Source organism: Pteropus medius, unplaced genomic scaffold (assembly GCF_902729225.1).
Source record: "Pteropus medius unplaced genomic scaffold, Ma_sr-lr_union100, whole genome shotgun sequence".
NCBI classification, from domain to species: domain Eukaryota; kingdom Metazoa; phylum Chordata; class Mammalia; order Chiroptera; family Pteropodidae; genus Pteropus; species Pteropus medius.
Window position 1 is genome coordinate 1,207,676 of NW_024353909.1, and position 101,196 is coordinate 1,308,871.

General features: G+C 41.3%; 6 protein-coding genes, 1 long non-coding RNA gene and 2 pseudogenes across 13 annotated transcripts in view; 6 read left to right on the forward strand and 3 right to left on the reverse strand.

Moving 5' to 3' along the window:
* The first annotated feature begins 7,090 nt into the window (after positions 1 to 7,090).
* VPS4A (vacuolar protein sorting 4 homolog A) lies at positions 7,091 to 17,327 on the forward strand. 2 transcript variants are annotated; one of them, XM_039851901.1, is made up of 11 exons: positions 7,091 to 7,330; positions 10,391 to 10,502; positions 10,590 to 10,737; positions 12,083 to 12,141; positions 12,240 to 12,359; positions 12,842 to 12,998; positions 13,573 to 13,721; positions 14,095 to 14,176; positions 14,406 to 14,625; positions 15,639 to 15,779; positions 16,483 to 17,327. In XM_039851901.1, the coding sequence occupies exons 1-11, from the start codon at positions 7,310 to 7,312 to the stop codon at positions 16,582 to 16,584; spliced, it is 1,311 nt and encodes a 436-aa protein (XP_039707835.1). In that variant the 5' UTR covers positions 7,091 to 7,309; the 3' UTR covers positions 16,585 to 17,327. The 2 variants fall into 2 exon arrangements, with proteins under 2 accessions (XP_039707835.1, XP_039707834.1); XM_039851900.1 differs by having other exon boundaries at positions 7,145 to 7,330; positions 12,080 to 12,141.
* A 2,372-nt stretch (positions 17,328 to 19,699) lies between these two features.
* On the reverse strand, positions 19,700 to 29,017 carry COG8 (component of oligomeric golgi complex 8). 3 transcript variants are annotated; one of them, XM_039851897.1, is made up of 6 exons: positions 28,524 to 29,017; positions 27,094 to 27,301; positions 25,503 to 26,330; positions 23,601 to 23,769; positions 22,618 to 22,791; positions 19,700 to 20,689 (listed from the first exon to the last, which is right to left on the reverse strand). In XM_039851897.1, the coding sequence occupies exons 1-6, from the start codon at positions 28,910 to 28,912 to the stop codon at positions 20,532 to 20,534; spliced, it is 1,926 nt and encodes a 641-aa protein (XP_039707831.1). In that variant the 5' UTR covers positions 28,913 to 29,017; the 3' UTR covers positions 19,700 to 20,531. The 3 variants fall into 3 exon arrangements, with proteins under 3 accessions (XP_039707831.1, XP_039707830.1, XP_039707828.1); XM_039851896.1 differs by lacking the exon at positions 22,618 to 22,791 and having other exon boundaries at positions 28,524 to 29,012; XM_039851894.1 differs by lacking the exon at positions 19,700 to 20,689 and having other exon boundaries at positions 22,289 to 22,791; positions 28,524 to 28,996.
* A 55-nt stretch (positions 29,018 to 29,072) lies between these two features.
* On the forward strand, positions 29,073 to 31,403 carry NIP7 (nucleolar pre-rRNA processing protein NIP7). Of its 2 annotated transcripts, none has more exons than XM_039851905.1 (5): positions 29,073 to 29,234; positions 29,356 to 29,442; positions 29,532 to 29,670; positions 30,209 to 30,349; positions 30,497 to 31,403. In XM_039851905.1, the coding sequence occupies exons 1-5, from the start codon at positions 29,179 to 29,181 to the stop codon at positions 30,518 to 30,520; spliced, it is 447 nt and encodes a 148-aa protein (XP_039707839.1). In that variant the 5' UTR covers positions 29,073 to 29,178; the 3' UTR covers positions 30,521 to 31,403. The 2 variants fall into 2 exon arrangements, with proteins under 2 accessions (XP_039707839.1, XP_039707838.1); XM_039851904.1 differs by having other exon boundaries at positions 30,557 to 31,403.
* A 620-nt stretch (positions 31,404 to 32,023) lies between these two features.
* On the reverse strand, positions 32,024 to 37,215 carry TMED6 (transmembrane p24 trafficking protein 6). Its single transcript, XM_039851902.1, has 4 exons — positions 36,871 to 37,215; positions 35,462 to 35,588; positions 34,034 to 34,185; positions 32,024 to 32,424 (listed from the first exon to the last, which is right to left on the reverse strand). Exons 1-4 carry the CDS (start codon positions 37,078 to 37,080, stop codon positions 32,191 to 32,193), a joined length of 723 nt encoding a protein of 240 aa, XP_039707836.1. The 5' UTR covers positions 37,081 to 37,215; the 3' UTR covers positions 32,024 to 32,190.
* Positions 37,216 to 39,037: 1,822 nt separating this feature from the next.
* On the reverse strand, positions 39,038 to 62,382 carry TERF2 (telomeric repeat binding factor 2). The gene is made up of 10 exons (XM_039851898.1): positions 61,913 to 62,382; positions 61,708 to 61,803; positions 60,960 to 61,090; positions 49,962 to 50,048; positions 48,750 to 48,896; positions 47,259 to 47,365; positions 45,721 to 46,113; positions 42,298 to 42,383; positions 40,809 to 40,852; positions 39,038 to 40,178 (listed from the first exon to the last, which is right to left on the reverse strand). The coding sequence occupies exons 1-10, from the start codon at positions 62,289 to 62,291 to the stop codon at positions 40,020 to 40,022; spliced, it is 1,629 nt and encodes a 542-aa protein (XP_039707832.1). The 5' UTR covers positions 62,292 to 62,382; the 3' UTR covers positions 39,038 to 40,019.
* A 7,960-nt stretch (positions 62,383 to 70,342) lies between these two features.
* Positions 70,343 to 70,461, forward strand: LOC120593999 (uncharacterized; annotated as a pseudogene).
* A 17,318-nt stretch (positions 70,462 to 87,779) lies between these two features.
* Positions 87,780 to 89,062, forward strand: LOC120593920 (uncharacterized). Its single transcript, XR_005650462.1, has 2 exons — positions 87,780 to 87,834; positions 88,261 to 89,062. It is a non-coding gene; the product is annotated as an uncharacterized LOC120593920 (long non-coding RNA).
* Positions 89,063 to 94,314: 5,252 nt separating this feature from the next.
* CYB5B (cytochrome b5 type B) overlaps positions 94,315 to 101,196 on the forward strand; it is a 24,208-nt gene continuing 17,326 nt past the window's right edge. For all 3 annotated transcript variants that reach the window (XM_039851906.1, XM_039851907.1, XM_039851908.1), the window contains exon 1: positions 94,315 to 94,583. In XM_039851906.1, the coding sequence (XP_039707840.1) occupies positions 94,422 to 94,583 (162 nt within the window). In that variant the 5' untranslated portion in view covers positions 94,315 to 94,421. The remainder of the gene's footprint in view (positions 94,584 to 101,196) is intronic.
* Positions 100,978 to 101,104, forward strand: LOC120593972 (uncharacterized; annotated as a pseudogene).

The following is a 101,196-nucleotide window of genomic DNA, read 5'->3' on the forward strand; positions in this document are numbered from 1 at the left end:
GCTGATTAAGTCACTTAGCTAATAAACCAAAATTTATTCTTTAAAAAAAATTAAGCTGTGTGGAATCTGGACAAGAATATGTTTCTCCCAGATAAACAGGTTTCACTGTAAACGGTTTCAATGGACAAAAATGTGACCACTTTTGAAAAAAAGATTATAATGGATATTTTTTTAATTTTGTGAGAACCTCCAGGTCTTTTTTTTTTTTTAATTTATATGCATGTGGATATATTTGTATGTTTTCAAAATCATGGAAGAATCTCCATATTTTTTAATGCAAATTATCTTGTAAGCTGCTATGCAAATTCTATTAAAAGCCCTACCTTCTTAAAGAGTTAACATTTTTAAAGCTTTCAGGGAAGACCTGTAGACTTAAGCACTTTCTCTGCTTTTTTGTATCTTATCTTGGACACTTACGCTGAATTATGTTATTATTTTCACTGGTTATAAGCTATTGATTGTACATAATATTTAAACCATCCAAATATCCAGCATACATTTCCATGTCGTTACCATCCACTATTGACGCCATGAATGAAATGGCTGGTTAGAAAGCCAAAGGTCGTGTTTTTTCAATCCCGAATGAAGAAGTAAAATGCCAGATCTCTTTTGTCTCAACAACATAATTTTTCTGGTCTGATTTGAATATCTTGTAAGAAAAGAGACTTATTTAAATTTGGGGTGCTGCTTAAACTTTAAGTTGAATTTGACTGTAGTTATAGTCATTCTGTTTGTATATCTTTATCAGGTATATTATATGGCAGGTGTATTATATTCTACCTGAAGTCTGGAAATTTCTGTCAGTTAAATTTGAATTGTTATAGTGGCTCCTATAGATGAAAACAGAGGAATCTGCCATCTGCTACCATTCTTTCTCTGTGTCCCTGTTTTAATTGCTTGGAAATCTAGAACTATTTTGACTTTCTACATACTGTCTTTAAAAACTGACAGCAGCAGTTTTCTCCATCCTTCCCCCCCTTTTTAAGCTATATATTTAAGTATATAGATACTTGATAAATATGTGATGATACAGTTCCAAAATAATTATGCTTTATATCAGGATTATGTTTTCTTGAGCAATATAGCTATTCCTATGGTGTAACAATATGAAGTGAAATTTATACTTGTAATAGACTGCTTAAGTGGCCGATGTGAAACCCTTTTTCTAAAAAACGAAAAACATCTGGCAGATAAGTGAGATAAGTGATAAAGTTCATCTTATTAAAGGATCGAATTTCAAGTTAAAGTAAGGTACAATAAATAGGCACACAGAGCACATCAGTTGTCTCTTTTTGTCACTAGCTAAACTGCCAACTGTTAGAATGATTGTTATATATTAACTTGGAAAAAATATTTTAACAAGATTTCTTCTGTTGTTTCAAAAACTGATAAACTTGAACTTAATCTCTTGCCACTTCTTATTCTTCCTTTCTACTTCAGGTGACTGAACCAAAGCATATTCTGGTTTTTAAAGTGAACCTACATTTGATGTAATGCATAAATATGCAATTTGCAAATGATTGCTTGCTCTCCAATGAACATTTAGTTATATTCAACAAAAATCTACCATATGAACTGTAATCCTTTAATTGCCCCAAAATAGATTGGTCGAACCTAAAAAGCTATCACAGAGAAACAATACTTTGTTATATTGTGAAATTGGGTATTCTGATAGATTCTTACTTCTGAGTGCTCTAAGTACCTTATTCAGTTTTATAGTTATCTTGACCTCCATGCCACTGACACAGTTTTTGAGTCCCTCTTTATCCCAGTCACATATACACCCTGGAACCAGATCGTTCTCTCACCTCTTCCAAAGTTTTGGAAGACTCTTGTGATTAGACAAAAGGTTCTTTGGACACTTAGAGAAAATTTGAAGTTGCAGGCCTAATTAATGGTATATTAACTCTTATCGTCCTTCATCTAATAAGCATTTATTAACATACAGTTCTCCACAGATACTCTGAAAGGTCCAAAAGAAAGTTCTTGCCTCAAGTAGCACAAAGCCCATTACTTCTCAGTACACCATGCCATCTGTCAATCAGAGGCTAAGTCACTGACCACTTCATATTTTTACCAAAGTACATCTGAAGTTCTGCTCATCTGGCAAACTGGAAAATGTTTAAAAGGATGCTCGACCTTTGGTCCGTGCCAGCATGAAAGAACTCCAAGCACATTTAAGTAGGTTGATCTTTTCATCATGTATAATTTTTTAAACCCAAAATTAAGATTTTAGTTTGGGAAGGAGAACAGTGTAGAATATCCTTAGTAAGATAAATCACAACGATAGTTAAGCTGTATTGCCCAAAGTGGATCAATGGGAAAGTCTTTTTAAAGAAATGCTTCTCTTAACTGTAAACAGCAAAGCTAAATGTATATTTCATCTACACCTCTCCTTGATTTCTGAATTGTGCTGACTCATTCATTTTCACACTTATACCCTTTAAACATCTCATTTGATGAAAGTCCTTACACATGGTAGGTGGGATGTTTCTTCATAATGAGAGATGAAAATGAAGATGTTTAAAACTCAGCAAAATTCCACTTATTCCAGAACACTCTGGCATTCAAACTCAGTAAAAAGAGCACCTGAAGAAAATCAGAAGTCGATTCAATTTTCCCATAGTTTTCATACAGTAACAGTCCTTTTCTATCCACTTTGTCTTCCACTTATCACTAGGGTCAGCCTTTCAGGTAACAGCCTTCATCAAGCCCAGAAAGTACCTAAGCTATGTGATTGGAACGGCATAGGGAACATAGTCTCCTAGGCTCCTTCCCCTTTGTTTTCAAGTGTCCTGGACTTGTGCACACAAATTAGGTCATGCCCCCAGTGTCTTGGTCTTTAAACCTACCCTTTGACAATCAGGTGCTAATGATTATATATTGGAACCAGCACATAAGTATCATGTAAGTGTCTGTTCCTCCTAGGTTGGAAAAAGTGCTCTCCTTTTATCTCAGTCCTTTTCACGTGGGTGTCCGAACACACGTTTTCAACTCTGTTTAGTAAATTAATAGAATTTAGGGGCGAGGAAATTCTTAAAAGTAAGTTTTGGGTTTGGCACGATCATCAGTCTTAATGATACTCTTCACAATTTACAGCAAATCCGCCCTTATAAGAACCAGTTTCAGTTCTTTTTCCCTCCAGTATAAGACTCCAGTGTTCTGTTTACAATCCGTTGGATTGGTTCAGCGTGATAAGACCTCGATGTCCAAAGAATTGTTTTCCTTTAGGTATCAGGCCCAAGGTCTTTTAGAAGATAATGTGGCAAACCACTACCTATGAAGGCCTATTTTGGCTAATCTGTGCAAACTCTGATTATACTTACTTGTTTGTAAATCTGTCCCACACAACTTCCACTTTTGTTAAGTATTAAGACTTAGAAAGCTAGAATAATACTTCTACAAAGAATTAAAAGTACGTGATATTCTGTTTTTTCCTTTTTTAGAACCCTGTATTTAAACAAGACTTCTTTAAGTATTGTTTAAAATTTAAGTTTCAAATCTTCTGGCATCACCAGACTACCAGATCGAAACCCATGGCATAAAACAGGGCAGTATTCGTGTTCCTTTTTTTTAAAAAAAAAAGCTTTATGTATGTGTACTCTATAAATACAAATGCATAGACAACACTTTCCCTTGAGTTGCACATCAACACATAGCATTGTATATTACAATGAAAATTTGTAACTTAAGGGTATTATATATATAAGTACATACAAACCTTTGTAACCTTTATACTGTAAATAAAATATTGCTTTTAGACTTGTATTTTTTTCATTTTTTTATGTTAAAATAGTTTCAAACCTACAGGAAAGTTTTAAGAACAGTACAAAGATCTACATCCCCTTTACCCAAATTTCCCAATTGTTAACATTTTACCACATTTGTTCCATTACCCTCTCTTGTCTTTTTCTTACATGATGCTCTATCAGCCTTAAATTCTCTAGTGTGTACTGCCTAAATACAAGGACCCTCTCCTGCATTGTCACCACACAGCCCTCCCAGTTAGGACACCAACACTGGTACAACACGACTACCCCAGCCACAGACCGCATTCAAGTGGTACTAATGTTTGTACCATCGTCCTAATGTTTCATTTTCCTTTCTGACACAGGATCCTAGGATCTTATCCCGTACCACATGTTGCAGCGAGTTTGGCATGCCATTTAAAGCAGATTTAGGGCAACTCCGAACTTAAAAATCCAGTTTTGGTTCTAGTCCCATCAGTGACTTTCTGTGTGACGGGCGCTTAATCTTTGGATCAATCTGACTTTATCATACTTTGAGTCACACTGAGGAGTGAGAAGGGAGATGGTTTCTCAGGAACTGTAGGAATCAGTGCTCCATATATTGGTGTGTCAGTCCCTCCCCTTGTGTGATATCTCAGCGAAATTTTGCCCTGGCCCTACCTCTCCAAAATGTTACCTGAACCTAGTTTTTATTCCTCCTCCACACTGCTCACGGCCCCCATCTGAGGGGTTCTTTAACAAATTGTTAGGAACCAACTCCTCAGCACGGGCTCTAGAATACAGAGTTTGTATAGTCTGATTTTACTAGCTTGTATTAACTAAATGGAATTGAATCACTGGTCCAAGCTGGGGTTTATAACATTCTCAGTATCAGGATTAATCTAGAAAAGTGCTGTGCAAGAAAGAGCAAATGGAATTGTGCATTTGTAAGTCAATGACTTCCTGCTAAAGTGTGGGAGCCCTAAAGTGTGGGAGCTGAGAATCTGATTTCTGCTCTAGTGAAAAAGATGGAACATGAAGTTACTGATTAGAATCATCAAGCCTAAACATACCCCATGTGCCAGCCCACAAATAACTTAAATTTAGTATCTTTATTCCCTCTTTCCTTCCTCCACTTACTCCCCCATCCCCAGCAATGGCAACACCACTGCAGAACTGAGGGGTTCTCAGAGTCTATTTCCAAGCTGTCATTCAAGGAGAAAGTCAACAATGGATAACCAGGTGAGATGGGGACGAGATCCCATTTCCTGCCATCAGAAGCAGCTCAGGACAGCTTCCTGTAGGAAGGAGAGTGTCCTCTTGGAAGCTCTCTCTCATAAGCAGGATCAGTGTCTGAATGGCAGGCTCATGAAAGACAGAAGCTAAGCAAGAGATCCAAGAAAGCTGAGTAGGCAGAACAAAGAGAAGATGAACACAGCCAGTGGATCGCAAACCTAGCCTTTGCTATGAGCTGAATGTGTAACTATTTGGAGATAGGGGCTTTGAAGAAGTGATTCAGTAGACCCTGTGATGACACAGCAAAAGCATGGAGAAAAATCCAAGGCAAATTGGTGCCTCTATACAATAGAGGTTGCCAACCTTCACCAGGTTTGCCCTTAACATTGCTCACTTTTAGTTCACTTGAAATGATTTCAAACCATCTTTACTCTCCTCAAACCCAGGCCTCCCACCTTCTCTCTCTTAGCAGCTTCTCTTCCAACTAATTTACTGAGAAAATAGAAGCCACCCAAAGGTAATCTCCCAATTTCTTGCTACCTTCCAACTGACGTAGATAGCTATCTTCTCTCCTATTATAATGTCTAAAGCCAGCCTTCCTACCTAGGAGTTGATCCCATTCGCATTGACAAACCTTTACTAGATCCTTCCTATGAGTTTTTCAAGCACTTCTTCTCACATTAACAACTATCAAAAACTCCTTCCTGGGCCCCACTATTCCTGCAGCTGTTTCTCTAGGCCTCCCTTACTTTTCTCCAAGCTTCTCGAAAGAGTCATGCCTTCTCGTGGACTGCATTTCCTCATGACCCATTCACTCCCAGCCCACTGCAGTAGGACTTCTGCCTCCATCATTGATTGAAACATCTCTGGCTGAGGCTGCCAGTGTCTTACATATCACTATCTGCTTTCTCAGCTGTATTAGGTACTGTGCTCCCCTCTCCTTATCCACAGTCCTCCCGCGCCCCTCCCCTGACTGCCAAGACACTCTTCTGGTTGTCCTACTTCTCTAGCTGTTTTTCTGAGCTTTTGCGGGCTCATCCTCTGGTCGGCTAACCTCCAAGCTCTGTCTTAAGCTCTCCCCTCACTTCACCCTACACTCTACTCTTCCCTGGGAGACCGTATTCGTATAGCTTCCATTCCCACCTGTACCAGATGTCTTGCAGATGTGTACCTCTAGCTCTCATCATTCTTCGGACTTCGAGATGCATACATCTAACACTTGACATCTCAAAGGTACTTCAAACTCATGAATTTCCTCACCCTTCCACCCACCCCAAACCTGGACTTTGTCCAGTATTTCCCATCTCAGTAGCAATGGCCCAGGTGCTGAAGCCAGCAACCCAGGAGTCATCTCTGTCCCTCCCTGCCCCTCATCATATCCCATATCTAATCTATTTCCAAGTGCTTTTGATTTGTCTTCCAAAACCTTCCCATTCTGTGTATGTCTCACCAGGGCCCTCCCCCTAGTCCAAGCTTCCCTCACTCTTCTGGGCTACAGTAGTAACTTCATATTTACAATAGCCACTCCATCCCTGCAATCCGTTCCACATCCTAGCGCTAGACAAAAACGAACAAACAAACAAGTTTCCCATTGGTTTTAGGATGAAACCCAAAATTCTGACCATAGCTAAATGTCCTGGCCCCTACTCCACTCCCAACATCAATTCACATCAGTTTACAAAGTAAGACTTTGACTTACTTTCTGCTCTCCAGCTATCTGAGCCATCTTCCAGTTTCTTCAGTTCCACCAGTGGCCTCCTTAGGGCCTTAAGGCCTTTGCACAAGCTGTTTCATCAATCCGCAATGCTCTTTCTCACCCCCCTTATCCCTCAAACCTCCATTTAAATGGGAGCCTTTCCTCATCCCCTGTCTTGGGCAGGTTGCATGTTACAAAAACCAGAAAAGGTAGATGCTAATTATTAGTATACCTTATTAAACATCAGGAATCCAAAGCTCTGGGATCCTAGGTTTACTTGCCAGTAAAACTGCCCCATAGACACTTTTATTCCAAGTTGGGTCTAGGACTTGAGGATTCTACCCCGCCTTGCTTCTGGCCCCGCCCCCGTCCCACCCCGACACGCCCCCTGTCCTGGCCACCCCGCGGCCGCGGAGAGCAGTGCCTGCAGTACCCGCTGTGGCCGCGAGGGGACAGCCGCGCTGCTCGGGCCCGACCGCTCTGGGCCGCGCTCCTCGCTCGTCCTCAGACTTGGCTCTGGCTGCCAGCGGCCACTCTCTCAGCGCTGACCCGCCGGGGTACCCGCGCTGGACTCAGCACCTCGGCTCTCCGGGACCGGACCGAGGCCGCAAGCAGCGCCGCGGGGTGTGAGGCGGACCCAGGAGATGAAATGACAACGTCAACCCTCCAGGTAGCTCGGCGCGGCCCGGCCGGCTTGCGGAGGCGGAAGGAGGCGCGGCGGGGCCTGCGGGCGGGCAGTCGAGCTGGCGGGAGCCTCCTCGGAGCCGCGCGTCCCTCGCCCCGCCGCCGCCTCCACCCATTTCTGTGTTCACCTGCTCGCAGCTGAGGGCCGCCTCCCGTTCAGAACGCCCGGCCAACAGGGCCGGGCCGAGCCCTGAGGCCGCTATGTGCAGCTGGCGCCTCGGTACCGCTGTGGGGCTCAGCCTCACCCGGGCCTGACAGGCGCCGCCGGGAAAGCTCGGGCCCGCGGTCCAGCCGCTCGCTGTCCCTCCTACGCCTGCCTCCCTGCCAACAAGTCCCGGCTCCTTCCGCGGCCTCCGATTTCCTCTCCTCGGCCAAGAACCTTCATTCATTCCCTAGATCCTGCAGGGCGGTGTTGGGGTGGCGCCACCTGGATGCATGACGGACCCATCCTCCAGGTGCTGCCAGTCCTACCGGGCCGGAAAACATAAACATGCTCAGGCCTCAGACCTGGGTTTGAATCTCGAATCTGCCACTTGGGCAGTTAACAAGTATAACTGACCTTGGGCTAGTTACGTGATCCTGGAGTCTCTGGTTTCTTGTCAGTGAAGTGGGGTAATACTCGGTAGGGTCGTTGAGACAGTGGCTCTAGATTGAGTAATTCAGGTACAGCATTATTAACACGAGGCCGGCTACATAGTAAGTGCTCAGTGATGACATACAATGCTTGCAGGAGTTAGGCAAGACTTCATGGAAGAAGAGGCATTTGGCGGGATGAGTAGCGTTCAGATTCCTGGAGGTGTAACTTCAGGTGGTGCAAGAAGTGGCAACAGTGAGTAAGCTACCTGCAGATCCCACCTGTCTAGACAGTTTTTGTTTTACAGAGTTTTTTTAATGGCTTTAAGATCTAACTCACATACCATACAATTCACCTGTTTAAAGTGAACAATTCAGTGCTTCTAGTATATTCACAGAGTTGTGCAACCATCACCACAATCACTCTCAGAACATTTTCATCACCTCAGAAAGAAATCCTGCATCTTATAGCTGTCACCCGCCCCTGCCCCAAATTTTTATCCCTCCCAGTCCCTGGCAACCACTCATCTACTTTCTGTCCCTATGGATTTGCCTATTCTGGGCATTTTATATAAATGGAGATTATACAATATGTAGTTCTTTGTGACTTTTTTTATGCGACATAATGTAGGTTTTCACATTTTTAAAAGCTAAAAGGATTTCATGATACGTGAAAATCATGAAATTCAAATTTCAGTGTCTATAAATAAAGTTTTATTGGAACACATCCCTGCTCATTCGTTTATGTATTGTCTATGGCTGCTTTTGGGCTTCCAAGTCAGAGTTGAGTCATTGCTATAGGGATTGGCCAAGAAAGTAAAATGTTACCTGTCTGGTCCTTTGTAGAAAGTTTGCTAGCTCCTCTGTCAACACATCTTCTTAATCCTTTTCTTTTCATCCTTGTCCTTTATAGTACATATTGCTAAATATGTGGCAGGGCTGGCAATTCTGTCACCTTACCCTCCTGTTATACAAAACTGTTCCTCTCCAAATTGTAACTGAGGACTACTGCATGTGAAAAACTGTGTGTGGTTGCCAGAAAAATCTAATGTTCTCTTAGGTGCATTAATTAATAGAGTATTGAGAAGGAAGGTGGCAATGGGCCTGCTCCGCCACATCGGGGGCAGAGCATACCTGGAGTGTTGTTCTGAGCCTCAGACCTAAGCAAAAACACATATAGAGTGAAAAAGTCCAGAACCTGCAAGTGTTTGTTCTGGAGAACAGAAGCCACCAGGGACAGGAACACCCCTTTCATGTCTTACCTGAAGGGCTGTCGTGAGGGAGAGAATAGACAAGTGAAGCTTGTATTTAAGCTAATTATCCACTGAGGAGGTTCAGGGCTCCTAGCCATTCTCTATTTGTAGGTAGTGGAGGGAGCTGAAGCTTGAAAATAGTAACACTCGGCTTTCCTCATCTCTTCATCCTGGTGTGTTAACATCAACCTGGCCTACCCTGCCCATCTGTTAGTTTTGTAGAGCTATCTGTGTCTTTCTTTCTGAGACTTCTTACTTTCTGTTGGGGAAGGGCTGCACAAGTGCTTTGGCACCGCCAAGAGCTGGTCAAGAGGTTTATTTGCTGTGGATGAAACTGTGTATACAGTGGTATCTGCCCACCTGGTGTCTAGTGCTGTATCAGCTTGAGCGTATCTCTGGTAACACTTCCTGGATTGGTGAAGTTATGGTTTCTAAAACTGGATATGTGTGTGTGATGCAGCTGTCTAAAAGATAATGCATGCTTGAAGTTCAGTCTAGAGCACAGGCCTAGAGGATTTATGAGATGCATAAAGTTCCTCGAAGGTTTTAGAGAACCTTTCCCCTCAGTCAGCAGCACACATATGCCTCTGGGGTAGGGAAGCATTTTTTTGTACTGGAGATACCGGTGTATTGACCTCTGTATCTAAGCATCTCTTCCCTGGCTATCAACTCCATGAAAACTGTCTTCTTTTTTCAGCCTAGAGAAGCAGGTTGGGCCAGTAGAAAGAAGCAGAGATCCCTTTAAGTCCATCTCATAAAACTCAGGTCAATGAAGGACTTTCCTAGTTGGCGGGCTCTTTGTTGGCCCTGAAGGTCAAGTGCTGTTTCTGTGAGCAATACAGGAATCAGTTGCTTCTGGTGTTTCCCTTGTTCTAGGCTCTGAGTCCAGCTCCATTTCTCTTTCCCTTGAGGCATGGAATAGAAAGCAAACTTTCTCTTTGAGCCCTATTTGATCAGGCTTCCACTTGCTGAAACCCAGAGTGATGACTGAGAAGAGGTCGCTTTTCACTGTATTGAGTGTATTGTGAAGGGGGATGGCTATCTTTTAAAGCTTCCTTTTAAGGTCTTTCTAGTTAACATTGGAAAAGTAGGCCAACACAATGGTCTGTGACTGACAAGTTCCCAGGTCTGGCAGTCGCTGTCATCAGTGTATTCCTTCCTCCTGGGACCCCAAGGGCTTTCTATTGGGAAGCACTGAGCTATTTGCTTTGCCTTTCCAGAAAGCCATTGATCTGGTGACAAAAGCCACAGAAGAGGATAAAGCCAAGAATTATGAGGAGGCGCTCAGGCTCTACCAGCATGCTGTGGAGTATTTCCTACATGCTATCAAATGTGAGTCACACAAAGGCCCTCCACAGCTACAGAGCCCTTCCGAGAGGAGGGGGCTCACAGGTCCCCTCTCTGGTTCCTTTTTTGCAGATGAGGCACACAGCGACAAGGCCAAGGAGAGCATTCGCGCCAAGTGCATGCAGTACCTAGACCGGGCAGAGAAGCTGAAGGATTATTTACGAAACAAAGAGAAGCACGGCAAGAAGCCAGTCAAAGAGAATCAGAGTGAGAGCAAGGGGTGAGTACAGAGGAGTGGAGGACTCAGCTGGGGCCAGACCCCCCATGAGCTTGTGCCCTTTTTCTGTGGTGCTGTCATTCTTGGTGCCAGTGCTGCCTTGGACTTCCACGGCACCTTTCTTTTTGGGGGAATTCCACTGAGAATAGTGATAATGTCCACAGCTGCTTTGATCAGGCACTTTACAGAATACTTCCACGTACATTATCTCATTGGCTCTGGGATGGGGAGCCAACGTGGAGGTGGTGAGCCTTGGACTGGGCAGCCAGACTCTCCGAGTATAACCTGGCTCTGCCACCTCCTAGCCGTGTGACCTTAGACAAATGCCATGACCCCCTGTGCCTCCAGGCTCCTCATCTACAGGAGAGGGAAGATAATAGGACTTCTGTCCCAGCATCGCTCTAAGGAACAAATGAGATGATGGAGTGAAGCCCTGAGATTAGAACTTAGTGTGCAGTAAGGGTTAATGTCCGCTACTGTTGTCATCAGAGTTATCCTTTTCATCTAACAGATGAGGCAACAGACTCAGGTTCAGAGATCGTGAGGTTCCAGAGCTGATACCTAATGATGTCTGGACCCATACCCAGGGCCTGTGTTTCTGACTCCAAAGCCAGTGTTCTTTCCACAGTTTCTCTCCTCACGCCTGCGGTTTGTTTACCATGGAGGTTCCAGTTAGCACAAAGGCCAGTGTGTCTTCGAGGCGAAGGGAGGGTCCTGGGCAGGAAGGTCATGGAGTAGGAGAGAGCTGGGTACTGTGTCAGCTGCTTCACCACAGGCGAGAGGCTCTGCTCCTGGCTGGAGAGGATTCCCGTGAGTGAGACACACTGAGGAAGGGGCAGGAGGCCAGACATCTCCAGGGGGGCTGCAGGAGTTTGGAAGATGGCAGATCCCTTGCATCCAGATAGGGACTGGCCCTGGGGGAGAACAGTGACTGTGTTCCTTTTCCAGGTGCTCTTCTTAGACCTAAGAAGACTTAGCTCTTCCCCAAGGCATAGCCACTTGGCTCTCTGGTTTTGAGTCCATATGAGAGGCCAGCGACAGCTCCAGTTGCTTGCCTGGCTGCTCTTGAAGTCTAACCAAAGCATGTGTCCCTCACCAGCCTCTAGAAAGGACATACGTCTCTTTTCTCATTCCCTTATGAAGAAATGAGGATAGGGTATGAGAGTTTACTAGAGGATCCACTGTAGGCCCTGAATGTCTTTGGGGTACCCATTTACGGGTCTCACCACTGTTGAGGAGGGAAAGCATCTCTTTACCACCGTGCTGGCAGCCAGAGCTTCTCTCTGAGGACCTCTTTGCCAGTTGACTCTTGCTTCAACCTGTCATCTTCTGTCTCCTTTCCCAGCAGTGATAGTGACAGTGAAGGGGATAATCCAGAGAAAAAGAAATTGCAGGAACAACTGATGGGTAAGAGGCTTGAGGCCCCATGGCAATGGGAGTGGCATGTGTTGAGGGCCCCCTGGTGGGTTGAGGCTCTGGGTCGAAGGCTTTGCCTCCCTCTGCAGGTGCTGTTGTGATGGAGAAGCCCAACATCCGGTGGAATGATGTGGCTGGGCTAGAGGGGGCCAAGGAGGCCCTCAAAGAAGCTGTCATTTTGCCAATTAAATTCCCACACTTGTTCACAGGTAAATGTTGAGCCCCTGTAGGTCTAGATGTAAAACAATCAGGCTTCTGAGGGAACCGGCTCCCACTCTGAAAGTGTCCAGGAACAGGTGATGACTTGGCCCCCTTTGTTCTTAGTGGGCGAGTCCTGGCCTTCTGTGTGCTCCCACTCTGGAAAGACCCCAGGGCTTGCTCACTGCAGTCATCTAATCCTTGGATTCTCTCTGGTGTCAGAAACCTTATGACTGGACCTTTGACTTGACCAGTGGGTGGGCAGGGTCAGGAAACAGTGCCAGCCAGTGTCACTTTGCAGGGTTACAGGGGTCATGAGCCAGGGCTAGGACCAAGCTCTCAGCAGGTAATTTAGTTTCCTTCTTTGCCCTTAGAATCAGTTGTCTTGTAGAACTTGTTATTTCTGCTATTTACAGTGACTAAGGCCCCTCAGCTTTTTTCTGTTTCCCTTCCCTAAGGGAGGAAGCTCATTGCAGTTTATTCTTTCTTGCAGGCAAACGTACCCCTTGGCGAGGGATACTGCTCTTTGGACCCCCTGGCACAGGGAAGTCCTACCTGGCCAAAGCGGTGGCAACAGAGGCCAACAACTCCACCTTCTTCTCTGTGTCCTCCTCAGACCTGATGTCCAAGTGGTTAGGGGAGAGTGAGAAGTAAGTCAGCTGTCAGGCCCATCTCTGCTGGCAGCCCCAGCAACTGCTGGTGGTCCAGCTTCCCTGCCCTTGGAGTCATCTCCCAGAGGAGCCGCTGTTGAATATCAGGGAGAAGTAGCCAGCTTATTGGGCGGGACACTGTCCTGACCAAGACAGCGAAATTGAAAGGGAACTTGGGAGAGATGAATCCTCAGGAAGGGAAGGGAAAGCACTCACGGTAATTGGGTTTCAGGTACGTATCCTCTGTTGGGGACTTTATATAGTTAACTTATTCCCCACATCGACTCCCATTTTGCAGATGATGAAACTGAGGCTGAGAGGAAGGGAAGTGACTTGTCCTAAGTCCAGAGCTAATCAGTGGGGCTGCCAGGATTGAAGCTGACGCCAAGCCTTGCTCTTCCTCTTGGTATAGTGCTGCCAGAGGATTTGTTACCACCATTTCTTCTGAAATCCAAGCATGATTATAGTCTCGACCTTCCTGTGGGAAGGGCGAGAGGAGAAAAGTGGTGACTGGGACCCTGGCTGGGCATGTGTGCAGGTGTCCAGGTTTCAACCCTATTTCTCACTTTCACAGGCTAGTCAAGAACCTATTCGAGCTGGCCAGGCAGCACAAGCCCTCCATCATCTTCATCGATGAGGTCGATTCCCTCTGCGGATCCCGCAATGAAAACGAGAGTGAGGCTGCCCGAAGGATCAAAACGGAGTTCTTGGTCCAGATGCAGGGTGCGTGCTGATCCTGGGGTTCCTCCTTGGTTCTCAATCCACCCAAAGCCAGCCCAGGGCTTAATTATTTAGCCACAACTGGGTTTGATTGTCCTTAGGGTAGAGGGAAATATCAGAAGCAATTCTCAGCTCCATCTCCTCAAGCCTTCATTGTGGAGAGGTCACTGTGGCCATTGCCCACCACCTCCCCTCCGCTCCCCAGGCAGGCAGGGCTGCGGGGCTCTTTGCCCCCAGGAGGCTGGTTAGGGCCCCGCCCGAGGTGGTAGAGGAACAGCTCCAGTTCAGGACACAGCCCCTGAGGCCCTTCCCTGCTAGTTCTGACTGATCCTTGTGGGCGTTCTGAGCCAGCATCTGTGTTTCCCTTTCTCTGCAGGCGTGGGGAATAACAACGATGGAACCCTGGTTCTTGGTGCCACAAATATCCCGTGGGTGTTGGATTCGGCCATTAGAAGGAGGTGAGTCTTCCCCAGTAGGAGCCAGGGGCCAAGGTCTTCTCCAGCCATGGTCAGTCCATTGCTGGCGGCTGGCAGGGCAGCCTGACCCCATGTCTCTGGAGGCTTCTCCGTGTCTGCATAGTGAGCAGGGCCCTGAATGAAGCCAGCTTCTGGAGGGCCCTGCTGGGCCTCTTCATGAAGACTGTTCTGCCATCTGCTCTCAAGTCCAGCCATGTGCTTGGCTCTCCAGGTTTGAAAAGCGGATTTACATCCCGCTGCCGGAGGAGGCCGCCCGTGCCCAGATGTTCCGGTTGCATCTGGGTAGCACTCCCCACAACCTCACGGATGCCAATATCCACGAGCTGGCCCGGAAGACGGAAGGCTACTCAGGTGCAGACATCAGCATCATCGTGCGCGACTCCCTCATGCAGCCCGTTAGAAAAGTACAGTCAGCAACACACTTCAAAAAGGTGAGTGGGCCGGCAAGGAATTGCTTAGAAAGCGTCCCAGGAAAGGAGCTATCAGCCTTTCTTTGCCAGCTCCCTGGTGCTCAGTGACACATCTTGGGTCTCCTGGCTTGGGGCTATACCTCCTCTCCCCTTCCCAGCAGTCCTTGCTTGAGGGTGACCATCTCAGATTGTATAATCCTAGAAGATAGGGCGCCATGGCAGTCACCTCTGCCACCCCTGGAGTCAGTGCTGTGCTGTTGTGCGTGGTGGGCCCTACTCAGTGTCTGAAAAGTGGTGGGAACAAAATCACACACCATCAGGAGGAATTCTGTTCATGTGGCAGATCTCTGTTGAATGTCTACTAAAGGTCCTACTGTGTGCCTGGCCTCATTCCAGATGCTGGGGAGATACTCGTGACTGACCAGCAGACAAAAATCCCTGTCCTCCAGGAGCTTCCTTTCTAGTGGGGGAGACAGGCAAAAAACAAAACAAAGACTCGTTTCTTAGAGGGTTGTGAGGGGAAAGATCAAGCAGGGAGGGAGGTCTGGCTTTTCTAAGGCTTGGAGGGGGATGGGCAGGTTGCATTCTTAATAGGCCACTCTGGGTGACATTCGAGCCAAGAGTTGAAGGAGGTGATGGGAAGAGCCTTTGGATATTGGGAGAATGTTGCCAGTGGAGCAGATTTTGGTTGGAAAAACATTTTTTGATGTCACTGCATTCATGGTGAGATATGAGTTAATGAGAAAGAGGAAGATATCAAGACATTCTGGGCCACAAATTGAGATTCTGGAGAACAGTGGCTGGACTCGCATGCTAATTACGAACCTCTGAAATCAGACTTTGAACAATTTTGGCTGCTCAGCCCGAGAGTTTTGAAGGAGCCCATCCCTCCTCAGACTGATGACCTAGAAATCCAGGCATTCGTTCACATCCTCCCCTTACCTTCTCTTCAGGACTCAGAAATCTGAAGCGTCCTGCCCCTTCCCCAAACACCAAGGGGCAACCCCTCCAGCCAAACTCCTGTTTGGTTCCAGGTTTGTGGCCCTTCCCGCACCAACCCTAGTGTTATGATTGATGACCTCCTGACCCCGTGCTCTCCGGGGGACCCAGGGGCCATAGAGATGACTTGGATGGACGTCCCTGGTGACAAACTCTTAGAGCCTGTGGTTTGCATGGTAAGTATCCAGCTGGGACAGAGGACAGCATAGAGCCCAGAAAAGTGGGGGCTTGGGTCTAAGAATAAAAATAAGCTGCTCCTCTTCTCTGTCCTGGTCTGTTGTGGTTCCTCCTAAGCAAATTTGCCTTTGGGGTTCCTGCCGTTAGACTCTGGGGGCCTGGGGTGGAGACTATAGCATTTTCTTCACCAAGGAGTAGAGGCCAGGTGATGTGACTACCTCATTCCGTGGGTTTGGCCTGTTTTGCGCACAGAAGGAACCAGTAAATGTGTGTCAGCACGGTGTGACTTGATGCAGTTGCACAGGCAGCCTCTCAGCTGACTAGTCTTCCATCTCTCCTCATCCTAGTCTTGCTCATTCTGTGTGGCAAATGTCTGCCTTTGTCGCTGGTGTGGTGGGTGGTGGGCATGCAGTTAGAGCTGCTCATGGGAGTTAAGAGATGATAGGAGCTTAGATTCTCTCAGACCAGAAATAGGCCAGTCTGGAAATGACATGAGCTGCCTCAGGAGGGAAGAGCGTCCTGTCCCAGGAGGCATTCAGGCAGAAGCCAGCCATCCATAGGGAGTTCTGTGTTTGGGGCTGGGGCTAAGGCTAACCTCAAAGGTGGGCCTCTTCCCACCCTGGACTGCATGGGTCTGTGCCACTGGGAGGCCGAGGACCTGGAGCCCAGCTACTCCTCGGCCACATGCTCTTGTCTTTGCAGTCGGACATGCTCCGGTCCTTGGCCACCACTCGGCCCACCGTGAATGCAGAGGACCTCCTGAAAGTGAAGAAATTCTCAGAGGACTTTGGACAGGAGAGTTAAAAGCGTCTTCACTCTGGTGACCGTGAAGGTGGGAGGTTGATTGGGGTAAATTCATGAACTCCCTGTGTCGATGGCCAGACAGGGCTCCAGGGCTCATCCTAAAGTCACTACAGTGTCCCCTCCGCTGCCTGGTTGCTAGCTGAGGCGCAGGAAGGAAGGGGTTCCCCTGCCGCAGAGACGCAGAAGCACATTCGGCACCCTGGTGGAATACTGGCTCTTCCTACTTCCTCCTCCCCCGCTCTGGATGCTCACCAACTCCTTGTCCTGCTCCTCCGTGGTTTTTTTTGAAACCTTTTTTTTTGTTCCCCTAAATTAATGCTGCTTGGATTTTCATCTTGTTTATAAAGTTAAAGTCACCTGGAAGCATCGAGTGGGAACAGCCCTGCTGTGGGGTTGGTGCTGCAGACCTGCAGAAGTCCCCACAGCCTGTTCCTTCTAGACCCAAGTTTTGCTCCTTGTGAACAGAATGGATGGTGCCCTGGGTCCCCAGGCCAGGCTCTGCCTAAAAAGGCCGAGTAAAGCCGAGCCGTTCGAGCCCTAGGTCAACATCCTGGGCCGCGTCCTCCCTGCAGGAGGAGTGCTGTTTGCGAGCGCCAAGCTGTGTAGGTCAGAACGAGTGCAGGCAGCCAGGCGGGTTTCACTGCTGCCTTTTCTTCCCTTTAAATGTGAGAATACTGAACCCAGCCACTGCCCCCGGGTCCCTGTCCTGGAAATGGGCTAATAAATCCTTTTCCCTTCTCGAACCACCTGAGTGATCTCATCTTTGACTCTTGTCTGGGGCTCTTTGAAGGCCATGCTTGCTTCCAGTAGAAAAACCCTCCAGTTTTCTCAGCTGTCTTCTCTTCAGCAGAGTAGGAGGAAGTGGGAATGTCACCACCTGCCACCTTTTCTAGGTCTGTATCGTCAGGTTTGTGAGACCTTTTTCCCCCAGAGCCTCTGAAGTGTGGCCAGGAGTGTTCGAGGCACCTGGCCAGTTCTTCCCGTTGTCCAGCCTCCAGGTCAGCAGCTCAGACTGGGAGGCCTGTGGACCAGATGTGGCTTGCAGCTGTTTGGTGTGGTCTGCCTACAATGTAAAAAATCAAAGGTAGATGTAAAATTCAGATTTCTGCTTCCGAAAGATTAGGTATTGCTGGGCCTGTATCCACATGAGGCAATTTGTGCGCTGCAGCTGAGCAGGGGTGGTCCTGTTCAGAAGGGGACATGCTCTGCAGCCCACCCATTCCCACATGGACTTTTTACCCATTTGCACTGCCTGCCCAGCCCCTCTGACCATTTGTGACCCCCGTGAGGTACTCAGGCCCTGGAAATGCTGACGTGGAGCAGAATAAGCAGAGGCTGTCACATTACCACAGAATATGAATACACAGAGGCCTGATACTGGTTGCTCCAGCCCTCTTCCCCCTCCCCAAACTGGTATCTTCAAACCAGAATGGTTCAGAACTAAGTACGTGGCCGACTCTTAGATGATGGTAGCCTTGCGCTGTCATTGGTTCTTTGATCTGGTTAGGCGTGTCTGCTGAATCAGCCAACTTTTGCTTGGTTTCTTGAAGGCTTGGGCCCAGTGTTCTCCCTTGCTTGTAAGTTAGCCCTGCCTTGTTACCTGGACCATCAGCCAGCATGACCACCAGATGGCACTTAATTAACTATGATTAGAAATTTTGTCATTTGCTCTGGAGCTCCCCCATAGTCCTTGGTTAGCTATGTGCTCTGTTTATAAATGCTGAACTGGAAGCCAGGATAGGACACTGCCCCCTGCCTGTACTGGTTCATTTCAGCTAGTTGTGTTTTCTTATTCTACCTCTAATTACCTTGAATCAGAAGATCCTTTTTTTTTAACCTGCTTCCTCATTTCCACTGCTCGAGCACATTGACAAATCACAGGAGTTAACAGAAACTTTAGGACTGCTGTGGTTCATCCTCATAGTTCTAGTCGCAGCTTTCACAGACGCCCAGTGAAGCCAAACTAACCTTACACTGACGGTGTGGCCTCACCGTCTGTTATATATGGCTAATGTGTGCAGAGGAATTTCCTCCCCTAAATGCTTACTCTGAAATTCACGTCTTCCCTACCTGGAATTCTGTCAAACCTGCCTACACTGGCTTTCAAAACTTTCATTAGCTCAAGATGCTGATTTGTGTGTGTGGTTTTTGTGGCTGATATATCTATCTGAGGTGGAAGGGATTTTCTTTATTGGAAATGCAAGGATTTGTTGCCTTTGGGCTGTGGTGTCTTGACTAGCTGTGTGATTTGGTTACACCAGTAAATCTCATATTCTCAGCAACAGAGATAGTCTCAGGCTTTCTTCAAGGTCCACTCCCAGCAATCATTTACTTAGGCCTCCAGGTCAGAAAGCTGTAGGCGAATGCTACTGTCTACATTACGAAGGTGTTACTAAGGACTGTTAACCTCAGAGCACTGTAAGGAAGCATCGGAATGTCCTGAGGCCTCCCTGCAGGAACTTCTGAAGTTGCCTAGAGCAGGGGACCCCAACCCCCAGACCAAAGATGGGGTACCTGTGGCCTGTTAGGAACCAGGCAGCACAGCAGGTAAGCAGCAGGCCAGCAAGTAAAGCTTCATCTGTATTTGCAGCTGCTCCCCAGCACTAGCATCACCGCCTCAGCCCCACCTCAGATCATCAAGCATTAGATTCTCATACGAGCACTGGTCCCTGGTGCCAAAAAGGTTGGGGACCGCTGGTTTAAAGGAAAGGCTAACTGAATTCTAATTTTCATAATGACCCATGTTTTCAATATAAATGAGAGCTTCCTACAGAATTCCCCAATAGCTAAGTATCTAACCTCACCTTGGGGCAGTGCTGTCCTGTTCCTCTCCAGTCTGATGCACAGAGAACTCGTTCACTTTTGCTTGGCCTCATAGGCCCCCAGACGTGGCCTGTTTAGAGAAAGCCATAGAGGACAGTGTGTCTTTCCTGGGTTCATTTGATTAACTGCTGTTTAAAACACCTTTCCCCTAAACAATTTACTGTACTTCTTACTACATGGGAACTTGGATTTTGAGGACTTGATAAGAGTACCAGTAATGCAAAACTCAACATAAAAGTGAGCTAAGACAAGTACCTAAAAAAACAAGTTCTTTCACTCCTTAACAAAGCTCTGACAGTATCATAAAACACTGACCAGTGTGGTGCTAATTTATTTTTCCAAAATAAGTGTGGAGACCAGGAAGCACAAGTTCTGCTTTCTGTTGTATCTTAACTGTGACAGAAAAAGGCTCACTGACTCCCTTTCAACTATCACCCTTCCCCTAGTACTGCTCCATGAACCAAGTACGAGCTGCTCAAGAGATCTCAGCAGAAAAATCTTCCCCAAGTCTGTTAAAGGTAGAAGGCAAAATACGGAAACCTAAACTGTATCTGAACCTGTTGAAATGTGTGGGTACTCATTTATAGTAATACTGCCACTAACCACTTCCACGAACGGGGGCCATTCTGTCCTGTGTTTACTTCCATAAGCACACTGGGTTCCAAGGCAGAGATGGACTGTGGGCAAGACACACAAATTCCTTGTAAAAATAAGAATTTGATAAAGGTCAACCACAGCCTTAACCTGCATTTTTAAACACAGCCTTTAGGTATTTGGGGACTACATTATCATCAAATCTTGGCTTTTGGAACAGATCACACAGGTCTTATGAAGTTGTATCTACTGGGAGTGGTGTATTTATCTACTCATCTCCACATAAAATTGCCAGAAAATGTCCACTCCTTTAGAGGAGTTACTTTTAAGATGAAGGTGGTATTTCATAGCTCATTTCAGGGCAGTCGTTTTTAACATCTTCCTCCAACTCAGTTAGGCATGCTTTGGCAGTCCACTGTTTTCTGTCAGTTGAGCCAATACCAAGTCAATGCCAGGTTAAGACATGCCCACCTCAAAGCTGAAGTGTTCGTGTCCTGGTTTTCAGAATCCTCAGATGCAGCAAGAAAGCTTTAGTCATTCACCTCCATCCAGTGGATGTTTGTAAATGTCTTGCTATCCATTTTGTCAATGAACAGGCAACCCTGCAAGTGGTCCATTTCATGCTGGATGATGCGTGCTGCCCATCCACTTGCCTGCCACATCACCTGCTTGCCTCCAGGGTCCAGCCCTGCAAAGAAAGTAACAATCTGGGTGAGGACATGCTGAACTGCATCATTCTCCGCCACCTTTACCCTTTCCCTGTGCCTGGCTGTTATTTACAAGAGGCGACATCAGAAGGATTCTTAGAAGACCTTATCATCCCTAGAAAAGATGCCTCAACTCTACCTATCACCAAGTAATTTCCAACTCTGACAATTAGGGTGCTGGGCTTACTATGGGGCTGAGATGAGAGAATGATCTTCTTAATAAGGTGCTTCTCTTCTGAACACTCCTGTTTGCTTTCAATTCCTAATAAAAGTATTTCAGCTTGTACAATATAAAATAAGGGATACCACTGCCTTTCTGACCCTCATGGACCAAGGGGCTAGCTCAGGAGGAACAATCACCCCAACCCCTGCAAAGAACCACATTCCACAAGACATCCTGTTTTATGACAGACCAGAATGGTTTGTTACCCCTAGCTGGGCAAAGTAGGTCCAATTTCTCCCACTCTACCATGACAGATTTCATTGGAGCAGAAGCATGAGAAAGGCACAGGGCAAGCGAGAGGGCATTGAACAGAAGACCAGGTACGAGGTAACAGTGGAACAAGGCCATCCTCCCAAACCCCGCTCAATATCCCCCCCCACTCATCCCCCACTTGAGCTGGCTGTGCTCTCACAAGAGCTTCCTTCCCATCCTAATCTGTCAGTCCTGAGTCCAGTCCACTCCCAGGTCCTGATCTTTCTTTATGCCAGAAGGTTCCGCTGATCTGCCATCAACGTGTCTGCACTTGAACTGGAGCTTTGCGGACTTTCGTGGGACCCAAGGCGGCGGCCGCCACAGGCAGGAGAGATGCACGCGTTTACCCAGCCGCCCCAGTGCCTCTGCCACCCCGCACCTGAGATCTGCACGGCCTGGAAGCGGGGCACGCAGGCTAGGAAGCCCGCGACGCTCTCGCAGCCCTCGGGGAAGGTGACCAGGCGGCTGTCCAGCACCCGTAGGCTAGGGTTCACGAACACGCGCAGGGGGAAGGGCTCCATTTGGCGGACCTCGCGAAAACGCGGCGCGCAGGCGCGGAAGAGGGCCTCGGGGAACTCCAGGGCTAGCACCTGCAGCGGCACCCCGAGCTGCGGTGCGCTCAGGCCTACGCAGCGCCGGCGCCGCATCACCTGCACCAGGCGCTGCACCAACTGCTGCAGCTCGGGCCCCGCCAGCTGCGCCGGCTCTACCGGGGCCGCGACGGCCCGCAGCGCCGGGTCCCCGACCTGGCACACGTGCAGGTACGGCGGCTCGGGCGCTCCCTGCACCAGACGCCGCACATAGCTCCAGTAGGAGCGCTGGCGCGCCGGACCCTCTAGGCCATCGGGGGTGGGGGTGGAGCTGCAGGTCCGGGTGCAGTGGCCCGCAGCCTTCTTTCCCCATAGCAGGGCTGGCCCCACGAAGTCACGCGCCCGTGCCAGTAGGGGTCCACCCATGGTGCACCGGAGTAGAGCCACCCGCCCGGAAGCATTTCTCCCCGGCCCCTGTAGCCGAGCCCTCCCGCCGCCAGGGACGCCGGGAACCGTAGTTCCCGCGCGCCTTCTGGGAGCGCCCGCCCGCCTACAGAACGCTGCCGGCCTCTCGGTGACGTCAATTGGCTTTATTAATTCCATTTCTTATGGTATGATCAACCATTTACAAGAGTGACCATGAAGTTCTCCCTTTAATTTCTTCTCAAGAATGCCTTCGCAGCCTCTCCCCTGGGGCTGTCCCATGTTTTCCGAGGCGAGGCAACTCTTCTTCCCATCAGATGCTTTAGTCTCTGGCCGCCTAGGCCCTGGATGCCCTGCCGGGTTCTGGGAGCCGGGAACGCCTGTTAAGTGCCTGCACTAGGCACATCGGCCTGCAGTGGCTCCTCCGATTCAACCTGCTTCTGTCCCTCCTCAGGGAAAGCCAGAGTGACGGGCTCGAAGCTTGATTCCTTGGCGGGGAGTTCTGTTGCTGGAGCTGTGAGCTCTGGCACTGGTTCCTTTTCATCTAGACAGAAGACCTCTCTCTTCGGCAGAATAGAGGCCAGAGGCTCCTGGACAACACCGATATTCACGTGCCCAAGGTTTCCGTACTTGGAGAGCTGAGTGGGTGGAATGCCTGACCCAAATGGTAGGCAAAGTGAAATGGAAAAAAAGTTAAATGTAAATACTGATGTCTCACAGGAAAAAAGAAACTTAGAAGTAACAGACACAATTACCACATTTCAGTATACTGTCATCTTTGTGATATGGGACAGAAAGCTGTATTGTAAAAGCAAGACTTTGAAGGTAACGTGGAACAGTGTAGAGTGAATGGATTAAGAGCCAATACAACCTCAGTAGGCACTGACTTCCCTGTGACAGGCAAAGTAAAAGGTAAAAGCTGGGGATAAAGTAGTGAGCAGCCACTCTGTGCTGGTATGATCATTGGCCCACTGCCCTTTGGGCTAATTCTCAATTCCCCCACTCCCCATTCCCTCCCCAGTCTTACCCCAGGTGCACTGACAGGTGGCACAGGGAACTGAAGACAAATTGGGAAAAATAGTTTTAAAACATCTTCTCTGGACATTTCATCTAAATGGACGCATACAATATGTAGTTCTTTTGTGACTGGCTTCTTCCACTTAGCCAGATATATACATATTGTATGCGTCCAGTTAGATGAAATGTCCAGAAATGGCAAATCTATTGTATCAGGAAATAGATTAGTGGTTGCCAGGGACTAAGTGGGATTGGGGAATCACTATAGTGGGCACAAGGGATCTTTCTGGGGTGGTGGAAATGTTCTAAAATATGATGGCGGTAATGGTTGTACACCTCTGTATATTTACTAAAACACATGGAATTTTCCAAATGGGTGAATTATTTTGTACATAAATTATATCAATAAAGTAGTTTTTAAAATCTTTTCTCCTCCCTTTCTCTTACCTAAGGTCTGTGCTATCTGAGCTGGTGGGAAAAGGACTTGGAGACAGCGATTTAAATAAGGAACGAGGTCCTCCAGGAAGACAGTGCAGAACTGGACAAAGAGCTCTTGCTCCCCACTGTTGAAGGCGGCCTCTTCAGCACGATGGAAGGCCAGGGTTACTTTGGTTACCTAAAAGACAGCGGCACCCTCAGTCATTCGGGTAGTCTATCACTATCAGCAGTGCATGAAACTAAACAATGTGCAGCCCTCAAGTTGTCATGAAGAAAGTCAGTCCAAATAGTTCATTATATTGCTACCTTTTTTAAATTCAGAACTGTGGTCACTCTTTACTGTCACTTCTGTCACTTACTTCATTGATGTAGTTCTGACCCAATTGTTTCATTACTGGAGCTTTTACAGTTCCAATGGAAGAGTATCATGAAATTAAACAGAGAATACATGGTTCTTGACTCCCATGGAAGATGGACCAGAACTACGTTGGGTCTGGGAAAATGAAGCAAAAACTATAAAAGGTTTTTACTGAGTAAGGCCTTGAGGTTACAGGAAGCTAGACCACTAAATTGTAAAAGAAGCAAACAGCTGGAAAAGAAGTTCCATATACCAATAACAGCAGTCTAGCTGATGCTACAGACAGGTGTCATGGTAACAGGGCTCATAACACACTCTGGTGCTAAACTTCCTGGTTCAAATCCTCACTGTGCCACTTACTGGTTCTGTGACTTCCAAGCGATTACTTAAGCCCTCTGGCCTCAGTCTCTTCACCCACATCACTGCATGCGGGGTCCCAGGAGGAGCCCTAAAAACTCCCATTCAATTTGAAAGTAGCACAACAGATCATTTTCCTTTATTCCTAGTACACAGTTGTTTATAAAACAACTTTAAGTATAGTTTTGTTACCTAAGCAATTTTTTTTTTATCAGCAACAGGACTTACCTCATAGGTTTGTGAGGATCAAGTCTTAATATGTGTAAAGTATGAAGAACACTACCTGGCATAGAATAAGTTCTATGTAAATATAGCTGCTTAGTATTACTTAAATTTCATTGACTCAAGCTTCAGTGCTCATGTTTTCTTGCTCCTATTGGAGGATATCAACAAAGATTTTATACAATCATGTCACAACTGCCACCTGGCTGACAGCAATTATAAGATGTCATCAACTGTAAGAATCATCCCAATGTCTAAAGATTTAAATGTGTAAAAAATATGAACCGCACTAAGATATTAGAAGCAGTTGTAGTATTACTTGTTTTAGGCAGAATTCTAAGATGGCTCTGTGATTCCTGTCCCCTGGCATCTACTCCTGTCTTAATCAGATGAGCCTTTTAAAAGGAGGTCGAGGACTTCCCTAAAAGAGATTGTGCAGGAGAGATGCTCTTCCATTGGCCTTGAAGAATCAAAAAGCCACAGTATGAACTGCCTATGGCATGAGGCAGCCTCTAGGAGCTGAAGGCCTCAGTCCTACAACTGCAAAGAACAGAAATCTGCCAGCATGAGTGAAAGCTCTACATGAGATCACAGCCCAGCTAACACCCTGACTGCAACCTTATAAGATCCTGAGCACAGGACCCAGGAAAGCTGTGCCTGGACTCCTGAGCCACAGAAACTGGGAAATGATAAAGGCCTTTTATTTTAACCTGCTATGCTTGTGGGAGTTTGTTATGCAGCAACAGAACACTAATACATTACTGAATCATTATTGTAGGTGAGCCACTTCATGGACTGTTTTAGGTCCTATGAAGGGGGACTAATCAGAGCTGCTCAGCCATTAAAAATCTCTAAAACCAAAATAAACCTCTGAAAGTCAGCAGGCACCACTGTCATATGGACAGTTTATTACCAAAGTCTGGCCTCCTGTAGCCAAAGGACATCCCAGTAGAGAGCCAACAGTATGTGCTCACCTTGGCAAGGGCATCCTCGAGGGTCACAGTCACATCCTGTGCCAGGGCTATGGGGCAGCAGAGGCGCAGATCATTGAAGGCGACCAGAATATTGTTGAGGAAACAGGCAAGAGGTGGGAAGTCTAGGAGCACCATGGGCGGCTGCAGGGTCCCTGGCTGAGTGACTGGCACAGCAGCAGGCAGGTTACTGCTGCCCAGGATGGCTGGGGCCGAGATGAGGGTGTAGGAGTTCATTTCATCTTGGAACTTCTCCACCGCTTCCTGAATTGCTTTCTGAAAAGTACTGATGGCAACTCGCTGGAAAACAGGAGCCAACTGGCCCCGGAAATCAGCCCCTACCCGGCTGAAAGACAGCCCGAAGTACATGCACTGGCCCAGTAGAGAGTCCAGGCGGCCACCTATCCCCCGGTGAAGGTCGGTTTCCAGTACCTGCAGGAACTGTGACACTTTCTGCAGCACCCACCCATGGAAGATGGCACTCTCATTCACAGTGTGCTCACCTGTGGCAGGGGACAGCAATGGGTCCTCATCTGAGAAGATGGCACGGTACTGGGTGATGATATCAAACAGATGGACACGGCAGGCCTCAATGGTTTTTGTGATGTGGAAATAGGGATCATCACTGGGGATGGAAGTCAGGATGGAACGGAGCCAAGCATCTCGGGCCTGAAGAAACTTGACCCTCAACTCAGCCTCAGTGAACACATCCATGCGCCGCAGGAAGCCAATGACACGGAGACAGGCAGGGAGCTGGATGTTGGTCCTCAGTTGCTGGATCAGCTGGTTCAGCATCAGCTGCATGGACTGGCGCACTTCATTCACAATGCCCTGACAATGCAGAGGGTGAGTCACACCACACTGGGAAAGACACTCCCTGGAACCCCATCCACTAACCCTGAATATTGCAGACCAACATTCCCACTGCTTTCTTGACATATAAAGTAGATTTCCTAAAGTGTATGTGTACAGGTTCATTGTGGCTTGCAGGCGCTGCCTGCTTCTCTCCTGCTCTTTAACGCTCTCCCCTTGCTCACTGCAGTCATCACTCTGGCTGTCTTTATACTTCTTAAACACTCCAACTTCCCTCCTCAGCCTGCTGTACTTGTTCTTTCCACTTTCTGGTTTGCTCTCTCCCCACATCATGTGGCTGGCTACCTCTCATCATCTGGGTCTCAGCTTAATTGTTCTCTCTCCAGAAGAGCTTTTCCTGACCACTCTTCCTAGAGTAATCCACCCTGGTCTCCTTCTACCCCATTCCCTAGTTTGTTTTCTCTAGGCACCACTATCTGAAAGGATCACATTGGTTTACTGATTTATTTGCCAACTATCAGCTTACATTCATGAGAGCCAGGGCCTTGTCTGCTTTGTTCACACTGTATCCCCAGCACCTAGATCAGTGCCTGGCACACAGATTAATATTTCTCAGTTGAATGGATGACTGTATAGTTTACGTTGAATCCTTCCTGGCTGACAGAAACTGATGTGAAACATGCAAGGAGTTTCCCCACTGTTTCTTCCTAAAGATTCAGTAATGACCACAGAATTACTGATTGCAAGAAATCAGTTTGAGCTCTCTGGGAAGGCTGGCTACCTGGATGACAGGGATGGAGGAGTACTTCCTTTCCAGTCGGCGTACGTAGGCTGCAAGCTCCAGGGCCTCTTCATAATAGCTGTTGCGGACACAGGTGTCCATCAGCTGAGGAATCTCTAGGATTTCCAGGATTTCCGTGTGCCGGTTTAGAGAAAGGGTGTTCATTCGGCGGTTGGAGCTGATCTCCTCAGCCTCTTTCACAAAGTTCCTAGTAATAATCAGGGGAACGTTGGTTACTCACTGCTATGCACCCAAACCTTAACTATAATTACCAAGCATTTACTCTGAACTGGGCACTGGGCTGGATGGTTTATGATTTAATCATCATAGCAAACCTATGAGGTAAGAACCCTTGAGGAAACTTTAATGTCAGAGAGGTTAAGCAACTTGTCCAAAAATCACAAACTAATAAATGATAAAAAGATTTGAACCCACATCTGTCAGCTAGCTGTGGCAAGGTACCTAGGCTCTTTCTTCTGTTTCCTCATTAGTAAAATAATAATAGGACCCACCTCATAAGGATGTAAGGACTATCTGAGATATTGTGTGTAAGGCATTTAACACAGAGCCTAAGAGAGTAAATGTTTCTTTAATAATAGCTAGATTTATTATTTTCATAATAATGAACTAACTAGCCTAGAGGCTACAACCTTACCCCCAAGTTCCCTCGGCTTCTTAATCCACTCCTATGCTCTTGTTCAACCTTAGTTTCCACCAGAGTCTCCAGTTCTTCTCCATAATGGCAGAGATCTGCTTTATGAAGTCCCCTATCTATTTTAGGGGGTGGAAGGGTACAAAAGCTAGTGTCAAGTATCCCAAGACTCAAAAGAAAACTTAAAACTTTCATCATGAAAGGCTGGAAGGCAGAATTAGGGATAATGGATTGAGGATCCAGGGAGGCAGAACATGGCTTTTCACAAAGGAGGGAGTTGATAGTTTTTGCTACTCCCAAATAAGATTTCCTTGACAGCTTCCTATCAATCAAAGTTTGGGAGCAGTTGACTTCCTATCTGAGCTACTGTGTGGTTGTGTTGTCTACGCGTTTATATATATTTACAGAAACATGCACATATATTAAGCTGCCAATTGTACATTAAGTATGTTACACCCAATGATAAGTGCTTTCCATAGATTCTCACTGAGTGCTTACAACAGTCCTATGAGGGGCGTGCTGCTGGGTTCCAATTCTGGCTTCAAAACAGTAGCTGTGTCCTTGGACAGTCACTAACCTCTCCGTGGTTCAACTTCCTCGTATATAAAATGGGGAAAACAGTACCTACCTCAAAGGCTGTTGTGAAATTTAAATGGATTAATAAAATGCTCAGAGGACAGGCTGGCACATGGTAAGCGCTAAGTGTTAGCTATCTCTATCATGGCAAATGTCAGCTATTACAGTTGTTACAAGCCCCTTTAACGCCGGCCCGCCACACCTGCAGCTCTGCTGGAAGCTGGGCAAGCGGTCCAGCAGGCAGCCAAGTGACGCCTCCACGTCGCCAAACAGGCGGTGGATGCGCTCGGTGCACTCGGCGCCGCGGATGAAAGTCTTGTAGTTGGCGAAAGCCAAGTCGCGAGTCTGCTGCAGCAGCTGGGCCCGCTCCTCTGCCAGGCGCTCGGGCTCACGCCGCAGCCGCTCAAGCCCGGATCCGCTCAACTCCCGGAGGTAGCGGCCCACGTCGGGCCGCTCCCGCCACTGGGCCTCCGGGAACTGGTCCCGGAACAATGATGCCAGGAGCCCTTCGTCCTCCACCTCTCCGAGAGCCACTGCGGTGGCTGTGGCAGAGACCGAAGTTGAGGATGGAACTGTCGCCATCGCCGCCATTTTCCCGGCAGCAACGTCACTTCCTCTCCGACCTAGAGAGGGCGCTGGCTCCGAATCTAGGACAGGAAACAGCAGGGGGACGCTTTCGATCTCTATGGTTTCTTATCCGGCGGCTTTCTTTCCCCGACGGTCTTCTCGGCGCTGGCGTGGGGAACCAATGGGAAGCGAGTATAGAGGCGGGCTTTGGGTTGCTAGGGAGCGGCTTGCGGCTGACTTCCGTTTCCGGCGAGTGAGGCACGAGGATTCGGTGTTCCAACAGCGGGAAAATGCGGCCTTTGACTGAAGAGGAGACCCGTGTCATGTTTGAGAAGATAGCAAAATAGTAAGAGTGCGCGGGGCCGAAGAGGGAGTGTGTGTATGCGGGAAGGGGCGCGGGTGGAGTGGGGCGTCGGGCCAGAGCGTGTCGGGTCGGACGCGGCCTCCAGTCCTTATTTTGCCTGCAGCATCGGGGAAAATCTTCAGTTGCTGGTCGACAGGCCGGACGGCACCTACTGTTTCAGGCTGCACAACGACCGGGTGTACTACGTGAGGTGAGGCGGGGCCGGGTGGGCAGCATGGACCCGGGTGGGGACCTGGGTCCCTTCAGCGCCCTTATCTGACACTTTCCTTATCTTTTTAGTGAAAAGATCTTGAAGTTGGCTGCCAACATCTCTGGTGACAAGCTGGTGTCGCTGGGGACCTGCTTCGGAAAATTCACTAAGACCCACAAGTTCAGGTTGCACATCACAGCTCTGGATTACCTTGCACCCTATGCCAAGGTTTGTGGGATGGTTTCCTGTGGGCCACTGGGGATGGAGGAAGTCAGAGATGAGGGCCACCTCAGAACACAGATGATTGGGGAGCTTCTCCACCACGGAGTCCTGAATAGTGCTTGGTGTCTGCCAGCACGTGGACATGCTCTAAGGCCTTGCTTCTTGGATATAGTTAGGGCTCTGGGGCAGGAGGGCTGTGTGGCTGAGTAGTGATAATTATCTCCAGTAAAGTAGGAAAGCCTGTGCAAACCCAGCTGAAGATCGAAAAACAAAAAAATATGTGGCTGTAGTGAAGAGCATAGTGGGGTCCAGGAAAAGAACTGTTAAACTATCCATGGTAGAAGTTGCTTGTAGAGTTGAGGAAAGAACCTCTTGGCATTTCTGTTTGCGGGGTGAACAACTTGAGGGAAACATGCTTTTCTTTTCTTTTTTTTTTCTTAAAATTCTTTCAAGAAATTAATCACAAATCCAGTAGTTAGCTCATTTGTAGGGATATAACAATTAGCATTTTTATATTTTTTGAATTTAATTCTCTTTTTTATAGTACAAAGTGTGGATAAAACCTGGAGCAGAGCAGTCCTTCCTGTATGGGAACCATGTGTTGAAATCTGGACTGGGTCGAATCACTGAAAATACTTCTCAGTACCAGGGAGTAGTGGTGTACTCCATGGCAGACATTCCTTTGGTGAGTACAGATGCTAGCTGTTATAAAAATAAAGTATCTTTTTATTCAAGAAGGATCTATTTTTAATCTGTGTACTTGAGAGACTAAATTCTCAGCACCTTTTGATTTTCTCAGAGAACTGTATTTTTTCGTCTTTGTTATTTCCAGACCTCAGTGTGTGCTTTTGAATGACTTGAGTGAATCAGTGTCTCTTCTTTTGAATCCCAGGGTTTTGGGGTGGCAGCAAAGTCTACACAAGACTGCAGGAAAGTAGACCCCATGGCGATTGTGGTATTTCATCAAGCAGACATTGGGGAATATGTGCGACATGAAGAGACATTGACTTAAAAAGAAATCATCGCAAGGACTTATGGCTGTGTAGAAGGGCCTAGCTTTGTTTCCTGTGTCTGTGTAGGCGCCACCATCATGTTGAATTTTGTCAACACTGTGACCTCTTCAGGGACTTTTTAGTTTAACATTCTATTATGGACAAATGCAGGCTGGATTCTCATTAAGCAGAAATGGCTCAAGTTTCTGATCTATGTGACTAAATAGAATAATGTGTTTTATGTTTGAATCATAGGGCTTCTTGTTTTGAGTAACAGGTTCTAAATCACTGGAACTGAGAACAAGAATAGCTTGTTATTGTTATCTGTGATAACATTTTCCAAAATTCATGATAAGAATACAATGGATTTTCTTAATTATTTATTAATATTATGAAAGATAGACGTTGCCATATCAGAATAGTAGGCTATGTCTGGGCTTTTAAAAATGAAATTTGGTTAAAATAATAAGAGCAATTTGTTTTAATTTTCTATATGGTAGGTGCTATATGGTGTGGATAAAAACTTGGATTCAAACCCTAGTTCTGATACATACCAGCTGTATGTTGCCTTAGATAAGTCATTAAACTTCAGTATGTTTCATTTTCTTTATCTGTTTGAAAAAACATCTTTAACCGTCTACCTGAGAATGGTTTTTAGAACTGAAAACCACGATTATAAAGCACATAGCACAATGCCAGGCAAATGATGGGTTTTGAATAAATGGTAAGAATTATTTTTATGTTGCATGTACCGAGTATTTCTGTTACTAAGAATAGGATCTTAGTATAATTTGATTATATCATCTTTGGTTTTCACAGGCTATTTTCTCGATCTTTTTCTTGGATGGCGTGATTTCAGGTTGAGCGTTATTTTTATCACCTTGTTTTCCTAAAACATAATTTTCCATATGAACCTTTACTTACCTTACTGGAGTGGACAAAAGGCAATAATCAGAGACCCTGACAATAATTCAGCTCCCCCCTTCCCCATGCCTCCCGAAATCACTTTTAGAATTATTAAAATACTTTTTAAAAATAAACATTCTAGACAAACATTTTTTAAACTGCCTGTATTATAAAACAATTTCTCTAATGATTATACTGCTTATTTTAAATTTCAGAAGTGACATCTCTAAAAATAAAACATTTTCAACTACAAAAAAAGCATTCTACTAACTCCTGTTTTGTATACAACATATAAAACTGGGTTTTATATGTTTTTATCCCATTTTTTTCAACCTTTTCCCTTCCAAGTTTCTGTGTTAACCTCTAAATAGACTTAGTGAAGGTTAAGGGACCACTGTATGATGAATAGTACTTTGGTGGTAGTATTTATCACATACTTTAGAAATAGCCAACATCATAACTTACACATTTTTATTCCTTTATTGACATTTTGCGTAGATAAGAGCAATAAACTGAAACTTTCTAAGAGGAGAAATTGTTTTTTTTCCCCAAAAACTTTATAAAGCTGATTTAACCAAATCTTTGAAAAACCTGCCCCAGAAGAGCCAGATGCTGTAGTCGTTTTAGCTTAGCATCTTGGCTTCTTTGTGTCTGTAGTCGTTGGGACATTGAAGAGACGCTTCAAGAAATACAGCTGCATGATTCCAGAGAGAACAATAACAAGGCTCTGGGCTGCTGACCACCAGTTCACATAGTTATAGTTTGACTGGAGAAGGAAAAAGTCAGCCATTTTCCTCATGCGGGCAAAGTTATAATATCGCCACATGTGAAAGATGTTGTTCTGTACCTTTCGTGTACTTTCCTGTGGGACAGAAAATGAAATAAGCAGTGGGCTCCTCCGTACCCTCCATTTAGCTTCACCTGGGCGTTCACCAGCATTAACCTCAGTTATCTGGAATTTGAGTAACTTATATGATTTTACCATATGTAGTGTTGATAAATGGTAGTTTTGCTGCGTGTGAAAAAATGGCCTGGATTTTATCTTATTTTTTTTTCTTTTTGTATAGTGAAGCAGTGCTGAAACTAGAGAGCTCTTCCAGGGTAGCTCTAGATTTTAGATAGTATTTAGCACGTCATTGCCTTTCTGGAGGATGTCTTCAGCTCTTTGTTTATAGTAGAAGACAAAGGTCTGCAAACTTGTTATTTATAGAGCCAGATTGTAAATATTTTAGGCTTTGCAGGCCATACAGTCTGCCATTGTAGCACAAAAGCCACAGGCAATATGTAATTGTCAATGAGCATGGCTGTATTCTATTAAAACTTCATTTATGAAACAGGCAATGGCCTTTTGCGCATCAAGGAGACTATCATGAAAATGAAAAGATATCCCACAGAATGGGAGAAAATCGTATATCTGATAAGGGACTTATATCCAGAATATGTAAAAAAACTTTCACAGTTCAACATGAAAAGCCAGTTTTAAAATGGACAAAAGATTTGAATAGACTTTTTTCTAAAGAAGATATACAAATGGGTTAAAACTCATAAAAAGATGCTCAATTTCATTACTCTTTAAGGAGACAACTGAAAATCACAAGATGCCACTTCACTAGGATGGCTAATAGAAAAACATGTTTGTGAGGATGTGAAGAAATTGCAACCCTCACTGTTGGTGGGAGTGTAAAATGGTTTAGCCACTATGGAAAACTAGTTCCTTAAACAGTTACCACCTGACATAGCAGAATATACTACTATACATGAAAACATGTTTAACATAAAAACTGGTATGCAAATGTTTATAGCATTATTCATGATAGCCAAAAAACGGAAATAACCCAAATGTCTGTCAGTTGATAAATGGGTAAATAAAATGTATATCCATATGATAGAATATTATTTAGCCATGAAAAGGAATGAGGTACAAATATATGCTACAAGATAGGTAACCTTGAAAATATGTTAAATGAAATAAGCCAGACACAAAAGGCCATGTTGTATGACTCCACTCATGAAATATATAGAATAGGCAAATTTGTAGAGTCAAAAGGTAGACTAGGAAGTGATTGCCTAGAGCCAAGGAGCTTAGGGAAAGGAGAGTGACAGGTATGGAGTTTCTTTTTGAGGTGATGAAACTGTTCTGGAATTAGGCACTGGTGATGGTTGTAAGATCTTGGGAATATGCTAAAAAACATTGAATTGTACACTTTAAAATGGTAAGTTATATCTCAATTAAAATAAAACAGGCAGTGGGCCAGGTTTGGCCTGTGACCTGTAGTTTGCCAACCCCTGGTATAAAATAAATGAGGAATTTCAAGAGCTCCAAGTCATAAAAGTTAAAGGCTTCAAATCCCTTTGTTTAGTTGGTTTCTACCCAAATGAACCCTTGGCTCAAATGATATCACTACCATATTTTTAATCTTTTCTCCAAATTTAAAATCAGTTTCTGTAGATGTTTCCCACAAAACAATTACCTCAATTGCGTCCAGAGTATCATTCAGTTGTGCTCTTTCATTCTTCTGTTTGTGGGCCATTTCAGGCCCCTCATAGAAGACTCCAAAATTGAGGTACACTTGCACAGAACCAAAGTGATTTTGCTGATTTTTTAGACAAAGTTGATAAAAACCTGTAGGAATCCGTAGATCATTACCAAATCTTGGTCTCCTGCCCCTTGTTGATTTCCCACCCTCTATATTCCCTTGGAGGTGTCTATTCTCCAGTGTTAAATGTGCTGCTTTAGTACCTTCTTTTCACTTAGCAAATACGAAGATCCAGTTTTTGATGTGGAAGAAAGATACTTATCTTACATGGAACTTATTTTACTAAATATTATCAATAATAGTTGTTTTGCCAAATATTACTAATCCTATACTGCAAAGAAAACTTTTCTCACTCTTTAATTTCTCACTCTATAATTCCCATATCTTATTAAGGAATTTCTCAACAAATTGCATTGAAATTAAGAGCATGCTGTTTACCTGCTTCTTGTACACCATTAGAGCTGGGGAAAGTAGGGAAAAAATTGATTTGCTGTGAATGAAAGGAACTATCTTGCCGGAGTAACTAACTGCAACATGACCTGTACAGGGACTGATGGATTGGGATATGGTACTGGTTCTCAACTAGAGTCGCCTCCCCTGTGTTGGAGGAGGGAGGAGGAGCTGGATGAGGTGTGGCAGTGCATTTGTCAAAATGATTGGAAGTTACTACCGGCGTGTAGTAGCCAAAGATGTTACAATACTGAATATCCTGTGCTGTACGATGAAGGACTGTCTTACGCTCCTGTTGAGAAAATGTTGAGAAACATCTATTTTTCATACACGTGGCTGGTAGAAAGGGCAACTAAAACTGACTGGTGCTGTCCAGCGTGGGGACAGGTTCGATCTGGCTTTAGGAATTTTCTGGTGACCGGAGAAGTGCTTTTCTTGTAGAATATGGTTATTTTTCATGGCCATGTGTTTCCTTTTGTCCTGAGTCTGCCTTTTGGTAACTGGCTCAAGTATTCCGATGACTAGAAAGAGATGCTATTTCATAATAAATTGATTAATTGGAATTTTGTATCATAAATGGGTCTGTCTGTTTTGGTCACTTTCCTATAGTTTGGTGAGTTGTAGATGATGAGATAAAATTGAGCTTCTGGAACCTGGAGTTACAATAATTAGTTACCTGGAGACTCTGCCCCCAAACTGTCAGTGTCTAATGTCCTCGGCTGTTGGCAGTCTCCAGGAAAACTGGTTTTTGGTGTTAATGGCTAAATTTTTTTCCTACTGTTTCACCATCCCTATGTGAAAAAGCCAGGGCTTTTATATCTCAGGTACTTAATTATTTTCAGTACTTCTTCATCATTTCAGCAATTTCAAAGAAACCCGATTATTATAATAGCTATGGTGGTGAAAACAGACCTGTTTCTTGGGTGGAGAAGTTAATCTGGCCCCGAACATTCTGAGAGGTTTCTATGAGGAAACCTTGGGGGGTATGTGCAGTGGCAGCAACATGCCGGTCATGTGACATTCCTACTGTCCGCTGAACCTGCCAAGACACATTAAAGAGGGAAAAAAGCCCCTGCTATCAAGAAGCCAGTTAAGAGGTTAAGATTGCTATCCCATGATCATCAGCATAGTGGTTCTTTTAAAAAAAATTTCAGTTATAGTTGACATTCAATATTTTATATTAATTTCAGATAGCACAGTGGTTCTCAAGGGATGGTACTGCCCAACTCCTGAGAATTTGAATTGAGACAGTGGTGTTGGGGAGTGGGGTGGGGAGGAACAGCAAAACTAAACATCCTGCAGTGTTAGAAAAAGTAGTGCAGGGCAGAAGAATTGCCCCAAATGTTAATAGCAGCCCTATTAAGAAGACATATCACAGACCATACAGCTGGTGTGTGTCAGCCGGTGAGTATGATTCTGGTTATAGAGTTCTTGACTGAACTTGCTTGGTTTTGAGCTCCCTGGTGTTGTCCCAAACTTGGGCTTATTTGATGCTTGAGGGCAAATAAGGCACTCAGTAGCCACTTGTCACCAAAATGGGTCTTGAGAAGCCCAGGCTACAGTAGCTACTGTTTTATTTCAAATTTAGAGGTAAGAAAAAACTCTGATAAGTTAATTTTAAATTTTGAGTTAGAGTGTATACATACTCTATTATATATAAACAAAGATTAGAAAGTTAACACGTTTCTAAGATAAAGAACAAAGGAAATGAACAGCCTCTAGCTTTACTACTGGGCAGACCATCCTTGGGCACTGGTGTCGGATTACAGGATGGATGAACATACTTGGCCTATGAACAGACAGCTTGAAAACATCTACCTTCCTAACACAAACAGGCTCGTCTGGCCAAATAGAGAAATCTTGAGCCAGTGATTCTCCAATTTGCCAGAATTACCCCTGAAGGCAACAGAGTAAATGTTCTTCCACCCCCATAAACCGAAGTGTCTTTCTTTGAAATCGCTGAATCTGTCTCTAAAGTTCATGTGACTTTCCATTTGACTTTGTACCAGATGCATATTATTTTAAAAATGTATTCTGTCCCCTCTCATCTCTAAATGTGATGATGACTCCTCCAGGAAAAGGCACCCTGTTTGTCCCATGCCTTTCAGCAAAGTTCCATAGCCCCTAGTTTTAGAAGCCAAGCCATATGTTTTAGTGATTATTCATCTGTTGAGAGTTTCCATCTAACTGCAGGTCCATTTCATTAACAGGTGGGGAATCACAGCATAATAAAGACAGTTTTGAGTTAGTCTAAAACCTGACCCACTTTACAAAAGGAAATAAAAAGTCCCTGGTATGGCCAGAGGAGCCCAGGTACCCACCTCATAACTGAAATAGAAGTATCCAGTTTGGTGGGCAAATTGCCAGAAGCATTCTGTGCCTCCTGGAGGGATCATGACTGCAAAGTCATTTCGGTCCGCTCCCCAGAAGAGCGGCTCCACAGAGCCACTAAGGGGTTCTGTCTTCAGGCTCCTAGCAGAGGTCACTAGGGTCAGAACCACCAGTCCAGGCCCAACGAGCAAAGGGAACATGCTGGTTCCTGGAGACTTCTCTGCAGGTGAACTACCTGCAGCCCGGTGGAACCAAGTAGTGTAGATCACTGCCAGGGTAATTATTAACCCTGCAAGTCACACTTAGGCCAGTTTCAGGGCCACACACAGATATTCCATAATAGAACTGGCATGATAACCCCATGTTTGGCTCACAGGAAGTTTCCGCTTTCACCTCAAAAACTGGGTGCTAGGTAGAATCTCCTAATTCAGAGGAGGTATTTCCATCCTTCCTTTTGGCTGCCATTTTTCAGTTTTCTTGCTTCTTAGGGATAAACATTTGAATAAGTTTATTTATAGTCATCTGATTATAAAAACAGAAGTTGGCGAGGAGATCTTTTTCTCGTATCAAATTGCTAGATGATACCTATTGTTCCTATAAGACATGGGGCAGCACCTGTTTTAGTGGACTTTCTGTCCAGTGCTACAGTTTAGAGGGCGAAGCACAGCATGGAAGTATGTGCAGAAGTTAAACGGATGAAGAGAGTGAGCAAAAGACAGTGGTCAAACCCCTCCACTGATAGTCCTCATTCTGCTCCCTTCCATCTCACGAAACCCCTTAAAGACTATTATATTGTTCAAACCCTTGGACTTTCTTTTATCTATGACTTCTTTGGCACCTACAAGGGGAAAAAGGCTCATTGAACACCCAGTGACCTCATGGTCGGCACTGAGCTAAGAGATTTACTAGCATCTAACTTTATTCTCACAACAGCTCCACAAGGGAGGTACCATTACCTACTGCGTTAGAGGTGAGGAAATGGACATTTGGAGATCCCAGTGGCTGGGTCACTGTCCCACAAGTAGAGCTGGAACAGCAGAGCTCCTGAGTGGGCCTCTCTTACCCACCAGGACAGTGTTTCTGCCAGTCTCTGAAGCCTGACAATGTCTAAATGTTTTTATTTCGGCCATAACCTTAAAAAAACAAAACAGCATTAGCTTCTAACCAAGTGTTGCTTCAGAATTCATTGCATTGACTCCACGTGGTAATACTTTTAACTCACAAGCTAATAAGCAGAGAACAGACTTCATAATTGTATTTGGTTCTAGCTGAGGCCAAATGACATCACAGCATCCTGAAGGCACAGTGGCTCTGCAGCAGTCTCACTAAGGTGAAGATGGGAGAGACTGGTATCATTTCTCAGTACACAGTGGCACAGACACCCTCACCATCCCACCACTGCCACTGTCCTAATGCTGCTCATGTAATCAGCAGTGACTTAGATTCAGCAGAACAGCACACGGTAAGTTTTATAGTTCTATATTAGCTATAGGTTTAGTTTTTTGTTTGTACACATTTCAGTAATATAATAAAAACCCTGAAGTTCTTAAAAAGTGTCAATGGACTAGTGCATTTTTCAAATTTGAGAAATGTTGATTAGGATATTTTGCTTCCCTAGGTGCATCACAGTGTCACTTTTCTACTCAGAGTCATCTTAATGATGTGAGAGTCAGGGGAGAAAAGCTTCTGGATCCTAATCCAGTTTGGAGGGAAACCACAACTAGCTGCAGTGAGACTGAAAGGAGGTGGCTTGATTGAGAGATCAAGTTCTCATTGTAGTTTCATTTGGGATTAATTGACAGAAAAACAGTAGTACCAAACCCCAAAACAGGTAGTCAATGTGTAATAAAACTGTACAAAGTTTCCAACTTGTAACTATAGGATGAGCTTTAAAACTTTAGCATTTCTTTACATCTTTCACTCACTCAAAAGTGAGAAAGGGAAAATTCTTTTGGCCCCAGAAGTATGTTATATGAGGAAATGGACAAATTAAGAGGAATCTTTCACATCTCTGTTTAACATGGCTTTCACGGATTAGAACATCCAATACAGTTTGACATCAGCTTTTTAACATAGTCACGGTGGTTCAGCAAAGCTTGTTTAACATTTTGCTACCTCCATCTGTTCATACACGCTGTGCTGCAATTAAACAGCTACTTAAATTTGAGAGAAGCAAGACTTTAATGAAGAATGCTACAAGTTATGGACAATAATTAGTTCTATTTTAAAAAAAGATTACAGAAAACACTTTACTGAAATTTTTTTTTTTTTTTTTTTTGCTAAAGACAGTCTTTAGGATGTCCAAGAGGGACAGCAAGCACAACACGGTACAAAAGGAGAGGGAGATGTTGAATTCCAGTGCAAGACACTAACACAGCACAATTAGGGAATCAGAAGCAATCTTTTCACAAAGAATGGAATTAGGCATTTATATTCAACCAGGATTTAAGCTTTAAAAGTCCAGCATAAGGAAGGGAACTGGGAAGAGAGAATATGGGGTAAGGACGGACTAAGCTTATCTACAATCACCAAAAAACACACTGGTTCAACCACATGAGAAGTGGAGGTTAAACCTGCCTACATAGCCCAACAAATATTAAGAGCAAATGCCAAGGCAGTCAGGTCTAGGTGCTGACGTCATAACAGGCTAGAGTTTTTACAGGGACCCTGATTCCACCAGGACAGGTCTCAACCTGGGCTCATGACAGACGAAGTTCTTTTGCATTTGCATCGGAAGGCCAAAGCTTTCCCTGGAACAAGTTCACTCCAAATAATACTCACGTTGCTGGTTTTAACAGGTCATGGAGTCATCAGTGGCTACTAACCAACTCCACCATTCCCTAGGAGAAGGTCCTACTGATTACTGGGGATTTGAATTCAAGCAAACCACTAAAGAAGGGAAATACTAATGATATTCTGGCACTGTACAAGCTATCTGCCTGTCATCTCTGCCAAGTACATGGGATGGACTTGGCTTTGCTTCTCAGCTCCATGATCTCCAAGAGCGATGAAGTAGAACTGGTACCTCCCCCATGTCGGAGGAGGATGCCTAAAATTTTCATCCCAGCCCAGAGCAGACTATCAGGGGCTATTATTAGGAACCGTGCTCCTGTGAATTCTGTGGAAATGAAATCTTGTTTCAGTTCATGCCAAGTCTTTTCATGGTCCTCCAGCGATCCTTAATCATCACAGCTGTTCGGTTAACAAATGGGTAATTTTTAGAAATGGCAACCCAATTTCCTTCCCCGAATTTCTGCACTCCAGCCTTGACCCACTCACTTTCTTCTACAGTCCATTTCTGCAAAAGAAAACCAAAAGATTTATCACAACCTGTCTCTCCACTTATTCACATTTTCATACAGTAAAGAGGTAAACTCAAGAATCCTAGGAGAATAATCTGAACCTAAAAGAAGGATTTACATTTTTAAAACACAATATGGACAATAAGTTAACACTGCGGATTTGGACATTTAATAATTTTCAATGTCCTGCCATTCCATCTTCAACTAATAATCACATCTGTATTCATACTTCAAACGTGTGTGTTCACGGTCAGGAAGATGTGTCAGGTTTCTGTCCTAGATTTTTCTTCCGGAGAATAACTACAGTAAGTCCTCACTTAACATCATCGATTGGTTCTGTGACTTGAAGTGAAACAATGTATAATGAAACCAATTTTACCATAGGCTAACTGATATAAACGAGAGTTAAGTGCATCTAATCAACATTATAACAAAGACATTGAATGAAAGGACGTTATTCGTTATTGGAGGACCTGCTGTTATTACTTTAACTTAATTTGGGTTATCAGAAAAACGCAAAAGATTTTTTATCAGATGCGTGGGTAGTCTATGAAATGTGGGTACTTATTTTACCTTTGCTCTACCCACACAACCAGAATAGATCAGAGAAAAGAATTTTAAATTACCTGCTTTTTGGTTACACTTGTTGTGCTCTCTTCATCTGATGCTGCTGGAAAACATTAAAAGTAGACATTTCAGAATTCACCTTTCTCTGTGTAAAACACCAGAAGACATATAACGTGCCTAAAGGGAAAACTTGATTCAAATTTCACCAACTTTGAGAAAAGAAAGGACATCACTAAAGGATAATTTGTTTTTGTCTTTTGTTTGCAAGATCATTTCAGCCCATGAAAATCTGTATAAAGCAAATACTTTGCAAAAAAGCATTCAATAAATGTTGGTTAATGATGGATTTTGGGCTCTTTAGTAAAACTAATATTTTCTAAAATTACTGAGGGACTGTGGTATTTAAAACCCAAGCATATATAACAGTTTTACTGTTTCATGCCAGAACTTTCAAATCCCTTGTCCTTTTATATAAGTAAAGTTAGGTTCAATTCCTTAAACAAAAGAATGGGGTGATAATTTTTGCTTCCCACTCCAACAGAGCATGGGAGATATGCTCAAGTTCCCACCTCTAACCATAGGGAAAGAGATGAAGCCTCAAAAAACATGGGACCGCAATAATTTTATAAAGGGCCAGAGGGCTACAGGAGGGCATACGAGTATAAAAGACATGCCATTTCAAGCCAATAAGAAGCAGTTAAAAAGGTGCAAGAAAAGACAAAGTTGCATAAACATGAACCTTGCTAGAGTGTCTGCCTTCACAGAGGCCCTGTCCCAGCAGTGCTTCCTGAAAAGTGGAGGAAGATGGCTTGCAACAGATTGTTTATGTTTAAATTGTGAAGTATTTCATACTATAGTGGAATCAGATTTCTAAAGCTGACAGATCTGGACTGCACTGGACGTGGATGTTTTCCAGAACTTTTATATCCTGTTTTTAAATATTTAATGATTTTACTGATTTTTTTGTTACTTCTCCCCTTTTCCCTGTGATCTTGATCTTGCCAACTACATTTTTGCCTCTAAGGTACTTTTTAAGGACAAAACCTATGAGATTGGCAATGGATTACTGTTCTGTTATAAAAATGCTTAGAATCTCAAACACTAAGGTTTAACACTTAGATATTTCCATTAGAATGTAAAATATGTAGTAGAAATTCTAATGCAAATGCTATGAAGTTGAGTATTAATTATGCAATAGTAGTTTTTCATCTTTAGGAAAAAACATGTAGAAACTGGTAAGAGATTTTTTACTTAAACAAGAAATAACTACTATTTTTTCTAATTCTAAGACTTTAGCAAGAATATCAACTACAGTTAAATATAGGACTTATTAAAAGTGAACCAGGAATTTTCCATAAAATGCTGCTTTAATAGTCTGTTGTTTAATGAAAAAGGAATAAAAACTGCCTCCTCATGAACCACAATGAGGAATGTATTACTTTTTTGAGTTTGGAGACAAGCAGTTTCTGGAATGTTAATGTGACAGTAACATGCATCTATACTTCAGCAAGTGTCAAGGAAGAGACCAAGGAGAATCTCCTAGCTTACCCTGAACATGAAACAGTTCATCCTCTTCCACCCAAGTCTCTTTTTCTTCAACTCCATTAGAGCTGTTCCACTTGCCTTTGGGTACTCTGAGGAGAGAGAGAGAGAGAGAGAGGACAAGGTATAAAACAAATTCATCCTGGGTCATCCTATATTCTGCCCTTGGCTCACTCGCGGTCCTATATTCCTCCTTGTTTTGCTGTGACCACATTCAAGATTCACCTACACACAACTCCCAAATCCTGACCTGGCCAGGTCTCTCCATGTCTTCATCCCCCAGGCTGCAGGACCACTCCTCAAACTCAGCACTGAATACATCACTGTCCTCCTCAAAATATTTAAGGTCTGGGTATTTCATAAATGAGTAATGGAAGCAATTTGCTTAATAAGTGCAGACTTGAAAAAAAAATCTTGAGTTCCATGAATTTACTATGAAATTACCTAATGGGCTGCACTATTTCCTTTGTTTTTAAATTGGATTATATCCCCAACAATGTTTTTTCTAAGAATAATTTGCTGGAGACAAAGCGAAGGATGTTTTTCCTTCTCAGGGTATTAGCAGTGTTGATTACTATGAATAAATAAAAGTAGGTTTAAGTTTTATATCCACATATTTGAGTGCTGGGATAAAATTGATTTTAACTTCTGGGTCCATTATTTTCACTCAGGTAGCTGTTTGCTCTTCCTGCAGACTTCCTGCAGATCGGTTTGGTAGCCTCCTGCTCCTCTGAACTTGGCATTTATTATGTGAACAAATGCTTTGGTACTTCCTAATTTCTCATGTTGTAGAAGGGGCTGAGATCTGAGTCCTCACCTTAACTGTTAGTGGCTGTGTGATTCCAGGCAAGTGAGGTCACTTCTTGGTGTTTATGCTCCTCACTGGTGAACTTAGAATTTGAGGAGCAGTGGTCTAGAGGGGTAAGCAAACTACAGCCTGTGGTTGCTGGTTTTTGAATAGCCCTTGGACTAAGAATGATTTTTACATTTCAAAGGGTAATGCAACAGAGACACAAGTGGTCCACAAAGCCCAAAATCTTAACCCGTTGCTGGCCTTTTAGAGTTTTATGTATGACCCTTTAAATTGCAAGAACCAAAATCATTTTATTTGGTTAATAAATATCTAGTAGGCACTTGTTCTGTGCCAAGTGCTGTGGAGGATATAAAACTCTAGTAAGTCATGGCCTGCCCTCCAGGTGGTACACCCTAATCCTGCCTTCCCCTCCGACTTGCCCTGGTCCAGCCTCCCCCAGGTCTCAACTGCTCATCTGGCAGCCGTGTCCAGCCACTCTCCTCTCCATTCCCTCAGTGGTGTCTTATCAGGCCTAAAGATTAGTTGAATTAGATTTGGGGCATACTTAGAAAAGCAGATGACAGAGCATTCCCCTGCCCCTTCTAATTCAGTAGTCAGGAGCCTGAGAATTTTTTTTCTCTCAGCATTCCACAGGTAATTGTGATATGAAGCCCAGTTTGAGAACTTCTGCCTTATAGAATATAATAGGAACACCCTTTTATCCATCCAGACTTTTCTCCCTTCATCCTCTCTGCACTGTTTTCTCTAGCCATACAGACTACATGACATTTTTCAGAGCATACCAGGCTTTCTCATGCCTTTATGCCAGGGGTTCCCACTGCCTAGAACCTCCAGCCCCCAATATGCTTGATGACTTCCTACTCATTCTTCAAGGCCAGCTCAACATTTGTCCCTCTTCAAGGCTTGCTCCACCAACTCTGCTGAACAGGCTCAGCTCTTCTTCCCTGGAGCTCCCAGGCTCCTCACAGGCACTTCCTTTACAGCCAGGGTCACAGGATCCCTTTTTTTCTGTAAAGGGCCAAATAGGATCTTCGGCTTTAGGCCTTCCTGTCTCTGTTGCAACTACTCAACTCAAGGTAGCATCAAAAGTAGCTACAGACAATACAGCCACAGACAATACATAGATGGGTGTGGCTGTGTTCCAATAAAACTTTATTTACAAAAACAAGCAGCAGGCATACTGGGCTTAGGGGCCATAGTGTGCCAACCTCTGCTTCAGAGTATCCATCATACTTCATACCCTTGACGCATGAGAGGTGGCTATGTCTGAAACCTTCAGAAATCCTCCCATTTATAAAACCACTGTAATCATACTCTGTCCAGTTTCCTCATCTGTTCATGGGAGCAAAACCTACACTTCACAGGATTACTGTGAGGAGTAAAGATCATGTATCAAACAAGAATAAAAGTGTGTTGAGCTGCATCTGCTTGCCCAGCCAGTGACTCACTCACTTCCAAATGCAGATAATGGTGAAGATTTGTGCCTGAGTATGGCTCACCTCTCAGATGACAAAGCCTCTTGGTACCTAGCTCATTCTGCCAGAGCACAGGTCCCCAAACAACGACGACAGAGAGCAGTGGTAAGAGATGGCAAGGGACTTGGGAGACCAGAGAGGTGATCACTTACAGCAGGATGACCAGGGAAGATTCATGAAAGAGGCAATTTTTAAGAGGCAGCCTGGTGTAAGTGGTGTACAAGGCACGGGCATTTGTGTCAAGACAGACCTGGATTAAAAATCCCAAAGCCAAACTTTGCCACTTTTCAGCAGTTATCACTTAAGGCAAGTTAACTTTTCTGAATTTGCCTCTACAAAACAGGGCTAGTATGCCACTCGCAGAGTGAGGACTGTAGAGACTCAGTATGATAATAAAGTGCTCGGCCCATGGAAAGTACTTAACCAACGTCAGCTTCTCTTCCCCTTGAGGGACGGGTGGGATTCTGACAAGCAATGATGGACAGATGATAGTCGAGCCATGGGGAATGACAGGGAGCAAGAGTACAGTAGTGGAAAACAAACAGCGTGTTCCAGAGAGAGCAAGCTCATCAGTTCGCCTGGAGGGAAGGGTCCACAAGTGGGCACAAGGGGTAGCTAAACTCAAAAGCCAGGTCAGGGACCATGACGGGGAGCAAAATGAAAGCATTCTAACCACTGCCCCACAAAACCTAGCAGGAAGTGAGCGATTAGTAAATATTTACTGAGTTTGCCAAGACTTGAATGTCATAGAAGGTGCAAAACTATAAATATTCATAAATCTCTTAAGGATCAAAGTATAACATGGCCCAATTCAAACAAATTTCTTTTAACAAATATTTAGGAGTCAAGCACTCAGAAGTCTGCTAAAAACAAAAGCAGCGATGAATAGGAGGCTCCAAAACCCTTCCATCCTTACTCATGCCCTAGTGCAATGCCTGGAAGCCCACGTGTGGGGCTTCAGAACTGGCAGGGATGGCTATGTATGTCGTCACTCTCCACTCCCGAGTCACATTCTAGCAGTCTGAGCAAGCTTTGGTGGTGAAGAACTTAGTTGAAAGTTACTTCATTCATGGAAGCAATACCAGGCCCAACCAGGCCCACCAACTAGCCCCCAAACTGCTACAAAGAAGGTCTTCATACTTGGGATTCTTCTCCGCGGGGAGGGGTTGGTTGAGAATGGCAGGCTTGGACGGTGGCACTGGAACGACCTCCTGGGAGGAGTCGAGGCCTGGGCTCGCCTCAGTACTCTGGCTGTCCTCCTCCAGAACCAATCTGCTTATTGTCATGCGCTTGTTCTTGGGCTGCAGTTCAGAGCCACCCTCCCCCTCAGCAGAGGCTGAACTTGCATTTTCATCTTTTCTTGGTCTCTTGTTTTTGAGGGCTGGTGATGGTGGGGGTGCTTGTTTAGGAAGTACCAGATCTTTCTGGTCCAGTTTTGAGAAGGCTGCCTCAGAATCTTGTGAACCAGACAGAGTCTTGAAAGCTGCTTTCAGAGTCATAATTCCAATGGTGGTTGGTGTATTCTGTAGCTGTCTGTGAATAAGGCAAACACAAAGATCAGTTTCATCATTGGTGATGCTCATCCGAACAGCCACTTTTTCAAAGTGTGAAGCTTCAAATTAGAGGACTCAAGTCGAGGACTCTGTTTGAAAAAGAAAGGTTGCTTATACAACCTTTACACAAGCTTCCATTTAAGTTAAAACTCTGGAGTTTAAACTGCAAATCAGAGAACCTAAAGGAACTAGGGCCAATGACACTCCCTCCAGGGACCTCGTTAGCCCACGTGCGGTCTAACCCATTTAGTCTGCATGGACTAAAGCAATGCTCCATTATGTAAGAATTCTTCATAGTGCCTAAAAACTAACCACAAGTCCATCTAGAAAACCTACTGATAATCCAGCAATTTCACCTTGAAGTCTAAACTCTTCTTCCAGCTGTCCCAGTCCAACCCTCATGCGATAGGAGTGAAAAGACTGGTCTCTATTTTGCCCCTTTTCTCCTATAATACACTTGTGAATGGGATCTTGAGAATTCTCAGCATAAGAAGTGTGCCAGTCTTGGAACAACTGCCTTCTTAAAATAGAGTGCAGTTCATCTGTCATTTGGAGTAGCTAGTATGCTTTAGGTAAAAACTGTGAGAAGGCAAACTGGCATCTCATAGGCCTGCCACACCCAGCCAGCAGATAAGTCTTGTTGCCCTAGCCTACACAAGTGCTTTTGAAACTTGAATAACTGCCAACATTCAAGAACTGGGAAAGCTTAAAAAAAAAAAATTTGGACATCCCACACAAAATGTGAACTGAAGTTTGGGCATTCTAATGTAGCAACAATCGCACGAAGCTGAAAAACATACCCTCTCTGGTTCAGTGCCATGCTGTCAATTATCCTAGATCCATTTTGCTCCTTTACGTTTCCTACCAGGCCCCCACAGGCATCTAAACTTGTGTTCCCTGCTTTGGCAATTGGTCTTGGGAATCTGATTCACAAGTCTGAACACTATATTAAGAGATCAGGTATCAGCAAGGAAGTATTGAGTAGATATGTGAACAGTAACCCAGTGACATGTTAGGAACTCAAGTCACCAGGAGGAACTAAGAGATCCTCGTCGAAGGAGGGGACTGTTTCCAACAGACCACTCCAGTATTTAACCCAGGATCACAAGAGGGCATCCCTCTCACCTTGCAGGTTCTCTGGGTGGCTTTTCCACAGGCTCTGGTGCTGGCTGTTTATCTTCCTTCACTGTTGTTGAGGCAGCAGACTCAGATTTCAAAGCTTTTTTGGCCATCTAGGAAGGAGAGGGTGTCATTAGGAAGAGGAAGCCACAGAATTTCATTAATTCTCTATATTCAGTATGCAAACATGTTCACCTACAAATCCAATCTAGGCATAAACTAGAGAAGGACAAAAGGAGTGGACTTATAAGAATGATCTCAAGAACATGATTTGAGTAGTGCTAACCATCTTGACATTGAAAGAATTCTTTAAATGTGTGATTTTACTTTGTGTCTCCTCTTCCATCTTTCCAATCTCATTCTTAACCTAGTTTCTGAATCCTAAATACACCTTTGGGGTCATGTACAAAAAAAAAAGTCAAACTTTTTTGTTTTCAAACTTAGGATAACTGATGGTTTATATTAATATCTTTGAATCTGTGTATAGATTTTTTTATGACTACATTTCCACAAATATGTTTTGCCTTTTAACAACTCTTTGAAAATCCTTACTTATAGCATATAAAGCTCTAAGTAGGCCAATCTTGCTCTAACTCCAATTGCTCATCCATCTCCCTCTGACTGAAGTTTTACACATTTCCAGTCAGTCCAGCATATTCCATTTCAGGTATATGTATCTGTGATGAGTGATGTCTTAAGAGCTGAAAGTTCTATCCTCACACAGAAACAGGGGCAGCTTATTTTCCAGTTACCTGGAATACAAAGAAAAGAAAGGATCCTAGGCCAAGCTCAAGTATCCTAACCCTTGCTCCCTGATTATTCCAAACTATCTGGTTTACAAATAATTTGCCATTTGACAGATGACTGCTAGGTTCATAGACACTATCCTAATATAGGCCTTGAACATCTATTGTTATGAGCTATATTTTCAACACTCAAAATTTTGGTTAAAAGAAAAATCTCTTACTGTTTTCTCTTATCACAGTCCACCTTCTAAGACAGATGGGGCTCTCTTTCTTCTATGTACTGTCTTGAGCCTCATTGCTTCCATTCTTTATGCTTAAATCTTTGATCTAATTGAATGTCTTCATTTGGCCTCTTTTGCCTTAACATATATCTAGTCTCCAGTTATGCCTTCTTCCTGTTAACTGTCATATCACATCTATCAAGCCACTCTTCCTCCCAAACTTAACTCACATTTCATCTCTGGGAACCACCATCAGCTCTAAGTCAATGTTCTCCTACTTTAACAACTGATTAATCACATGTAGAGGAGGTGAAAATAGGAGGCGATGGAGACCATCTATGTTCCATTTGCCTCTGCCAGGATTTCTGCTTCTGTATATATAAGGTATTTAATTAAGGAAGATAGTGCATACAATTCAGTCTTTCCCACACATTTATTCTGTAACTTCTAAAAAGAACTGTCCCTTTTCTAATTGCCTGCACATTCTCAAGGCCATATCATGGTTATGGGAAGAGAAGGCCAAGGCTCACTGTGAGGAGGTAGGGCTCTGCATCATCCAGGTGACTCTCCAGGAAGCGCAGCATCTTCTGCTGGAAGGTCTCATAGGAGAAGTTCTGGATAACAGGGTGAGCCGAGTTCTTTTCACGGATAATGTTCAGGAGATCATTTCTCAGCTTCTACACACAAAAAAATATTTGCAACATGAGAAAGGAGAACTCCAATAAACATTCAATAATGATGGGTTGAGACACTATTATCAGAACTTCCACAACGCTGTCAGTGAAAATCCCTGGTACACATATCAGAAGGGCAGCCCCCCACAAAGAAGGGGTCAATCAATTGTGGATCAGCCACAATGGGTTACTATGCAGCTATTAAAAAAGAAAAAAGAACTTAAGATCTAAAGTACTTCCGTACATTTACATAAAAATTTTAAAGTTGAAAAAACAAAACAAAAAGGATAAAACTTTTTATACGCTAATACAGAATGATCTCCAAGCTAAAGTAAGTGAAAGAAGCAATTTACAAAAATGCTCAAATTAGTGTGTAGAATATGCTCATATATGTATGTGAGAAGAACAGGAAGAATGGGCATATGTGTATGTCTTTATGTACACACACACACACATTTACTTGCTTGCGTAAACAAGGTATCTCTGAAAAGATAAAAGAAAAAAACAAACAAAAAATACTGGCTGCTTCTGAAGAGAATGAGATGGCTGAGTGAGATGGGAGAATTTTCACTAACCTCTTTCGTTAAGCTTTTTGAATTTTGTATTTATTATGTATATGTTACCTTTTCAAAAACTAAAATTTAGATTTGTAAAGAAAAAAAAAAAACAAGAACAAGGTACCAACAGGGCTTTTGACACCAGAAAATAGAGGAGTTAAGTCCTAATAAAGGCAAATTCTCAAGTCTGCAGGATCAGCATTTATGTAAGTGAAGATCAGCATTTATCAAGCTATCAAAACTCGATAGCTTGATAACTTTAAATAAAGTTCTGTCACAAACCAGACATAAATGGGCAAGTAAATGACTTAGGTATATTTGTCTAATAAAAAAATAAAATTTGACAAAAGCCTGGATATAAAAGATAACATGCTAAAGGTGATGAATATGTAAAGATAACTATTTAGCTCACATTCCTGAGAAAAAACCTTTTTCCTGTTTTCACACACACACACACACACAAACACAATGAAATGGATTTGTCATAGGAGCAAAAATATATGAAATTTACCTGAGTTGTGGGGTCCTTGGACATATGTTTTTTCAAAATTTTTGAAGCCTTTTCAAATTCTTTGTTTTTGATACAAATAATGACGGCCTACAAAAGGGGGAAAAACTTTTTTTAAACTGTTGTAATAATGACATGAAATCAGAATGTCAAATATCAAAATATACCTTACTAAAAAGTAAAACCGAGTATTATATATCCAAGAACTTTTTCACATTCTATCAAATTCCTGTACTTAAAAACTAACAATTATTGTTCAAGTGTTATGAACAACTGTAAGCTCTCAGTGTATAGGGTAGTAGATTTTCAAAAAGATGGCTGATACAGCAAAGTCTGATCCCCTGAACGACAGACCATTTGTTCAGTTTGCATAGGATCTTCTAAGGAAAGGCAAAATTGGCAGGAGTCATTCCAGGTCCCCAGAACAATTAGTTCTGTTCTTTTTGGATGCAAAAACTTTGATGTAATGGAGGTGGGGGGAGGGTAGAGGGGAGAATATACTTGGGGGTGGGGAGGACATACTGCGGGTGGGCAGGGAGGCCATTTGCTGACCACGGAGTTCTGCTAGTTCCATTCAGGAAAGGCCTGAGGCCAGTTCTGTAGGAGAATCAACACAACCTCTCAGCACCATAAGCCCCAGCTGGCAATTCCAGTTAAAGTGTGCAGGGAATTGCTGAGACAAAACAACCAGAGGCAGGCAAAGTTAGACAAAAAGTTCCAGGTAGGATGAGAAAGTCATATCAGCCACAGAGAAGAATAAGTCTTTTGGTAAAGAAACTCCAAGAGAATATATGGAGAGGGAAAAATAACAGTAATTGAAAATTTAAAAGGATATTTAAAAAACATGACTTCTTTTAAAAATTAGAAAAGCCAGGGGGAAAATGGGAGCACTTCCAGTTATCTAACAGGATAGAGTAGCTACCTCATATTCAGTCTCAAGAGAGGTGTCAGACACATAAGTGCGTATGTAAAAAAAGGGGGGGGTGGAAAACTGGTTCAGAGATATTTTCAATCTTCACAGGGAAGAATTTAAGGAGAAACACCAAGAGAAGGACTAGCAAGGCAAGTCAGTTTAAGTACTAATCTCTGGTGATGGTATCAACATGCTGAGCGCAGCCCAAAAGGGCAAAAAAAAACTGATGTCAAATGCTCTTGAACAGCAGGCACAACCATAAGTTCTTGCTGCCCAGCGAAGGTAGTCTTTCAATTTAATCAGATAACCATTTTCACTTTTACATCATTTTCAGCAGAAAATTATACTAAGACTATACTTACTTTCTTGCATACAAAAGGTTTTACCTGTTATAAATCATTTAGGTCGTATTATGTTTTAAAATTTTATTTGTATACAGTACAATTATTTTTTTTCGGGGGAGTGTACTGTTCTAACACATGTATTGACTCCTGTAACCACCACAATGATACAAAAACCACAGATACACAGACCTCCCTTGTGCTGCCTGCCTTGCTGTAGTCACCACCCCTTGCCCCATCCCTAACCCCTGGCAACCACTGATCTTTTGTTTTGGCTCATTAAGAATGTCATATAAATGGAATCATAAATGGCCCTCAATATAATGGCTTCCTTCCCTCAGTATAATGCCTTTGAGAGGGGCAATACCAGTAGTTGTTACATTAGCAATAGTTCCTTTCTTATTGCTGAGCAGTATATCTGATTGTATGGATCTACTACAGTTTATCCATTCATCCACTGAAGGACGTTTGGGTTGTCTGTGATTTTTGGTGATTATGAATAGAGATGCTAAAACATTCTTGTACAGGTTTTGATGTGAACATAGCATTTCTCTAAGATAAACAATGAGAAGGGGATTGCTGGGTCATACGGAAAGTATGTTTAACGTCGTAAGAAATGACCACACTGTTTTCCTCAGTGGTTTTACCATTTTGCATTCCTGTCAGCAATGTATGAAAGTTCCAGTTGCTCCACACCCTCACTAGCACTTGTTAATGTTAGTATTTTTTTAAGTTTAGCCATTCTACTAGGTATGTCCTAGTATTCATTGTTGTTTTAATTTGTACTTCCCTATTAACTAAATAACGTTGAGCATCTTTTCATGTGCTTATTCACCATCTGCATGTTTTCTTTGGTGAGTCTTTTGCCCATTTTTAAAATAAGGTTGTTTCCTTTTGAGCGTTCTATAGATAGGATATAAGTCCTTTGTCAGATATAAAATTTGCAAATATGTTGTCCTATAGCTTGTCTTATTCTCTTAACAGTATTTTTCTCAGAATACAAGTTTTAAATTTTGATGAAGTCCAGTTTATCAGTTTTTTCCTCTTATAGGTTATACTTTTAGCATCATATCTAAGAACTTTTTGCCTAAGTCCAAGACATCAAGATTTTCTTTCATGTTTACTTCTAAAAGTTTTATAGCTTTACATTTTACATTTATATTATGATCCATTTTGAATGAATTTTTGCAAGAGTTTTTCAAGGTTCATTTTTTGCATAGAAGCATCCAGTTGTTTCAATACCATTTGTTGAAGACCATCCTTTTTCCATTGAAGTGCCTTCACATTTTTGTAAAAAATCACTTAGTCACATTTGTGTGGTTCTATTTCTGGACCCTTCTGTTCTACTAGTCTATATGTCTGTGGTCACGTGAGTACTTGGACTCATGGATAGTTAAGTCCTCCAATTTTGTTCTTTTACAAAACATTTAGTTCCTCTGCCTTACCATGTGTATTTTAGAATCAGTCTGTATCTACAGAAAATCCTACTGAGATTGTGATTGGAATTATATCTATAGGTCAGTTGGAGAAAAATGACATTAATTATGTACTGTCTTCTAATTCATGAACATAGTATGTCTTTTCATTTATTAGGTCTTGATTTCTTTCATCAGCATTTTGATTTTTCCACATGCAGATCCTGCACGTTTTGCTAGACTTATACCTAAGTATTTCTTTTTCTTTTTCTTTTTGGAGCTACAGTAATCCCATTATCCAGTTTGGTTTTTCTGCAGTTTCAGTGACCTGCAGTAAACTGCAGTCCAAAAATATTCTATGGAAAATTCTAGAAATAAAAAGTTTGTTTTAAATTGCAGTTCTAAGTAGCATGATGAAATCCCAGGCCACCCTGCTTTGTCCCTCCTGGGATGAGAATCATTCCTTTGTCTGGCGTATCCATGTTGTACCTGCCTGTTAGTCACTTAGTAGTCACTTGGTTATCAGATAGATTGTTGTGGTATTGCAGAGCTTGCATTTGAGTAACCCTTATTTTACCTAATAAGGCTCCAAAGCACAAACAAGTGATGTTAGCAATTAGGAGATGCCATAGGTGTATATATAGGAAAAAAGTGTATATAAGATTGGTACTGTCTGTGGTTTCGGGCACCAACTGGGGATCCTGAATGTATCCCCCACAGATAAGGGGGGGGGCTGCTGTATTATAAATAGCACTGTTTCGGTAATTTTATTTCACATTGTCACTGCTATTATATGGAAATATGATTGATTTTTGTGTGTTGATCTTGTATCCTGCTATCTTGCTCAACTATTTAATACAGTTTTTAAAAATATAGTCTATGGGATTTTCTATACAGACGATCATGTCATTTGTAAATAGAGACAATTTTACTCCTTCCTTTCTAATCTCTTGCTTTTTATTTTTCAACTTACTCATTAGCTACGTCTTCCAATATGATATAGAATGTAAGTGGTGAAAATGGATTCTTGCCTTGTTTTGGATCTTAAGGGCAAAGCATTTATCTTCCACCATTAAGTATAAGCTTAGCTGTATGTAGGTTTTTTGTAGATTCCTTTTATCAGGTGAGGAAATTCTCTTTGATTCCTAGTTGCCAAGTGTTTTTTTGTTTGTTTTTCTCATGAACTAATGCTGAATTATGTCAAATGCTGATACGACCAGATAGTTTTTCCTTTAGATAGGGTGGATTACATTGATTGATTTTCAAATATCGAACCAGCCTTGCATTCCTAAGCTTTAGGTTCCACACTCTGCCACACTAACTGCATCTGCATCCAGAGCTAAGCAGCAGGGTAGACAGTAAAAAAGGCAATGGAATCTGTTCCAACTTCCGGTGATCACAGCTCCTCTGCTAAAGAGAAAAGGGTCCTCTCCCTTCAGTTTCAGGTGCCTGCCCTGCTGCCACTGTTACCACTGGGCCACTGCTGCCACCAGTGTAGTACTGTCTGGGTGCTGGGGTAGAAGAGAAGGGAGAAAAGGAAAAAACAAACAAACTGGAATTTCTCCCACCCTCTCTGGCCCTTAGGAGATTTCTTTCCTGTGCCTCAGACCAGAGAGAACCTCTCTTCGAGTTCTTTCTGTTCACGTGTAGAGTGCACTTCCAGGTTTCAGGAGCCTTCAAGTCCAGCCCAGGCGATACTGGAGAGGGAAAAAATAGTAAACTACTCATCACCGGTTTGGCGGACCTTCAAATTCTGGTCTTCTTCCCACCTGCTTACTACCATTTACATTTATTTATTTATTTATTTATTTAAATTTCAAGTATACAGTACATTGGTTAGACATCTACATAGTTAGTAAAATGATCCCCCCCATTGCTCCCTCCCTTCCCTGACCCTTCACCCTGCCAATGTATTAATGCTAACTGCATTCCTAAGTCTTGCTTCCCATTCCCGTGACCATCCGTCAGCTACTAATTTGTACTTCTTTAACCCTTCACCCATTCTCTCAGCCTCCTAAACCTCCTCTCTGTCCGTCACCAAATTGTCCACTATATTTGTGAGTGTTTTTGATTAGTTTGTTCTTTTTATTTCTTAGATTCCGCATATAAATGAAATCATATAGTGTTTATCTTTTTCTGACTTAAATACCTTCTAGGTCCATCAAAACAATATCTTTTTCCATCTTTTTCATATGCTGGGGTCTTGTTTTATCTTTTCAGCCACTCTTGGTTGAAGGACTTAATTCTTTTCTATTTAAGGTACTGATTGATAGGAATATAGTTACCACCATTCTTTATTCCTGTTTTTGATACATGTTTTTTCTTCTTAAAGAAGTCCCTCCAACATTTCCTGTAATACTGGCTTAGTGGTGATAAATTCCTTTAGCTTATTTTTATCTGGGAAGCTCTTTATCTGTCCTTCAACTCTAAATGATAGCTTTGCTGGATAAATTATTCTTGGTTGTATATCCCGGGTCATCATCCTGTCGAATATTTTTTGCTAAGCCCTTCTGTCCTGCATAGTTTCTTTTGAAAAATCAGCTGCCAGTCTTATGGGTGTCCCCTTTTAAGTAATTCTTTCTTTTTCTCTTGCTGCTTTTAATTTTCTTTGTATTTAACCTTTGGCATTTTAATTATGATGTGTGTCTAGGTGTGGGCCTCTTTGGATCCCTGATTTTTGGAATTCTCTGAGCTTCCTGGGGTTTTATATCCATTTCTTTCACCAAGTTAGGGAAGTTTTTCATCATTATTTCTTCAAACAGCTGTTCATCATCTTGATTTTCTTCTGTTATGCTGATCAGATGAATATTTAGAGCCTTAATAGTGTCCCATATCCTCCTTAAATTATTTTTATAGTCTTGGCATCTTTTTTCTTGCCATTCTGGTTAAGTGTCTTGACTGGCTTTCCTGTCCTCTAGATAGGGCATTTGATCCTCTTCTTTATTCACTTTGTTTATTCCATTTAATACACTTCTCATCTCAGATAATGTGTTCTCCATTTCAGACTGGTTCCCTTTTATAATTTCCATTTCCATTTTTCTCTCTTTGTTGGAGTTCTCTACAATTTCTAAAAGTTCATTGAGCATCTTTATAACTAGTGTTTTGAACTCTGCATCTGTTAGATTGTTTGACTCCATTATATCTGGACTCTGTTCTGTTCTGTCATATGGTTTCTGCTTCTTTTTCTTCCCAATTTGGCTGCCTTTCCGTGTGTTTCTATATAGTACGCAAAGCTCCTAAGTCTCTTAGTCTTATTAGTGTATATTTGTGAAGTAGGTGTCCAGTGGCACAGTCCTGAGAGGGGTTCAGCTGCTGGCCAAATTTAGCCCAAGCCTCTACCCCTCTGAGGCCACCTGTTAAGATTCAGCTAGCAATCCACAAATGCTGTGCTTATAGTTGCCTCAAAAGGCCACACCAGAAACCAAGGCCAGCTGTCTCTACCAGTGTGAGTCTCAGCAAGGAGCGCCTGACTTGCTGAGGATACACCTGGATATGGCTTAGGTGGGGCCCGAGTTGGGGGAGGCGGGGTTTCAGGGAATCCTCTGGGCGGAGTGACCTCTGTTATCCAGTTTGATGACATCATAGCTATGGTGGTCCTGTGTCCGGTGCACTGGGAGAGGGGAGGGCTCAACAGGGACCAATGGATACCGCTGGCACTTCTGTACTGAACGAATCTTGCCTCGGCCCTCATTCCAACAATGTCTCCCTATAAGTCCGTGGTGCCCCCTGGGCGCAGCCGAATGGGCACTGGTGCTCAGAGCAAGCAGGTCCATCCCCATGAAAATCCGCTTGTGGACGTGGCCCCTTGATGAGGCATCTGCCTCCACCACTCAGGACCGGGCATCCCTGCGTCCTCACCCCATCCTACCTTCTGCCGTTGCAGGGTGCTTTCTTGGATTTCTCCACAGTTGTATGGCTTGTTCATCTAGATCCCAGGTGATTTTTCCTTGCTGCTGCTCCTTGTTTCCGTCACAACTTTGATTTGGTCACCAGAGGGATAAACAGAGCCTCTATCATCTATGCCAGTTTTCTCTCTCCCTACCATTTACATTTCTGAGTCCTTAGATAGCTGCTCCATGCACTTTGTCCAGGACTTATACTTGTAGCATTAAGAGAAACAGAAGAGAATATGCTTAATCTATCCCAGAACTGAGGCAAAGGTCCTACTATATTTATTTTGTGAAGCAAGAAAGGAAATGTGAATTCTTTCAAAATCTAAAAGTCTGCCTCCAAAGTGTGCTATGGGCTTATTTTTTAAAACTATGTATTAATTTACTGTGAGGTTTTTTTTTTTAAGAGATGAATCATTGCTTTTCCACTTGAGAGTGTTCAGAAATAAGTGTAATTTCTTCTCTATGTATCTGTTAAGGTTCTTGGGGTATAAGCAATAGCAATGGTCTGTTGCTAACTTAAACAAAAAGGAAATTCCAAGCAGATTTTCAACAGAGATGAGATAGATTTATGCTGGGGAAAATGACAGAAAATGCACAGAAAGAGAAAACCAAACTCACAGAAGTGACAAAAGGCTAAAGAAGCAAACTCAGAAAGAAACCAGGCTGTTATGGGAAGCAGGAATGCTCAAAAGCTTTGACAAAGCTTTTTGTTTCAAGAATTAAAATTCTAAGAGAGTGTGTCTGAAGTACAAGCCCCGCCCAAGTGGGTTATAGCCCCCAAAGAAAATCAAGGTGCTGTTACTGAAGATGCACAGCAAAAAGCAACAAATAAACGCTTCCCCAAGAACATGCCACACATGTTATTTTCCCGTTCTCCACAGAAATCTTAACTGAGGAATCTCTCTTTTAGTTAAGAAGAGAAAACTAATGCAGTCTCAGTATCATTAACAGCTTACAGAAGCAGTTCTCACACTTTCTGGTCTTGGGATTCCTTTATACTCTTAAATGTTAATGAGGATCCCAAAGAGCTTTTGTTTATGTGAGTTATATCTGTTGATATTCACATTAGAAATATAAAACTGAGAAAATTTTTAAATATTTATTAATTAAAAAGTAACAAACTCATTACAGGTTAACATAAATAACATCTTTATGAAAAATTACTATATTTCCTAAGACAAAAGTTTAATGAGAAGGAACCATTCTTTTACATTTTTGAAAATCTCAATATCTGGTTTAATAGAAGAAAAATGGATTCTCATATCTGCTTCTGCATTCATTCTGTTGTGATATGTTGTTTTGGTTGAAGTCTCTTTTTAAAAACCCAGCCTCACACAGATAAGAAGTTGCAAAAGGAAGGAGTATTTTAATAGCCCTTTCGAAAAATTGTGGATATTCTTCTTTGACTCTATACCAAACTTTGGAAAGTGAACTTTTCTAATCTGTTACATGAAAATGTGTTAGTCTATCTTATACTTTAAATGGATCTTTTACCCATGAATGATTTTGTAATAGAATGAATTGATCATCTGGAAAATATTGGTTCACAGAGTCAATGTGGGTTTGCCAAATGTTGACACATTAAAAATATTTTTAAAGTCACAGTTGTTAATATCACCATAAATCTTATCAGAAAAGTTGAAGAACTGGAAAGCTATCAAACATATGAATATAAGTTTTCCAAAGCACTAATTTTAACTTGAAGGCTTGAATGTTATCACCAGCAATAAATACTGTCAATTGTTTTCCTTGAAGTGCTAAGTTCATTAGCTCCTTCTCAAGACCATTACTGCCAAATACTCACGTCTGAATAACCAAAGTTTCTCAGTTCTTTCAAGTAAAAATGGTGTTCCATTTAAAACAGCAGCTAGATCAGCATGCAGCTCAAACAGTCACACAAATGCAGCAGAAATACTTTAGGCAAACTTCCTATTCTGTCAGGCAAGACAGTGAAAAGATGTCTGTTCATGGGTCTAGATTTAATAAAAATTTTTAACTGCTTCCTCAAAGACATTTAATTAAAACTGGCTTTTTTTTGAAACTCTAAGCATATGCCAACGAAGAATTCAATGACTGCTATTACAATTTACCTCTGTCTTGGTCATGCTAACACACCGGCAGTTTTACCCATCATTGCTTCTACACCATCAGTGCAAACAAATGTCAACGTACTGAAAAAGTCAATGTTTTGGCATTGTTACGAAAATTGCTTGGACCTGTGACAGGATCCCTGAGACCTGCAGAGATCCTCAGACCATAAGTTGAGAAGTTCTACAACTCATTTGATAAACTTAAAAAATCTAATATACTTTTAAATAAATTGACGTACACTTTACAAAGCTTAAAATGCATCCAAAAGCCTCACTGAGCCTAGGCATCCCAAGGTATTTTTCCAAAGATGACCATTAATGATTTTATGACTCTAAATGAGAAATGAGAAAAATAATAAATTGAAGAGACAAGTGACATAGTATTACTTAATAACTAGGAAAGCAAGGTAATTTTGGTAGCCAGCCTCTAAGATGGCCTCCAATGATCCCCACCTCCTGCAGAGTCTCATTCCATACACTACTCCAGAGCTGGGCTAATCTGTATTACCAAGAGCATATGCCGCAAGTGATGATACATTACTTCTGAGATTATGTTAAAACAGACTGCATCTTCTGTTCTTGTTCTCCTGAATCACTTGCTCCAGGAGAAGCAAGCTATCATGCTGTAACCAGCTCTATAGGGAGGCCCTGGAGTCTCTAGCCAGCAGCCATGGAGAAAGTGAGTCCTGCTAACAACTATGTGAATGAGGGAGGAAGCAGATCTTTCAGCCCTAGTTCAGTCTTGACATGACTTCAACCCTAGTATCCATCTTAATTATAATCTTATGAGAGATCGCGAGCCAAAAACCCTCAGCTAAACCACTACCAGATTCCTGACTCTTGGAAACTGAGAGATAATATTTATTGTTTTAAGTTGCTAAGTTGTGGAGTAATTTGTTACACAGTAGTAATAGTAATACAGCAAATATAATGAGATCTGGTACCTCATGGAAAATGGAAAAGCAAAAAGGAGCCAATGTAAGAAAATGGTTGACTGTTTCAAGGGAATTTAGATGTGAATAGATTTTTCCTAATGAACCCCCCAAACAGGAGATCTATGAGCTTAAATGATAAAAATAATAAATGTACAGCTAGCTGGAAAATAAAAGCCCACAATGACTCTTCCAAAAGAGGGGCCAGAAGACAAATCTACAAACTGTGTATTCTGAAGGAGTTGCATTTCTGAATCAGCTAGCTACTTAACAGGAGTTACATGAATTACTGTGAACTGGTGCTGTTTCTTCCCATTCAAAAGATCCTTAACTACGCTGAGAGTAGGCATGGATTCTTCCTCCCTTGCTAATGCCATTTCTAGCATTTTCCCTCCAATACAAACCTGACTTACCTGTACTAAAAATCTATTCTTGGAATTATTCTTCCTTGGAATTGGAATTACCTCAACATTCTCTGCAAAACCAAAAGTAGTTCCTGCCAAGGCCCTTAACTGGGTTAAGTAAAATATCTGCACCTCATACTAGTTGTTTTTTAACAGGGTCCTTCAATACTCAGTACACAGCCAAGGGACAGAAAGTCTTCATTGCTAAGCAAGGCTTTATTCTTGCCCTTTTTAGGGGGTCCTCTTTTCTTATTGTTTTTCTTACTTTCCACCACCAAGGCAATGGTGAGCTTAGCCCCCACCTCTGCATCTGCTTCTATACCCCTAGCCTTCATTACTGGAGAATAGCCTTTTCTGACTGGTTCCCATGACCACTTCTATGTTTTAAATAAAAATAAATTCTACTACTTGAAGCTACCTGAGCCATGACACATAGTTCCAAACTCTTGAACGCTCCACTAGCTTTTTTCTTGTTAAAAACACTACTTGCCAGCCTTCTACCATGACTGTTCTTCTAACTGGCTGATTATCCCAGCAGCTCTAATTGTCTATTCAAATGTTCCCTAACTCTCTCTACCTGAAGACAATTGCACAAAATAGCTCAAAATCAGTCTCACATTTCCCAAGGTCCCAGCTTTTCTCTTTGGTCTATTATAAACAAGGATGACTAAACCCTAAACTAGTTACTTCTAGCCCTTCCACGATTCTAAATGTGTAATAACCTCCAAAATATCAGTCTTCAATATCAACCCATTTCCTGTGTACTGTGACCCCTCCTGCCAGAGCCACAAAGACCACCAAAATCACAAAAGCTGAGCACCTACCATTAATGGTTCTTTCCAAGTCTGGGCTGAAAAGGGGTCACCTGAAGAGGTAATATCAATGGGGGGGTGTGTGTGTTCTCTTGCTCTCTTCATCCATTTTCCTCTACCCCACACAAAAAGATAAGTATTGTATCCTCAAAGACCTCTGATTCTTGTTAAAAGAAAAAAGAAAGAAAAATAGAGCCTTACAGCCTCCTTGACCAGTTTTCTACTGGATTCGACCACTGCCTCTGTCAGTGTAAATTCCGTTTTAATCATCTCCAGCACATTGATAGCTGATTCCAGTGGTGTGAGCTCAGCCTCCATATCAAAGGAACAGTCTAGGACAAAGAGCACAGTTTTTACTTTAAGCGATCTTAAGTTATGTCCAAAAACACATATATTTATGGCAAAGAAATGCAAATATAGTTAAGATTTGCATTTAATTATTGACATACTTGCTATAGGCTTACAAACATATTAAGTATCCAAATTCAAATAAAAGAATTTTAAATGACTTAATTTTCAAGACAGGTAAAAAGTTATTTTTTAAAACACATGGATTTGCATCTCAAATTTCAGGATACATGTATCCCGAGATACAAGCCGCCAGAAACTGAAGACCGTTTTGCTTAACAGCTGTCAAGTTCAATTCAGAACAAAAATGTGCTCATACTCTGAAAAACAATCTACTATGGAGGAAGAAATGGCCATCTTAACATAACTAACTTCAGACAGAAGCAAAGTTGGGGCGAGCAAGAAACAGGTGGGAGGCAAAAAAAAAAAAAAGGCAAGCAAGAGAATCTCAACTGGAGAAAACTAGAGCCAGAGATTAATTCAGCACCGTGATCAAAACATAGTAGTGTACCTTAACCCCGAGTCCTTAAGTTCTGGAGATAAATTTTATAACAACATAATTCTAAACAAGCCCAGAGAAGAACACAAAAAATAGCCATACCTAAATTTTCCCCTTCTTCAATGCGCGATAGACACTGCATAACTCGCAGCAGCCGGGACACGGTATGCTCCTTCCCCAAGGGCCTGACAAGTAAAGCTGGGAAAGAAGACATCGTTGGTTCGGCGACCCCCCCAGCCCCGACACCCGGGCCCCAGAGATCCCCTTCCCAGGCGCCCGAGCGTCCTTCCCCCGGCCCGGCCCTCACCCTGCATGATGTCCCGGATCTGCCTGAAGTCCCCGTACCGGCTACTTCGAAAGGCCCGCAGCGCCTCGTGGAAGTAGAACTTGAGCACCCAGCGGTTCACAGCCTCCTCCAGTCGTGCCTCCCCCGCGCCCCGCTCCGCGGCGCCCCCCAGCCCCGGATCATGCCGTCCCCGCCGAGCCCGCCCGCCGCTGCGGGACGCCCGCCGGCTTGCCGCCCGCCCGCTGCCGTCGCTGCTCCCGCCTCCTCCCGCCATCGCGTTCGATCGCCGCGCACCCTCCCCGCCCTCCCGACCGGGCCGCTTCCTCGACTGTGACGCCGCCGGGTCACGCACGACGCCCGGGCCGGAAGCGGGGCCCGCCGTCCCGGCTCCCGCGGCCATGATACAGACGGCGTTCCGAACCGCCCGCGGGCTTCTGGGAGGGAAAGGACCGTGGGGGCCCGGCCCGGCTCGCAGACTCCGTAGTTCCTGTGCACTGGCCGCAATGCCTGCTGGGGCTGAAAGTCCACGACGCCCGGAAGCGTAAACCGACCGTGGTTTGCAGTCAAGTGTCAACTTTGCTCCGACATTCTGGAATACTCACTGTGCTCGGGACGCGGGACTGTGTATAAGATATTGAAAAATAAATAACGTGCATCTTATTAAGCACTTTTAAAACTGAAATGTAACAATAATGGAGGAAACTTTATTAAACAAATTTACACTTTAACAAATAATTTAAAGCAAAGCCCAGCGTTAACCCAATCGAGATCAAGAAATAGAATATGGTCGGTACCCTCGAAACCTCTAGACACAAGACACAAAATTATTTAAATTACAAAAGTAACACATTTTGTAGAATAATTAGGAAAAAAGGAAAAGGTTAACATTTAACTCCCACATGAAAAAAATAAGACGACACTTAGGTTTATAGCCTTCCAATATTTTCTGTATACCTATTGTGCGTATATTTATAGTTATTTACCAAAAAATTATACATTTTTATGTAACCTTCATTTTTCACTTAACGTGTAATGAACATCTTTCCATTAAATATTTTTTTCTACAGTATCTTTAGCAGCTACATAGCATTCTAATACATGAAAGTTTTCTTTATCCAAACCCCTACTGTAAGATGTTTAGGTTTTTCAAAATTTTGTAATTCTAGACAATCTCCATGTTAGAAATGTCATCGTAACTGTATCATTGCACAAATTCATAATTATTTCCTTAGGATAATTTTCTCAGAGTAGAATTACTGAGTCAGAATATGCAGAACACAGGTCAGAACATTTCATTCATCACTCATCATCCTTTTGCTTTTGAACAAGATGCAGACTTCTTAACATGACTTTTACAGCCTAGAAGTCACCTGTTTGCCAACCTCATTTTGAGCTCACAGGCGCACAACTTTGGTCACTTCCATTTCACCTGCTACTCAATCTGCCTGGAGCCTTCATCTTGTCCTTTCTTGCCTAACTACATCCTTGTCCTTCAAGCGTCATTTAAAAGATATTTCATCCTTTCTTGACTTTCTGAGCTAGATTAAATCCCTCTTGCTGTTCCTCCTTAGCACTTCATATTTCACCCTTTCTGAAATACATTCTCCACAGTTAGCTCCTCTGGGGCAGGCACCCTGTCTGCCTGTTCACTCTACGTCCTGGAACCTAGCCTAGGGCCTGACACATTCCTTAGGGTTAGAATGAATTGATTAGGTACATGAATAAGGCTTTTGATACATGTCGAAAAACTGTACCACCAGAAAATTATATTTGCTGAGATTTAATTTCATGCCCACCAGCAGACTGTATTCAGGGACATTCTTAGGCCTGCCTCCCATTTATTATGTATTTGTGTCATGATTTTCTAGATACAGAACAGCTGACTGCATAATCTTATACCGTACAGGATACCTTCCTTGAGTTCTTTTCTCCCCTACTATCCTTGTAGATCGTCCTAAAGAGGACTTTTTGAAAAATCATGGTCCCTCTCTCCTTCTCCAGGTACTTTTCTCGTTCAACCACAGTTCTAAATCCACTTCCAGCCTCCATTTTTCTGGACACAGTCTTGAACTTTACTTTCTCCTTTGCATTTCTGTGATGGGTTTGCCACACTGACCTGGGAGAGTCCATTCCCCACTCCTTCACTGGGCGCATCATTGTCATATCTTCCATGTGCAGGGGAGTGATTTAGTAATGGGCATTTCCAGAGGACTGGGTGGGTCTGGAGTGGGTATAGGAAGGAAGTGAGGACATAGGGTGTGAGTCATGTACAGGTGTCTCTGATGCTCTTGGAATTCATTGCCTGGTACCTGGACCAAATAGAGAAATGCCAATTCTGGTGGGTGGGTGTGCTCCCTCCCTGGGAGGTCCAGCAACTGGTCTAGCTTCAAAGACTTTCTACCAGCCCCAATGGACTAGAACCAGCACAGATCCACATCGGAGCCACTAAAGGACAACTTACGAAGGCAATTGGCAGCATCACTGAAGATGTGAAATTACATGCTAGACCCTTGAATTAATTAGACACAGACCTCATTCTGTGTTGTATCCTGCTCTGAGAAAATCTCCATGTGGTGGACATTCCAGAATGGGGCAAGAGGCCTCTCGGTCTGACAGATCTTTGGTGATTGTGGCTGCTTTGCGATCCCAGCCTGCCTGCCCGCCTTAACAAGGAACCAAACTATCTGCCTCAAATTCTGACTCCTCCACTTGCTAGCTCTGTAACCTTGAGCAAGTTACTTTACCATCTCTGTGCCTCTGTTTTCTCAACTGTCAAGCACAAATAATAGTGGTACCTCATAGATTGTATGAAAATTAAATGAATTATTATTTCCAATGCCCTTAGTACAGGGCTTGGCTTATTGTAAGGACTCAGTAAGCGTAAGCTATTTTTTTTTTCGCTTTTTAAAAAAAATTTTATCTTAAAATTTCCATGATTTTTTAAGGGTTAGGGAAGGTCAACAAATAAATAAATTTATTTATTTATTTTAATTAGTTTCAAGTATACAGTACATTGGTTAGACATTTGTATAGTTTATAAAAGGATTCCCCTAACTGCTCCTTCTTTCCTCTGGTTTTCCACCTAGCCAATATATTAATGCTAACTGTATTCCCTATGTCATGCTCCCCATCCCTGTGACCATCTATCGACTACTAATTTGTACTTCTTTAATCCTTCACCCCATTCTCCCATCCCCCCAAACGACCTCCTCTCTGTCCATCTCCAAATTGTCTACTATATTTGTGAGTCTGTTTTTGATTAGTTTGTTCTTTTTGTTCCTTAGATTCCACATATAAGTGAAATCATATGGTATTTATCTTTCTCTGACTTATTTCACTCAGCATAATAACCTCTAGAGTCCATCCATGTCATTGCAAATGGTAGGATTTCATTTTTTTAATGGCTGAGTGATATTCCATTGCATATATGAACCATAACTTCTTTATCTAATCATCTGTTGATGGGCATTTAGGTTGTTTCCATATCTTTGCTATTGTAAATTGTGCTGCCACGAATATTGGGGTGCATAGATCTTTACAAATTATTGTTTTGGTTTTCTTTGGATAAATACCCAGAAGTGCAATTGCTGGGTCAAAAGGTACACTCGTTTTTAATTTTTTGAGGAACCTCCATACTGTTTTCCATAGTGGCTGAACCAACTTTCAATCCTACCAACAATGCATGAGGGTTCCCTTTTCTCTGCATCCTTGCCAACATTTGTTATTTTTTTGATTTATTGATGATAGCCATTCTGACAGATGTGAGGCAATATCTCATTGTGGTTTTAATTTGCATTTCTCTGATGATTAGTGACCTTGAGCATCTTTTCATATGTCTATTAGCCATCTGTATTTCCTCTTTGGAGAAGTATCTGTTTAGGTCTTCTGCCCATTTTTTTTTTTTATTTTTTGTATTAGTTTCTTTAATTGAAGAAATGATTTAAATTTTTTCCCCAGTCTACCTTCCCCCTCCTCTCTCCCCTCTCCTCTCTGGTAACCACTAGTCCATTGTCCATGTCCATGAGTCTCTGTTTGTTTGTCCTGTTCATTTGTTGCTTTTAGGTTTATATCCCATATAAAATGATATCATGTGATTTTCAACTTTTCTGTCTGGCTTATTTCACTTAGTATGACTACTTCAAGGTCCATCCATGTTGTTGCAAATGGCAGTATTTCATCTCCTCTTATGGCTGAGTAATATTCCATTGTATATATAGCTTCTTTAATCAATCATTTATTGTAGGACACTTCGGTTGCTTCCATGTCCTGGCCACTGAATAATGCTGCTATGAACATTGTGCAAATATCTTTTCAGATATGTGTTTTCAAGTCTTTGGGGGTAAATATCCAGTAGAAGCATTTCTGGATAATATATATGGTAGATCAATTCTTAGTTTTTTGAGGAAACTCCATACTGTTTTCCATAGTGGCTGTACCAATTTGCAGTCCCACCAGCATTTGTTATTACTTGTCTTGTTAATTATAGCTATTCTAACAGATGTGAGATGGTATCTCATTGTGGTTTTGATTTGCATTTCCCTAATAGCTAGTGATGTTGAGCATTTTTTCATATATTTTTTTGGCCATTTGTATGTTCTCTAGGGAGAAGTATCTGTTCAGGTCCTCTTCTCATTTTTTGATTGGATTGTTTGTTTTTTTGTTGTTATTAAGTCATATGAGTTCTTTGTATATTTTGGATATTAGGCCTTTATCGGAGGCATTGCTTGCAAATATATTTTCCCATTCAGATGGTTGTCTCTTTACCTTGTTGATGGTTTCTTTTGCTGAGCAGAAGCTTTTTAGTTTGATGTAGTCTCATTCATTTATTTTAGCTTTTACTACCCTTGCCTTTGAGCTCAAATTCATAAAATCCTCTTTAAGTCCAAGGTCCTTGAATTTAATTCCTATGTTTTCTTCTATGCATTTCATTGTTTCAGGTCTTATATTCGGGTCCTTAATCCACTTTGAGTTAATTTTGGTGTGTGGTGATAGACAACAGTCTAGTTTCATTCTTTTACAGGTGGCTGCCCATTTTTAAATTGGATTGTTTATTTTTGTTGTTGTTGAGTTGTATAAGTTCTTTATATATTTTGGATATTAACCCCTTAGCAAATGTATCATTAGCAAATATCTTCTCCCAAACAATCGGTTGTCTTTTTGTTTTGTTGATGGTGTCTTTTGCTGCACAAAACTTTTTAGTTTGATGTAGTCCCATTCGTTTATTTTTTCTTTTGTTTCTCTTGTCCAAGGAGATATATCTGAAAAGCAATTACTGTTAGTAACATCAGAGAGTTTACTGCCTATGTTTTCTTAGTGCAAGCTATTTTTATTAACTCATCCAGTGCCTGCCTGAAAAGTCTTTTATTCTCTTTATGTAAGTTAAGGTATAACTTACATAAAGTGCATAAATATTAAGTGTAAAGCTTGACAGTTTTTCTCTATTTTCCAAAGTCCCACCATCATATGGTTGTCTCAACATCACTCTTCCTTCCCGCAAATACCCAACTCTTATCTAAGGAATCTATTTTGAAGAACTTCAGTGCTTCATGTCCTCTCCCTGGATACCAGCAGGAGGCAGTGTGGTATAGGGGGAAAGCCTCAGTTAGCATGTGAAGGACCAACAGGCTCCTGGCTTGGATAAGAACTTAAACCTTTAGGAGCCTTCCCCCACTCCCCTCCCACACCCTCTGCTAAAGAGGAACAGACTATCAAATGGACACTTTATAGGGTTGTAATGAAGATGAACTGAGACAAGGCCTATAAACAATGCCTGACTTGTCAATTAAATTAGCAGGGTTTAAAAAAAATAACAATACCCAGTATCAGGGAGGGTGCTGTGAAAGAGGCACTTTCAGCCAGTGCTAGTGACAGTATAAATCAGTACAACATTTCCAGAAAGCAGCTCAGAAACAAAACAAACAGCAAGAACCATAAATTCCATTTTTTAGAAATTTATCCTATGGAAATAATCATAAAGGAGCACTAAGATTTAAGTATAAGGATTTTTATCACAGTATTACCTATGATATATTATGTTATGATATATTCATGGTAAGGAATTTTATTCTGTGATAAAAATTATGCCTCCGATAAAAATAAACAAATAAATAATTACATATCCAAAGATTATTTAATGCTCAAGATATAATAAGAAGAGAAATAGGACAGAAATATATATAACATGACCACAAATTTATGGAAATAATAATATAAAATTTGTTGAGCATTTACTGTTCACTTACCATGCTGGTGCTTTACATGTTATTTCATTTAATCTTAACTAAAATCCTACAAAAGAGGTATTATAGTGCCAGTTTCAGAGATGAATAAACTGAGGCTTCAGAAAGTTAAATGACTTGCCCAGGATGTTATGATGAATACATGTCTAAATCAGATTTTAGATCCAGATCTGTTTGATATTAACCACGATAGAATGACAAAAAATTTCAAATTTTTCTTCCATAAACTTTTCTATGTTTTATAATATTCTGTAATAAGTAAGGGGAAAGGGTTTCCAATAAATATTATCCTTTATGAAGCCTTAGCATGACGCCTAACTCATAGAAGAGGTTCAGGAGATCTCAAGAGTCTAACAACTTTCTGTCTAGGATAGAGCATTTCTGGTCATATATTACGTGAGATTATCTTACATGGTGCACCAGCTAACCTTTTCAAAACATTATTAGCCACCAACTTTTGAAAACATTAATTTGAAATACGTATATATCAATCAAGCTTGTCATTACTTGAATATTACTGCTCAAGACAAAGCTTAAGTAGATATTTAGATGTTAAAAAAATGAGTCATATAAAGAAGAGTACGATGTAAGTACAGGTGGCCTGTTAATATACCAAAAATTGTGAAAGTGACATGTGAGTGCTAGAAGTTTGGGAAACACCATTCTGGCATCTGTGGGCTGGAAAACAGCAACAAGGGATGAAGCCCAGCATGGATTGGAGGTTCTTTAGGCCTTTCGATTCAGCACCTGGGACATTTGTGTCTTGCACACACCTTGGTTGTCCCTCTCAATTTTCCCAAGTGAAAGTTCTCTGTGATCAGCAAACTCAATAAAGGAGGGCTTTGAGGTGGGAGCAGGAGACAATTTAGTTGGAAGGCCAGGCGAGGGCATTGTCTGGAAGACAGGTGCTCCAAGTGTTGGATATTGGCTTGAGAAAACATCTGTTGTCCATGGCAGAGGGTGAAGGGACTGTAGGAAACAATGGAAGGCTTAAACAACAAAGCCAAGCTACTCATTGGCATCACTCCCCCCAATTCTGGTTCCCTTTTCCATGCAGGTCAGAAACTCAATGGTCTTGTAATATACAGCACAGTAGGATTCAGATGTTCAAAGCCCTCCTTTATTGAGTTTGCTGATCACAGAGAACTTTCACTTGGGAAAATTGAGAGGGACAACCAAGGTGTGTGCAAGACACAAATGTCCCAGGTGCTGAATCGAAAGGCCTAAAGAACCTCCAATCCATGCTGGGCTTCATCCCTTGTTGCTGTTTTCCAGCCCACAGATGCCAGAATGGTGTTTCCCAAACATAGCCATTTGCTTTACCTTTATCAAGGGCCTTCTTTGTGAGTCGAAGCTCTGTAGGTTCTAGAGGCACTAATATAGAGAAAACACAGATCTTGCCTTCAAGGAGTTCAAGGTCTAGATGAGGAACCAACATGTAAAAATAATGATACTATGTTTTAATTTTGAACAATGGTTATGTATAACTTCTACAATCCCTTTCCTCACCCTGCAAATAAATACTCCTGAAATGGTCTTTTCAAGCCAAAGTGATAAGGAATAAATTAGGATGGTATGGGATAGTTGAAAGAATCTGGGTTAGAATTCCATCTCCATGGCATTTTAAACTGGAGGTCTTTGAACTGGAGTTATACATATCTCTGGGCATGAAGCCTTTTTAAAGGGGAATCGAGCTTCATGTGTTATCTTTTTTAAAATGAATCTGCCTAAGAACACACCAGCATCAGAGATCCTGCCAGTTTCCTTGTTCCAATCATCTTTCTCCCACTTTGGGAAAGATAAGGTAGATCATCTGAATCCTACTGTGCTGTATATTACAACCAGAAACACTGAATTTGAATGCAAGTAAAGGCATAATTTAAAAGATTAACATCCCATTAACTACTCCCTCATTCATTTGAGTAAGAGGTGAATTTTCAGTGGAAATAATTTTATGCTGCTTTGATTGGTACTATTAGTGTGTAACTGATAATCATAATCTAACTTAAGCCCAAAGAAAATTGTTGATATTTAGAGCCTTATGGTCATAATATATATAGATTTTAAGATTTTAAGTTATATGTTATTGCAAAATAATAGGGTGATGGATAAGGGGCTTTCAAACATAAAAATATATTACATTAGAGTAATATTTGGTAGGAGACGTGGATTTCAAGGAGAAAAAGAATGATTTAAAATGTATAACTGTTTAGTCTATGGTCATGCCACCCTGAACGTGCCCGATCTCAGCTGATCTTGGAAGCTAAGCAGGGTCGGGCCTGGTTAGTATTTGGATGGGAGACCTCCTAAGAATACCGAGTGCTGTAGGCATTTAAAAAAATTAAATAAACAAACAAACAAACAAATAAATAAAATGTATAACACTTGAAGAAGGGCTTATCTGTACCTTTTTATTTTTAAATGGATGATAGTAGATATCAAGTCACTACGATATTTATATTTCATTAGATGTATTTATGACAGTGAAATGACAATTTTATTTTTAAATTGTCATTTCACTGTCATAAATACATCTAAGATCTGTACTGTGCCAGAAATTACATGTTTTGCATCTAATTAAATGCATGACAAATAGTCCCAGAAAGTTTCCTTATGCCAATTGCCATCACCCAGCAACTAAATTTGAGTTTCAAACATCTTAGTTTTGTCTATTCTTGAATTTCTATAAACAGAATAATATAAGTACTTTTTGTGTCTGACTTACTTTGCATAACAATGTTTTTGAGATTCATCTATGTCATCCCTTTTTGTTGCTGAGTAGCATTGCATTGTATAAAAATCCATGACTTATTTATCCTTTCTCCATAGATATTTGGGCTGTTTCCAGTTTGGGGCAATTACAAATAAGGCCACTATGAGCATTCTCGTTCAAGTAAAAAAAAAAAAAATTAATACAGTAGTTCCCCCTTATCCACGGTTTTGTTTTCCAAATGGTTTCAGTTACCTATAATTAACTACAGTCCAAAAATATTAATGGAAAGTTACAGAAATAAACAATTCATAAATTTTAAATTGCATGCTATTCTGTATAGTGTGATGAAATCTTGAGCCGTCCTGCTTTGTCCCACCTGAGATGTGAATCATCCCTTTGTCCAGCATATCCACACTGTATCTGCTACTCACCCATTAGTCACTTAGTAGCTGTCTCAGTTATTGGATCGACTGTCACAGTATCACAGTGTTTGCGTTTAAGTCACCCTTGTTTTACTTAATAATAACCCCAAAGCACAAGAGTAGTGATGCTGGCAATTCGGATATGCCAGAGAGAAGCCATAAAGTGCTTCCTTTAAGTGATAAGGTGAGTACAGTATAATAAGATATTTTGAGAGACCAACCACATTCACGTAACTTTTATTCCAGTATATCGTTATGATTATTCTGTTTTACTTATTAGTGTTAATTCTCTCACTGTGCCTAAATTATAAATTAAACTTTATCATCGGTATGTAAATATAGGAAAAAACATATTGGATATAGGATTCAGTACTATCTGAGGTTTCAGGACTCCACTGGGGGGCTTAGAATGTAACCCCTGCAGATAAGGGGGGACGACTGTAAGATGAAAACTTTTAGGTGTCAACTTTAAAATGTGCAAGGGGATACATGTTCTTAGGCAGCGGTTTCTTTTTCTTTTTATTGTGAAATATAACATACATACAAAATAATGCCAAACTGTTTTTCCAAAGTACTTGTTGTATCGTTGAACACTGCTGCAACAATCTAGTGAACATGTAGTTATATATAAATATATATATATGTAAATATTGTAAATATCTTTCACTCTGTGGTTTATCTATTATACTCTTTATGGAGTATATCTATAAACTATAAACTACAGTGTATAACTTTAGTGTAATTGAGTCTATCATTCTTCCCCTTTATTGTGAGGGCTGTTAGTAGCTTGCCTAATACATCCTTTCCTATTCATTAGTCATGAAGATATTTTCATATAGAATCTTCTAAAAAGCTGTCGAATTTTGCCTTTCGCATTTAAGTCTTTTATCCATCTGGATTTGATGTTTGTGTATGGCATGAAGTAGGGTGCAATTTCATTTTTTTTCCGTAAAAGTATCAAGCTATCTCTGCACCATTTATTAAAAAGATCTACTGTCTGTAGTGCCTCCTTTGTTATAAATTACATTGCTATAGAAGCGTGTATCTTTTTCTAGGGATATATAGTTTTTCAAAATTATTTTGATGGAATGTGCAAGCAAAAAATTCTGAAGACCACTCTACTAAACAAATTGTGTGGTCTTTAGTTATTTAACTTTTCTGAATTCTCTGCACTGTTGGGTGACTAAAATGGGGTTATGCAGTAAAACGGCTAGAAACTGACATAATAAGCCTCAGGGAGCAGTAATAATTGTGTGTGTGTGTGTGTGTGTGTGTGTGTGTGTGTGTGTGTGGTTTTTTTTCTTGTTATATTTCAAGTGCTGTAGAGTACATGGAAACACCACCTGCTTTGAGGGCAGTCACTGCCAGAGGACATGACATTTGGGTGGGTCGTGAATGACAGTAGAATCCGTCATCTCTTTTTATGACTGTGATCTGTTAGCTGTCCATGGCGCATTTCCCATGTGTGTTTTATTTACTTTACTTTATATTTTATCTGGATTAGAAAGGTCCAGAAGGAAAGGACTGTCGCGCCCCAAATGTTGACTTGTGGTGACCCCAGTAGCAGTTGCCTAAGAAGACCTAGAATTGTGCTGACTTCTTGTTTGTTAGACGCATATCCATGTCATGGCAGACAGGGCTGGGTCTCTTAAAAATTCCTGCCACTGCAGTGCTGCAGGATTCCTGAGTTCCACCCACACACTCCTCCCTCCCCAAACCCCCGCCACCGGTCAACACACGTACACCAACAAATTCACCCACTTGCCCCCAGCACCACCACCCATGGGAGTGGCGAAATCCATACCACACCTTTTGTACAGTCTTGCCTCTGAGAGAGAGAGCATAGGGTCTTGCACACACAGAAGGCACTCGATAAGCATCGGGTGAATAACAAATGAGTAACCACATTAAGATTGGGATATAGGCGCACATTCCTATGTGCTGCAGTGTAGCAAGAAATGGGTAGATTATGTGGCCATTCCCAGTCCTGAGTGTGCACAGGAATCACGGGGGCGGGGATGGGATTCAGATTCCTCCTCCCCTTTCCCCCACTGAATTAGAACAGAGATGTGCAGAAAGGAACGTTTTTAAATTAACTTTCTGGGAGATTCTGGTTTTGATGCCCTGTCATGTATGGGGATGATAGAATTACTAAACACCTGGATCTATTCTTACCCAAAAGAACCAATTTGGCAGTACTTACCAAAACTTAAAATTCTCATGCCTTTGAACTTATACTTCCTCCTAGACTTTTCCTTTGCCCCGAAATAAAAGCAAAAAGATGCTCAGCGTTTTTGAAACAGAAGAATATTTGAAACTAGGAAAAGGTACATTCATTCATTAAACCGATTTTATTGAGCATTGCAGGCATACCTCAGATATTGTAGGTTCAGTTCCAGACCACTGCATTAAAGTGAGTATCGCAGTAAAGAGGGTCATAATCTTTTTGCCGGTGGAGAGTCTTGTCTTCAGTTGTAAAAAATGCAACATCTGTGGAGGTCAATAAAACAAAGTGCCGTAAAACAAAATATGCCTATATTCTCATTACCAGACACAGAGGTGAATAACAACAAAATAATAAAGTCCCTATTCTTGTAGAGATTTACATTTAGTCCATTAAAGGAGGACTGAATGAATAATTTGTGATACACTCAAGCAATGGACTATTATTCCACCACATTAAAAGGGACAAGGTTTGTCAATATATACTGCTCTGAAAGGATGTTCAAGACATATTTCTAAAAAAAAAATGTAGGAAGCTTTTGAATGTATTACCTATTCGAAATCAATAAAATAAAGAAAAATATAAAAACAAGTTACAAAACAGTGCATATGGCATTGTCCCATTCGTGTGTAAAATATGTACATATATATAGATACATACATATAATACATAAGTAGAAAAAATTGTGAGAAAATGTTCAAAAAAATTAACAACAGTTATCACTGGGAAGTACGATTTAAGGAGGGAAATTTCGTTTTTTTTCTTTTTCCCCTTTCATGCTGTTTAAACTTTTTAACCTAAGGAAACAATACTTTCATGATTTTTTTTGACTTCAAAAAAATCCATAGAATCTTGAGAGCCTGTGAGATTTTCAAGTTCCAGCAGGGGGCAGCAGTGACTCTCAAATATTTCTGACGTCAGCAGAGCTGAAGCTTAGCGTCCACAGATTCCCAGTTCCAGGACCAAACACTGTACTTGTATCACCAGATTGTAAAGGAAACAAAAAGCAACACCACAGAAAGCTTAAAATGGTGAAGGAATTGTTGCGACAGAACATTTTCTCTACGGCTCTTTATTAACATTGATACATTAGTCTAAACTGCCTTTCCTTCTCCGGAGCTCAGTTTTCTTACTCATTAAAATCAGATGGTTTAACGAGATAATCTTAAAAAGTCTTTTCCAGCTCTAAAATTCTATGGCTTTAAGAATCTAAATCAGCATCAGGAAGAAACAAGCCCCAGTGCCCTGTGAAATTAATTGCTTATCAAAGAATCTGCTTTACAACCCTTAGCGGATCAAGATGAATTATTACCGGTTTATCTTTAGAATAGATCAAAGAATACTTTTTTGGAGGCGGGGGTGGTGGGAGGGAACAAGGATGTTAGTATTTATTTAATTTGCTGATGGAGAAAAAGCATTCTCCCACTCTATAAATGTTTAGCATGTGTATAAAGGTTGTAGGTCTGGTGTTTAGAAATTACACACAGGCTTACGAAAGAATCTTTACTGGGCTGGCCAAATTAATCAGCAGGCAGTTGTAGAGAAATAAACACAAGTTAACATTTAACCACAAACACTGGTCCCTGTTCTAGCTGCTTGGTCTTTCTCAGTAAGAGGGGCCTGAGAGCGTCAGCAGGCTGCTGGCGACTCTAGTGAGACCTGGGCTCTTCTGAGACCTCACCCACCTACCACTTTTATAAAATATATATTTAATATATATTTAAGTATTTAATATTCATAGGTAAGCATATGAATCATTAACTATTCCAGCTATTACTTCATGCCCCAACAGCAGGTCTCTTTTTGCATATAACCCTTTATAAATTGTAAATTTTTTTTCTTTTAACATTGGTGTAAGGTCACACAGCTAATAAGTGGCCGAACAGGATTCAAACTTGTGACTGGCTCTAAGACCCTCACACTTGACCATGACACTATATGAAACGAGAGTTCTCACTTCATCTGCTTGTGATTTGGAAGAGGTTGAATATCTGCAAGAGTAATCGGGTAGAAGAATATAAAGTGAATGATTATTGTGTCCCAAAGCCCCATCTAGCTCACGTGTACTAAGCACTTACTATGTGCTAGTCTCTGTTGGGTGCTGGGGTAAGGGTGTCAAAAGATGAAATAGACTTGGTCATCGTACTTTAAGAAACGTCTAGGTTTTGGAGGAGCGAGGAGCTGACCAGTAAGCAAACATAACGTGTATGAAATAATAAGGAAACACAAATGAGGAAGAAGAAGTCAATCATAGCAGTGTGGTTACATCCATGGACTGTGGACTCCAGATTTTAACTATGGAAGCTCTAAGCCTCAGTTTCCACATTTGTAAAATGGGCATAGCCTCTAGTATATGTAATTGTTGTGAGGGTTAAATGACTTAATGCATTATTAAGTGGCTTAGCATTGAACCCAGCAGATGGAAAGACATTAAAATATTAGTTAATAATATTGTTTCATGAAGCTAAGCAAAATCAGAATCGTGCACACAACCACATTTCTGAAATGTCAACACCCCTTTCTCAAATGATTCTAAATATCCCAGCACCAAAGACCCATTTCCTTGATATTTATTCTTTATTCTTTCCTTGATATTTATTTGATCCTACTAGAATGTCTCCAAGAAAGAATGATGTGGCAAAGGGGCCCCAGCACCGGGAAGGGGAGCTGGAACACTGAATGGACCTCGTGACAGGCAAATCGAGAGAACTAACCTGGAGCGTGTGTTAGAAAATTTCTAGGACCTATTCCCTGAGGTTTTCATTCTGCTCCAAATTGAATTTCAATACATACTTTATAAATATTTTAATGTAACTATAATCTTAGGGAAGGTTTCACATGAGTTTATCCTGCAATCATTTCCCTTCCCAACTAGCTTATTTATTATTTTCTCCCAAACACTGACTCACCTCTTTCATCCTTAGCATATCAAGGACAATTGCTGAGACATGCTACAGTGGCTGCCCCTTTCAACTTCTGAGTCTTGGCGTGAAGGCATGTGAGATCTTTCATCTGAAACCCTCTGTCTTCTGACAGCCATACATAAGCTAACATCTCTCCTCTAAAAACCCACTAAAAACTCACCTCTTCCTGGAATCCTTCCCTGATGAGTTCTTTACTTTTGCCCTCTGTTCCTTGCCACAAATGGAATATAGCCGGGGAAGTGTTCTTACATCTTTGTTATGTGTGGAAGTTCTGTTTCTTCCCATGGGGGGCAGCATGGATTTGTGAAGAGAGCAGGGACCCTGGAATCTGGCATGAATTCATACAGCAGCCGCACTCCTGAGTTCTCAAATTCATTTTGGCTGTCCTTTGTCACCTTGGGACTGCTGCTTTATTCTTGTGAGTTGTTGTCTTTCATCCTAGCTTCTCCAGGCCGCTGTCCCTTCCCCTCTTCATTTCTCTCCAAGAGTGGAGAGAGGGCCCCCTTTTTTAACTTCCCAAAGCACAACTAAGACCCTACTGTGTGCCCCACCATTAATGTAGTGTTGTCATTTGTCTAATGGGGATCATTATAGGCTCTTTCTCACTGAATTCTTGTAAGGATGAAATGAGCTCAGGCACATTTACAAAACTTGGCATACAGAAGTGTTGTGGCAGATACCTTAGACTGGTTTGTTCAAAATCCATCCCAACCCCATTCTAGCCTGCTTCCTGGACCACAGGTGCTAGAAAGCTAACATTTCTCAAACTCCCTTGCAACTACAGTTCTATTTGGGATTTAGATTCCATTCGAGTGAGACTTTAGAATTATGAGTTATGTGGAGGGAGAAGCAGGTGTGAAGCATCCATTTTGCTGGTGCTGATTATGGCAAAGGCAGTGTGATTCTGAAGCCAGCAGCTGTGGTGGCAGCTTAGCAGTTCTGAAGCTTCTGGATAGCGGCAGAGACTGTGACTTGCTTGTCAACCAGTTCCACAGTGTAATTTTAGAAGTGTAATTTTATTCCTGGATGTTTAACCTAGAGTCTATTTCTTAACTTTCCTAATGATTCTGTGAGCTATCCATACCCTTTAATAAATCCTTTTGTGCCTAAATTAGCAAGCAAAGAATCTGTTGTCTGCAACCAAGAATACTGACCAATACATAAGTGATCAATAAATGTGAGCTGTTACTATTTTTTTAAAAACTTTGTTGAAGCCTTGGTAATAATACATTTCAGGGAAGAAAATTTAAAACTAGTTACTAGGTAAGACTATGTAAAATAATTTCTAGAGTAGCATTGTCTCATAGAGCTTTCTTTAATGATGGAGATGGTCTATGTTTGCACCCACTGTGGTACCCACTCGGAATATGCGGCTATCGAGTGCTTGAAACGAGGCTACTGTGACTGAGGAATGAAACTTTTAATTTGATTTGATTTTAATTCACTTAAATTTAAAATTAAATAATCCCATGCAGTTGGTGGCTACTGTGTTGGATGGGACAGTGCTTGAGGGTTTCAGTCCTACCCTTCCACAAGGGTCCTTCACAGCCATCTCTCTCCCTCTCAAGCCAAGAAACTTCTTCAATCAGTTTTTCCTCAAACTCCAGTCTCAGGCCACATCTTAATAACCTACACAGGTGCAACATGCCCACGGCAATAACAACTTTCATATAATAAGCTTAGTTCTCATTGTCCCCAAACTCCAGTCTAGACTTGCATATTGGCTTTCATTTGCACAGTCAAAAGCTCACTGAAGTGTTTTTGCTAAAATGCAATCTGTCTCAAAAGGCAAATCTCACTCTTCGCTTAGAGAAAAAAACCAATTTTTTAAATTAAAAAAACCCATATTTTTTCTATCATTTCTAGATTTCGAGTTTCCAAAAATATTGGTGTCCTGTATCAGTTAGACAAGTGGTTCTCACACTTTGCTACATATTAAATCACTATAATAAGGTAATTTACTGTCAGCCACACTTCAGATCAATTAAATTAGAATTGTAGGAAATGACTAAAGGGAATTAAAACTCTTAATTTTTTCAAAAAAGAAGAATGCATTCCTATATTAACTAGTAATTAAAAGTTAATAAAAACATACAAAAAATAATGGTAGGATTTTATTTATTTATTTATATTTTTAAATTTATTTTTTATTTTTATTATTTTTTTTAAATAATGGTAGGATTTTAAAAGGGGTAATTTATTGTGAGATAAGATAAATAATTATAAACTTGCTATTCAAAGCCAAACTTTTTTTTTTCCCACTTTGGTTGACTAGAGGCCACAAGGAGACTTTTAGTAATCATAGAGTCATCATCTAACAACTCTGGGAAGCTTCTAGAATACAGACGTTACCAAAGAATGCAGATTTCAGGCAGGCTCTTCTTCCATATTGCCACTCTCACACATTCTGTAAATAAACCCTAATAATAAACCACAAGTGTTTTATAGACCTTCCTTCCCTTACAACCAAACATGCGGACAATCCAGAGGAAGCTGGGAAAAAAGACAAGAGGTGTCCAAGTTCAGTGTCAGATGGCCCCTTTATGATGTTCCCCATCCCTCCACTTCCCTACACACAGATGTTCCCTGTGAATGAACTTGGCTCTATGTGATTCATACCAGCATGGGATGGTCCCAAAAAATTTGAAGAGAGGAACTCACATTTCCTGAAATGATTTTCTCTTGACATTAATTCAGATTTAGGAAGGAGCTGCCTAACTCTTTTATAAATACCCGTGAAACATATGTGACTCAAGACTGATTTTATTTCCTCCTGTTCTCTCGGCACCTCTTTTATCTTACCAGAGTGATTCTATGACTTCGGTTCATAACTGCAGTGAGTGACAGCTGGGAGCCAGCCTTTTCCTACTGCCCCGATTAAAAAATGGTAGGGCGTCTCCCACAACTCGAGGGCCCAGGTGCTTGGAAATACTGCCAAATACTTCTTCCAACTTGAAAAAATATATAATTATATCCATTGATTCTGGATTAGGGAACACATTCAATAATTTCAAAACTCAAATTGCAAAGAGCACAAACTGACATTTGTTCTTCTATCCATATCCCCCAGCTTCCCAGTTCCATTCCCCAGTGTTACCAGTTTCTGCTGTGTCTTCTCCGAGACAGATATCTTAAGCATATTTAAAAGAACACATTTGTGTTTTCTTCCCCCCTTTTACTCTTTTATTTTACATTAAGGATAACATACTATACAAATATATTTTTCATTTTTTTTTTCTCTCACTCCTGCCACTAGAATGGGAAGGCATTTTATTTTGTGTCATGTTGTCTTCTCAGTATGCAAAGTGGTGCCTGGCACATGGTAGTTGCTCCATAAATATTTGTTGGAAAAGTGAACGAACACACACTGTTCTGCATCTTGCTTTGTTCACTCTGGAGATCATGTCACCTCAGCACAGAAGGAACCTCCTCTTATTTTCATGACTGTATAGTGTTCCATTGTCTGGATTCTTTGTGGTTTATTTAATCAGATCCCTACTAATGGATATTAGTTTGTTTCTAATCTTTGGCTATGAAAAATCATCCTGCCATTCATATCCTTGTACAAACATGTCACACGTAAATGCAGAATAGGTGAGGTATGAGGTACATTTTGCCAACTTTTTTTTAAAAAAAGCATCTTGCTACATCTAAATAGCAGTACTGCAGTCTACCCAATGTGACAGTTGCTTTAAAGCCAGTCTAGGGAACTCTGTCATTAATGAAATTGTTCTGGTTAGGCCTGAATTTACTCCCTTCACTTATGCCTGTACATTTAACAGAAAAACACCACACAGTTTGGAACGATACAGATGAATCTCAAAAACATAATACAGAAAGAAGTGTACACCAAATGTGCATACTTTGTGATTCCATTTATATGCTGGTAAATCAGGAACAAGTGAGATGAATCTATAGTTATAGGAATCAGAACAGCGGCTGCCTGAGGTTGAGGGGCGCCGACTAGAAAGGAGATCTGTGGCAGTTTCTAAAGAGATGGAAAAGTTTATATTGTGATTCGGGTGGCAGTAACTTGAGTGTTTGCAATTACCAAAACTCATTGACCTGTACACTAAAATGCAGACATTTTATTTTATGTGAAATATACCTCAATTTAAAAAATTTGAAAGAAGTAGGCTATGGTGGGGCGCATATTGTGCTATTATTTGTAGATTCCAGTCACACTGGCCTTTTTTCAATTCCCCAAACACACCATGCTTTTCTTCAGTTTTCATATATGCTGTTCCCACTACCTGAAACATTCTTTCTTCCCTCTTACCAACGTATAACCACACCCCTTCACTCGTACACACACACAAGCATGTAACATCCATCTTTTTATAATTCGCTATGTATCAAACTACATACAGCATACAAAATGGCTGGAATCATATTGTTATAACCTGTGTGAATTACTTTGCAAAACTCAGGTATAAGAAATTGTCTATTTCTCAGTTTGGGGGTACTTCAGGTGGTGGTGGTGGGGGGTGATACAGTTGCAATCATTTTTCGCCATGCTTGGCCTCCTGAGATTCAAGTGTCTGGGTTAGGAAATTCAGAAAAATTGGGAAAGGGCCTTTGGTTCACACAGTATCCCTGAGATGCTCATTGTTTGTGCAGTTTACTCAAAGAATAAAGTCCCAGACTTGGTGTTAACCTCAATCACCAGGACACTTTGGGAGGGTCCTAAGACCTAAATGGTATTCAGCCCTCAGTATTCCTGGGGCCACCAGCCATCCCCATTCTGCTACCTTCTGCGGCTCTCTGTGGGATTGGAGTGGGAGTCTATGTCACTCTGGAACTTGCCCTCCCTCCTTTCTCCCAGTGAATTTGCACTTTAAAAAACCATCCTGTGGAGTACAGGTGGGAGAGAGCCAGAGGGGACTTGGGGAGACCAGTTAAAGCTGACAAGTCCCCAGGTTGGACTCAGCCTCAACTTCTATTAACTAGCATATGGGAAAACTAAGAAAGAAGAAAGAAATATATTTTCTTCCAAGCTTCTAAGAGTTTTGCAAACAATTAGAGTAATTAAAAGTTCTCAGAAGTAGCCGATGGTGCCCTTTTCACCAAGGGAATGTGGGCCAAGCATAATATATTAAAAGAGAAGGAGCTGCTCTATTGAAGTTAAAAATAATCTCCTGTCACATGGCTAATTTGTTGGAATGCAGCAATTAAAGGGCTGTGAGCAGAGGGAGAGCTGGAAGCAGCTGGGGAACTCACAGGCAGAGTGCGTGCCCTCGGGACTGTGTTTGCAGAGACAAAAAACAGTGTCACAGCTGACTTAGGGCACCTTATCAGAAAACCCACAAAAGGGGCAGGAAGGAGGAAAAGTGAGGTCGATTAGAGCTGTGACCTTTGGGCTTATCAGACAGTGAAGAGATGGGTCAGGGCTTGTCACCTGTGCTCGGGGATGCTGATTCACTCAGCAAGGATGAAGGTCTTCCAGTTCCCCCTGCACTGTGAAAACCATGCCTTTGAATCCATTTCAAAGGAACACATAACCCGAAGGAGCCCTTTGATCCTAAATCCATGGGAAAACCAATCTATACGGTCTTGAGAGGAAAAACTCGGGCCAGGAATACAAATCCTGGTTTAGTGATTGGGGATATTTTTAAGTTTTTGAAATTTTGGAAAATATTTTTTGGAAATTTTTAGTTGAGAGATTTTTTTTTTTTTAAAGTTAACTAGTATAATATTTGAATTTTCCAGGTAAGGCAACGAGCTCAGAGAGACCGATTTGCCTAAAGTCACTTGACTAGCAAGTGACAGAAGCTAGAGTCTAACCCAAGTCCTTAGATGGAGAGTAAAGACGAGGAGGTTAGGAATTGCAAGATTCAGGCAGCTCCAACTGTGCAATCCTGGCTCCACAAGCTTTCCGACCCTCTCACCAAGTTCCTAAACCCTCAGTCTCAGTTTTACCATATTTAAAATGGGAATAACAGAAGTACCTGCCACCTGGAATTGTTATAATGCATGTAAAGTGTTTAATGTAACAGTTAGCCTGAGTAAATGATTTTAAAATGTTAGCTGTTATTATCCCATAGCTTTTTCTACACCATCCTGCATCAAATTCCTGGTGCCTTTTTGCAGGTTAACTTACTCACACATCTTTGGTGTGGGTGGGATTCTCTTTCTCTCTTTTCCACCTCCAACTCTCACTGATCATAGGTAAAGGAAAAGAAGGCTCGCCCCTTTCTTCTAGCATTTCCTGCATTCTAACGCACTCACGTTACTTGTTTTCTCTTAAATTATGTGCCTTCCAGCCTGTGCTTTCAGTATAGTTTCCAAGTTTCTGGCAAGCAGAAATGGTGCCAACATAAAGAAGCAAGTATCGGTGCTCCAAATGCAATAGCCAGCTCTATCTGAATTTTTGAGAAGACTTGATCAGTTTTCAAGTGTATAATGGGCGCCACTAACAGAAGGGCCCCTGAACATCCAGTGGGGGTTTGGGTTTCTGAGCACCCCTGAGAGTGAAAGCCAAGTTCTGGGTGTATGCATAAATTACAAGGAACAGAAACCTACCTCACATTAGCTTGAGGAAAAAACAAAAAACAAACAAAAAAAAAACAAATTAACCATAAGACGAGATTTCATTATGACTAGATTCAAGGGTTCAACAATGTCCCCAGGGCACATCTCTTCTTCCTTGGGCTCCGTTGTTTAGAGTCTCTCTACTTGGCAGACAAAACAGCTTTGGAGACCCCCAAGCTTTACTTTTTTTCTTGGTTTAGTATTCTTCAAGTACTAAACCTTAGTTCTCTTTCCCTGATTGGCTGCTTTAAATCAAGTGTCCATTTATGAAACGATGGGGTCAGGGAAATGAGTTTCTATGATTGGGCAGATCGGATCACATGGCCCACTTGCAAACGAGGGGCAGGCCGTGCATATTGATTGGCAGCCCCACTATCTTCACATATAATAGAATAAGAACAGTTCTTCTGAGGAAGATGGGGGTACTGAGCCCGGGAAAAAGGGAAAGGCTGGCAGATATCAACAATTAATATTAAAGTACGGCACTTGTGTGCACTTTTTCTGAGGCGGTGGTTTATAGTTTGCTCTATATTCTCAAAGTGCTCTGTAATCCAAGAAATAATAACTTTTGGAGAGGAAAATGCTTTCTATTTCCTTCCTGTAGCGGGTCATCAATTAACGCTAAGGCTCCAGGCTCCTCTTTGGTCCTTTCACCTTCTGCACTCAGGAAGGGAGAGCATTAGGAGAAACTGGGCATGAGTCGCCCAGTGCCTTCCTGTTTCTGGTCCTTTTGGATCGAGATCCTGGGAGGGAGCACAAGTTCTCCCTTTCCATACGTGGAGGGTACCCCGGCGCATGGCTGCCTGGGACTGGTGGGAAAGTCTGTTTAATTAGGATACAATGAAACCTCTTGGGCGTGCACTCTCGGCTGCCTTCTCCAACCTATATACCCTTATCAGAAGATAATCCTTCTCCTGACTGCCCAGACCCCCCGTTGATTCAGAGCCATGCTATTTATTGAGCCCCTTTTCAAAAGTCAACAAGAACCACCAATTTAGAACGTTGGGACCCACAGATTCGTCCTCTCACTCTCCCTTTCCTGGCGGGGTCCCCTGTGGGAGGAGCTGGTCGCCTGGGGAATCCACAGAGATGGTGGAGGGGGCTAGAGCAGGCCCAGAGGGAGGTAACTAAAATGGCAAAAGGCAAGAACGCTAGATTTACAACAGCAGGTTGAGAGGAACTGGGATTATTTCATGTGGAGAGGAGAAAAAAAAACAACAGAGGGGTGATTTAATAGTGGCCTTCACCAGAACCATGCTGAGGGTGTGGCGTCACTGGTATTTTTCCACAGCCTCATGCTGACTGGATCATACTCACATCTGTCCCACTTGGGTCCTTCTGTGCCCACCTCTTGGAAAATAAATTGTTCCACTTCTACAGTGAGATGCAGGAGTTTGGAGCACACAAACCAACTTAAACAAACAAAACAATCATTTTATTCTTATTTCTTTTTAATTACAAAAGTAATCACCATCTGTGAAAAGAACTAAAAGATATGCAAAAATATGAAGATGAAAACTGAAATCAACTCCAAACCCTCACCCTGAGCTAGCCATTAGCGTTTTGGTCTGTTATTGTGCAGCTTTTTTCTATACATATTTTTAATTTTATTATTTATTTCTTTTAAAATTTTATTTAAAACATTGCAAATAAAATAGCAGTGTATAGTGTAAATGATGAAAATAGTATTTTCTGCTGTTTCTCTTAATAGTATAATCTCTGTGTACTATTAAATGGAATATTTTTTATTGCTACCACTTCCTTTTCTCTCTCCTGGCCTTAGGAATGGTTGACATTAATGGCACTCATTTGAGAGGAAAGTATTAGTATCATGACACCCATTTTAGAGATGAGGTTCTCAGGCTTACCCACAGCCACCTCCAACTTCTGCCAGGGTCCCTGGGGGACAGGAACAATTTCCTAACAAAATAGACAGCTTTATTAAGAAAAGGGGGTAAAAGTGGTCTCCATAAGCCGGGTTTCCTGGCCTTCCTTCTCTATCAGAAATACCCATCACATCACCCTTAGCCACATTGGCCTTCCCGCTCCAAGATTTTGATTCTGGGAACATATAGCTTCAAGTGAACAAAGAGTCCAGGAGTTTTTTATCAGCAGAATTATTTTATTCAATGTGTTTCCTTACATGAATTGAGACAATAAGGGGAAAAAATGAGAAGAAATGAAAGGCCAGTTATTCAGGCCATTTTTAATGAATCACCCCCCAGTGTCATTACCCATCCCCAGTCAGGAAAAGCTTGAGATTTTTCATGCCAAGAAAAACAGAGGGCAGGAAGAAACAAATTACGACCTTGTTTGTGTTTTGTGTCTTAACTGTTTGATTTACAGACCTTGATTCAGTGATTATGGATGAAAGAAAATATCCCGGTGTCCCAAACCTAAACTGAACTAAACTGAGGTTAGGTCTCACGTCCACTACTCAAAGCTAACACAAATTTAAAATGCTTTAAGAATAAAGTTTCAGGGTTAGGGGCTGGCTATAGGCACTCTCAGCCCAGGGGGCAAGGCCAAATTCCTTTCCCACACTCCAATTTCAAAAACCTCTGTTTATAAACTGTTTAGAAACTTAACCTCTTTTTTTTTCCTCATTTCAGAAGCTGGGCATTTATCTATTCAACAAGTAGTATTAGGTACCTACTGTGTGCCAAGCATCATGTCATATACTGGGGTGCACATTACAGATCAATCAACACATAAATCAGAAAAATATCATGTAGCCATGAATTTTATGGAGAGAAAGAAAACAGAATGCTATGTTAGAGACACTGGTAGCCACCTAGGATGAGCTGGCTCACCTATATCTCACCAAAGGGGTGACATTTAATCTGAAATTAGAATGATAAAATCTGAATGTGAAGTTGGGTAGGTGGCCGTTCCAGGCAGAGGGGAATATCCCCTCAGGTAGCTCAAGCTTGGCATATAGAAATAAAGCCCTCTCAACTCAAAAGAAATTCTTGGCTATTATGATTATTTTTCAAGAATTGATCTAGATAGGAGGTTGATAATTCCTTTATTACTCTTAACTATAGAAAGCAATGTTTGACCTCACGTATGAGAAGAGAAATGCAAGTCAAAACTACCGTGTAATACAATTTTTTAAACTTTCGGATTGGTATAATTCAAAAATTTTGATAGCACACCATTTGTGGGTCTGTGAAGAAAGTGGCATTCACATGCATCACCAGTGAGGATGTAAATTGGTACAATTGCTAACACTACAAATGCGTATGCTTTTGACCTAGAAGTCCTGTTTCTTTTTGTACGTGTGCATAATGACATAAGATCAAGGTTATTAATGACAGCGTTGTTTGTAATTCCAAAAGCCTGGAAACCCAAATCTCCATCAGTAGGAGACTAATGAAATTACGATATACTCACACCAACCTGAATATTAAACTAGGGGAAACTACGCAACTGTAAAAATAAACGAGAGGCTCTGGCTTAGTATCTAAACATTGCTAAGATGTCATTAAGTAAAAAAGGCCAAGATACTGAACTGTGTATTTATTGCTACCTTTAATATAAAAATGAGTAAAACTAAGCATAAATATTTATATTTACTTGCATTGGCATAGAGAAACTCAGGAAAGATACACAAAAAACTTATTAAGTGATTATCTGGAGTGGGTGAGTGAAAGGGGATGGAAAGTGGGTGGAAAAGGTTGGCAAGAAACTTTTTATTGAGCTGTTTAAATTATTTTTTGTTTTGAATAATGTGAATGTATTAAAGACTTAAAAAATTAAATTTAAAAATTGTCCTCTCTACTATCCTTTATCTTACTTTATTAACTTATCACTGAATTCATAGCCATTGTTTACTCCTCCAGCCACACCCTTGAGGAAGTTCCTACTTAAATAAATGTGGATAATGGTTAATAAAAGTACATTAATGCAAATAAATTGTATCTAATGAAGCTTATTTTGAAAACATTAGAAGTTAATCTAGTCACGAAGGAGCTTTCTATGCTTTACATCCGTAACGGACTAAAGGCCAGTGACCAAAGACAAATTGGAGCATTCTGAGGGCAAAACCAACCTAAAGGAAACTTCGTGTTTATGGAAACATTATGATTTTTTCAAAGTGGCCTTTTGCCCAATAGACTGTAGTAAAAACAGTGACACTACTTAGTCTCTGTACTAGGTTATCTTTATCAGAAAGAACCCCTTACACTATAAAGAGCTTCAAAATTTTAATGTCTTTTCGCATCCATTCTTTCATTGGCTCCACATCTGGACATATTGTAGCCTTTTTTTGTTTTAAATCCCTCTCTTTACCCCTCTTCATGCCCTTCCCCTAACCAGTAGTCCAGACTTCTAACACTATATCTCAATTTGTTTTTTCTTCAACAGCTTAATTGAGATATAACTCACATACCATACAATTCACCTGTTGAAAGTGTATACAATTCAGTACCTTTTAGTATAGACATAGGGTTGCACAATTTTACAATATTTCACCCTCCCAAAAAGAAACCTCATTCCCATTAGGAGTCACTCTCCATTCCTCCAATGCTTTCAAGCCCTGTATAACCACTAAATCTACTTTTTGTCTCTATAGATGTGCCTCTTTCATATAAATTTCAATAACTGAAATCGTACAGTATATACTCTGTTGTGACGAGTTTCACTTAGCATATTTTTTCAAAGTACATCCATGTTTAAGCATGCTATTTTTATTGCAGAATAATATTTCATTGTAAGGAAACACCAAACTATTTATCCATTCATCCGTTGAGAGACGTTTGAGATGTTTCTACTTTTTGGCTATTACGAATAATGCTGCTACGAACATTTGTGAACAAGTTTTTGTGTAGACTCACGTTTTCATTTCTCATGGGTGTATACCTAGGAGTGGAATTGCCAAGTCATATGGTAAGTCTATGTTTAACTTTGTGAGGAACTGCCAAACTGTTCTATATGGTGGATGCTCCATTTTACATTCGTACTAGCAATGTACTAGTGGACCAGTTTCTCTAAATACTCATCGACACTTGTTATCGTTTTTGTTTTTTTGTTTTTTTTAATTTTGACCATCCTAGTGGGTGTGAAGGGGAATCTCATTGTGGTTTTGAGTTGCATTTCCCTGACAGCTGATAACGTCGAGAATCTTTTCATATGCTTATTAACCATTTGTAGCTTCTTTGGTGAAATGTCTACTAAAATCCTTTATGCATTTTAAAATTATGCTATCTTTTTATTGTTCAGCTGTAAGTGTTCTTTATATATTCTAGATACAAGTCTCTTATCAGATACGGGTATATCATGTTTTATTTTGTTTCACTTTATTGCACCTCACAGGTATGTTTTCTACAAATTGAAGGCAAGACCATCCACCAGCAAAAAGATGACGACTCTCTTTACTGCAATACTCACTTTCTTGCAGTGGTCTGGAACTGAACCCGTAATATCTCTGAGGTATGCCTATATATGATTTGGAAGTATTTTTCTCCTAGTCTTTTCAGTTTTAATGGACTTGTTTGCAACACAAACATTTTTTATTTTAATGAAGTCCAGTTTTTCTATTCTTTTGTCACTTGTGCTTTTGTTGTATTTGTTTTGCCTGTTTTTGAACTTTGAATAGGCGGAGTAATACTTTTTATTTTTTAATTTATTATGCTTAAATATTGGATCAAGATGAAGTTTCTCCTGGTATATGGATATATAGCCAAATTATTTTTTTCCAGAAAAAAAAAATTCTAGAAAAACATTATTTATTTATTGTTTTGTTTCAGCTATAAAAGTCTCCCTTTTCCTCACTGATTTGAGATAACATTTTTGTTACATCTTCTATATTGTGTATTTTAGGACTTCTATTTCATTTCATTGCTCTGTCTATTGATCATGCACACTGTTGGTAAGATTTTATGAAAGCAGACATCCTCACACATTGTGGATGGGTATGTAAATCAACATATCCTGTATGAAGGAAAATTTGCTAATATCTTTGGTCCAGCTCTTCTCACTTGTGGGAATATGTCCTATAGATAAAATTGCACTTGAGCAAATGACATGTACATTCATTGAAGCATTGAGGATAATGGCAAAAGACTGGAAACAATCCAAATATGTATTATTAAATAAACTATGACATGACTATAAATGTGGCTATAAGAAAAGAATGAGGAACCTCTCTCTAAACTGATATGGAATGATCTTAGGGAGATATTGTTAAGTGAATAAAGCAATATGCATAAAGTATATACAATAAGCTATATTTTGTATAGAAAGGGAGGGGAGTGGAGAGGATAAATAAGAAAATAAAGTTATGTGGTGGTTATTTTGTGAGAATGAATACACATACACACACACACACATATATTTATACACACATATATTTTCTTTTTAGAACATGTGAATGTATTTATTACCTGTTAAAAACAAACAAACAGTGGAAGGAAGAAAGGTGGTTGTGCTGAAGCTAGGAAAACTGACCCAGCGTAGAAAGCATCCTTGTCGACGATGCATGTTTGCCCAGCTTTAGTTTCTTTCACTTCTAGAAACCGGGCTGGTCTGGTGGGAGGTGGGCTCCCCGGCATAAGATTCAACAGGATGGCCTCAGGGGAATCTCCAGAAGAGGTCACTCAACAGGCCAGGGAGATCTGGCTGACCTGGCGTTGAACAACTCTAGGATGCTTGCAGCCAAACCCTCCCTGAGGGCATGACCTGTAGGATATGGGCTCCTAACTTTGCTAACTTTTAACCAACTCCCTGAAGCCTCCCTGACACTGGATGGCCTAGGCCTGGCCTTGGGAAGGGGAGAGTGTTGGACTGTGATGGCTTTAAGAGTTTGTCTTCCTTCTGGCAGAACAGAATAGGTCGCTAGGGGATATAATATTTTGAAAAGGACAAGAACAGATTTCAGGGGCTCCTCATTGTAGTCCATTCCTGGAATAGGATAGGGGAACTCCCTCCCCCCCCCAAAAAAAAGTGTGAGAACACAGGAGGTATGTTTGATGTCTGCAAAAAATGAGATAGAATCCTTGTTCCTTGCTCTATTTTCAAGGAGCATGTGCAGTTTTCCTTGACAGTTTCCTGTTCCAATTTTACTAGTCATACAAAAGCAGTAAAATGTACTTGCAAGGTAAATAACAATTCCCCTGGAACAGGTCCTCACACACTTATCCCACTGTTACCTGAGATAAATTTCAGAGCACACACCTGAACAGCAGCAGGGAGAGGATTTTCTAATATGTAAAAACAGCAAAAGTAAAGTGTTAATGTTAAAAATGTCTTATGTAGTAAGTGTCATCTTCCTCTTAGAAAGTAAGTTTTCTTTAAGAGCTGGGTCTCATTTATAGCATCTAGAAATAATAACTCCAAAATAGCTGGCATTTGCTGAGGACTCTGTGGCAGGCACTGTGCTGAGTTTTTTTTTTTTAATATTCATGTTGATACAGTACATAGCTGTAGTTTTGTAGTAAATATTTATCAAAGAGCTTGAAAAAACTCTTAAAGACATTAAAGAACAAATTACAGGCCAATATTTCTCATGAATATAGATGCAAAGATCCTTAAAAAAATAGTAGCAAATTGAATCCAACGATAAATAAAAAAGACCAACATCCTAACCAAGTGGGGTTTATCCCAGGAATGCAAAGATGGATAAATTTTTGAAAACAATTCAAAGTAAGTCACCATATTAACAGAATAAAGGAGAAAAATCATAAAATCATCCCAATAGATGCAGAAAAAATATTCAACAGGATTTAATATTCATTCATGATTAGAAAAAACAAAAACAAAAACAAAACCCTCGAGGAACTAGGAATATAGGGTAATTCTGCCCTCTACCTGATAAAGGGCATCTACTGAAAAACCTGCAGACAACATCGTATTTAATTATGAAAGACTGAATGCCTTCTTCCTCTTCCTAAGATTGGGAACAAGGCAGGAATACTCATTTTACCATTTTTATTCAGTGTTGTATTAGAAGTCCTAGCTAGTGAAATAAGGCAAGGAAAAAAAAGCACACAGATTGGAAAGGAGGAAGTAAAACTGTCTGTTAGCAGATGATATGATTGCTACATTTAAGTTTATTCTAAGAAATGTAAAAACAACCTCTAGAACTATAAGTGAATTTAGCAAGGTCATAGAATACTAAGTCATTGTACAAAATTATATTTCTTTATTATAGCAGCGAGCAACTGAAATAATTCAATTTATAACTAGCATAAAAACCATAAAATATTTAGAAACAAATTTAATAAAATACGTAGAAGCCCTGTATGCTGAAAATTACAAATTAAAAAAAAAGATTTAAATAAATGTAGCAGTATACTGTGTTTGTGGATCTAAGACCTAAGGTTGTTAAGATGTTCATTCTCTATAAATTCATCTATAAACTCTTATACAGAAATTAACGGGCTGATTTTTTAAAATAAACTTTTTATTTTGGGATTTATTTTAGATTTACAGAAAATTTGCAAATATAATACAGAGTTCTTCTATACCTTTCACCCAGCTTCCCATAAAGTTAACATCTTACACATACTATAGTACATTTGTCAAAACTAAGAAGTCAACAGTGGTACCTTACTGCTAACTTTATGTGGATACAATCCACACTGCATTTAGCTATTGTGTCTCAGTCTTCTTGGGTCTGTGACAATTGACAATTTCTCGGTGTTATCTTGTCTTTTTGTTTGTTTTTTAAATGAGATTGTTTTGAGGAATACTGGTCAGATATTTTGTAGAATGTCCTTCAGTTTGGGTTTGCCTAATGTTTTTCTTGTGCTTAGAGAAGTTTGCCAGAAGATACATACTACCAACATGATTTGTATCTGGTGATGTTAACCTTGATCACTTGGTTCAACAAGCTGATTTCAAAATATATGTATGGAAATACAAAGTATCTAGCAGAAACAATTTTGAAAAATACGAGCAAAGCTGAAGGATTTACATTACCTGTCTTCAAGCCTTATTTCAAAGCTATAGTAATCAAAATAGTGCGAAATTGGCATAAAGACATACAGACAAATCACTGTAACAGAATAGAAATTTCAGAAAAAGACCTACACTTATATGGTCAATCGATTTTCAACAAAGACATAAAAACAATTCAACAGGGAATCGTGTTTTCATCAGGTGGTATTGGAACAGCAGGGTATCCACTTGAAAAAGAAGAGATTGAGAAAACTGCCTATGTTATCAAGTGAGTGAATGGTATGGACAGGATTCCAAGCTAGACCTTCTGGCTAACATGTGCTTTAAATTATGAATATAAATTTACAATCAATATAGTTAGGCCACAATATTTTTCTGAATCAGAATCAATTTGAGGCCATACTTTTCAAAAATGTCAATGTCATGGGGAAAAAAAGGTTGAAGAAATGTACCTGATTAAAGGAGACTAAAGACTCGTAAATAAATGCAATTATTATAATTGGAAAATGATATAGACAGCATGTTAAATAATAACTTTGTATGAATGTTAAATTTCCTGAATTTGAAAATCATACTGGGGTCATGTAAGAATATGTTCTTATTTTTAGAAGATACAGAATTATTTGGAGGTAAAGGGTCGTGATGTCGGAAATAGTTTGACATTATTAACATTAATAAACATATGGAAGAAATCAAATAAGGAAAAGTATTAAAATTGGTGAATTTAAATTAGAAGTATATGGGAGTTCATTGTACTATTCTTTCAACTTAACTGTTTGAAATTCTAAAACAAATTTAAATATTGATTTATAAAAACACTTTAATTGGAACCTAATTTCACTTACCATGATGGTGACAAATTCAGTCTCAGTTATTTACAAGGGTGTTCTTCTTCCCAGTGGTTTTACATGGTGCAAAACATTCAGCAAGGGCCCTCTATCCTCAGTCCACGTTGGTCACTGAAAGATCTGTTGCAGAGCTGACAGCCTCCACAGTGGAGCTCAGGTATTTCTGCTAGTTGGGAGCCCTGGCAACGAGGGTTCAATCTCCCTGAATGTACCATGTAGCGTTTCCCCTCTAAGGTCCTGTCACCTGCCCAGGTCCCTTTGAGGAAGATTATCACTGCTACTGGAGGAATCCCAACCACACTTTCCCCAGTCACAGAGAGCCTGCTTTTGCTTTTGTGGTACTCCAGATTATTTGTCCAACCCTTCCTGTTGCTGAGAGGTTCTTCAGAGTTTTTAAAATAGAGTTTTTAAAACACTATTGGACTCAAGTTTTCCAGAGGTGGAGGTAAATGCCATGTAATTGTACTAATTCACTGTATGAGCCATCTACTATGCTTCAAAAAAAAAAAAAAAGTTCAATGATTCCCAAAATTACCCACCGATCACTTGAGTCATCCAAAATAGTTGATAAAAGTGTTGATTTATTGTTCTATATCCAGACCCACCGAACCTGAATCTCTGGAGGGGGGCTAGGAATCTGCTTTTCTTTTTTTCTTTTTAGTGTCTTAAAACAATGTTTTATTATTTCTCATGATCCTGTGGGTTGACTGAGTGGTTTTGCTCATCATGTGTTTGCATTCAGCTGACAAGTTGATTAAGGGGTGGGCTCAGCTGAGTCAGTTTAAATGGCTAGTCTTTAATCCCAGGCTTCTTCCCCGGCATCATGCTCTGCAGGTACTGTTCTAAGACGGTGAAGATGGAAACTTCAAGGCCTCTAGAGGTCTAGACTTGTAACTTGCGCAGCACCACTTCTGCCACAATCTATTGGTCAAAGTAAAAAGGCAAGCCAAAATTCAAGGTGAAGGAGAGACTCCATGGCTAGACTGGAGGGAATCTGCATTTTTAACGAAGCTTCCTCAGGTGACTCAAGCACCCTGAGATTCAGTTACTCCGCCTTTTCATTTCTGTATTGATTACTACGTGCCAAGAGCTCTGTAGATATACTCTCACTTAATTGGCCAGAGTTCTCTATAAGGTAGAGGTTATCATGCCCACTTCACTAGCGAGGAAACAGCCTTAGAGACAAGATTCGCTAGGCTGCAAAGCAATGATGTAAATCGGCGGCTGGAATACATGCCGCGCGGGCGGTGGGGAAAACGAGCTTGGCGCGACTCAGCAGGGCCCCACGGAGAAGGGATGGGAAATGGGAAAATGGAGACTCAGCCCCCTCATCCAGGACTCTGCAGGCTGGTAAGCCAAAGTGAAAGGGAAACTTCTCCTCCATGACACTTAATCAACACGTCTCCATTAGGCGCCTTTCCAAAATCACGGTGTCTGACGGGCGAGATTGGATGGGATGTGCAATTCTGATTGGTTAGTTGGACCTCGAACCAGGCCTACGTCCTGAGAAAGGGGGAGAAGTGGGAGGGATTTGAAACAATCCCTTGTTTCATTGGTGGAAAGAAAACAAACCAGGAATTATTCAGAGGTGTGATTGGCTGTTTTCGGAAACCCACCGACGGCCTTTGGACCCTGGTTACGGAAGCCGGGGAGGGCTGATCTTAGCGTCTACCTCAAGGAACTTAGCGGAAAACCGGTTAGCGGTGGAGAAGAGGTGTTTCAGGCCCAATGGCGACTGTGGAAGCAAGCGGCAGCGATGGGAAAGGGCAAGGGGTGGAGACCCCCGTCACCTATTACCGTTTGGAGGAGGTGGCGAAGCGCAACTCCTCGAAGGACATATGGCTGGTGATCCACGGGCGAGTCTACGATATCACCCGCTTCCTTAACGAGGTTGGGCCCAGGAGGTGGACGGCCCGTGGGAGCTGCTGGGATGAGGGGTGGTCGGTCCCGGAGAGGTGCTAGGGGTGTGTGTAGCGAGAAATGAAGTCAGGCTAAGGGCGATAAGGCGTACGAAAGAGACCTCTTACAACCTTCCAAGACGGAAACTGGGGTGGGGGGCTTATGTATGCATGCATTTACAGCCAGCACTAAATTCTGTTGCCTTAAATAATATCATATATTACTTATCATGCATCGAGCACTTACTGTGTGCTGAGCTAAACTCTCAGCCATTATGATCCCCATTTTGCAGAAAGGATAACTGAGCCTCAAGGACAGAGGACTCCCAAGGGTACACACTTAACAGCCTAGAGCCGTTCGAACCTAGTTCTGAAGGACTCCAGTGTGCTTTTCCCACTCTGCTTCCCGAAGGAATATCATTTTTGGTTTTCATTTTCTTGAATATGAAATTCTCACCCACCTCCATTATGCTGCGTTTATTTTTTCTAATTTGAGTTGACATTGAGGCTAGAGGGTCATGAGTTGACCTTTTTTTGGCCGCTGACTCAGATCCTGTCATCCTCTTAAATCTTCAAGGTGATATATTAGATCTCAAGTTCTCCATGAGGCCATGGTGCAACTGATTTTTTTTTTTTATTTAAGGAAACAAGAGAGACTAATTCGTTTAAACTAATTTTATTGAGGTATAATTTACATACAATAAATTGTGCCCATTTAAAATATACAGTTTGATGAGTTTTGACCAATGTATTCACCTATGTAATCGCATCCCCAATTAAGAAAGAGCATATCCACCACCCTAAAAAGTTCCCTCTTTCTCTTTTGCAGTCAATCCCCAGCCACAATCTCTAGGTTTTGAGATTTTATGTATATAAATATTTACTATATATTACATATATATTTTGGTGGCTATCATTTTGAGTAAGAGATTAATATTCGTGTGGTTAATTTCTTGGAAATTCTTGCATAAAATAACTGGGAAAAATTCCTTTCTAGTCTTTCTCTGAAGCAAAATCACAAGTATGTTTTGTGTTAATCTGGGGCCTAGGGCAGATATCTCTACATCCTTAGTCATAAATTTATAAAAACTTTTAAAATGTAGTTTCCCCAACAAGGACACTTTTTAATAAATCTTTCTAGTGGCCAGTGAGTTAACATTATAAAGTTTAGTAACTTGCATTTGTATGCTGTATGACATTTTATGCATTTAAAAGTGCTTTCCCATTATTTTATCTCCAGAATAACTAATCGAGAGTGACTTCGATAGTAGTGATCCTTATTTTAACAGGGGTACAAAAAACAGGTTCAGAGAGATTTTGCTCATGCAGTTGATTAGTGGAAGAGTCTGGTTTAGATCTTATTTACTTGTTTTTTTTTTTGAGATTTAGATTTCGCGTCTACATGGTATTTAGAATTCTAGACTTATGTCCTTTGGTATATGCGTCATAAGTTTTAGTTGTGGGTTGTAGCTTGTTAAAGTGTAGTTCATAATAGGTAGGTAATAATGTTTTTCATTTGTGGTTTTATTTCCCCCAATTTCTTCTTGATTTATTCAGAATATAGAATAAACTTAGAAGGAGCTCTCAATATCTGTAGAGGACACTCAGTCTTGAGTAGTGGTTGCTAAACTGCTTCACCACATGCTGATGGAGCCAGAGACATCACAGGTGTGCCAAGGCTTCCCCTGAAGTTTGAACTGGAGATCTTTACCTGCATTTAGCCATTTTATTTACCTGTTCTGTAGTATCCATCTCTGTTTTCTTGTTTAGTCTAAGTCTAACCCTATTCATTCATTCATTTACTCATTCACATATTTACCAAGTGTCTGCTATGTGACAGATACTGCTCTAAGTACTGAGGATACAACAGTGGATAATTAAACATTTATGCCCTCAGGGGGATTACAGTCTATGGGAAGTGGATAATAAGCAGAGCAAATAACTAAAATACATGCTATGTTAGGTAGTGGTAAGTGCTAAGAAGAAAAAGCAGAGAAGAAGATAATAGATATGTATGGGATGAGGGTGTGCAGATGAGGAGTTGAAATTTCAGTTATGATGGCCAGAGATGATTTTATTAAGATGACTGGAGTAAAGGCTGGAAGGAAGTTAAGAGCTAGTCATGTGGATATTTGTGGGGAGAGCATTCCCGGTAGAGGAAGCAAGTTCAAAGGCCTTTGAGGTAGGAGTATGTGTGATGTTTTTTTTTTGGGAACAACGAGGGAGTCTGTAGTGGTTGGATAGCAGTAGATGAAGTCAGCATGATCAGGGTAGAACAGATTGCATACAGCTTTGCATGTTTTTGACCTTTGTCCTGAGAAGGGAAACTACAGTGGAGCAGAGGAGTGAGTGACATGATGTGACTTAAATGGTTTAATAGTGTCACTCTGACTGCACTTATTGAGAAAAGGCTAAAGGAGGACAAGGGCAGAATTAAGGAGCCCAAATAGTGGCTTGGACCGGGGTGGTAGCAGTGGGGTAGTGAGAAGTGTCAGATATTGGATGTGTTGTGATGGTAGAGCCAGTAAGATTTAATGATGCATTGGATTTGAGGAGTGAGAGAAAGAGTCAAGGATGACACCAAAGTTTCTGGCCTGGAGGTCTGGAAGAATACAGTTCTTAGATGAGATGGGGGACTTAGGAGTTAGGTCTGTTTTATAGCCACCTTCTTTCACATTTTAGATATAGTTTGGAAGGATTGGGGATATGATGTAGGGAAGTTAGAACGGGTACTTTTTTTCTGGAACTCAGGTTAATTTTTTTCTTTTTTGAATAGGGCATACAGGTATATAGTAAAAAGCCTTCATCTGCCCAAAGTTAACTACTTCATCTGCCCAAAGTTAACTCGTTGTTTGTGTATCCTTCCCGAGTTTTGTTTTGCACACATAAGCAAAGTGAACGTAGCCCCTCCTATTCTTTACACGGAAAGTAACATACTGTACCCCAGGGGTCCCCAACCCCCAGGCCGCGGATGAGTACCGTAGGGTAACCTGCAGACCCGCGAGCGAAGCTTCATGTGTATTTGCAGCCCCTCTAGCATCAGCACCTCAGCTCTACCTCACATTAGGCCCTAGATTCTCACATGAGCACTGGTCGCTGGTGCCAGAAAGGTTGGGGACCGCTGCTATACACACTGGTTTATGCCTTTTTTCACTTAACTTGTACGTCTCAGTAATCTTTCCACATCAGTTCCTGGAACACATTCTTATTCATAGATTTTGTTCTGTGGATCACTATTTAAGCAGTCTCCTATCGATAAACATTTGGGTTGTTAATATTTTGCTATCTAGGTTTGTTTCCTTACGTAAACTCTTGAGATCTAATGCATATACAATGAAATATAGAGATTTTATATATAGAATTCATTGAGTTTTGACAAATGTCTCACATGTGTAATCACCATCATAATCAATATATAGAACTTTTCTACCACCTGTCCTCATACAACCATTGATTTGACTTCTAACACTAGAAAACTACTCATGTCTGGTGTCTTCTGCTTAATATATTTGAGATTCATTTATGCTTTTTCTATGTTTTCAGCAATCTGTTTCTATTTATTGCTTTTTATTTCATTGTATACTAAACTTTGTTTATCTGTTGATTAACATTTTGGTGGTTTCCAGTTTTGGCTATTATGAATAAAGCTGCTATGAACTTTCATGTGCACATCTTTGCATGGACATCTAGGAGTGAGATTGCTAGGTCATGTGCATGTGTGCGTGTGTGTGTGTGTGTTTTAACTTTTTAAGCAACTGCCAGAACTTTTCTTAAAGTGTCTACATCATTTTACACTCCTAGTAGCAGTGCATGAGTTTTCCAGTTTCTCCATATCCTTATTGACACATGGTATTTGCTAGTAATTTTACTTTTAGCCATTCTAGTGGGTGTGTACTGGTATATAATTAGGGTTTTAACTTGCATCTCCCTGATGACAAATGACGTTAAGTATCTTCGTGGGCTGATTTGCCATTTTTATGTCTTTTTAGAGGTGTCTGTTCAGTCTTGCCCATTTTTTAATTGGATTGTTTGTTTTCTTATTATTGACTTGAAAGTGTTCTTTATATATTCTAGATGCAAGTCTTTTTCAGATACATGTATTGCGAATATATTCTCCAGTCTGTATTTTGCCTTTTCATTTTCTTAACAGAGTCTTTTGAAGAGAAACTTGGCAAAATTAATATATATGAAGTATAATTCTAATGGCTGGGTCTTGGCTCTGCAGTCTAAGTGTCTGGTTCAGTTTCCTACTTTACAACTTAACAGTTGTGCACTCTTGGGCAAATAAGCTCTTTAAAGGCCCTTTCCATCTGTAAAATGGAGATAATAGTACCTACTCCACAAGGTTGTTGTTGGGCCAGTTAATTTAAATAATGCATATAAAGACTTTGTTATGGTATCTGGCATAAAGAGCTCAGTAAATGTTAGCAGTTATGTTTATTATTAATAAAATAAATTCTATTTTTCCTGCAGCATCTTTTGAGCACTTTTAAATGGCAGATGCTCTGAAAATTTAAAAGTGAATTAACTGCCTTGGACTTGCAGGTGGATGAGATCTGTGCACAAGTAATTGTCATGCAAGGTAGAGGGTGCCTTCATGAAGACTGAGAATGCAGACTTTTTTTGGTGCAACCCTAGAATAACCCCTTAAAGCTTCAGAGTTTGACTAATCCAATTCTTACGGGATTTCTCCAAGGCAAGTCAAAAGAGAGTGCAATTTACCTATCTCGTAGAATTAACAAATCTATAGAAAGAGTGCTGTCTTTCAGTGAGTAGTCCCAAGTGGTCAGTCCTAGGGAAGGCTGGGAATAAGATAAGGTGAAATTTAATTTCCAGCACTGTCCAAGTGAGAGGCCGTGAACAACAAATCAACCTTCACTTATTTATTCATTTTGCCTGTGGGTATGAGTGAGCACCTGCCAGCGAGGAAAGGGAGAGAGAACAGGTGGGAGGAGAAAGAGGGCAAAGTGCCCTATACCTCGCAGTGTTCCAGGTGCCATGCTATGTTCTGGAATCCAGCCATAAAAAAGAAAACTGGTCCCTGTTCTTATGGAACTTATAGTCTGGTGGGAGAAGAAAAATGTGTTTGTCTAGAGGTCCCTCTTTTCATCACCTGGCCTAATATTGCAGCTTCTATGATCTTACTTAATGTTTCTAGATTTCATTTTCCAACTATCTATGTTACATTTTTATTACATCAGTATAGAATTTCCACCCACAGAGAATTTGTAATTTTTACCCAACAAGATTTTGATTCTGTAACTGTCATTGTTCACCTTTTCATCTTTCTGCCCATCTGTCCCTGTCCTGTCTATAGAATTAGTAATCTGGAAGTATTATTTTTTTTTGTTGTAAGTTGTCCTCTTTTCTATATTAAAACAAATTTTTTTTGTCCTCATTTCAGTAATAGTAAAGTAAATGAAAAGAAACATTCCAAAATGCTTCTACCACATTTTTTTGGAGAGTTGAACTAAAATCCTTCACAAGAGACATTATAGAATTTTCTTTGTCTAAAGGTTTTCACTTGATTATTGGTTGACCGAGGTAGAAATGAATCCATCACATTGTTTCATCTCTTCTGACAGTTTATGAACTTGATTGCGGTATACTTTATTTGGAACATTTTTATTTGTAATATTGTGTAATTGCTTAGATGTTATAAGCTGAAATAAGGTCCATTAGCTTTAAAACACAAAGGCTGTTCAGGTCAAAAGAACCTTTTTTTGAAAATTCATAATGAGTTAACATTTATTAAAAGCAAAGCAGATCCTAGAAGAAAATGGGAACTATGTACTGCCTTATATTAGGTTTATTTAATAAAAATAAGGAATTCATGATTGTCCAATAGATTTCAGTTATGTAGGCAACCAATCTAGATTACTGAGGATAATCTCTAAATTCCTTTAGTCTTGTTTTGTTTTGCTGAGATCCAGACAAAAGCAACTTTTCGACATATAGGTATGTAAACCTAGCTTCTTTTTATTGTGGTAAAATACACATAACAAATGTTACTGTTTCGGCCATTTTTAAGTGTATAATTTAGTGGCATTAAGTACATTCACATCATTGTGCAACCATCACCATCATCTATCTCCAGAACTTTTTCATCATCCCAAATTGAAACTCTACCCATGAAGAATAACTCCTCATTGCCCCTCCCTCAATTTGTTCATACTCTGCTTATGGACACTGGGTTGTTTCAAGTTCAGGGTCATAACAATGCTGCTATGATCTGTGTGTGTGTGTCTGTAAATTTATACACATTTGTATAAATTTGTATAAATTTATACACATTTATACACATACTTAGAAATTCCATTTGATTTTTTTAATTGAAAATTTTATTGAGAAAATTGTAGATTCATATGTAGTTATAAGAAATAAGAGTCTACGGCCATGCCACCCTGAACAAGCCCAATCCCATCTGATCTTGGAAGCTAAGCAGGGTCAGACTTTCAGACTTGGTTAGTACTTAGATGGAAGACCACCTAGGAAGAGCAGGTGCTGTAGGCATAAAAAATAAAAAAATAAGGGATTGTAAACTAACAAGGTCCTTGCAGTCTGTGAAGTCAACCAAGGGTTGCCTCGCCTAAAAAAAAAAAAAA

Bases quoted from the DNA above. Each gene is read 5' to 3' on its own strand.
- VPS4A (XM_039851900.1), top strand. From the start codon at position 7,310: ATGACAACGTCAACCCTCCAG. The intron at 12,360-12,841 runs GTAAATGTTGAG...TCTTTCTTGCAG, and splicing joins ATTCCCACACTTGTTCACAG to GCAAACGTACCCCTTGGCGA. The intron at 14,177-14,405 runs GTGAGTCTTCCC...TTGGCTCTCCAG, and splicing joins GATTCGGCCATTAGAAGGAG to GTTTGAAAAGCGGATTTACA.
- COG8 (XM_039851897.1), bottom strand. From the start codon at position 28,912: ATGGCGGCGATGGCGACAGTTCCATCCTCAACTTCGGTCTCTGCCACA. The intron at 27,302-28,523 runs GTGTGGCGGGCC...GATTATTACTAG, and splicing joins AGCTTCCAGCAGAGCTGCAG to GAACTTTGTGAAAGAGGCTG. The intron at 20,690-22,617 runs GCTTCGAGCCCG...CTTTCTTTGCAG, and splicing joins ACTCCCCGCCAAGGAATCAA to GGCTGGACCCTGGAGGCAAG.
- NIP7 (XM_039851904.1), top strand. From the start codon at position 29,179: ATGCGGCCTTTGACTGAAGAGGAGACCCGTGTCATGTTTGAGAAGATA. The intron at 29,235-29,355 runs GTAAGAGTGCGC...TTTTGCCTGCAG, and splicing joins TTTGAGAAGATAGCAAAATA to CATCGGGGAAAATCTTCAGT. The intron at 29,443-29,531 runs GTGAGGCGGGGC...TTATCTTTTTAG, and splicing joins GACCGGGTGTACTACGTGAG to TGAAAAGATCTTGAAGTTGG.
- TMED6 (XM_039851902.1), bottom strand. From the start codon at position 37,080: ATGTTCCCTTTGCTCGTTGGGCCTGGACTGGTGGTTCTGACCCTAGTG. The intron at 34,186-35,461 runs GTCTGTTTTCAC...GGATTCCTACAG, and splicing joins CTTCTCCACCCAAGAAACAG to GTTTTTATCAACTTTGTCTA. The intron at 32,425-34,033 runs GTAATTGTTTTG...TCTGTCCCACAG, and splicing joins ATACTCTGGACGCAATTGAG to GAAAGTACACGAAAGGTACA.
- TERF2 (XM_039851898.1), bottom strand. From the start codon at position 62,291: ATGGCCGCGGGAGCCGGGACGGCGGGCCCCGCTTCCGGCCCGGGCGTC. The intron at 47,366-48,749 runs GTGAGCCTTGGC...TCTCCTTCCTAG, and splicing joins CAGAGCCCTACCTCCTCACA to ATGGCCAAAAAAGCTTTGAA. The intron at 40,179-40,808 runs GTAATTTAAAAT...TTTCTTTTGCAG, and splicing joins CAAGTGTAACCAAAAAGCAG to AAATGGACTGTAGAAGAAAG.